Consider the following 129,432-nt stretch of genomic DNA (forward strand, 5'->3'; position numbering starts at 1 on the left):
AAATTGATGGATTTTGCTGAAATGGCTAGATTTGACTTCTACCATTAGAGAAAAGATGTTTATCCACATTTATTGGTGACGGAAAACTTTTTTTGCGTAAAAATGGGGGAGGGGGGAATGAACGTGATTTATGATTTTGGGGATAGATTATAAAAATAAAAGCAATATGATGTAACTTTAGAGAGGTTAAAAATCTGTGCATTCAAATGTATAACCGCTATGAATAATGTTGGATATTATATTGGAATAATAATATTGGAATACTACTTCTTTATAGCATCTTTCTTTCCCCTTTTTTCAATTTTTTTCCATTTCTTACACTTTTAGCGCTTTCTTTAATTTCTTTTTTTTCTTTCTCGCTTTATATTAGTTTGTGTTTATTTTTTCATTCTTGTTTAATAATTTTAGTAAACAAATACAGTAAAAACACCAAAATATTTTTTCTTTCTCAGTCATAGAGGAAATACGAGAGGCAACGTAACAGAGCAGACAGAGACCAGGTGTGGAAAATGGGACACTTCCTCTCCATAATCATCTTTTCTTCTGGAATGTTCTGCGTCTTATCTACTATTCCAGATGGGGAAAAATAACTTTCTGTCAACCTATTCCATAGTGCTTGGGTTATTTGTTATTTATTTCCTTAGATGGCTTATGCAGGTAGCCCTTGACTTACAACCATTCATTTAGTGACTTTTCAAAGTTACAATGGCACTGAAAAAAGTAACTGATGACCAGTTTGCACACTTACGACCATTGCAGTATCCCCACTGTCACATTATTCAAACTTTTGGCAACTGGCATGTATTCATGACAGTTGTAGCGTCTCAGGATCATAAGAGCTTCAGTTGTGACCTTCCCAGCCGACTTTCAACAAGTAAGTCAATAGGGGAAACTGGATTTGCTTAACAGTTGTGTGATTCACTTAACAACCATGGCAAATAAAGGTTGTAAAATTGTATAATCAGGCACAACTCACTTAACAACAGCCTTCCTTAGCAACAGAAAGTCTGGTCCTAATTGTGGTCATAAGTCGAGGACTACCTGTAAATCCACAATGATCAACCGCCCCTGAGTTGGGGTTGGGATTAAAAGCAATTTATTATACATTTTATGCCCATAGTGCAAAGAATGGCAGCACTTGATCTACCCAATGTTGTGGAACTTTATCAGCAATAGCTAGCATGAGGGAGAGATGGTACTTGTAGTTCAGCATCTGGAACAGTGTTTCTCAAATTTGGCAACTTCTGGTGAAACTGCATCCAGTTTTGATCACCACGTTACCAAAAAAAAAAAAGTTGAGACTTTGGGGAAAAGTGCAAAGAAGGGCAACTAAGATGATTAAAGGCCTGGAGAGTAAAACATATGAAGAACAGTTGCAGAAATTGGGAATGGCTACTGTAGAGAAAAGAAGAACAAGGGGAGGACATGATAGCAGTAGTCCAGGGGGTTTGAGGGGCGGCCACAAAGAAGAGCCGGTCAACGTATTTTCCAAAGCACCAGAAGGCAAGACAAGAAAAAATGGATGGAAACTAATCAAGGAAAGAAGCAATCTAGAATAAAGGAGAAACTTCCTAACAGTGAGATTTATTTATTTATTTATTTATTTGCTTTAATTTATATGCCGCCCTTCTCCGGAGACTCAGGGCGGCTTACAATGTGTTAAGCAATAGCCTTCATACTTTTGCATATTTATACAAAGTCAGTTTATTGCCCCCACAATCTGGGTTCTCATTTCACCTACCTTTGAAAGGATGGAAGGCTGAGTCAACCTTGAGCCTGGTGAGATTTGAACTTGCAGTAAATGCAAGCAGCAGATGTTAATCTGTTAATAACAGTGCTTTAGTCCACTGTACTACAGGCTCTTTCATTTATTTATTTATTTATATTTATATTTAAATTTATATACCGCCCTTCTCCCAAAGGACTCAGTAAACAGCCAAAGGTAAAAAACATAGAATACAGAAATTTAAAAGCAGTTTAAAATATATTAAACAATTTGGCCCAACAATTAAAATACCCCATTTAAAATTAAAATTAAAATTAAACAATTGGAGAAGTTAGGCCAGCCCGGCTTGTTGAAATAAAAAAGTCTTGAGGGCCCGGCGGAAGGTACATAAATCCAAAATCGTCCGTATCTCCGGGGGGAGCTCGTTCCAGAGGTCAGGTGCTCCCACAGAGAAAGCTCTCCTCCTGGGGGCTGCCAGTCGACATTGTTTGACTGATGGCACCCCGAGGAGCCCCCTGTGGGAGCGTACTGGCCAGTGGGAGGCTCTCGGTGGCAGAAGGCGGTCTCGTAGATATCCCGGTCCTAAGCCATGGAGCGCTCTAAAGGTGGTCACCAACACCTTGAATCGCACCCAGAGGACCACCGGGAGCCAGTGCAGCTTGCCATGACGCTCCCATAATCACCCGCGCGACTGCATTCTGGACCAGTTGGAGCCTCTGGGTGCTCTTCAAGGGGAGCCCCATGTAGAGAGCATTACAGTAGTCCAGGCGGGAAGTGACGAGGGCATGAGTGACCGTGCACAAGGAGTCCCGATCCAGAAAGGGACGCAACTGGCGAATCAGGCGAACCTGATAGAAAGCCCCCCTGGCCACGGCCGTCACATGTTCTTATAAGGACAGCTGTGCATCCAGGAGGACACCCAAGTTGCGAGCACTCTCCGTGGGGGCCAACGACTCACCCGCAATAGTCAGAGATGGCACCAACTGACTATATCAGGACGCCGGGAGCCACAGCCACTCGGTCTTGGATGGGTTGAGCCTGAGCCTGTTTCTCCCCATCCAGATCCGCACAGCCTCCAGACACCGGGACATCACGTCAAGGGCATCATTGGAACAGAAGTTGCCTTCAGAAGTTGTAGGTGCTTCATCACTGGAGGCTTTTAAGAAGAGACTGTATAGCCACTTGTCTGAAATGGTGTAGTGTCGACTGCTTAAGCAGGGGGGTTGGGCTAGAAGACCTCCAAGGTCCCTTCCAGCTTTATTGTGATTGACTGAACTTTAAAACACGTGGATTTCAACTCTTCAGAATTCCTCAGTCAGTCAGTTGAAACCTATGTCTTAAAGCTACCAAAATTGAGAAACATTGATCTGGATGATCACACATTGCTACTGTCAGAAAGGAAGCAAATTTGGCTGAGCTAGTCTGGACTTGGAAACAAAGCAAGTTCATACTTGGATGGGGAACTAATTGGAAATCACAGAACTGTACACTAAGCTTAGAAACTGGAGGGGGAAACTCTGAAAGAGGGACATGACATACTGTTGCCAAGAAAATGATGTAAATTTGTCCAGAGCTCCTATCTTTATTGTTTTTATAAATAACTCAAGGCAGCCAACGTATTTTCTCACAACAACCCTGTGAGGTGGGTTGGGCTGAGAGTGAGTAACTGGCCCTTAGTCACCCAGCCCATTTTTCATGCCTAAAGTGGAACTAGAATTCCCAGTCTCCTCCTTTCTAATCACTATACCAAACTCAAGGAGATTAAATGAATGTCTTGCCACAATTAAGTGAATCACCGAAGTTATAAAATTAGTAACACGCTCAATAAGTGAATCTGGTTTCCCCATTAAGTTTGCTTCTTAGACGATCACAAAAGGTGATCACATGATCTTGGACACTGCAACCATCAGAAATACATGGATACATGCCAGTTGCCAAGCATTCTGAATCTTGATCCACGTGAGCATGGGGAACTGCAGCAATGGTTGTTAAGTGTGCAAAGCGGTCATAGCTCACTTTTTTCAATGCCTTGTAACTTCAAACGGTCACTACATGAGTGGTCGTAAGTTGAAAACTACCTGTATGCAGTATCTCATCCGGCCCTATCAAGAGGTGTGAACTTCAGCTCCTAGAATTCTCAGGGAACCCTATCCTCTACATCAGAGGGTCTCCAATCTTGGCAACTTTAAGCCTGAAGGACTTCAACTCCCAGAATTCCCCAGCCAGCAAACGGGTCACTACATGAGTGGTCGTAAATTGAAAACTATCTGTATCGCAGTTTCTCATCTGGCCCTATCAAGAGGTGTGAACTTCAGCTCCCAGAATTCTCGGGGAACCCTATCCTCTACATCAGAGGGTCTCCAACCTTGGCAACTTTAAGCCTGCAGGACTTCAACTCCCAGAATTCCCCAGCCAGCAAACGGGTCACTACATGAGTGGTCATAAGTTGAAACTATCACAGTTTCTCATCCGGCCCTGTCAAGAAGTGTGAACTTGAGCTCCCAGAATTCTCAGGGAACCCTATCTGCTACATGAGGAGTCTCCAATCTTGGCAACTTTAAGCCTGCAGGACTTCAACTCCCAGAATTCCCCAGCCAGCAAACGGGTCACTACATGAGTGGTCGTAAATTGAAAACTATCTGTATCGCAGTTTCTCATCCGGCCCTATCAAGAGATGTGAACTTCAGCTCCCAAAATTCTCAGGGATGCCTATCCTCTACATCAGGGGGGTCTCCAACCTTGGCAACTTTAAGCCTGCAGGACTTCAACTCCCAGAATTCCCCAGCCAGCTTTGCTCTACATCAGCTCTCTGCCCCTTTAAGGTACTGAGAGGCTTTCCCACGCCTCAAAAACGCAATGAATTTTGCCCCCGGCCGGCCGCCGTCGGGCTCGATGGGCGAGGCTTCCGTGACAGGCGGGGGTGAGAGGGCGGGGCCAGCGGCCGAGGGCGGCGTGTCAGGGGTCGGAGCGGCCGCCGAGGTGAAGTGTCGGACCACGTGGGGCTGCGACGGGCTCGACTGTCCTTCCAGCGGCAGCGCAGCAGGGCCGGGCGGCGGTAGAAGAGCGCGAGAGGCGGCGGCGGCGGCGGCGGCGGTGGCCGGCCATGGTCATTAAAGCGGACGAGATGACTCCTGCGGGAGGAGCGGCGGCGGAACAGCCCAGCCAGAGCGCCGGCAAGGACCCGCCGAGGGAACCCGCAGGTGGGCGAGAAGGCGGGCGGTGGTCGTCGGAGGATCCGGGGTGTTGATCCGAGGAGAGAGCCCCCTGTCCCGTTTCACCTTCCCTGCCTTCGGTCGGAGCGATCCCTCGGTTTGCTCCTGCGCCCGATCCTCACCCCGTCCCCCCCCCCCCAACTTGGCGAGGTAGCTATCCTGGAATAAACTCCCTCGGTGTGTAGTGTATGTGGGAGGGGGGTGTCCTGCGGGGGTCTTTTCTCCCACCCACCCGACACGGGCGATGCATTCCTGGGGAGTTTCTTAACCAGGTGGGAAATCACTCGCTTGCCGTCTTTTAAAGAGGGGAAGCCGTTGGGTTAGGATTTGAAACGTGGAGGTGGGATTGGGTGGGGGGGGGGTGAAGCAGGCAAAGGGGCCTCTCTTTGCTGCCCCCCTTTTCTCGAGCTCCCTTGCATTTGGGAAGGAAAAGGATTTCCTGGGGGGCTCAGCTTCGGGATCATCTTCTCTTGCTCTTCTTGGCTGACCCGGGGCCTGCATTTTCTCCCTGCCTTTTAACCTTGCACGAAGCCAACCCAAGGTTGCACTTTTCACGGTTAGAGAGAGAGAGAGAGCCTTTGACTTTTGTTGGGTAGGTAAGTAAAAGATTGCAGGGTTGATTGAGGCTTGGGCGGGCTGCGGGCTGCGCACCTAGATGGGGTGGGGAAGGGTTGGGAAAGAGTGAGATCTACTCCTGAGTAAGATCTCCTAGGTCTGGCTTTGGGGAAATGAGAGCAAGGGAAAGAAGCCTCGTCTTTGCTTTCTCTTCCCAACGTGAGATAATCCTCTCTCTTGATTCCTCTCTTTCCACCGTGCAAGTCAAGTTTATGGAGCTGTTTCAATCCTGATATGTTTTGCAGGGTGCAGGTGAAGCAATCATAGCCGCAATAACTTTAACCTAAAAAGAAAAAAAATTCAAGAGATTGTGCAAAGGGAACAATAGTTTGCTCTTATTGCGGCCAGCCTGACACCCCCCCACCCCCCCAATCCTCAAAGCACATTAACCCAGACTTCTAATGCAGCAGATTTACTGAGTTTTCCATTTTAGGCCATTTTACTCAGGTGTAAGCCTCCAAGAATATGCTCTCAAGGTTTAAACCCCTGGTGTAAGTTGGCTAGAGTGCAAGTGAAGGCTTAAGGGTATTTACATATTTGCATGACCAGAGGCTTTTGGAATAAGGTGGCCATAGCAAATAATAATAATGATGCCTGTGATTTTTATTTTTTATTTTGCAGGTAGGATACTGTTGCTTTGTTGTGTGTGCTTTCTCTGCGTTTTAAAGCGATAAATGAGCCTGCATGCTTTAAGAATATAGAATGGATTAATCTTGGGGCCTGGAGCTCCCCGTGTGATCAGTACTCTTTATTCTTCTGTCCTTCATATATGGAGGAAAGTGTGTGAAAAAGTAGGGTTTACCTGAACTGTACTACTCCTCTTTTACCTACATTATGAGTAGTTTTTGCGTGTTGCCCTTCTTGCATACGGGGATTTATTCTTGCATGATTTTTTTTCTGGGGATAAACCCACTTTTACTGGTTACTGTCAGACAGTAGTGTGGTGTGTATAACATATATGTACACTCCTCTGTATCCAGAAAGATGGTCTTGAAGGGTAGTAGTGACCTTTGTCCGGCTTCCATTCGCTTCCCCCACTCCTCGCATGGCTTCCAGGAGGCCGGTTCTGCTCTGTAAATGTTGTGACCCCTATGTAACCTTCTGGGATAAAGAGCTTTCCTAGGACTCTCGGCTTGCAAAGGCCTAGCCCTGCGGAAACGGCTAACCTGTGTTTAATGTCCTCCAGATGCATGGGATCTCACAAACCCTTGACCATGCTGGCTGGCCCTGAGGGCTTATGGGAGTTGAAGTCCAAAACATAGAGGCCTCTTGGTTACGCGCTTCTAATCTAGGTTTGCGATTTTAGCGCTACTCTCGGTGAAAGAGTATACAATTTCTTCCACAAAGAAAAGCTATCCAGGATTTCAGCTCTCCTTTCCTCAGAAAATGCTGATTTGAATGAATTTTAGGAGTTTCTGTCCTTTGAACACCTCCAGATGCAATTTGAGTCTGCTTTTGCAAGGCACAGGTTCCTCACTACAGAACTAGGCCTCTGTTATGCATTGTTCTTCATCCAATGTACAGATTTTGCAGGGGAATTCACAGTCTCCTTTCCCCCAAAATGCTTTATATATGTGTAGGCAGTGTCTTTAATCCAGCATTAGCATGGTAACATTTGTGGGGGTGCTAGGTGTCTCTTGATATTCCTTGTACTAGCCTTTCCCTACCTTTCCAGGTGAGCTGTGCCTACAACTCACTGTAGAATTCCTCACCAGGTAGTCTTCAACTTACGATCACAATTGAGGACAAAATTTCAGTTGCTAAGCAAGACAGTTTAAGTGAGTTGCACCCCATTTTACGATCTTTTTTCCCCCCCAGTCATTGAATGAATCAGGCGATCTTTAAGCAAAATTGGCTTCCCCCATTGACTTTGTTTGTCGGAAATAGGCTTGGAAGGTGATCACGTGACCATGAGGAAGCCACTTTTTCCAGTGTTGTAACTTCAGTCACTAAGCAAATGGTTGTAAATCAAGGATTACCTGTATATAATCTAAATGCATCTGGAGTGTATCAGTAAACAAAGGTTTACAACATTGGAGGAAGGCGACGTTATTTTGAAGGTGCTGTTTAGAAACTGTACGTTTGGTCTGCTGCTATCTGACATAATAGTGCATTCTTGTAACTTATGAGAAACCATAACAAGGGCATACCCCTTCAAACAGTAAGACTTTCTTATCAAATCTGCTTCTCTCTGGTTCCCCGCTGACACCCCCTTTCTTGATCTGAATATCTTTTTCTTCTTAAAGAGATTAGAAGATTCCAATCTGGACCAACTTCCTTTTGGATATGTCTTCATGCACGATTATCTTCACATGCTGTTCTAAACCACAATTTGCATAAGCATGGTTCATTTAATAAACCGTGGTTGGCAGGGTTCACACATACTATGTCATAAAGCGTGGATCACAAGCCCCAAGGGATGGGTTGCAAATCATGCTACTGAATGTCCCCAGAATACATTATAATTTAACACACTCAGCCTCTGGAGGGGGGTTATGTAGAATTTTCTCTCACCCTTTCATATCCAAACATTCTGCTCTCTAATCTACTCCTTTAAATACTTTCATCTTGATGTAAATGATTACTTCAAGAAAAAACTGATAGTTAGTCTTTGGGTGTGGTTTGCTATCAAAACCAAAGATCTACTAAGCATCCAATTTCCTGTAATGGCTAACCAGAATGGAAAATCGCAGAGAAAAATGTGAAAATAGAAAGTTTGTAGTATCTTGAGATAGACTGTCTTGGTATTTGGAGGTTCTGCTTGAATTGGTATCATGTATACTGCATGCTACTATGCAGCATATAAAAGATAGAACTAGATGTAACTATTGAGTGCTGGAAGACGATAAAGTAAAGCTTGATGTATTTGAGGAATGGGGTTTTTTGCATAGTCAGCTTACAAGTAGTGTTCAGTTTTTGTATTTGAAGGAATTCCTTGGCTCAGAATTCATTAAGACAGCAAATACGTAAAGGTAGTCCTCGACTTATGACCACAATTGAGCCCAAAATTTCTGTTACTAAGCAAGACATTTGTTAAGTGAGTTTTGCCCCACTTACAGTCTTCCATGTCATAATTGTTAAGTGAATTACTGCAGTTGTTAAGTTACTACATGATTGTTAAGTGAATCTGGCTTCCCCATTGACATTTGTCAGAAAATTGCAAAAGATGGTCATATAACCCCAGGACACTGCAACCACCATAAATGTGAACCAATTGCCAAGCATTTGAATTTTGATGGTCATAAGTATGAAAACCGGTTACTTTTTTCTGTGCCATTGTAACTTTGAACTGTCACTAAATGAATGGTTGCAAGTCAAGGACTACCTGTGTTGTGGTAAAACATCATTAAATACCAGTCTTGCAGTCAAGCAAAGTGACTTTATCTTGTTTGCCCCTTCTTGGTTCTTTCACTTGCTTTTGTAGCTCCTTTCCCCTCTATACCTCTATTGATTGGAGCAATGTTTCTCAAACTTTGCAATGTTAAGATGTGGGAACTTCAACTCCCAGAATCTCCCAGCAAGCATGCTGGCTGAGGAATTCTGGGAGATGAAGTCCACATATCTTAAACATTTTCCAAGGTTGAGAAGCGCTGGAATAGAGATTTGACTGGCACATAAAAATAAATATATATTTATATTTTGCTGAGAAATATGCTGAGAAATCGCAACCTAACCGTAGATTTCTGTTGACACATCATACTTGGAAGAGTTGAAATCTGGACGCTAACGATATTGAGTCGTAAAACATGATTTATTTGGTGACCCCCATTTCTACATTCACTGTAAGCTAAAACAGCTACATTATTTGCTTGATTAATGTAGTTCATTTGGTTATAGCTTCTTGTATTGTATATGACTCAATTCATTTGGTGCTTCCGCTCCCCAGGAACCAGGGTTATAACAAACCTTGGTGCAGCATGTATCATACTTAAGTCTTAATACCCAGACTGAGATAATGAGGAAATATTCTCCGTATTTGCATGCTTGAAATAACACTGCCTTTATGGGAAGGGAATAAGGGGAATTATACTATTCACCCACAGAAACAGAAACCATATTGTGTCTCTTCACAACCCCCATCTCACACATTCCCAAGTTTTTATATTATTATTATTATTATTATTATTATTATTATTAGTATTATTATTATTATTATTAGTATTATTATTATTATTATTATTATTATTATTATTATTATTATTATTGACATTACAAGGCACTTTAAACTGTGTAACTTTTGAGGAAGACGGGTCTCCTTAATCACCTTTGGCGATTTCAATCTACACTAAAATGGCCGGATCAGATGCAATGGGACTGCTTTGTTCATAAAAATGTATAACACATCCTTCCGGCTCTCACAAATCTCTCCTTCACAACTTACAAATTCTACAGAATATCTCTTTGGCTCTCTTTCACATTATTTGTGAAAGGTTTGTGGAGTGGGTTGGGGGCAGGAAAGAAAGGCCTGAAATTGGCACATATGTGTGTGCGTTAGATTAACTCCACATGTTGGGCAGAGGTGAACAGTTTCTGGATTAGTTTTTTCTTCTTGGCGTGTTTGTTATGCGGCGCATTAGTGTCTTAGGTTGCATTGTATAAGAGTGCATTCTTTCATGCCTGTAACACTGGAAAAGCAAGCTACCTCTTTGGTTCTCTGCTAAAATGGATTACAGCCCCCTTTGTAGATCTCTACAAATTCCGCCTTCCACACTGCTTTTTGCAAGGAGTTAATGCCAACTGACTCCCCTTTCTCTCAGCCAATCATTTATGATCCTGGGAAGTTTTGAAAGCAGGAGAAAGTGTTAAGAAGGCGAAGGCGTTGGCCTCTTCCTGCTGCCAAGACTTAATCGGGCACCCTCTTCCCCTCCCTTTTTTCCACAACAGGGCTGGGAAGGTGGATAGAAGAGCCAAACACTTACCTATTGGATGTTGGTTGCACTAAATTAATCCAGAGAAGGAGCAGTCAGTGCTAACGTTCACACGTTGCTCCATACCAGGGATCTCCAACCTTGGCAACTTTAAGCCTGGAGGACTTCAACTCTCTGTATTCCCCAGCCAGCAAAGCTTCTGGGGAGTTGAAGTCCACCAGGCTTAAAGTTGCCAAGGTTGGAAACCCCTGCGCCATACAATCGTATCATAACCTTAGTTTTGGCTTAGTCTAGTTTAATGAACTGAGTGGTGAAGTTTGTAAGTCATGGCTTAGCAATGATAGTAAATTGCAGGAGCCAAGAGTTTGCAGTTTCAGGAATACAGGTAGTCCTTGACTTACAAGCATTCATTTAGTGACCGTTCAAAATTACAACAGCACTGTAAAAAGTGACTTTTGACCATTTTTCACACTTAAGGACCGTTGCAGCATCCCCGTGGTCACGTGATAAAAATTCAGCCGCTTGACCGCTGGAATGTATTTATGACGGTTGCAGTGTCCCGGTGTCATTCGATCAACTTTTGTAACTTTCCCAGCCAGCTTCCAACAAGCAAAGGCACTCTGGTAAGCTAGATTCACTCAACGACCGCATGATTCGCTTAACAACTGTGGCAAAAAAAGGTGGTCGAGTGGAGCAAAACTCCCTTAACAATTGTTTTGCTTAGCGATGGAAATTTTGGGCTCGGTTGTGGTCGTTAAGTCAAGGACCACCTATGTCAGTGATGGCTAACCTTTTTGCCATCGTGTGCCGGGGTGTGTGTATCACGCGTGTGCATGTCCACACCCATAATTCTATGCGCCCTGCCTCCACGCATGCACGCACGACCCTCCCCCCCCGCTCCCCACACTCCTGGCATGGTAGGCCCATTTTTTGCTCTCCCCAGCCTCCAGAGCCTTTCTAGGAGTCTGGGGAGGGCGAAAACGGGCCTTCCCCACCACTCCCTGAGGTCCTCCGGAGGCAGGAAACAGCCTGTTCCCCTACTTCTGGTGGGCCCAGAAGGCCCGAAAACCAGCTGGCCGGCATGCTGGATCTGAGCTTGCGTGCCCACCGGTATGGCTATGTGTGCCACCTGTGGCACACGTGCCATAGGTTCGCCATCACGGACCTATGTTGTAAATCGAAGAACAAAATATGTTTTACCACAATGTACAGGTAGTCCTCGACGTACAACAACAACTGAGCCCAACGTTTTGGTTGTTCAGTGAAACATTTGTTAAGTGAGTTTTGCCCCATTTTACGACTTTTCTTGCCGCAGTTGTTAAGTGCAGTTGATCAGATAGTACCTTGCTTCCCCATTGACTTTGCTTGTCAGAAGGTTGCAAAGTCTGACCACATGACCTTGGGACACAGGACTGGTCATAAGTATCAACCGGTTGCCAAGCATCTGAATTTGGATCACGTGATCATGGGGATGCTACAAAGGTCGTAAGTGTGAAAAAATGGTCGTAAGTCACTTCTTTCAGGCCACAAGCAATCATATGATTGCATTTTGGGCCCTTGGCATCAGGCGTGCATTTATGACCATATGCTGCATCCCATAATTTTTGATGTTTTTTTTTTCCCACCAGTTCCAGAAACTTTCTGGCCTTTTACTTCTAATTTCTGGTAAAAAATGCCTTTGGGGAAGATGGACTCACTTCATGACCATAGTATTGAGTTAATGTGCACTGCAAAAAAAAAAAAAGACTACAAAAATCAGGTTGAACATGTGATGATCCACCAAATGGCCACTCGATTTATGGCTGTAATTCTGGGCTCAATTCTAGTTGTGATTCAAAGATAACATGCAGTTATCACACGCCTGGCTCACAAAAGAGAAGACAAGCAAAGGAGGTGAACTGATTGCTTGCCTTCAACATTAGATGAACTGCAGATTATACATTTTGGTTAAGAGAAGGTACATTCAACACCATGAAGGCTTTCTATTAAAGTTCTGAGTAGATCGCAAAAAGCTCAGACTGTTCAAATGTAATCATTCGATTCAGATCCACCCCAAGTTCTCACCTCTGTCCATCTTCCATATCACAGCACGTTTTACACATAATACTGTGATCTCCGTTTATCTTGGCTGTTTGTCCAACATACACCTGACTTGATTTAATGGTGTACTGAAAGTACATCAAGGGAAAACTCAATTTATTAGAAGTGAGATAGAGGTACTGACCGTGGTATTAAATTTTAATGGCGCAAACAGAAACAAATTCTGTCTGTTTTCACAGCCTCAATGTGTGTATATATATATGGGCAGTCCTCGATTTACAACAGTTCATTTAGTGCCCATTCAGTGACGACACTGAAAAAAGTGGCCATTTTTCAGACTTGCAGCATCCCCATAGTCACATGATCGAAATTCGGATGCTTGGCAACTGGTTCATATATATGACGGTTGCAGCGTCCCAGGGTCCTGTGATCACTTTTTTGCAACCTCCTGACAAGCAAAGTCAATGGGGAAGCTAGGTTACTAACTTAACAACTGCAATGATTAACTTATCAGCTGTGGCAAGAAAAATGGTAAAATGGGGCAAAGCTCACTTAACAAATGTCTCACATAGCAACATAAATGTTGGGCCCAACAGTCGTAAATCAAGGACTACCTGTATTAAGATCAGGAGTGAAATCCAGCAGGTTCTGACAGGTTCTGGAGAACCGGTAGCGGAAATTTTGAGCAGTTCAGAGAATTGGCAAATACCAAATACCACTTCTGGCTGATCCCAGAATGGGATGGGAATGGAGATTTTGCAATATTATTCCCCCAGGAGTGGGGAGGGAATGGGGATTTTCAGTATCCTTCCCCTGGAGTGGGGTGGGAATGGAGATTTTGCAGTATCCTGCCACACCCACCAAGCCACGCCCACAGAACCGGTAGTAAAAAAAAAAATTGGATTTCACCACTGATTAAGATGTTAGCGGTTTGGTGTTTTAATGGCAAAAGAATTGATAGTGTGTTCTACATACCTTTCAATATCTATTGCTTGATTAGTAAATATCACAGTAGTTACTACACAGAGCACTAATGTCATGGAAGTCAAGAAATTGCGGTGGTTTGATCTTTCATATGTCATAAATGAGAACAGTCAAAGGTGAGGGGTTTTACAGTCCAATCTTGCAGGAATAGCATTTTTAAACTTTGACTATGGGTGGCCCTCGACTTTACCACAGTTGGGACCAAAACTTTGTTTCTAAGCAAGGTGGCTGTTAAGTGAGCCGTGCCCAATTTTACAACCTTTCCGGCCACGGTTGTTAAGTGAATCATGAAGTTGTTAAAGCAAAATTTGTGAATTTGACATTGCGAATGCTCCAACACTGAAGTTTCTAAGAAGAGATTGGACCTTTCATTTGTCTGAAATGGTACAGGGTTTCCTATTGAGCAGCGGGCTGGACTAGAAGACCTCCAAGGTCCCTTTCAACTCTGTCATTCCGTTCTATTCTAAATCCAGCTTCTCCCATTGGCTTTGCTTATTGGAAGCAGGCTGGGAAGATCACAAATTTATTTATTGTTTTATTTATTGGTTCGATTTATATGTCGCCCTTCTCCAGAGATTCAGGGTGGCTTACAATGCGTTAAGCAATAGCCTTCATACTTTTGTATATACCTGCTTAGTAGGGCTTTCGCCTCTCCCCCCCCCCAGCGGTGTTCTTTTTTTTAATACAAAATCAGCTTATTGCCCCCACAATCCGGGTGCTCATTTTACCTACCTCGAAAGGATGGAAGGCTGAGTCAGCCTTGAGCCTGGTGAGATTTGAACTTGCAGTAATTGCAGGCAGCTGGTGTTATTTAACAGCACTTTAGTCTGCTGCGCCACCAAGGCTCTTATGGCAATAAGGTGACTCTAGGAATCAATACAAGGACTGCTGCAAGTCAATTTTTCAGCGCTGCTATAACCTTGAACTGTTCCTAAATGAGTGATTGTAAGTCAAGGACTAATGTATCTTGGTTTAGTGTAATGACACGGAATGTAGAATGCTTTTTAATCCAGGATGTCCTTTAAACCCACATTCAATAAAACATTATTATCATAAATTTGCTTAGCACACTTTGGAAAACCAAGTCTTCATGTAAATTTGAGCGTATCTTCTACTCTATACAATGCAAGATACCAGTGTTATAAATAATACCAGATTATTAGGGTTAAAGTATAGGATGAAGGCAGTCTTTTAAGTTAATGACCTGGTTAAGACATATAAGTTTATCTTCCATTTCAACAATCTCTTTTCTATTGGATCAGGATATTAACGTGTGCAAGAGCATGCGAACTGAATGTATCTTAATTCAGAAGAAAACGAACAGAGAAAAATGGGGAGGGGATATGTATGTATGGGGGGGTGTCCTATTATCTGATTATTTGTAAACAGCTGGCTTTAACAAGGATTGCAAGTCCTAACAGCTACTTGGAAATAATCTTTTTATTTAAAACACTGACCTTTATATGACATTTCTTCTCCCCCCCCCCCAAAAAAAAAGCTAATCTGCCCACATTTTACCTCCTTCCACCTATGGAATATAATTCTCTGTCCATTTGACAATTCCTTTCCTTAAACAAATCTCTGTTCTCACTGACTTTTGAAACATAACTACAGACTACGACCACAGTTGGAACAAGCATTTCCATGGCTAAGCAAGGGGGTTAAAGAGAAAAGGCAATAATAATAATAATAATAATAATAATAATAATAATAATAATAATAATAATTATTATTATTATTATTATTATTATTATTATTATTATTATTATTATTATTTTATTTCTATACCGCCCTTCTCCTGAAGGACTCAGGGCGGTGTACAGCCAATTTAAAAACACAAGACACAACAATAATTAAAAATTAAAATAATTAAATAGATTTGGCCGATTTAAAACCCCAAAAATTAAAATACCCCAATTTAAAATTATTATATTGACAGCCCTGCCTGACGGAACAATAGGGTCTTCAGTGCGCAGCGGAACACCCGGAGGTTGGAGATCTTACGTATTTCCGGGGGCAGTTCATTCCACAGGGTTGGGGCTCCCACAGAGAAGGCCCTCCCCCTGGGTGTCACCAGCCGACATAACTTGGCTGATGGCACCCTGAGGAGACCCTCTCTGTGGGAACGGACTGGTCGGTGGGAGGCTATTGGTGGCAGAAGACGGTCTCGAAGGTATCCGGGTCCTGTGCCATGGAGCGCTTTAAAGGTGGTAACCAACACCTTGAATCGCACCCGGAAGACCACTGGGAGCCAGTGCAGCTCGCGCAGGAGGGGTGTCACGCGGGCACAACGAGGTGCTAACCCCTGTTCTTGTACAATCTGCCAGTGGGCATGGCTAAAACGAGTCGCGAATGATCGGAACAAAAACTCAGCGAAGGGACCCACGTAGTCTTTTTATCTCTGCAAAACCACCTGCTAGTGACTGCCAAGATAGGTTCAGATTACTGTTGCTGATGGGTTTTAGAGGGATTTGGGTCTTATCAGTCTGAGCAACATCAGTTCTTCACGCCAGCACAGCTTATCCATTAAAGAGCCCCCGGCTGGCCTCTCAGATCAGCCTAAAGCTGAGCCACACGAATCCTGGACGAGATCTAAAAAAAGTTAAGCAGGGTCAGACCTGGTTAATACTGGGATGGGAGACCACCAGGAAATTCCACTGCTGTAGCTTAGATTGGAAAGCCGTAAAAATATCATGTAAAGAAGGCCGTTGGCTAAGTACCGTATTTTTTTGCACTATAAGACGCTCTAGACTATAAGACGCTCCAGACTATAAGACACACCTAATTTTTGGGGAGGAAAACAAGACAAAAAAATCTGTCTCTGCCTCCCAGCAATTTGCCTCCTTGCAGCAAACAACAAACAGCTGGTCAGCTTCAGCACAGCCTGATTTAGCACAAGCAACTGATTGGCGGTTGGATTGGCCTCTCAAAATATCGCCGATCAGCTGTTCCAGGCTGCAGGGATCGCTTCCACGCGCCCCATTTTTGGCCCATTCCAGGTGGAGATCGCCATCCCCTGGAACAGGCCGAAAATGGGACGTGTGGAGGCCAAAAACAGGATGCGCAGAGGCCAAAAATGAGGGACATGGAGGTGATGATAGGCGGCAGCAGCGATGGGCAGCATCGATCCCTGCAGCTTGGAACAGACTGAAAACGGGGTGCACAGAGGCCGAAAACAGGGGGCGTGGTGGCAATGGGTGGTGATGATCCCCGCAGCCTGGAACAGCTGATTAGCGGTATTCCGGGAGGCCAACCCAACTGCCAATCACCTGCTCGTGCTAAATCAGGCTGTGCTGAAGCTGACCAGGCAGTTTGCTGCAAGGAGGCAAATTGCTGGGAGGCAGAAGTCAAAGGGTGGAGGCCAGCAGGTGGGCAGGGCTTTGGCAACATTCACTCTATAAGATGCACAGACATTTCCACCCACTTTTTTTGGGGGGGGGGAAGTGTGTCTTATAATGCAGAAAATATGGTACTTGAGTACCGTCAGCAAGAAAACAATGTGAATGTGACCATGAATCCAAACAGACATAAGTAGGCAGGCCTTTGTAAAACTGTATTTTATCAAATGAATTTAGTATTTTCCATTTGATCTGCCGGAGTAATTTGCCTGTGACAACTTGCAAATGCTGAATGTGATTCAGTATAAGGCAGTTTTTAAGCTAGGGGAGATCATGTCCTTTAGCAACTGTTCAAAATTTCAGTGGACCCTGAAAAAGGGACTTATGGCCTGAATTTGAAGTTCCATTCCCGTGCCCCAGTTATATAACTAAATTTTGGGTACTTGATTATCAGCCTGAATTTACGATAATTTGCAATGTACCCACAGTCATGGCAATTTACAACTTTTTTCCGGAAACCAGCATTTACTTCTGGTTTCAAAAAAAAAGCATACTATAGTGAATAATGGGTTCACTTAACAACCATGGCGTTTGCTTAAGGACCACTGTATTTGCTTTATGACCACTGTGTCCACTTGCCAACTGCTGCAAAAAAGATCATAAAATCAGGGGTGACGGCCCACCTTACAACCATCATGACTTTTGACCAAAATTACAGGTTTAATTATGGTCATAAGTCTACCTATAAATAACTACATATTGTAATTTATCCAGGACTATTGAAGAACTAACAGTTGTGTGAAATGTTAAAGCCTGTTTAGTTTAAACCTTGGATTGGGGGATTGTTTTCGTTTTATCCTGATGTACCAACCCAACCCATCTGGTCAGTTATATGCAGGGTGGATAAAAATCAATGATTTTTTTAAAAAAAAAATTTAAAAAATCAGATTTTTTTTTTATTTAAATCGGATTTTTTTGATTTTTATTGAATTTATTTTAATAAAAAAATTTGGGGTAAAAATCGTAAGATAGTTTTCTATTTAAGATACATAAATAATTTAGTTTATTCAGCATGAAATGGAGCTTAGTTATGCAGCATGAGGCTGTATATTCTGCAACACTGGGACTATCGGTGAGTCAACACTGGGTCAAAGGAGTAGCAGAGATGACAGCTGCTCTTTAAAAATTATGATTTAAATCGAGTTGATTTAAATCAAGTCTTTTTACTAGTGATTTAAATCAACTCGATTTAAATCAAATCCACCCTGGTTATATGAATCAGTGCTTTGTGATCATTGCAGAAAATCCCATCAGTTTGGCAAGCAAGGTGAGAATGCTGTGTGAACACAGCAGTTCTTGCCTGGGTTCCTAGCTTGGCCCATGAATGAATCCTATTTGTGAACTCACCAGTTGTGACTTCTTCAGGAAACCTGACTAAGCAAACCATGATTTAGCAAACAATGGAAGCCCAGTCATTGCCACATAGCAGTTTAAACTTAATCTTAAAAGAGCTTAGCATGTTGTATGAATCAGTGGTGAAATCTAAAATTTGTTACTACCGGTTCTGTGGGCGTGGCTTGGTGGGGGGGGTAATGTGACTGGGTGGGCGTGGCCAATTTTTAAAAAAACTTTTAAAACCATTTTTTCTACAACCCCTTCGGCGAAGGCTTTTTTTAAAAAAGCCTCTGCCGATCAGGCAACTCAGCTTGGATCATCAGAGGCATTTAAAAGAAAAAAAGCCTCTGCCAATCAGGCAACTCAGCTTGGATCATCAGAGGCATTTAAAAGAAAAAAAGCCTCTGCCAATCAGGCAACTCAGCTGGGATCCTCAAAGGCTTTTAAAAGCATTTTTTCTACCACCTCTTCAGAGGTGGTAGAAAAAATGCTTTTAAAAGCCTTTGAGGATCCCAGCTGAGCCGCACGATCATCAGAGGCTTATTTTTTTTACCTTTAAAAGCATTTTTTTGGCCAAAAAGGTTGTAGAAAAAAATGCTTTTAAAAGTAAAAAAAAAAAAAGCCTCTGATGATTGTGCGGCTCAGCTGGGTATGGCGGGGACAGGGATTTTTGCTACGGGTTCTCCGAACCACCCGCCTCCATCGCTACCGGATCAGGCGATCCGGTCCGAACTGGGAACATTTCACCCCTGGTATGAATGAATTTGCTAGGACCCAAAAGTGCTTTTTTTCAAGAGGCAACTGGACTTTCTGGTTTTTCTTTGAAGATGTTTTGCTTCTCATCCAAGAAGCTTCTTCAGCTCTGACTGGATAATGGGAAATGGAAGGATTTATATTCCTTGCAGACAGTTGGTCATTTGCATTCTTTTTGTGGGTAGTTGAAGCACTTGGACCCTCAACGGGACCGCCTTCTGCCACCAATAGCCTCCCACCGGCCGGTTCGCTCCCACAGAGAGGGCTCCTCAGGGTGCCGTCGGCCAGACAATGCCGGCTGGCAACCCCCAGGAGGAGAGCCTTCTCTGTGGTGGCACCTACCCTATGGAACAATCTACCCCCAGAGATACGAGTGATCTCCGACCTCCGGACTTTTCGTCGGGCCCTAAAAACTTATTTTTTTCAGTTAGCCGGTCTGTCTTGATTTTAGGGTTAGTTTTAAAATTTTAATATTGATTTTAAATTGACAAGTTTTAAATTACGGGCCAAATTTATAAATTATTTTAACTCTATTTTTAACTGTAATGTATAGATGTTTTTATTTTGGCTGTTCACCGCCCTGAGTCCGAAAGGAGAAGGGCGATATAGAAATTTGAATAATAAATAAATAAATAAATAAATAAACTATTCTCAAAAAGATGCAAATGACCAGGTGTCTGCAAGGAATATAAATCCTTCCATTCCCCATTATACAGTCAGAGCTGAAGAAGCTTCTTGGATGAGAAGCGAAACGTCTTCAAAAGAAAAAGACAAGAAAGTCCATTTGCCTCTTGAAAAAAGCACTTTTGGGACAATCCTGACCTGGATGACTGGGAATCTCTACAGAATTTGCTAGGACTTTACCTGGTCTGACACTCTCCAAGTACAGCTTACCTCATAGTAATCCTGGGTACCAGTAATCTTCGACTTACAGCCATTTGTTTAATGACCATTCAAAGTTCCAACGGCACTGAAAAAGTGACTTACGACTGTTTTTCACGCTTACAACCATTGCAGCATCGCCATAGTCACGTGATCAAAATTCAGATGCTTAGCAACTGATATATATATTTATGACGGTTGCAGTGTCCCGACCTTTTGCGAGGTGCTGACAAGCCAAGTCAATGGGGAAGCCAATTTCACTTTACAGCTGTGTTCCTGACTTAACAACTGCAGTGATTCACTTAACAATCCTTCAATCTTGGTTTCACATTATAACAGCTGCGGAACTAAAAGACTTGGTTCGCTCCATGGGAAGACGTTGTAAGGCCGTCATTCATGCTAAAGGTTACCCAACTAAGTATTAACGGACATGGTGATCATTTTTGCATCTCTCATTTTTTCTATAGTGATAATTTTTGTATATCTCATTTTTTCTACGTGTTTCACTTTTCTTCTTTATACTGTAACTGCTATTCTAATAGCAAATCCTTCATAAAAGTTATTGCATGACATTCTTGATTAAATTATATTTTCATTGATATATAATTTTATGGTACTACTCCCCAAAAAAGTGATGTTATTAGCTAGCTTTAGAAAATACACTTTTTCTAAAAGGTTTCCACAATTTTGGCCATTACTGTAGAGATCGACATGGGTATTCATTTGCAAAAAAGAAGTGCAATTTGCTTGGAACCGTGTTTTCCCGAAAATAAGACCCTGCCTTACATTTTTTTGAACCCTGAAATAAGCGCTTGGCCTTGCCATGCGCTCAAAAGCCCAATTGGGCTTATTATCAGGGGATGTCTTATTTTGGGGGAAACGGTATATTTTTCTTGAGAAGAGGCAGGAAACCCCCTTAAGACTTCAACAGATGTGGATGTAAATTAACCCAGAGACCAAGGGACAGTTGAGATGTTCAGCCTCCTTTCCTTATCTGATTGTGCACACAGTTGGGGAAGAAAATCTTTGTCTATTCCAGGAATGGTAATCCTAACACCAAGGAGTCTAGCAGATGTTTTGAAAAATAACCTCCAGTACTTCGAACAGATTGGGAAATTGTTGTAATAAATTGTCACAACATTGCTGGGATTAGGGAAGAGAGAAGCATTGTGGATTGCAAGTGGTGAACAGGAGAGAATAATACAGGTAGTCCTCAGCTTACAATGGTCCATTTAGTGACTGTTCAAAGTTACAACAGAAGTGAAAAAAAAGTGACATGACCGTTTTTCACACTTACAACCTTTGTAGCATCGTCGTGATCAAGTTGATCAAAATTCAGATGTTTGGCAACTGACTCATTCATACTTAGGACCGCAATGGTAATCCAGGCCTTGGCGAGCACAAATCAGTGCGTTAAGGCTGGGTTCAAACGCCAATCTGTTCTGCAAAGGCAGCCCTTGGGTCCAAGGGGGGCAGGCAATGCAGTTGATGGGGGAACTGCAATACATGTGTATTTGGCATTGGGTAAAGCGGGCAGGGAGGGGGAGAAGGTTTTCTGAAGTTTGGTGGGTATATGTTGTAGGAAGAAATATCCTTCTGGGTTCTGCTCCAAGTGGGGAAAAAGACACTGGAAACATGGAGACTGCTTGGAAAGATGGTTTAATGGTGGACAGGATCACATGGCTTGAGTTCCTGAACAGAAAAAAGAGGCGAGATACAGCGAGTCCCAAGGTTTTATGCTTTCTCTGGCTTTGAACTACCTGGGGCCCAGAAAGAGTATCCTGATTGGTTGTCAGACTCCCAGGGGGTGGGGGTCTTAGCTAGCCTTGCTGGCTGATGTAATCTTCCCAGGTGCCATGTGGTGAGTTTCTGTCCTAGATGGGTCCCATTGTGTTATTTTATTTATTTATTTATTTAATTTGATTTATATGCCGCCCTTCTCCGGAGACTCAGGGCAGCTTACAATGCGTTAAGCAATAGCCTTCATACTTTTGTATATTTTTACAAAGTCAGTTTATTGCCCCCACAAACTGGGTTAGTTTCTGTGGCTATTGTGTTGCAGATTATGGCCCATTAACAAAGGTATGTGGGGGGGAGGCAGGAAGCTGCTTGTCTTTTAAAACATGTTTCTCCATTTCTCATCCAGGGAAATATAGTATTCTGCCTTTTTAATATTTCCTAAAATATTTCATTCTTCCAGGAAAGGAGTGGGTGCTAACTTCCTACAATGTCTATGGAGATTCTCAATCATCCAGGTCATGGTTGTCCCAAAGGTGTTTTTTTCAAAAGGCAACTGGACTAGGCGGCTCCCTAGGTGGCTCAGGGGCCAAGATCAAGATGTTGATCAGAAAGGTCAGCAGTCAGAAAGGTCAGCAGTTCAAATCCCTAGTATAGGTCTCCTGTGTGAGCAGGGGGTTGGACTAGATGACCTCCAAGGTCCCTTCCGACTCTGTTGCTGTTACTTTCTGGATTTTCTTAGAAGACGTTTCGCTTCTCATCCAAGAAGCTTCTTCAGCTCTGACTGGAATATAAATATAAATGGAATATAAATCCTTCCGTTCCCCGCCATCCAGTCAAGAGCTGAGGAAGCTTCTTGGATGAGAAGCGAAACGTCTTCAAAAGAAAAAGACAAAAAACAAAGTCCAATTGCCTCTTATAAAAAAAGCACCTTTGGGTCCTAGCAAATTCATTCCTACAACATGCTAAGCTTGTTTAAGATTTAAGTTTAAACTGCTGCGTGGCAAAGACTGGGCTTCCATGGTTTGCTAAATCATGGTTTGCTTAGTCAGGTTTCCTGAATAAGCCAGAACTGGGTAGGTAATACCTTGCCTGCTTTCAGAGGGAAAAGGGTGGGTGGGGGGGGGGGGATCGCACGTTCAGACTGGCCCTGTGTGCAAATTGCAACGGCCCGACCTCTCTGGCTGGTTTCTCCTCCTCCTCCTCCTCTTTTCCCCCCTCCCCTCCCGTCTCCTTTCCACCACCTCCTCCCTTCAAGGTCACCTTCACCGGGGTGCAAGTCCTGTGCAGCCAATCAGGACGGAGTGGGCGGGCTCAATTAAGATCGCAGGGTTCCTTTTAGGAAGGTGTCCTTTTGTATATGTACCTTTTAGTGGGGGGGGGAGGAAGGAAGGATCCCCAACCCCGACCCGTCTCATCGTTCAAATAGATGTAATTCTCTTTCCCGCCCCCCCCCCGTCCCCGACGCATGTCGTAAAAACTGCCCCCCCCTCCCGGGATTGGGAAGTGGGAGCGCGTGCGGGGGAATCCCGATGCCCTTGGGCGCGCGCCCGGTCTGGAGCAGGGAGGGGGGGTGGGTGGGCGGAGCAGGAATGCCTCCTTTGCTCCTCCCTCCCTTCCCCGCGCACGTGGCCGCTTCTCTGTCAGGGAATATTCCACCCTTGGCAACAGTGGCTCCGCCCCCCCCTCGCGTTGCCCGGAGAGACATTTAAAGCGACAGGACCTATTTTATTTTATTTTATTTTATTTATTTCATTTCATTTCATTTCATTAGTTTATTTTATTTATTTTATTTTATTTTATTTTATTTCTTCTTCTTTTTCTTCCTGCATTATGTGGGGCGTCCAAGTCACAGCAACAGTCGGCAAAGGATGCACCTCTTGCGTTCTGGTTAGTTTACGGGCATGGGGTAACTGCCACGAAACCATGAGGCGTTATGGAGCTTACGAAGATGCCTCTCTCAACTTGCTTGTTGCACGCTGTCGGTCCTTGACTTGCAACGGTTCGTTTAGTGACCGTTCAAGAGCACTTGGGGGAAAAAGGGACTTCTTATGACCGTTTTTCACACTTGCCACTGTTGCGGCATCCCCGTGGTTCACTTCACGTGATCAGAATTCGGACGCTTGGCAACGGACTCGTATTTATGACGGTTGCGGTGTCCCTCGATCATGTGATCCCCTTTTGGTGACCTTCTGACAGGCAAAAGTCAAGGGGAAAACCAGATTCGCATTACTAACTTAACGACTGTGGCCGGACAGGGCATAAAATGGGGCAAAACTCACTTAACAAATCGTCTTACTAACTTAACTGTGGCCAGACAGGTCGTAAAATGGGGCAAAACTCACTTAACAAACCGTCTTACTAACTTAACTGTGGCCAGACAAGGTTGTAAAATGGGGCAAAACTCACTTAACAAATGTCTTGCTTAGCAATGGACATATTGGGGTCCATTGTGGTGACAAGTCGAGGACTTGCCTGCATTATGAAGCAATTGATTAATGATCACTTTGATAAAGAGTGTTGTGATAAAATGAAAGGGGATTTTAGATGTATTTATGTATGCCACCTTCAGTTAGGGAAGGCAATTCTTTTTAATTTAAACAAAAACCAAAAAAAAATGAGGTGTGAACTGTCATGCTGCAGAACCAGGCCACCACCTTATTTTATATTTCCAAGAATGTACAAATATAACAAAGTGAACAAGATGCTCTTCTCCTCTCCACACACTGCTGCTTGAAACATAAATCTGATTTATGACTCCAAGGACTCCAAGGGTTGTTTTTCTGCTACATGCATGAATGTTTTCAAATCTCACCTTTGTTTTCTGAATTTAGCCTGCTTTAATTGTTAAATTAGAAGGTTTGGGTGGAGACAGACCCTATTGCAGGACTGGAATCACTGCATGTTATTTAATAAACTAAGGAAAATGCATTGATTGAGATGAGGGAAGCCCCAATTAGAGGAAGAAATATAGGCGGTTCTCATTTAACTAGCAGTTGCTTCCCCAAAGGTGCTTTTTTTTTTCTTCAAGAGGCAACTGGACTTTCTGGTTTTTCTTTGTAGATGTTTCACTTCTCATCCAAGAAGCTTCTTCACCTCTCAGAAGAAGAAGAAGAAGCAGCTTCTTGCATGAGAAGCGAAATGTCTTCAAAGAAAAACCAGAAAATCCAGTTGCCTCTTGAAAAAACACCTTTGGGACAACTATGACCTGGATGACTGAGAATCTCCATAGACATTTACCAGTTGCTATGTTTCAAGTTATGACTGACCTCTCCAGAGCAACTTATGTTTGGGTTTTTGAGTTGTGCGTTGGCCTCTCCATCACATGATCGTATTTTGGGTGCTTGGCAACCAGCTTGCATGTATACCAATTGCAGTGTCCGATAGTTACACAATTGTGATTTCTTTTGTGGTTTTTTTTTTTTTTTGCCAATTTGCAACAACAACAAAAAAATGCCCATTGAGTAAAAGGGCTTTGCTTAAGGACCTTGCCATTCACATAATGATTGCTGCAGAAGAGTTCATAAAATTGGCCATGATCATTTGGTGACCTGCTTAATGACTCCTAATTGCACCCATAGTTTTGGGCTCAATTACAGTCCCGAGTTGAGGACTAGAATACCTGTATGGCAAATCTGTCAAGAGTTTTCACATCTGAGGTGCCTCCCCGTTTAAATCTGCGGAGTCTTAATCTGTTTAAGCCTGGGTTTTAAATTCAGAATACAACTTTACAGTTTTTTCTTTTGGGACCGTGCATTGTTCCAGTTCAAGATTTCCAGATTTCTGTGTGTGGCATCGGCAACAAGTCAGTTTTTTTCTGGGTTATATAGGGGGCATTGAAAACTTCAATAAGGCTCACCTATTTAAAATGTGATGACTTTTCAAAACTCTCCCTCTGTTGCCTCACTGTATCTCCTGAGTTTTATTTACTCTGCCTAGAAGTATTTTGAAAGGGAATGGTAGCTTGGTGGTTTTGCAGTTCCTCCCCTGGAACTGCTCAGATTGTTTTATATGTTTTATTTTACATATGACCTGACAAATGCAAACACATATGATCTGAAGCAAAAATTCAAACAATGACAGAAAGTGCAGGCAGTCTATTTTTTCATTTTCGGTGGAAATTACTTTGTTCTTCATTCTTAGTGTTACAGAAGTGGAGGAAAAGAAGACAATTGTGGATTGAGGAAATGGAAAAGGCTGCCCAGAAATATTCTGGTTGCCTTAAGCAAAGCTCACTCTCAATCTTCCTTTCTTCGGAAGAGATGGCAATAATTGTGGCTTGCTTTGCAGCAGGCTTCCCTGATCAGATGCAGTGTTGGGATTGCCAAAAGCTCCATTAGCTGGGAATCGGGGTTGGTACATATACAGAGGGGACTAGGCTAGAGAAGGTCTGTGTAGGATTACCGAAAGATAGAACGGTATGGTAAGTATGGCATGCTAGGAATAAAATGGAAAACTTCCCTTGGAATTGCCGAACCCCACTTTTGTCAGTTGCAACCATCGGCAATATTTTGGAATTTGCAGCCTGGATTTTTTTTTTTCCAGGGTGGTAACTAGAGATTGAATATGGGATCATCTGTGTACAAGGATGCTTTCCAGACAGGGGCATGTACAGATAGAGCTCAGTTTACAGCCATTCATTAAAAGTTACAATGGCACTGGAAAAAAGTAATTTATGGCAGCTTTTCACACTTAGCAATCATTGCAACACCCCCCCCCATGGTCATGTGATCAAAATTTGGAGGCTTGGCCACTGGTTCAGATTTATGATGATTGCAGTGTCCCCAGGATCATGTGATCCCCTTTTGCGACCTTCTGGCGAGCAAAGTCAATGGGGAAGCCAGATTCACTTAACAATTGTATCGCTAACTTAACAATTACAATGATTTACTGTACTTGATAATTGCAGCAAGAAGGGTCATAAAATGGGGCAAAACTCACTTAACAACTATTGCGCTTAGCAAAATAAATTTTGGATCCAATTGGATTTGGGTCATAATTCGAGGTCTACTTGTAATGCCTTATGGAACCTAACTCCGGATAGGATAGGATAGGATAGGATAGGATAGGATAGGATAGGATAGGATAGGATAGGATAGGATTGTAGTTGGAACGGACCTTGGAGGTCTTCTAGTCCAACTCCCTGCTCAAGCAGGAAACACTGTACCATATCAGTCTCCTCTTAAAAGCCTCCAGTGATAGAGCACCCAAAACTTCTGGAGGCAAGTTGTTCCACTGATCAATTGTTCTAACTGTTAGGAAATTTCTTCTTAGTTCTAGGTTGCTTCTCTCCTTGATTAGTTTCCATCCATTGCTTCTTGTCCTGGCCTCAGTGATTAGCCATAATGGTTTGTAAAATAGGTTCAGATGCCCTGATGTATCTTTACCTGCAAAGATCAGAACTGTGCAAACTATTTTCTGTGATATTCTATGGAAGTAAAAGTTGAAGAAGCAAAACGGAAAAAAATATTGAGACTTTTGAACTTTGGTGTTAGAGAAGACCCCTGAGAATACCATGGACAGCCAAAAAAACCCCCAAACAAATGGATCATTGAACAAAATTAACTCGAGTTCTCAGTTGAGGCCCAGCTAGACCCCCTGCAATTTGCATACTGAGCAAATAGATCAACAGATGATGCTGTTAATATGGCTGTGCACTACATCCTACAATATCTTGAATCTTCAAAGACCTAAGCAAGGGTCCTCTTTGTAGACTTTAGTTCAGCATTCAACACCATCGTTCCAGACATTCTTCTAACTAAGCTAAACCAGCTAGCGGTACATGAACACACTTGTAAGTGGATCATAAGCTTCCTAACAGACAGGAAGTAGCAGGTGAAGCTAAGCAGAATCACATCAGATACAATTAGCACAGGGCCCCCCCAAGGTTGTGTGCTCTCTCCACTTCTCTCTATATCCCAATGACTGCATCTCAAATCTGTTAAACTACTGAAGTTCGCAGATGACACAACAGTGATCGGTCTCATTCGAGACAATGATGAATCCGCATACAGACGGGAGGTTGAACAACTAATCTCCTGGTGCGACCAGAACAATCTGGAACTGAATGCACTCAAAACCGTAGAAATGGTGGTAGACTTTAGGAGAAACCCTCCCTTACTACCACCTCTCACAATACTAGACAGCACAGTATCAACAGTAGAGACCTTCAAATTTCTAGGTCCTACCATATCTCAAGACCTAAAATGGACAGCTAACATCAAAAACGTCATCAAAAAAGCACAACAAAGAATGTTATTCTGTATTCTATCTTAAAGTTGTCAAGGTTAAAAAACACTACATTATGCCCAAGAGACAGCTCTGATGCTGGGAAAGATGGAAGGAAAGAGAAGAAGATGTCTATGGAGATTCTCAGTCATTCAGGTCATGGTTGTCCCAAAGATGCTTTTTCAGAAAGCAACAGGACTTTTCTTTGAAGGCATTTGGCTTCTCATCCAAGACGCTTCTTCACCTCTGACTGGATGGTGGGGAATGGAATACAAATCCTTCCATTCCCCACTATCCAGGCAGAGCTGAAGAAGCGTCTTGGATGAGAAGCCAAACGTCTTCAAAGGAAAAGAACCAAGTCCAGTTGACTCCTGAAAAAAGCACCTTTGGGTAAAGAGAAGAAGAGGACAACCAAGAGCAAGATGGATGGACTCAATTACAGCAGTGACAAGTGCTTCATTAGAAGACCTGAAAGGACCAGGTTCTGGAGAAGGTCTAGGGAAGTCAGTCAGAGTCAACTTGATGACACATTATCAGTAGCAACCATGAGCTGAGTATTAATTCTGCACAGTGCATTCATTCTGATTCTTTAAATCACCTTAAGAAGGCTTAAGAATTGCTCCCACCCAGCCAGCAACAACATCTCCACTTCCCTAGATAAGCTTTTGGAAAGTAGCATAATGAAAGCCGAAATGTGACTCATGCTTCATCATTGCACACAGAAATCCAATTTAAAATGCATTTCCCAGTCGCTCCGTTTTCCCACTTTATTCTCCTAGAACAGGTCTGGAGGGAGGAAAAAATAAACAAGAGGCATCCTTCCTTGCAGATTTTTTTTTTAACGGCATTTTTCTTCCAACCCTCCACCATTTGCATAAAAAAAAAAACCAGCTGCAGAAGGAGCTCAAAGCATCTGTTTCTGTCTCAACCTGTTCAGAACGAGATCTGCCTGGAAGGGAAATAGCCCAAAAAATAACCTTTGCCAGGAGTTTTTGGCTACTGTAATGGAGACTGTTGAGACACGTTGGGGATATTCAACTTCTTATTTTAGAGTGGTAGGAAGCCCCGTTGTCGGTTTTGTTTTGTTTTTTTTCCAGCCGTTGGGATTAGAAGGGATTTTGAGGTGTGCAAGGAGGAAGGTGACGCAAAGCTGCAAGTTGTCAAACCCTGTTTGGAAATGGGGGAGAAAAAAAAAACACCCCACCAATCTCTCCACCATCTCTTTAAATCTGCATGGAATATATTATAAAGTGCTAACAAGCTGATGTCAGCATAATAGGATCCTGGAGAACTACATCTCTAGGGTGTTTTCTTTTGCCCTTGCATCACAGATGAGCAGATGTCTCCTTCATATTAAGGACTGGGTTTGGTGGGGTAAAAGTGCACACTTGTTTACAGCAGCCCGTACCAAGGCAGTGTAGTTTGCGGTGTGTGGCAACCTACGCATGGAAACCATTCCTGAGGTTCCCAAAGCGGAGCGCCATCCAAGGAGATGTCTCGGTTCGCCTCTCCCGATCCTTGCAGGATTTGAACCCTTGCAAATGAATAAAAAGGAAAATCTTTGGCCCATCTGCAAGAAGGTAGGGGGGTGGAAAATTGGGGCTTGGGGGTGGAGAGACGTGGGGTGGGGGTTTTCCCCCCAGGATATATGGGTCTTCAGATGTCCACCTGTAAAGCAGTTGGTAGTTTTTGCTGAGTAGAGCAAATTGTTGGATTGAATAGGGAATCATAGAATCGTAGAGGGGAAGGGACCTTTAGAGGTCTTCCAGTCCAATCTCATGCCCAAGGCAGGAATCCTTATACTATCCTGGCCAAATGGTTGTCCAATCTTTTCTTGAAAACCTCCAATGATGAAGCACCCACAAGTCCAGGAGGCAAGCTGTCCAATTGATCAATTGTTCTCACTGTCAGGAAATTTGTCCTTGACTGTGCTCTGTATCACGGCCACAACTGAATGGCTGTGAGAGATTGAGAAGTTTGAATATTGTAAAATTTAGCTTTCTGGGCCTTCACATTTGGTCAAAGGCCATGTGGTTGGCAGTTCCACTTAGACATCCCTAAAATACAGGTAGTCCTCGACTTATGACCACAATTGAGCTCAACAAGACAGTTGTTAAGAGGGTTTTGCTCCATTTTATTATTTTTCTTGCCATAGTTGCTAAGTGAATCACCACAGTTGTTAAGTTAGTAACATGGTTGTTAAGTGAATGTATCAATGTTATCCATTGACTGTGCTTGTCAGAAGATTGCAAAAAAAATAATCACATGATTCTGGAACACTGCTACCGTCATAAATATGAATCACTTGCCAAATGTCTGAATTTTGATTACTTGATCATGGGGATGCTGTAACGGTTGTAAAATGGAAATTTTACGTGAAAATTTTACGTAAACTTTTCACATAAAAAAGTGAAAAATGTCACTTTTTTCAGTGCCATTGTAACTTTGAGCAGTCACTAAATGAACTGTTGTAAGTTGAGGACTACCTGTCAGTTGAGGTTCCTCATATTAAACCTTGAAGGTGCTTTTTGTTGCTAAGTGAAACGTTCGTTAAGTGAATTTTCCTCCATTTTACAGCCTATCTTGCCATAATTGTTAAGTGAATCACAAATTGTTAAATTAGTAACGCGGTTGTTAAATGAATCTGGTTTTCCCATTGACTTGTCAGAAGGTTGCAAAAGGGGAATCACATGACCTGGGACACTACAATGGTTATAAATGTGAGTCAGTTTCCAAGCGTCTGAATTTTGATCACATGACCACAGGGGTGCTGCAACGGTCATAAGTGTGAAAAACGGTCATAAGTCACTTTTTACAGTGCCATTATAACTTTGAACGGTCACTAAGTGAATAGTTGTAAGTCGAGGACTACCTGTAGTACTGTTTATATCAGGGGTCCCCAAACTTGGCAGCTTTAAGGCTTGTGGACTTCAACTCCCAGAATTCTCCAGCCAGCTATGCTATGAATTCTGGGAGTTGAAGTCCTCAAGTCTTAAAGCTGCCAAGTTTGAAGACCTCTGGTTTATATACTGGCTTTCAACCTCCCCTCACCCCAAATAGTTCAGTAAACTTATAAATACTGTGAAGAATATCGGAAGCTATACATTTTATTTTTTCTTTCTTTTCCATGTTTCCTTAACTTTTCTTGCACTTTTTGCTTTTTCTTTGCTTTCTCTCTCTTTTTCCTCCCTTACTTTATATTAATTTATATTTCATGGACTAAGATAAGACTCCACCTCTTCCCCATGTGCATTTTGTTCCCTTCGTCCCCATCTTTGTCAATTTTAAACCAGTTTACTATTGATTGTTATATGAAAATATTGTTGTTGTTTTTTTTAAATTCATTGTAAGCTGCCTAGAGTCACTTCTAGCAAGACGGATAGCATATAAGTTTAATAAAAATATTAGTTTAGTAGTAATATTTGTTGCTCTCTTCTTTTTTTAATGTTTCAATACAAATGATAAACAAGATGGTAGACAGAATCTGGTTAAAGTACAGCCGTGTTTTGAAAATGTGCAGACTTCAACTCCCAGAATTCCCCAGCCAGCATCAACTAAAAACAGGAAATCACTGGAAAAAAGCTGGAAAATTTCACACTAGTTTTATTTGCAGCTCAGACAAACCAAGCTTGACATAAGTCTTGCATGACTGCAACTTCTAAACAAATTATAGTTGCCATGCCATTTGCTGTTTGGCATGATTTTAGTTCCATATTGGGAATTGAGTTCTATACATCGTAAAGTTGCCAAGTTTGAGGAATAGCGACTTCACGGCGATCTGGATTGGGCCCGGCACTTTTAAGTATTTGTAGAAACTGAACACAAAAAGGTCTGAATCTTCTCGCGAAAAAATTGCGCACTTGAGCTGCTGCCTGAAAAGGCCAGATTTGGAGTTTTCGCAAGTCATATTTTTCACTCCAGTGATATTCAGAGCGTAGCATATTTAGATTATCCTGACTTGCAAGCAGGGCTATGAAGCAACGTTTAACTGCAATTGTTCAAGGTGTTAATCTTCCTAAGGTGGCTCATAATTACCTCACAATCTTAAACCCTTAATACATAACATCAGAATTCATAATAGCATTAATACATTAGTTATCTGAAATCTTCCGAAAAGCTACTTCTGTGTTTTCCCGAAAATAAGGCCTACCCCAAAAATAAGACCTAGACTGGTTTTTAGCATGTTCCTAATATAAGCCCTACCACCCCCCCAAATAAGCCCTAGTTAAAGTTGTCATCAGTGGAGGCGTGGCCAGCACCAGAGGTGGCAAGGGTGGGGGGGATCCGGATGGGCCACAGGAAAATCGAGACGGTGGGCCGGAACAGGCGGGCGGCCATGGGTGGCTTGTCTTCACATGGTGGCACCAGCAGCAGATGGAGGCAGAGGTGCAGTGGGGGAAGGCAGGCGATCCAGACGTACCACGCAGGCTGCAGGCAAGCCAAGAAACACAAAGTCAAGCCTTCCACAGCCGGCCAGCCAGCCAGCTACTCTTGCCCACCGACTCTCACGACCCATGCAGCACGTCCAGATTGTGTGCCCCTCTGCCTCTGCTGCTTGGACAGGTAATCAACTCACCTGTGCTCTGTGGGCTGCGCAGCCCCAGGGGGCACCGAGCAAGGGACTGGCAGGCTGCAACTGTTGCTGGACAATGGCGGTTCCCACATGTTTGCAGCCTTTTGTGCGCGCACTGGGAGGGGCACCCAGCTGGGCTGCTCACCTTGATAAAGTGTTTCCCTGAAAATAAGCCCTAATGCTTATTTTGGAGGCCCAAAAAATATAAGACGGGGTCTTATTTTCGGGGAAACATTGTAATAGTACAGCTAATCCTTAATTTACAACCATTCGTTTAGCAACTGCTCAAAATATACTGAACAGTAACCAAAAATAGTGGTTTATGTCAAGTTCTCGCACTTATGACCATTACAGCATCCCCCATGGCCACATGATCAAAACTCAGGTGCTGGGCAACTGGCATGTGTTGGTGACAGTTACAGCATCCCTGGGGTCATTGGGATTATGCCTTTTGGGACCTTCCGACTAGCAAAGTCAATGGGGGATGCTGGATTCACTAACAGTCTCAAGAGCCTTGGTGGCGCAGCAGACTAAAGTGCTTTTAAGTAGCACCAGCTGCCTGCAATTACTGCAAGTTCGAATCTCACCAGGCTCAAGGCTGACTCAGCCTTCCATCCTTTTGAGGTAGGTAAAATGAGGACCTGGATTGTGGGGGCAATAAACTGACTTTGTATTAAAAAAAACACCGCTTGGGGGGGCCAAAAGCCCTACTAAGCAGGTATATACAAAAGTATGAAGGCTATTGCTTAACGCATTGTAAGCCGCCCTGAGTCTCCGGAGAAAGGACGGCATATAAACCGAACCAATAAAATAAATGATTCACAGAATAACTGCAGTCATTCACTTAACAACCACGGCAGAACCATCGTAAAATCAGGCACAATTCACTCCCCAACTGCCTTGCTTAGCAACTGAAATTCTGTTCCCAATTGTGGTCATAAGTCGAGGGCTACCTGTTAGATGGCTTTCACACATATATTGTGGAGAGAGCAAACACGGAACACCTTTTGATACAAATATGACGACTCCCCACACACACCCCAACATACGTTCGAATGACTTAATATTAACTGTGTAATGTGCTTTCCCTGAGGCAAAATTAATTTACCACGCTGCACGTACGATGGCAGTTCTGGAAAACAGCCAAGAAAAAGAGATCCATGCCTAGATGACTTTTTCGTTCAACCCATCCCATACCTCCCCGCGTTATGGCTGTCAATCAACTGGGGTAACCAGCGATACCGGTTTTTCTGCTTTGAATGGCTGAGGATTGAGCTGGGCTGAGAAGACAGGAAGTGTTAAATGCACAGCTTCTATTAAAATGCAGGGGATATACCCATTAATTATTTAAACAGCCTCAGGAGGCTGATTAAGTCGCATTGGTAGATTCTCAGGCAAAATCTATTCAGCAATTGACACTTCTTAAATATTCCAATCCATTTTTCCACCTTCGTTTGGGTTTGTTGGTTAAGACAAGATGCCAAAATCTCCTGGTGAAACTAGTTAAATGCTTAGGGTGGGGTGGGAACTGACTAGCAAACTCCAGTTTTAAAATTCCCTTGATCAACCCTTTCAGTGGAGGTTGATGGCAGCGGTATATGCCCCAAATAAAATTTATAATGAGGAAGAAATGCTTTGTGTTCTCACAAACCTATGATTCCTTATTGGAAGTTTTGGAAAAATTTGTCATTAAATGTACATCCTCCATATCCTAAAGAACATTAGAATCTAAACTGAACACCTTGAGACTTTTGATAAATTAAGTATAATATGTATTTTGTAGTAAATTAAGGTGACATACTGCATAAAAGATACATAAGGATTTTTTTGTTCCAAATTGAGATCTTTGATAAGAAAGATGGTTCAGGAAAATGTCCAATTAAAGCAAAGCTTTGCTCGAAGACAATTAAGGGTTTAAGCTATTAAAATAGTAATTGTACCACACCCAAAATCTTTATGTATAATGGATGCATAGTTTGAGGGAAGTATTTACTGAACACAAATGACAGTCTGGAATCTGTCTGGTTTGATTAATGTTATGTTCACATATTTTAATAAGTAATAAGTGTATTTTTAGAAAACGGGAATCTTCAGATAAATACAACAGCGGATTCTTTTTTTCCCTTCAAATGAAGCATCTTCCTTAGTATGTGATCAAATTGTAAGCCGCCCTGAGTCTCCGGAGAAGGGCGGCATATAAATCAAATTAAAAAAAAAATAAAAAAAAATCCATGACTGTATGTAGTCAGTGCTCAATAAACACAGAACAACATTTTCAGTAATGCATTTTAAGAGCCCCAAGAACCATTGCTTTTTTGACATCTTGCCATTGCATTGGGAAAAGAGAACAGTCAAACTGTTACTCTCAAAAAAAAAATCATGTAAATGCTTAATATTAATTTTCATCTGCTATTTTCAGTGCCTCTTAAAAGTTGTGAGACTGTGCTTAAGCTTAGACCGGTGTTTCAAAAATGGCAACTTTAATATGTGTGGACTTCAACTCCCAGAATTTCCCAGGCAGCATGAGGCCCTAAAGGAAAACTAGAGTTCGTGGTCTCTTGGTTTTTTAGTCCAGCATCTTCTTTGCTTCACCAAATTGGCCTTCAAAATATTAGCAGATGATTGTTATCCTAAGTGAAGAGGAACTAAAGAGCCTCTAGATCAGTGTTTCTCAACCTTGGTAGCTTGAAGATGGGTGGACTTCAACTCCCAGAATCCCCCCGCCAGCGCTGCTGGCGGGGGGATTTTGGGAGTTGAAGTCCACTCATCTTCAAGCTTCCAAGATTGAGAAACACTTTTCTAGATGCTGGTGAAGAAGGAGAGTGCTAAAGTTGGCTTGAAACTCAAAATTAAGAAAACTAAGATCATGGCATCTGGCCCTCTCAATTCCTGGCAAATAGATGGGGAAGAAATGGAGGCAGTGACAGATTTTATTTTCCTGGGCTCCAAGATCACCGCAGATGGGGACTGCAGCCAAGAAATTAAAAGACGCTTGCTCCTGGGGAGGAAAGCTATGGCAAATCTAGACAGCTTATTAAAAAGCAGAGACATCACCCTGCCAACAAAAGTGCGTATAGTCAAGGCAAAGGTTTTCTCAGTTGCAATGTATGGCTGTGAAAGTTGGACCATAAGGAAGACTGAGCGCCAAAGAATTGAGGCCTTTGAACTCTGGTGCTGGAGAAGACTCGATCAAAGTGGTCAGTCCTAGAGGAGATCAACCCTGACTTCTCTTTAGAAGGCCAGGTCCTGAAGATGAAACTCAAATACTTTGGCCACCTAATGAGAAAGAAGGACTCACTGGAGAAGAGCCTAATGCTGGGAAAGATTGAGGGCAAAAGAAGAATGGGATGACAGAGAACGAGGTGGCTGGATAGAGTCACTGAAGCAGTCGGTGTGAGATTAAATAGACTCCAGAGGATGGTAGAGGACAGGGAGGCCTGGAGGAACGTTGTCCATGGGGTCGCGATGGGTTGGACATGACTTAAAATTAATTTTAAAAGGGGGGGGGGGGAAAGAACAGGAAGATTCTAAAAAAAAAACCCAAGAGATTTGGCTTGACTCAACCTACTTATGTGATTACTGGATTTCTTTGCAAGGCTCTTCATTGTTCAGCTCCAAAAAAACACAAAAAATCTTACGAAGCTCTAACGTTGGGAAAGGTAGAAGCAAAGAGAAGAGGCCACCAGCAGAGAAGGTGGATGGACTCAGTTACAGAGGCGATGGGAGAACCATTTCTCGACCTGTGTCTTCAAATCCAAAGTACAGTATCTTGTCTTGCCACTTGGATACATAAACCTTGCACATTTTCCTCTGCAAACCATTAAAGATAAAAAGGGAGAGACACGGACTATATGTGTTCTCATCCATGGCCTCTACGGGTAGTTCTCCACTTATGACCACAGCTGAGCCCAAAATTTCCGTTGCTAAGCAAGACAGTTGGAGAATGAATTGCACCTGATTTTACGATGGTTCTGCCATGGTTGTTAAGTGAATCACTGCGGTTCTTGAGTTAGTAACACGGTTGTTGAAGTGAATCCAGCTTCCCCATTGACTTTGCTTGTCAGAAGGTTGCAAAAGATGATCACATGCCCCCAGGATATTGCAATAGTCATAAATATGAGCTAGTTGCCAAGCAGCCAAATTTTGATCATGTGACTATGGAGGTGCTGCAATGGTCACAAGTGTGAAAAATGATCATAAGTCACTTTTTCAGTTCAAATGGTCAATAAATGAACAGTTGTAACTCAAGGACTACCTATATTTCCAACCTATAGTTCAAAGCACAGAGTGTAGGATTATCCCCGATATCAACCACTAATATTTTCCACGAAGGTTACTGAAGATGTAATGGAAATTGATGAGACTCAACCTTCTTCAGTCGGTCCCTCTAAGTATGTTGGGACAACACCTATCCTCCAGCTTGGCTAGGAGGCATCTGGATGAAGAAGGCTGGTCAGATGACCCTTGGCCAGAGAGATGAAAGAAAGCCCTTCTCTTAAAGGCTGCTTCCTGCAAGACGATTCCTGGGCAAGTTACCGGTTTAGCTGGTTGAGATGAAAGCCTAACATAGCAGAGTGTGGCCCTGTCACCTTCCTGTATTCCTCCAATTGACCATGAATTTATGGAATTCATATAAGAGAAGGCTGGAGCCCACTTGTTAAAGTACCATACTTTTCGGAGTATAAGACTCACTTCCCCCCCCCCCCCCGGGGTCTGCAGAAGGTTTGGGAGGCCTGCAGAGTGCTCCTGGGGGCTGAGGAGGGCAAAAACGGGACACGTGTGGGGTTTGGGAGGCCAAAAACGGGCCCGTTTTTTGCAAAAATAGGGACTTTGTTACCCTCCCCAGCCCCCAGGAGCACTCTGCAGGCCCCCCAAACATTCTGCACACCTCACTTTCGCTAAAAACGGGCCCGTTTTCGGCTTCCCAACCCCCCATGCATCAGGTTTTTGCCTCCCCCAGCCTCCAGGAGCACTCTGCAGGCCCCCCAAACCCTCTGCAGGCCCTGGTTTTGCAAAAAATGGGACACACAGAGGGTTTGGGAGGCCTGCAGAATGCTCCTGGGGACCGGGGAGGGCAAAAACTTTTTTTTTTCATGTATACCTCTTCGAAATCTTGGTGTGTCTTATACTCCAGTGTGTCATATAGTCTGAAAAATATGGTAGGTTTCTGTGTGTGGAAAAGTACAGGCAGTCCTCAATGTATAGCTACAATTGAGCTCAAAATTCCTTTTGCTAAGCCACACAGTTGTTAAATGCCTCATTTTACGACCTTTTTTGGCAGAGTTTTGCTGCAGTTGTTAAGTTGGTAACACCGTTGTTAAATGAATCTGGCTTCCCCGCTGACTTGACTTGTCAGAAGGTCACCAGAGGTGATCACATGACCCCAGGAGACTGCAACCGTCATAAATATCAGTCAGTTACCGAGTGTCCGGATTTTGATCACATGGCCACGGGGATACTGCAATCGTAACTGTGAAAAAGGGTCGTGTCACTTTTTTCAGTGCCGTTGTAACTTTGAACCGTCACTAAAATGGTTATAAGTTGAGGACTATCTGTACATTATTTTGTGGTTGTAAAGGGAAACATTGTATCCTGGACCTGACGCCCTGCATTTGAGGCAAAAGGTTATTCAGAATTTTTAGATTGCTAAGCGAGGCAGTTGTTAAATCAGTCACACCCAGTTTTACAACTTTTATTACCACCGTTGTTAAGTGAATCACTACAGTTGTTAAGTGAATCCAGCTTCCCCCATTGATTTTGCCCATTGGAAGCCGGCTGGGAAGGTTCAGAAAAGGCTGGTCACATGACCCTGGGATACTACAACCTTCCTAAGTACATGCCAGTGCCCGAATTTTGATCACGTGACCCTAGAGATGCGGTATCTAACATAAGTGCAAGGACATAAGTCACTTTTTTTCCCCAGTGCTGCTGTTACTTTGAGTGGTTGCTTAATGAACGGTTATAAATCGAGGACTACCTATAATGCCTTTTCTGTTCATCCATTTGGTACAGATAAACATTAGGATACTTTAACATGAGGTCCTAATTGACTGGCTTTTCTCATTCTTCCCATTTCCTTGTTTAAAAAGCCAAGTTGGAGCCCTTCAGTCTATATAACCTTTGTTGTGTGAGTCCTGAGCCTGTGCCTTGGGTTTTTATTTATGGCTGGCTTGGAAGCTGCCACAACAGTTCTTCTTGCAAATATTTACGGTAGGTTGAACTGAAATGCAGTTTTTGGTTTCTTTGCTGTCCAGAATAATGGGAGAAAACGAGTCGATGTCTGCATGCATCAGGTCCTAGATTGGCTTTAGACAAAATACTTTGCAGGAACCTGTTTTTGTGCAGAGCAAAGAATGGAAAGCTAGCCAAAGGTTTCCAGTTTGTTGTTTGCTAAAAAGAAGAACCAGTCCAGCACTTGCTTGAATAGGGAGCACTTTGTGCTTTGCTTACTAAATAGTCCTAGTTCCCATATCATTGTTTCCTTTAGGATTGGAGAATTAGGATGCTTCCAGTTTGAAAATGTTTTAAGAATTCCTTGACTGAAAGTACAGGTAGTCCTCAAGTTATGACCGCAGTTGAGCCCAAAATTTAGGTTGTTAAGGGAAATATTTGTTAAGTGAGGGTTTTTTGCCCCATTTTATGATCTTTCTTGCCACAGTTGTTAAGTGAGGAACATGGTTGCTAAGTGAATCTGGCTTCCCCATTGACTTTGCTTATCAGCAGGTCGCAAAAGGGGATCACATGACCATGGCATATGGCAACCGTCATAAATCTGAACCAGCTGCCAAGCACTCAAATTTGATCACAGGACCACAGGGACGCTGCAGCAGTCATAAGTGTGAAAAATGTAAGTCAAGGACTACCTGTATTTTACACACAGATTAAACCACTAACACTAAGAGCGTCTGTCGTGGTTTATTCTACAGGTAGTAGGCCTTGATTTACAACTGTAAGGGGCCTGCCCATTATGCTCCTAAATCATGACATTTGTAAAGCAGGTAACCCACATGTCTGATCTTCATTTTACAATTTGTTTTGCAACGGTCATTAAATGAATGCTGCAGTTGTTAAAGGAAAGCTGCGGTTGTTAGTTGAACCCATGGTTCGCTCTGGGATATTTTTGCCAAAAACCAGAAGTAAATTTGGTTTATGGCAGGGTGGATTTGATTTAAATTGAGTTGATTTAAATCACAATTTAAATCATGATTTAAATCACTAGGAAAAAGGCTTGATTTAAATCAACTCGATTTAAATCATAATTTTTAAAGAGCAACTGTCATCTCTGCTACTCCTTTGACCCACTGTTGACTCACCGATAGTCCCAGTGTTGCAGAATATACAGCCTCATGCTACATAACTAAGCTCCATTTCATGCTGAATAAACTAAATTATTTATGTATCTTAAATAGAAAACTATCTTACAATAGATTTTTACCCCAAAAGTTTTTTATTAAAATAAATTCGATAAAAATAAAAAAAAATCCGATTTAAATCAAAAAAATCCGATTTAAATAAAAAAAATCTGATTTTTTTGATTTTTTTAAAAAAATCATTGATTTTTATCCACCCTGGTTTATGGCAAAAACATCATAAATTGCAGTCATTTGACCATGGGATGCTGCAAATAGCTGTAAATGAAAGCTGGGTGGCCGAGCACCTGAAATTCAGCCATGTGACCACAGTGGGGTGGCCCGGTCATCAGAACTTCAGAACCAGGTTGCAAGGCCTTTTCCCAGGGTCTGTCGTCATTTCAAACTGTCACCAAGCAACCAGTCATACGTCAAGGACTGCCTGTAGTTTCTCTTTTGTGTGGAATTGTCTGGAAATTCTCAATCATCCAGGTCATGGTTGCCTCAAAGGTGCTTTTTCAAAAGGCAACGGGACTTCCTTTATTTTGCTTTGAAGGCTAATTGGTTAGAACTAAGGCCTTCTTTCTTCCCTATCATCCTGCCAGAACCAATGAAGCTTCTTGGGTGAGAAGTGAAACAAAGGAAGTCCAGTTAGTTGCCTTTTGAAAAAGCACCTTTGAGACAATCATGGGGAAATTGCTTTTTGGCCGATTGCTACTTAGGGCTTCTCCAATCTGATATTTCAGCACCATGGGGGGATTTTATCAGACAAAAATTCTGCCCTCTTGTTAGTGTTTTCTGTGGTTCTAGGGCAGTGGGGGGAGCGCGGGGGGTCATCTGCGCGCGTGCCCACACCCATAATTCAATGGCCCCATGCTTGCACATGCGACCCCCCCCACTCCCCCCGCTTTTGGCACGTGACGGCAAAAAGGTTAACGGTGGGCTTGGTAGGCCTGTTTTTCACCCTCCCCAGGCTCTAGAAGCTTTCTTGGAGCCTGGGAAGGGCAAAAACAGCCTTCCCCCCACCCTCCAGAAGCCGGAAACAGCTCGTTTCCCGACAACTGGTGGGCCCGGAAGGCCCGAAAATCAGCTGGCTGGCGGGCATATGCATTCTGGAGCTCAGCTAGGGTAATGCTCATGTGCCCACAGATATGGCTCCACGTGCCACCTGTGACATGCGTGCCATAGGTTCACCATCACAGTTCTAGGGAATCTGTCAGAGATCCAGATCGGGAATGGTGCCTTTGAAATTCAGGTCACTAGAAAAGAGAGATGCCTGGAGATTGTTTTCAAAGGGATTGTAGTGAAAATCTCAGCGAGGCCTTTGATAATGGGTAGACGCTAGATGTACAGGTTAGTCCTTGACTTACGACCACAATTCAGACCAATATTTCTGTTGTTAAGTCAGACACTTGTTAAGTGAGCTTTGCCCCATTTTATGACTTTTCTTGCCACAGTTAAGTGAATCACTGCAGGTGTTAAGTTAGTAACACGGTTGTTAAGTGAATTCAGCTTCCCCATTGACTTTGTTTATCAGAAGGTTGCAAAAGGGGATTACATGACCCCTGGGAGAGTGCAAATGTCATAAATCTGAGTCAGTTGCCAAGCGGCTGAATTTTGATTATGTGACCGTTGGGATGCTGCGGTGGTCATAAGTGTGAAAATGGCCATAAGTCACTTTTTTCAATGCTGTTGTAACTTCAAACAGTCACTAAATGAGCTGTTGTAAGTCAAAAACTCTACTGGTCTGTTCCAACAAGCTTGGGGATTTTATGTTGTGTATGTTCCTTCTATTGTTAGGAGTGAGACTTGATGTAAAGCAGGTCAGACTAAGCAACAAAAGTAGATTCTTCTTTGTATAAATGTTTGGTCTTTTAAGCAGGGGGTGATGCACAGACCCAAACACTCTAAACTGTCCCAGTTCAGTTGCCTAAGAACAATTTCTGATTCAGCTCTCTTGGACTGGGTTCACAAGCACATCAAGTTTATCGGTCTCATCAAAGTTAGCTTGTTGTGCAAACACCACAAGAGTGTGTGGAAACTCACACACAGAGACCAATATGTGCTGTTTGATTGCTAGCATCCACTCCAAATTAAACTAGGAGCCATTAGGACACTACATCAAAGGGTAGAAAACATTCCCACCTCCAGGAATGCCCAAAAGAAGAAAAACAGGCACCGGAGGGCAGCTCTTAAAGCTTGCAGAGTATTCAAATTGGGCAGTGGTAAATTCAATTTTTTTTACTATCGGTTCTGTGGGCATGGCTTGGTGGGCGTGGCAGGGGAAGGATACTGCAAAATCTCCCTTCCCACCCCATTCCAGGGGAAGGATACTGCAAAATCTCCCTTCCCACCCCACTCCAGGGGAAGGATACTACAAAATCCCCATTCCCACCCCACTGTGGGGCCAGCCAGAGGTGGTATTTGCCAGTTCTCTGAACTACTCAAAATTTCCGCTACCGGTTCTCCAAAACCTGCTGGATTTCACCCCTGAAATTGGGCCTTTATAAGGAAGGGGAAGGGATGTGATGCTTCAGTGGTTAAGACGCTGAGCTTGTCGATCGAAAGGTTGGCAGTTCAGCGGTTCGAATCCCTAGTGCCGCATAACGGGGTGAGCTCCCGTTACTTGTCCCAGCTTCTGCCAACCTAGCAGTTCAAAAGCACGTAAAAAATGCAAGTAGAAAAAATAGAGACCACCTTTGGTGGGAAGGTAACAGGGTTCCGACTACATGACCACGGAGACATCTTCTGACAGTGCTGGCTCTTCGGCTTTGAAACGGAGATGAGCACTGCCCCCTAGATTTGGGAACAACTAGCACATATGTGTGAGGGGAACCTTTACCTTTAAGGAAAGAGAAGAAGAGGATAACTAGCAGCAAGGTGGACAGATTTAGTTACATGAAAGTTGAGTTCACCATAGATAGACTTGAAGGATGAGGTTAGGGACAGGTTATCATGGAGAAAATCTATCTAGATAGTCGCTAGAAATCAACACCAATTTTATGACACTGTCTAGATCAGAGATGGGGAACTATGTCACCTTTAGGACTTGTGGACTTCAACTCCCAGAATTCCTGAACCAGCATGGAAGCATTCATTGGAGGAATTCTGGGAGTTGAAGTCCACAAGTCATAAAACGGCCATAGTTCCCTAGGTAGATGCTAAAAGTCAACACCCACTATCATCATCATTACCATCAACATTAGTCCATCTTGGTAAAGAAGCAGAAGGGAATCTCTTCAAAGAGACAGGCCATTGACAGCACTCTGGGAATGCAAAATTAGGTTCATTCATCTTCCTCTCGTTCGTTCCAGCCTTCTGATTTTCTGGGTGAAAAACCCAGGAAGCCAGACATAAGATTAAAATGGATCAGACTAAGAAGGAATGCAATACAGGTAGTCCTCGACTTACAACTGTTCATTTAGTGACCTTTTTTAAAAAAAATTTTTTTTTTGATTTATATGCCGCCCTTCTCCGGAGACTCAGGGCAGCTTACAGTGCGTTAAGCAATAGCCTTCATACTTTTGTATATTTTATACAAAGTCAGCTTATTGCCCCCACAAACTGGGTCCTCATTTAACCTACCTTAGAAAGGATGGAAGGCTGAGTCAACCTTGAGCCTTGGAGAGATTCGAACCAGCAGTAAATTGCAGGCAGCTGTGTTAATAACAGGGTGCTTTAAACCACTGTAGTACCAAGGCTCTTTGAAGTTACAGTGGCACTGAAAAAAGTGACTTATGACCATTGTTCACGCTTACGACCTTTGCAACGTCCCCATGGTCACACAATCAGAATGCAAATGCCTGGCAATGGACTCATATTTATGACGGTTGTAGTGTCCCAGGGTCATGTGACAACCATTCGCGACCTTCTGACAAGCAAAGTCAATGGGGAAGCCAGATTCACTTAACAACCATGTTACTAACTTAACAACTGCCATGATTCACTTAATCGCTGTGGCAAGAAAGGTGGTAAAATGGGGCAAAACCCACTTAACAAATGTCTCACTTAGCAACAGAAAGTTTGGGCTCAATTGTGGTCGTAAGTTGAGGACTTACCTGTATGCTACAGCAAAAGAAGAGCAGAAAATGTTTAGCAGTCTGTGCGTAGTTCAAATTATAATTTAGACCACGTACCACACACAAACTGCTGCTCGCGGCACAGAATCTGAAAGAGGAATGTTCTGGAATGCACAATGTGCGGCTCCAGAGCAGCCTTGCCCCCTCCCTGTCTTCCTTGGTGAGGATTAACATGGCATTTGCCACCCTGCTGGCTTGATCTTTTATCCTTCCTTTTCTTGTAAGGAATTTGGTCTCCTTCCTAAAACGAGATTCCGTAGGGTAAGTAAGGCCGAGAGAGGCGGCCTGTAGTTCAAAGCCATCTGTCACGGGGCTTATACAGAGATTGAATTTGGAATTACTCTTAAAAAAAACCCAAAGATTACGACGTCATAGACTGGAAACGTTGAAAGGAACCGCGAAGATCATCTAGACCAGGGGTAGGGAAACGATGACTCTTTTATGAATGACTTGTGGACCTCAGTGGCTGCTTCAGTGCTTCCATGCTGGCTCAGGAGTTCTGGGAGTTGGAGTCCGCGAGTCATAAAGGGCCCATCGTTCCCCACCTCTGATCAGGGGTCTCCAACAGGGGTAAAATCCAGCAGGTTCTGACAGGTTCTAGAGAACCAGTAGCGGAAGTTTTGAGTAGTTCAGAGAACCGGCAAATATCACCTCTGGCTGGCCCCAGAGTGGGGTCAGAATGGAGATTTTGCAATATCCTTCCCCCAGGAGTGGGGAGGGAATGGGGATTTCGCAGTATCCTTTCCCTGGAGTAGGGGGGGAATGGGGATTTTGCAGTATCCTTCCCCCAGGAGTGGGGAGGGAATGGAGATTTTGCAATATCCTTCCCCTGCCACGCCCACCAAGCCACACCACGCCCACCAAGCCATGCCCACAGAACCGGTAGTAAAAAAAATTGGATTTCACCACTGGTCTCCAACATTAGCAACTTTAAGACTTGAGGAATTCTAGGAATTGAAGTCCACAAGTCTTAAAGTTGCTAAGGTTGGAGACCCCTGATCTAGACGAGGGGTCTGCAACCTTAAACACTCAAAGAGCCATTTGGACCTGTTTCCCACACAAAAGAAAACACCGGGAGCCACAAAACCCTTCCCGTGCCTGACTATTTCTTGAGCGGCCACAAAACTAGCATATGTAGTTGAATTAAACGTTCTGTTTTCTTCTGAAACTTTTCTTTTCTTGGATTTATCCATGGTTGGCCTACCGGGGGTTGAAAAGCTCAATAAATCATGTGCCGGCGGGTGTCGCACATGGCAGTTGTGACGCATATTTTGAGTGACGGAGCTGCAGCAGAGGGGTGAGAGAGCCACATGCGGCTCCAGAGCCGCAGGTTGCTGACCCCTGATCTAGACCAACCCTCCATCTGGGGCAAGAATCCACTACTACTGCACGGATGGCCATCTGGTCTCTGTTGAAATGCTAACCTGCGATGGATTGAGTTTGAAAAAAAGAAATTGTTTTCTTTACAATGGAAAGAATATGCCACATGACACCCAGAGGTTCCTTTGAGGAAGACAGGGTTGGGTTTTGGGGTTGCTTGCTGTTCGTGCGTCTTGGCAGGAAACAGGTTAAAAGCTACATCAGGGGTCTGTCTACACCCGTTTTCGGCTTTAATTAAAAGAGGATGATTCAAGCCGAACTGAATTAGGTGATTTGTTTTCTCCTGTGCCTCTTTTTTACTCTGCTTCTTCCTCCATTAACTGCCATGTTGCCTCCTTTCTCTGAAATACGTTTCCCCAGGCAAAAAAAATATTTTTTTTTAAAAAAGTATGAGTCATTTAGGCGAGGAAAAATGCTAAGAAGAAGAAAAAAAAGATTGGTGGAATAAATCAATTTCTTCTAAGCATTCACACGCAAGAGCAAAAAAAAAGCAAAAGATGTTAACTTTGGGCCTATTACAGATGGTCCTCGACTTACGACCACAATTGAGCCCAATATTTCTGTTGTTAAGCGAGACATTGGTTAATGTCTCCCTTGTTGAGTTTTGCCCCATTTTATGACCTTTCTTGCCCCAGTTCTTAAGTGAATCTTCAGTTGTTAAGTTAATAAGGGCCCAGCAGAGATTATACTACATGAAACTTCTCAGGAAAGAACAACTGAATGAAAAACTGCTGGTGAACTTCTACCGCTGCAGAATATAGAGAGTATTTTTTAACTTACTGCACCTGTGTATGGTTTGCCAATTGCACAGTGGCAGATAGGACAGCACTCCAGAGGGTCAACGTCATTGCCCAGAGGATCATTGGTTACCCTCTCCCCTCTTTGGAAGAGCTTTCTAGCTCCCGCTGCCTTAAGAAAGTTCAAAACATTCTTAAAGATCCATCTCATCCTGAGCACCCCTTTTTTTTTGAACTATTACCATCTGGCAGACGGTACAGGTCAATAAAAAACAAGGACAAATAGGCTGAAAAACAGCTTCTATCCCAGGGCAATAACCATACTGAATTCTACGGTATAGTAGAATTCGGGTTTTCAATTTCAATTATATAGAATGTAAAGGATGTGTGTTTGGGTTTTTATTTTTATAGTTCTAATGTACACCGAAGACGGCATTTATTTTTGTTAATTAAATTTGCAATGTAAATTTGCATTACTTTATTGCAATGACAATAAAGTAAACTATAAACTATAGTAACAAGGCTGTTAAGTGAATCTGGGTTTCTCATTGACTTTGCTTGTCAGAAGGTCGCAAAAGGGGGTCACATGATCCTGGGACACTGTGACCGTCATAAATACGAACCAATTGTCAAGCCTCTGAATTTTGGTCACATGACCATGGGGATGCTGCGATGGTCATAAGTCTGAAAAACGATCAAAACTCACATTTTTCAGTGCCGTTGTAACTTGGAACAGTCACTAAACGAACTGTTGTAAGTCAAGGACTACCTGTATTGTTTTGGAATTCCTTCTGTTTAAAGTAGAAATTTGAGTAGCTTAATGCTCCCTCTTGCTGAAAGCAAATTGATTTGCCACCTCTCCTTCTTCCTCCCATCTCCCATTTTTTTTCTTCTCTTCCTTCTCCTCCTCTTCTTCCTTCCTTTCTTCCTCCCTCTCTCCTCAAATTACACCCCAGTATGACCTCATTTTGACCTAGAGGCAAGAATCTCAAATCCTGAGCTGCTTTATGAAAGGGCACAATTAGTCATCCCGTGTTCCCAAATAATTTCTGAGCCCTAAATGCTGATCTGAGAGGCAGAATAGTAGAGTGAGTATTATTCAAGTTGGGTCAGGTCAGTTAAATCCTATAAATGATTGCGGTTATTTGCACCTGTGGTGAGCCATACTTGGTGGGGTGAGAAAAACGGGTAAGATGAGGATCCGGTAAGAAATTTGGCAGTGATCATTCATTGTGTATTATAAATTTAATGGATAGAGTTAAATGTGTTTCCCACAAACCCTAGAGGCTTTCTTGAAGAGGGCAGAAGGCAGATCGTAACCTTCTGATAAACGTCCAGGTAACTTAGATCACAAATTATTGTAATAATTCTCATGACTAGAACAATTCCAAAACAGCTGTTTTTATTACTAGACTATCAGAACCAAAGAAAATGTTCTCTGAAATTGAACCTGTTAATGTAACATATAAAATAGAGAAAGTTGTGGGGGGGTTTTTCCAATTGTTTTTAGGACAGCCGTTCTGAAAATGTGGTCTTAGAGGTCCCCAGAAGTTTTCAGGGGATCCAAGAAGTCAAATATTTTAAAATATCCCAAGTTTTAATTTCTAATACAGTAAATCTTGACAGATGTAGTCCACATAAACCAGAATTCTGTGGGGTGCTCAAGCATTTTTAGGAACCTAAAAGATGTGGGAGAAGGAGTGGCAGAATCTAGCGGTGGGCAGAGTCAAAAAAGGAATCAGTCTAGAATCCTTACATAGTCACAAGCAGACTAAATCTAAACTCCCTTAAATCCCATGGACCATTAGCTAACTCCAAGAGATGCTAATCATTATTTGAGAAGATTCCTGTGCGTAGGCTGTTTAGCAATAAATCAGTTTAATTCACAGGTGTCAAACTCGCAACGTCACGTGACGTACCACAATGTTTTTTCCCTTTGCGGAGCTGGGGTTGGTACGGCCTGTGTGTGACGCATCCGGCCTGCGGGCCGACAGTTTGACACCCCTGGTTGAATTGGACCTTCACCTGTGGAACTGATCTTTCTCACCTGACAAAGGGGTCCCGAGATCAAAATGTTTGAGGACCAGTGCTTTAAGGCATCCTTTCTGCAGGGCAGTCCTGGTCTAAAGCAGGGGTGTCAAACTCACATTGTCACGGCGGTGTCATGTGACATATTGGGACTTTCCCCCCCTTCACTAAACCGGGCGTGGACATGGCCAGTGTGTGACACATCTGGCCCATGGGCCGGGAGTTTGACAGCCCTGGTCTAAAGCAAGAATGGGCAACTATCTCATAACCTGTGACTTTAATTCCCAGAATTCCTGAGCCAGCATGGCTGAGTCAGGAATTCTGGGAGTTGAAATTCACAGGCTGTAAAGTTGACATAATGGCCCACCTCTGGTCTAAAGTTCATTGCTGTGGGCGATTAACACCCGGGCTATTCAAGGGCTCTAGATAGCTATAAACCATCTTTTTCTTCTTTCCCATGACCAGAAGTGCACCCTTCCACCATCGCTCTCATGAACGGGGACAGCTTGCACGAGAACGGCAAGGAGGAGACCAGGCAAAATGAACATGAAGATCCAAACCATACAGACGACCAAGAGGTCATTGTCATCCAGGACACTGGTTTCACAGTTAAAGTCCATGCGCCGGCGGTAGAACCCTTTCCCCTACAAGTGAGTATTTCTGCAAAGCCGTTTGGTCTAACTTTCTCTGCAAGTCCCCAAACCCTGATGCCAGTTTACTTAGCAATTGTTGCCTCAGATTCCTCTTCCCCATCCTGGTGCCCTCCAGATGCATAGGAACCACGGACGCCAAATTTTCTAGCCAGATGCATTGGCATTTCCTGATGAAATCTCATTTGAGATGGGATTCTGAATTGATCCAGAACTAGGCTTTGAATTTAGACTAGATTAGATTAACAGAGTTGAAAGGGACCTTGTAGGTCATCTAGTCCAACCCCCCGCCCAAGCAGGAGACCCTGCACCATTTCTGACAAATGGCAGTCCAATCTCTTCTTGAAAGCCTCCAGTGATGAAGCTCCCACGACGTCCGAAGGCAGCTTCTGTTCCATTGGTTGATTGTTCTCACTGTTAGGAAAGTTCTCCTTATTTCTAGGTTGAATCTCTCTCCTTGATCAGTTTCCATCCATTATTCCTGGTCTGGCCTTCAGGTACCTTAGAAAATTGCTTGACCCCTTCCTCTCTGTGGCAGCCCCTCAAATATTGGAACACTGCTATCATGTCTCCCCCTGGTTCTTCTCTTCATTAGACTAGCCATGCCCAGTTCCTGCAACCGTTCATTGTATATTTTAGCCTCTAGTCCCCTAATCATCTTTATTGTTCTTCTCTGCACTCTTTCTAGAATCTCAACATCTTTTTTATAGTGGTGACCAAGACTGGATGCAGTATTCTAGGTGTGGTCAATTTGTTGCATTGCTACTTGCTGTTCCATGTGGAGTAATTACAGAATAAATGAAGCTTTAGTTATCTATGGAGATTCTTAATCGTCCAGGTCCTGGTTGTCCCAAAGGTGCTTTTACCAAAAGGCAACTGGACTTTCTTCTTGGGTTTTTTTTTTTCTTTTGAAAACCTTTTGCTTCTCCTTCAAGAAGCTGCTTCAGTTCTATTTAGCTTTCTCCTAAAGAAGGCTTCTACTTAATTTTTTCAGGTGTTCTTCAAAGAAAATGTATGAAAATGTATCCCACCTACAGCATGGTGGACCATTAAATACACAAACCCTCTCTGGGTAACTCAGTAATCCTGCCAGATCCACACTTCGCTTTCATCTCTTTCTTTTTTTAAGGACTGGAAACAATCTGAAAAGCCCAGGCTTCTGCAGATGTTGGCTTCTTTGACAATTCTGTTTACACAATCTTCTGCAGCTTGGCCAAAGTTCAAATAAGTGAGCAAAGAAAGTAAATAATTCTCCCCCGGGGGTTAAATTCTTCTAGAGCAGTGTTGGAACTGATTGAATGCATTTTTATTAGAAAAACAAGAAAGGCTGCATTTGGATGGAGTGACATATTGAGGATTTTCTATAGGGTAGGCTTTAGAGGAGAGATTGAGGCACACATAAACATGCTGGCTGGGGAATTCTGGGAGTTGAAGTCCACACATTCTAAAAGTTGCCAAAGTTGAAAAACACTAGCATAGACTATTCTGAAAGAGAACCACTTTGGGACAGTGGTTAAGGCAGCAGGCTAGAAACTGGGAGACTGTGAGTGCTAGTCCTGCCTTAGGCACAAAGCCAACTGGGGAATCTTGAGCCAGTCATTCTCTCTCAGCCCTAGGAAGCAAGCAATGGAAAACAGCTTCTAAAACCTTGCCAAGAAAACTCCAGGGTCTAGTCTAGACATGAGTCAACACTGACTCAAAGACACACGCACAAACTAAACCCATTCTGTGAGAAAGCTTATTCACACTGTGTTAAACCATAGTTTGATTAACAAACCATTAAATGGCGAGGTCCACTAACAGATGAAGCCCATAAAACCGTAACAGCCAAGTACATATAACATTATAAGAGCCATGGTGGCGCAGTGGTCAGAGAGCAGTACTGCAGGCTACTTCTGCTGACTGCCGGCTGCCTGCAATTTGACAGTTCGAATTTCACCAGGCTCAAAGTTGACTCAGCCTTCCATCCTTCCAAGGTCGGTAAAATGAGGACCCAAAATTGTTGGGGGTAATAGGCTGACTCTGTAAACCGCTTAGAGGGGGCTGTAAAACACTGTGAATTGGTATATAAATCTTAAGTGCTGTTGCTACTATAAGCAAAGGGTAAACAAAATTCCTTACACCTTAGCAGGAGAGGCAGACATGTTTTAAAGCCGTTGTGTAACTTTGCAGAGTTTAACTATTTTGGGGGCCAAAGTATTGCAAGGTCTCTCATAAACACAGATCTTGCAAGCTTTGACAGTTTATTTTGGCCATTATGGCCAGTGGATAATATCTAGATCTATTGTGGCCTACTTGTAGCAAAATGTATGAACCAAGCCAGACTAGTAGTTTGACTTGAATGTCCAGAGGAGCCAAATCAAGCCATCTTATGTATCCTTCTCCACCTCATTCTATTTATTTGTTCAACTTGTATGCCGCCTTTCTCCGAAGACTCAAGGCGGCTTACAATGCATTTAAAAACCATATACAAAAACATTAAAAATTAAAACATTAAAAACAATTAAAACCCATTCACCATTCATGGCCGGATCTCGCCAGATCGTAACAGCGAGATCAACGGCCCCAGGCCTGCCGGAAAAGCCAGGTCTTCACCGCGTTTCGGAAGGCAATAGGGTGGGGATGGTCCAGATCTCAGGAGGTAACTGGTTCCAGAGAGCTGGGGCAGCCACAGAGAAGCCCTCCCCCGCGGGTCTGCCAGTCGGCACTGTTTAGCTGACGGGACCCGGAGGAGACCAACTCTGTGGGATCTTACCGGTCGCTGGGAGCTATGCGGTAGAAGGCAGTCTCGAAGATAACCTGCCCCTGAGCCATGTAGGGCTTTAAAGGTAAGAACCAACACCTTGAATTGTGACCATAGACCAATAGGGAGCTAGTGCAGCTCAAGGTTGGTGTAATGTGGGTGTACCTAGGTGCACCCACGACAGCTCGCGCGGCTGCGTTCTGGACCAACTGTAGTCTCCAAACACTTTTCAAGGGTAGCCCCATGTAGAGCGTGTTGCAGTAATCTAACCGTGAGGTGACAAGGGCATGAGTGACTGTGAGGAGAGCCTCCTGATCCAAGTAGGGTCGCAATTGGTGCACCAAGCGAACCTGTGCAAAGGTCCCCCTAGCCAACAGCTGACAGATGTTGTTCTAATCTTAGCTGTGAGTCTAGGAGGACACCCAAATTGCGAGCCCATTCTGAGGGGGACAATTTCTCTCCCTCCCCCTCCCCCCCAGAACCAAGTTGAACAAATAATATAAATCAAGCCATCTTATGTATCCTTCTCCACCTCATTTTCCAGAATCATGTTCCTCTTTGTGCATTTAGGATTCTGCCTCTTCCGTAGGATTTGGGATGAAGTCCATATCTCTTCCTGTTCCTGCTTTCTGAATTAACGTGATTATTCCTTAAGCTTTTTGACTGTTGCTTTCAAAGAAAGTGTTTTATTTTAATATTCCCCCTTTTCTCCAAGAAGTTTATTATTCAACCATGTGGCTGAGGAATTTTGGACTTGAAGTCCACCTATCTTAAAGTTGCTGTGCTTGAGAAACATTGGCCTAGTGAATGGCTTACCAAGTTTAAAAACTTGGGTTTTATCCCTCATTTTTGAAGAGTACATCTGACTTCAATATGCGTTTTACTTTAAGTGCATCAATTGTATGTTTTGAAAACTCTTTTCACATGCCCTGTAAAAATCCTAAAGGAGAACTGAGGACAGTTGTGACCCTTCTCTCTTCTCTCGTCTGTTCCCTGCTCTGCAAGGTGTCTCCCCAAGAGATGGTTCAAGAGATCCACCAAGTTTTGATGGACCGCGAGGATACCTGTCACCGAACGTGTTTCTCTCTGCAGTTAGATGGCAATGTTCTCGATAACTTTGCTGAATTGAAGACCATTGAAGGCTTACAAGAAGATTCAGTATTAAAGGTAGTTGAAGGTAAGAACTGATATACAAGGAGTAGCTGAAGGCAAGAGTTGCTATCTAGAGCTGTGGTGGCACACAGAGCCCTCTGTGTGGGCATGCACGCGGTCACCCCAGCACAGACAAAACGCTGCCGGACACGCACCAAAACAAGCAATGGGAAGAACCAGGGCTCTGATTGGTGGATGCGGTTTCATTTTGCGTCTCCCATTTAAGTTGATAGACGGAGGCCTGTTTGCGAATGGTCCTAGCTCCTTTCCTTCTGTTTCGAAAAACCCTCCCCGGCCTTTCGCTTTCTCTACCCCCGATTCCCTCCTGTAGTTGTCATTTGTTTGCCTTCTTTCAAAAATTACACAGATACACAAGCAAATAACCTGTGCGTTGATGAGACCTAATTGCAAAGAATGGTGTGTGTGTGTGTAAGACTAGACTAGAGGGATCTTGCACACCGCTCTCTATCTCTGCAGCAATAATGGATCCCTCGCTGCCCACCTCCTTGCCCCGTGCTTGGTCCCCTTGGTGTGTTCTTTTCCTGTGGCAGGATTGTCTCAGATCATGTGCAGAGTGCCTTCGTGTGCAGAGTGCCTTTCAAATCAACCCCTGCAAATTTCAGCCCTTACCAGAGTAATAGAAAAGTCCTTCCTAGAAAGAAAACTGGAACTATTTCTCCTGGGTATTCTGGAAGGGAAAATGGGAAAAAATATACAATATATCATATTACACATACGGTGAGTAGAATTGTGATAGCACAAAATTGGAAACAATCAGATATCCCTCTGGACCAAATTATAATTTAAAAAATATATGAATGTGCAGAAATGAACAGATTATCGATGGAGATGAAGGAGAGGGAGGACTCCGAGTTCTATTTAATATGGAATAAATGGTATTCCTGGCTGGAGAGTAAACATAAAACTTAAGGGATACTTTTGTTATGAGATCAAATTGTAAATAGAAGTTAAGATAATGTAAACAAGGATGTAAGTTTAAGATAGAGATTTTGTGTAAAGAGGTTAAATAGGTTAGAGATACCGATGCAGAAAAGTTGTTACTAGTATTGAAAATTGGATACCTTTGTCTTTGTTTATATTTTTTGTGTGTGTCTTGTTTTTTTGTGTATTATGTTTCTTTTTCTACTGTGTATTTTAATCTTTGGAAATTTAATAAACATTATTTTTTTAAAAAAGAAAAGAAAAGAAAAGTCCTTCCTAGGAATTCAGTTAGACATTTATCTCTAGATGGTGTCTTCCAGATATGGTTGATTCCAAGCATGTTAGCTTGGAATTTGGGGGGATTTTGATGTATCTGGATGGACTATTTTAAAGAAGGTTGCTGTAACATCTGGTTCCAGAGGGCTCAAGCATCCAGATGTTCCTCTTAATTTTCAAAAGATGGAATTGATCAAGAAAATCCTTAAAGATATGTAAGGCTCAGGAGAAGACAGTGTAAAAAGAACAAAAAATGGAGATGTTGCATTTCTTAGATTCCAGCAGCTTGTAGCTGCACCTGCACTATAGTCTTAAAGACATTCCGTGCAGAATATATTTTATTAAGTAACTTTGTATTTGTAACTTACAACATTAAGTGGAGTATTAACTTCAGTTGTTGCTCAATTGAATCTGGTGAAACCAACATTTTTAATTTTGTCCATTTTAATGCTTCTTTTGGATATTGCAGTTCAATTTTAAGTATCCTAAGGCATGATTTTTTTTTTAAGTGTAAGTAAAAAGATTAGGGTATAAGTCTAATGAAGAGAGCTGAATACAGCTTAAGTTTTCAATTTAAGACTGTAATGGAACCTGCCAATTATGGTCATAAGTCACGACAGATGTAAAACGGGCCATCGTATGACTGACCCAATTTTATGACTCTTTTTGTGGTGGTTGTTAAATGAATGCCAGGGTTGTTAAGCAAATCTATTGTTCATTATGGGACATTTTTGCCCAAAGCATCATTAATTGTCATGTGACAACGGGATGCTGCAAATGACTGTAAAAGTGGGCCACTTGCCAAGTGCCCAAAATGCAGTCACATGATCTTGCGTGGGCTGGCCATCAGAACTGCTGATCAGAACTGATCAGAACTGCCATCAGCTGATGTGGCCTAGAGATGGAGCTCTTGCCTCACAATCAGGAGGTTGTGAGTTCAATCCTAGGTAGAGGCAGATGTAGGGTCTCCTGCTCGGGCAGGGGGTTGGACTAGATGACCTGCAAGGTCCCTTCCAACTCTGTTAATCTGTTAAAATTTTGGAACTAGGTCGTAAATATCTTTTTTTTGGGGGGGGGGGGGAGTCCTTCGTAATTTCAAATGGTTGCTAAACTACCGGTCATAAGCTGATAGTTATCTGTAATGATTTTTGTTTTTTTGTTTTTTACTTTTGTCTACTCCTCTACATACTTGAAAACCTTCCCAGAGCCATATACAGTTCGAGAAGCTCGGATACACGTCCGTCACGTCCGGGATCTCCTCAAGAGCCTTGATCCGTCAGATGCCTTCAATGGTGTTGACTGCAACTCGCTGTCATTCCTCAGCGTCTTCACCGATGGGGACCTTGGAGGTAATGAGAAATATGGGGCGCTTGTGCAAGTGGGAGGGAAATGTCTTGCTTAGTCGCTGGAGCTTCTCAAACATTTAGGTCGTGGTTGTCCCAGTTCTAAGATAGAAGTGAAGAAGCTTCTTGGATGAGAATCAAAACATTTTCAAGGGGAAAAAGCCAAAAAAGTTCACCCAAAGAGGCAACTGGACTTTCTGGTTTTTCTTTGAAGACGTTTCGCTTCTCATCCAAGAAGCATCTTTGGCTTCAAGAGCTTTCTTTCTAAGGGCCAACTTTTCAGTCTCTTCTTGGAATAGCAATAGCACTTATATACCGCTTCATAGTGCTTTTACAGCCCTCTCTAAGCGGTTTAAGAGTCAGCATATTGCCCCCCCAACAATCTGGGTTCTCATTTTACCGACCTCAAAAGGATGGCAGACTGAGCCAATCTTGAGCTGGGTAAGATTTGAACTGTCGAACTGTAGCTAGCAGACAGCTGAAGTATCCTGCAGTGCTGCACTCTAACCACTGTGCCACCTTGGCTGAATTGGACCACAGATGATGAGATAAATTCATTTGTCCTCTCTTCTAAATTCACCTGCTGGGTCTTGATGATGTTAATTTTTTTTTTAAATCTCTCCCCCTCCCATGTTTTAATTCTAGAGAGCGGCAAGAGGAAGAAGAAGGGTACAGAAATGGAGCAGATTGACTGCACCCCTCCAGAGCACATCTTACCCGGGAGCAAAGAGAGGCCTCTGTGCCCTCTTCAGCCTCAGAATAGAGACTGGAAGGTAGCATCCGTAGATCTGCAAATGGGAAGCTGATCATCTCTTCCAGCACTTGTTCAAAATGCCTCTTTCCACTCACCTGTCTCCTCCCAGATAAACCCCACCTTTATTATCCCATGCCAAGGAAGCCCAACAAAAAGGCAGGCATTGCTTGGTCAACTGCATTGTGGGTATTTCCTATGTAAATTCCAAAGGAGGGGGAAAAACATTGAAACACTACCAATGGGACTGGTCCATACGGTAATGTTATTTATGTGTATTGCGTTTGTTGTTGGTTTTTTTTGCTGATGGAGCGGGAGAGAGGGAAGGAAGGACAGAGAGAAAGAAAAAGAGAAAGAGACTGAAATGGAAGTAGAAAGCCAAATAACCCCACCTCCAAATGCAAGGTTTATTTTCCTTCTAAAAATACAGGAAGCCACTAAGTAACTAAGCCACTAAGAAGCCAAGTAGTAGTAGCCCTTGTTTAGTGACCACTCGTCGTTTTGCCAAGGGTCTGGGCAGTGATTGGGTACCCAGGCCAATTTGTTCTTTTGGATCCAGAGACGACATATAAAGGGATTTTAAGGGATTTCATTGTTACCTCAAGCAAACAAATTTAAAAACATAACCTAAAAAGCATATATACCATGAAAGTTGATATCCAGATCTCTTATGAGCTTCTTTAAAAAAAAAAAAAGTTGGCCACACCCACCCAGTCACATTACCCCCCCACCAAGCCACGCCCACAGAACCAGTAGTAACAAATTTTACATTTCACCACTATAACAACCCCAAGGTTTTTATCAAAACCAGGCACCTTGTGTCCCTGTTGTGGTGAGGAGACTCCAAGATCTGATCTTGGCTGGCTGGCACATGATTCTGGAATGGGAATCGAAAGTCAGAGACTTCCACAATAAGAAAAGCTTTGCAGCTTCATGACGGTTCCTTTATTCAATAAACCAGAATTTTAAAAAGCAGTTTATCTCAGAATGAGCTCTAAACATCTAGACTTTTAATTTAAAGGAGAAACCAAAATATGTCACTAAGCTCCTCGAAATAACAATGGTTTTCCACATTGCCACTACACTCCTTTGGTGACTGTTCAGCAGAGGTGGTATTCAGCCGGCTTGGACCGGTTCACCTGAACCGGTAGCAGAGATCTCGGGTGGGCCCGCAAGCTTTCAATGAGAAGGAGCTGCAAGGAATGAAGAGCAGAGTTTTATATAGAATAGAATAACAGAGTTGGAAGGGACCTTGGAGGTCTTCTAGTCCAACCCCCTGCTTAGGCAGGAAACCCTACACCACTTCAGACAAATGGTTATCCAACATCTTCTTTAAAACTTCCAGTGTTGGAGCATTCACAACTTCTGCAGGCAAATTATTCCACTGATTAATTGTTCTGTCAGGAAATTTCTCCTTAGTTCTAGGTTGCTTCTCTCCTTGATTAGTTTCCACCCATTGCTTCTTGTCCTGCCCTCAGGTGCTTTGGAGAACAGCTTGACTCCCTCTTCTTTGTGGCAGCCCCTGAGATATTAGAACACTGCTATCATGTCTCCTCTAGATCTTCTTTTCATAAGACTAGACATACCTAGTTCCTGCAACTATTCTTCATATGTTTTAGCCTCCAGTCCCCTAATCATCTTTGTTGCCCTTCTCTGCACTCTTTCTAGAGTCTCAACATCTTTTTTACATCGTGGCAACTAAAACTGGATGCAGTATTCCAAGTGTGGCCTTACCAAGGCCTTATAAAGTGGTATTAACACTTCACGTGATCTTGATTCTATTCCACTGTTTATGCAGCCTAGAACTGTTTGACTTATTTGGCAGCTGCTGCACACTGCTGGCTCATATTTAAATGATTATCCACTTTGCTTGCATCAAAGTCATTGCGAGTTCAGATCTCTTTCTGCAACCCTAGAACCTTTCTCTTTCCAGTTGGAGATGCAGATCCATTTGAGGAGTGTCACTTTTTGGAGGTTTCGTGGTCGCTTTCTCCAAAATCATCATCTTTTTCTGGTTGCCTCTGTGATTCTATCCATCCTAGGAAAAATCTCTGGATTTTACTGCAGGACAAAAGATCCCAAGTCTGTTTCAGGAAAATAATACGGGTTAACAATTTTCTGGATCCAAGTACCTTCCCAGAAAAGAGGCTGTTAATTATTCCTCTGCAATCGGTCACTAGATGGAACAAAGTCCAGAGCTGCTTCTCTCTTACATTTAAACCATTTTTCTACTATGATGCCACCAAGACTATATGAAGCATAAACACATTCACAACAGTTAAGCAGGAAAGTGGTTTATTGCATTGCACTAAATATAATATGCAGATAATCCTTGATTTTTGACTATACTTGGGACCAGAATTACCAGTGCTAAGCAAGGCAGATGTTAAGTGAGTCACGTGCAATTCCATGATCTTTCTTCCCACAATTGTTAAGGAAGTCACTGCAGTTGTTAAGTGGATCTCTTGGTTGTTAAGCAAATCTGGCTTCCTTCATTGTCTTTGCTTGTCGGAAGCCAGCTGGGAAGGCCACAAAGGGTAATCACATAACACCAAGGGTGGGATTCAGCCGGTTTGGCGCACCAGTATTTGTGACCTGCTGGTGGGCCTGCCCACCCCAGCGCTATGCCGTTCTATTTAGCTGCACTTTTAAATCACGTCATGAGTGCAAGCGCACGTCCGAGCAAAGCACATGTGCAGAAGGCGCCCACTCACATTTTTGGTGCTGGGACGAACCAGTTGTTAAATTATGTGAAATCCACCTCTGCATAACACCCAGGACACTGCAGCTGTCATAAATGTATCTGGTTGCTAAGCAGCCAAATTTTGAGGACATGAAGGGGGATTCTACAAACATCATAGGTGTGAGGACCAGTCACAAAGTTACTTTTTTTTAGTACTGTTGTAACTTGGAACAGTCACTAAACAAAGTTGTAAGTCAAAGACTACCTTTAATTTGCAGTTTGTAAACTCTGGTTTGACATGATATATGATGAATCCCTTCATTCCGATCAAATCATGGTTTAGGGCAGGGGTCAGCAACCCGCGGCTCTGGAGCCGCATGTGGCTCTTTCATCCCTCTGTTGTGGCTCCCTGTCGCCAGTCGGTGCCACAATTTTGAGAGGACCTTCCGGTTGGGGAGGGGGGGAAGCACGGCGCACCAGGAGACTATGGCAAGGGGCGGGTTTTCCGGTCGGCTCCACAATTGATAGGGCTTTCAGTTAGGACAGGTAGAGGAAAAAGGATGCCACTCTATGAGGAGACTCTATGGTGGGGAAACCGGACTTCCGGTCGGCTCCAGAATTGAACGGGGAGCTTCCGGTTAGAACTTTTGTGGCTCCTGGTGTTTTCTTTTCTGTGGGAAACGGGTCCAAATGGCTCTTTGAGTGTTTAAAGTTGCCGATCCCTGGTTTAAGGAAATGAGTAAACCCACTCAGTAACCATCTCAAACTATTGTGCTCTGAGACAACGCATAATAATATCAAAGGCCACATTAGAGGTGTGGATGAATGAAGAATTCTGGGAGTTGGAGTCTGTGGTGTTGAGAAACAGTAGTCTAAAATTTGAGGCTTTGGAAAAATGATTGAGAATAGAAAGACAAGTAAAGACAAAGATAATTTGGGAATGTATAGGAATTCTTGCTGCTCTCCCTATGTAAGGAGTAATATACCAACTGGGAGCTTTGGAATTCACCATTTTAATTTAGAAGAATGTGGCTGGAATGCAGATCCTTGAGTTATTAACTACTAAAAGGAGACAGAAACCACGAAGCCATTGATTGATTGATTGATTGATTGATTGATTGATTGATTGATTATTTGAATTGTTTGCATGATGCTTTTTTAAAATAAAGACACTCCCAAGAGGGAATGTAAATCTGTGGCTCTTATTCGCCTTTAAATTTTCTCCCTTTGTCTCTTCCCATAACCCCCCTAAGCCTCTGCAGTGCCTAAAAGTCCTAACTATGAGTGGCTGGAATCCACCACCTGGCAATCGCAAGATGCACGGAGATCTCATGTACTTGTATGTCATCACAGTAGAAGATCGACATGTCAGCATTACCGCATCCACCCGAGGTTTCTACCTCAATCAGTAAGTAGCTAAATATCTGGCTTTGTTTCTCTGCGCCCCCCCCCCCCACCTTGTCAAATGCCAAATGTTTTGTTTTTAATGCCGGCCTCTCAGAGCCTCATTTTGGGGTCAATTCCATTTTGGGGACAGTCTGTCCTTCTTTTTTGGGTGCACATTGTGCTTTGAACAGATGGCTTCTCTTTGATTTTGGGAGACAGTCTGTATATTAAGTTCACACTGTGTGTGGAATTTGCCATTTCTGACGATTACCATTTTTCTATTTGAAATTGGAAAGTCCAATATCATTTATATTTTATATCATTTATATATTGCTCCTGCGTTTCATTCATAATGCTTATGCTTACATCACATGCTGCTCATTGACAGAGGTATGAGGGCTGCACCAAAAGGACAGTGCTCCCAAACAGGGCAGGGTTTGGGTGATCTTTTTGAAAGAAAGGGGGGGGAAAGTCATTTTAAGAAATAAAATGGGTTTCTTGTGCATCTGCAATACCAAAGATGCCTATTTTTTTTCCTTTAAACCAACCTCCACATTTGGGCCCAATTGGGTTTTGGGTGGGACTTGGGCCACGAAATGAATGCTAGCAGATTGCATAGGGATCCAATAGCAATAGCACTTAGACTTATATACCGCTTCATAGTGCTTCACAGCCTTCTCTAAGTGGTTCACAGAGTCAGCCTATTGCCCCCAACAATCTGGGTCCTCATTTGACCCACCTCGGAAGGATGGAAGGCTGAGTCAACCTTGAGCCTGGTGAGATTCGATCTGCCAAACTGCTGGCAGCCGGTGCTCAGCGGAAGTAGCCTGCAATACTGTACTCTAACCACTGCGCCACCGCTGTACCACCCATCTGTCAGGGTTCCAAGGAACACCCCCAACAAAATAAAGCTCTGAGGCCTGAGGTTCCTCAAAGTTCCAGTTTATTAGAGATGTCATGTTGGCACACCTGGGAAAACCCGAATCTGAAAGCTTCCAGGTTTTCCCCACTCAGCTAGCAGTTCACAGCCCTGCCCCACACCCACAAGTTCATCACGTTGCCCAATCAACTCTTCACACGCCACCGGATACAATCTTCAGGCAGTCTCCATCAGACACAGGCAAAAGTCCTTGAATGCGGAATGTTGTTATGATTAACTTTCTACCGCTCCAACAACAACCATCTCCCAACTTCCCCAGCTAAAATATGTGGCAATTAAGAAGCAAAAAAGAAAATTGTCTTTCAAACCGGACACCATCTTTGTCAGTGGTGGGTTCCTCCCGGTTCGCCCCGGTTCTCCCGAGCCGGTAGCGGTGACAATATGACGTCACCAAACCAGTTCTGCCCCCCCCCCACACACCCCCTCCACCCCCCGTATTATTCATACCTTTTATTTTCGCCCCACCCCCAATCTATTGCTGCCTCCTGAGTCCCAGCTGATGACTAGAGGGAAAAAAACTGTTTAAATTCTTGCCACGGGCTTCAAAGGGCCGCCCTACAGCTGATCAGTGTTAAAAGAAAACAAATGAGTAGACCAGTGCCTGCAAAAATACATGAGTAGATCAGTGCCTGCAAAATTAAATGGGTAGATCGGTACAGCTCTGCAAACAGTTAAAAGCCTGGTAGACCAGTACCTCTGCTAAATCCTAAATAATTGTCATATGACCATCAAGCCACGCCCACAAAATAAGCCACACCCACAGAACCGGTAGTAAAAAAATTTAGAACCCACCCCTGATCTTTGTACCCCCAAGTAGAGGAAGCAGGGGCAGGCAAAGAGAGCATCAGCTTTTGACATACAGATAGTCCTAGACTTACAACCTGTTGCTTTAGCGACTGTTCCAAATTACAATCGACCCGAAAATGGGGATTACAATCTGGATCCAAAGTTCTAACAGTCAGGCCCTCTCCATGGTCACACAACCAAACTTCAGGCGCTTGGCAACATGGACATATTTATTGCCATTTGCAGCGTCCCTTGGTCACATGACAATGTTTTACAATGGTTTGGCTCAAAACTGACACTTCCGGGGTTTTTGTGAAAACCGTTCCCCTAGTGCAGGGGTCCCCAACCACCAGGCCATGGCCTATTCAGAACCAGGCCATGTGAGCAGTTGACTGGCGCATGAGCGTGCATGCCACTTGACTTGTGCAAGTGACAGGTTGGTGTGCACACGCACCAGCCCGCTGTTTATGTGGGCCGGTTCCCCTCTCCCCATCCTCCCCATCAGACCTCCAAGCTGTACAGAACCATTGGTTTCTTCAACAACTGTAACATTCGCTTAATGACTGCTGCATTCACTTTATGACTGCTGCATTTGCTTAACGATCACTGCAAAAAAGGCCACAAAATCATGACTGATCCATTTGATGACCGTCGTGACATACAAGCATAATAGTGTCTGCCCATTTCTATGGCAAGGACTACTCATATACCCAAAGAGCCAGGGCACTGACTGGAGAAGCTCCAAGCCCAAAGAGTGTTGACCATGGATCTGTTTTTGGAGGACATGGGATGTTCCACTTGAATCCTGAACTTCCAAGCTGTGCAATGTACCATATTTTTCGGACTGTAAGACACACTTTTTTGACTCCCAAAAGGGGGTGAAAATGTCTGTGCATCTTATAGACCGACTATTGCCAAAGCCCCGCCCACCCACCAGCCATTTTTTGGCCTCCACACACCATGTTTTCAGGCCTCTCTCTCTCTTTTTTTTTTTTTGAAAAAACAGGCCCAAAAAAAGCCTCAAAAATGGGCCAAAAAAGCCTTGAAAATGGGCCAAAAAAAGCCCCAGAAACAGGCCAAAAAAAGATTGGAAAAGGGCCAAAAAAACCTTTTTGTTGTTGTTTTCCTCTTCTAAATTTAGGTGTGCCTTATAGTCCAAAAATTACGGTAATACTTCTTTACAGAGAGGTCAGTTTGGCAATCACAAACAGATTAGTGGGACCTGGTTCTCCATGTGAAACCTTGTGATTTGAAGAGTTAAATTGATGAGGCACCACATATCTAGCCTGTTACATCCAGAATCAAATCTGGGGTTGACTTCTGGTTTGCCGAATGACTTGGTGACTGTTTTTCTCGCTTTGCCTGGGTAAAAGTTAGGCTGTTGCTAGCTGTGGCGTTGCCACTAAACGTCTTTGTGTTCCTTCCTTGCAGGTCCACAGCTTATAACTTCAGCCCTAAACCTGCTAATCCCAGCTTCCTCAGCCATTCCCTGGTAGAGCTCCTGAACCAAATTAGCCCCACTTTCAAAAGAAATTTTGCAGCTCTGCAGAAGAAACGGTAATTTTTCTCTACAATCCATCTCTCCCTCTCTCTCTCTCTCCCTCTCCCTCTCCCCCTCCCTCCCTCCCTCCCGTCATTTTTTCATTTTTTGTTTGTTTTTTTTCATTCTTTGTGTTACAAGCATTTTAAGGACGCACAATTTATTATTTATCAGATGTTTATCCCTGCCTTCATTAGTAACTCAAGGCACTGCACATACTTGTTACTCCTTCCTTCTCCTATTTTCCCCACAACAACAACAATCCTGTGAGGTAGGCTGGGTTGAGAGAGAATGACTAGCTCTCCCAGCCAGTTTTCATGGCTAAGATAGGATTAGAATTTATAGACTAATACCTTACATGAAACTGGCTTTGTTTATTTTTTTCACATATTTCTTTGTAATCCTTGCTTTTTGCTAGTAGAGCACCCAAAACAGTGTAAATACTTAACATCTCATTTCAAAAGCCACATTGAAAAAGCCTACCTGGAGAATAATAATAATAATAATAATAATAATAATAATAATAATAATAATAATAATAATAATAATAATTATTATTATTATTATTATTATTATTATTATTATTATTATTATTATTATTATTATTATTATTACATGTATGTGGCAGAATCATTTGATGGCATACAGCTCTTGATGGCATACAACAATCAAGTACAGTAAATACTTCCACAATCAGCTCTGCTGGCTGGGGAATTCTGGGAATTGAAGTCTACACATCATCCAGTGGCCAAGGTTGAGAAACACTGAGTACAATGATCTAGAACAGGGGTGTCAAACTCAAGGCTGCTTAGATCTGGCCTGCGGAACTGCCCTGGAAACAGCAAGGGACCAGCCTGCAGTGCCTCTGCCAGCGAAAAATGAGCTCGTGAGGGCCCCGGGCAGCCCTCCCGGGCTCTGTTTTCAGCTGCGACGGTCTCCTGCAGCCCTCTGCCAGCGAAAATGGAGCTTGGGAGGGCCGCCTGTGGCGCTCCCAAGCTCCATTTTCACTGGCAGAGCACTAGCAAAACAAACTACCAGCAAAAGCGATCACACTTGATCACACGAGTGATGTTGAACTGGCCAAGCCCACCCCTGCCCCCTAAGGCCCAACACAACCCTGATGCAGCCCTCAATGAAATCGAGTCTGACACCCCTGAAATAGATAACAAAACATCCACAGTAAACGAAAAGAAAAGCAGGATTTCTAAAAGAGGGACCTCACAGCAGAGTTACCACAACTTTTAATTCCATTTTTTAAAAAATATGTTAATCTTAGTTTGAATGTGTAGACTTGGGGGGGGGGTGTTTTAGAAGAATGGTAATATTGTGTTTCATTTTATTCCAAACCAGGGTCCAGAGGCACCCACTAGAGAGAATATCCACCCCCTTCCAAGTATACGCGTGGACAGCTCCTCTAGCTGATCACGTCATGGATTGTGTGAGAGCAGAAGATGCTTACACCTCTAGACTGGGCTACGAAGAACATATCCCGGGACAGGTAAAAACACACTGGGCTTTGTGGATTTCTTCATTGGCTTTTACAGTTGGTCTCTACGTTCCATTAATTCTTACCATCCGTGAGGCACCTTTTGTTCTGACCCAGCTCCCCAAACACGACAAACCCTCTGAAGTGAACTCAAAAGATTCCTTTATTAGGAGTGCCGGCAGCCCCGTCTCTCACAGGCTGACAAGTCCGTCAGGCAGGGAGATGAATAGTTGTCTACCACATCTATTCATTTCTGTCCCCTGCCTTTTATCCCCAGAGCTAGGGTGGGGCCTCTCTAGCAGCAATGGCTCTTCCTTCCCCAGGATCGTCCCACAGCTTTCCACTGTTCTCCCCTTCTCAATTCAAATCTTTATTGTCAGTGCACAATGTATGTACAATGCGATTGGTTGAGCTCCCTCAGTGCACACACCTCCAACACAATACAACTCACAGTGAAGACAGAAAATCCCTAACCCAATAAATCATATTAACAAAACACCCAGTTCTATTGCACCAGTGTGAACATGTTACACGTTGCACCGGCCCTGCAGTCCATCATACTACGTAGTTATGATGTTATTTCTCATTCAGGAATCTGGCAGCCCACGGATAAAAAACTGTTCTTCAGCCTGTTTGTGCGGCTGGCTATGCTTCTATATCTCCTTCCCGATGGTAGGAGGGTAGAGATGTGATGACCAGGGTGAGAGTCGTCCCTGAGAATTTTCCTCACTCTTCTAAGGCAGTGAGCCCCAGCGATCTCATCTAGTGGTATTAGGGGACAGCCCATGATGTTTTGTACTGTGCTCGCCACCCTCTGTAATGTTTTTCTATCTGTGGCTGTCAGACCAGCATGCCATACCGTGATGCAATAAGTGGGGATGCTTTCTATTGTGGACCAGTAAAAGGTGGTCATCAGTTGTTCTTCCATCCTTCTGCACAGCCGCGCGTCAGGCACTGGACCCAGCTGTTCCTCCTCTTCCTCATCAGCCACCTCCAGACCTGGGGGCTGTCCATCTGGGATGGCCCAGGCTCCGCCTCTGTCTCTCTCTCTGCCAGCTCCATTCCATCTTCCCCCTCAGAGCTCTCAGGTTGCCTTGATGCTGGCCCTGACTCCCACGCTGCTGCCTCCTCCTCATCTGATTCGGCTGCTGGAGGGGCCGGCAACCGATAGGCCACAACACTTTTTAAGTCTCATGGGGGTTGAGGGGTGGGAATTACTTTGAGAACCAAATGTCTTGAGGCCTGATGAGACCAAAGGAAAGCTGATAACCTCTGGTCAGTTTCTTGTTTCTAATATAATTAAAGATCAGAAGGAGAAAAGGGGGAAGAAATGACAAACTGAAGACAGGCCTGTGAAAAGTAGAGCAGTCAATCATGGCAAAAAACAAAGAGCTGATGAATAGATGGGCTCTTCACATCTCTCTGAACAAAGAGTGGATGGGAGATTGTCCACAAGTGATAGTTGTTCCTCTCTAGGACACTACAAAACAAAAATAAGTTTTGAGAACTGGGAGACAAAGTAATAGCCCTCTTGTTCAAACCATGGTTGGCATCTTAAAAGGACACTAGATTTACTTTCCCAGTCCCATTCAGAAATTACTTACTAGCTACTTCTCAGCTATTAGAAACCTTTGGAGAGACAGATCTGAAAATACTGGTAATTCAATCCTTAATGAAAGGAATTCTAACTACAAGATTTAGACCTTAAAAAAGAAATTGAAATGAACAACAAAAAGCTATTTTTAATTTTAGAAAGTTATAAATGAATTAAGGGTCCAAATAAATTTGAAATAAGATTTTTTTAAATTAATTATAATGAATACTTCCTGTGGGAAAGTAAAATTGTTTTGATTTAAAATAATAATAATAAGATTTTAAAAATTGGACACTAGAGGGAACTAAAAATTTCAATTAAAGAAGAGCACCCAAATATGATTAACAGTTACAGACTGATGCAAAATATTCTTAACACTGGAAATATTGAAGGATACTTTTAAAAAATTGAGTCAAAAATTAATATTAACAATGTCAACAGCGATATTTGCCTCTAGGAATAGACGAAATTATGTTAGAAAAGAGGCACAGTAAAGTCTGAGTGACAGGCTACAAGAATTACATGAACAAAGATTCTACAAAGACATACAAAAGAAACTACATGATTATTTTAATAACTCAAAGGGACACGCAATAAACCAAGAGAGTGACCTGGATAATTTTTCTATATTCCACTTACAAAAGAGAGTTGTTAAAACTTTGAAGATTCTCATGAGAAGGGATAAAGAAGAAATGAAAATAAATCTAGCCCTATGACATTGTTTGGGTGGACTAAAGATTAGGATTGTTCGAAGTAAAAGGAAACAATATAAAGTTGGTTTTTTGGATCAAGCTTAAAATAGCTATGCAGTTATTTCTGATAACTCTTAATGGACTTTTGCTGATACCAGAATTGAAATTCTGATAATGTATGGATTTGTTTATAGATATAGAGTTTCTCCATAATAGACAAAAAAGAGAATGGACGTTGTCTTACCTGAACGTCCCTTTTCTGGGCGCTGCGTACACTATCCATGCATGGGTTAATCCTTCAGTGCTTGGCAAACAACTGAGTGAAAACAAAAGGCTTTTGTTCCCCTTTCCGGCTCCCAAGCCACGCCTCTGGTCCCATGATCCCCCAGTCTGAACGAAGGCGCAGCAGACAAGAAACCACACCAAGAGTAACTTATAGAACTCAACTTTATTAACTCAAATAACTTAAGGAAACTAAACTGGTCTCAGCCATAAACAGTGGCAGGCAGCCCTAATGGGCGGGTTATGGATAGTGTACGCAGCGCCCAGAAAAGGGACGTTCAGGTAAGACAACGTCCATTTTCCTGTGCGCTGCTCCCACTATCCATGCATGGGATATACCCAAGCTTAAACTCCCTGGGTGGGGAGCTGACTGCCTCCAGAGTCCTCCTCTGTCAGTACTTTCTGCAGTATTCTGCGGCCAAAGGATGCCTCGGCCGAGTTGTACGCATCAATCTTGTAGTGGCGGATGAACGGTGTGAGGGATGACCACGTCGCTGCTCTGCAGATGTCCACAACCGAGGCTTGGGTGGCCCAGGCCGCCGTGGTGGCCGCGCTACGAGTCGAGTGCGGTAGGATCTTGCTGGGGGCCGGTTTGGCGCTCAGGTCATATGCCAGGGCGATGCAGGCCTTAATCCATCTGCTGACTGTGGCTGCTGATATTTTCTGACCCATGGACTTCGGGTTGAAGGAGACCAGGAGTCCCTCCGTACGGCGGAAAGGAGTAGTCCGTCGGATGTAAGTGCGGATGGCGCGTCGCACGTCTAGGGTGTGCCACCTCTTTTCTCTGGGATCACGAGGTGAGGGGCAGAAATCCGGCAGGATGAGCTCCTGGGCTCGGTGGAACCACGAGTTGACCTTCGGGATGAAGGCAGGATCCAGGCGTAGGGTCACCGTGGAGTCGTGGAAGATGCACAAGTCTTTGCGGACTGACAGAGCCGCTAGTTCTGAGACCCTCCTTGCTGAGGTGATCGCCAGCAGGAAGGTCACCTTAAACGATAGGTACTTAAGAGATGTTGAGTCTAGGGGCTCAAAGGGGGCCCCGGTCAATGCCCGCAAAACAAGAGGTAGATCCCATGAGGGATAACGGTGAACTGTGGGGGGCCGCAGGTTGGTGGCCCCATGAAGAAACCCCTTGATGCGCGGATGGTGCGCGAGAGATTGGTACGGAGGGCAAGTAATGACTGTTGACAATGCTGCCGTCTGTCTCCGTAGGGTTGCAGGGGCCAAGCCCTTGTCTAGGCCAGCTTGTAGGAACCGCAGAATGTCCCGAATAGCGGCTGACGTGGGGTCGATGTGCTGGTGGGCGCTCCAGCGACAGAACGCCTGCCATGATGACTCGTAGATGCGGGTCGTCGCTGGACGTCTGGCCGCCTGGATAGTGGCAACCACCTCGTCTGGTAGGCTGTCCTTCTTCAGGATGACCCGTTCAAATGCCAGACGGCTAATTGCAGCCACTGGGGCTCTGGGTGCGTGACTGCTCCTTGGCACAGGACGAGCTGCTGTGGTGGGATCACCCATGGCTGTTCTACGGACAGTGCTACTAGGTCGGCGAACCATGGTCTCCGGGGCCAGTTCGGGGCTACCAGGAGCAGGTCGGCTTTTTCTGCCAGCAGCTTCCGAATGAGGCGCGGGAGCAGTGGGACCGGTGGGAATGCGTACAGGAGACCCTCGGGCCAAGTGCAGCGCAGCGCATCGTGGTCCTCCGCTTGTGGTGTCGGATAGCGTGATATGAAGCGGGGGAGCTGAGCATTGGTCGGGGTTGCGAAGAGATCTACGACCGGGTTTCCGAAGCGAGAAGCGAGTTCTTGAAACAGCTGAGGGTGGAGCTGCCATTCCGCTTGATCTATTGTTTCGCGGCTGAGCCAGTCCGCCCTCACATTGGTTGCTCCGGAGATGTGATCTGCTCTGATCGAGAGCAGGTGTCTCTCTGCCCAGCTGAACAGCTCCTCGGCCTCCTTCATCAGTGTACGGGACCTCGTGCCCCCCTCCCTGTTGACGTGCGCCTTGGCCGAGATGTTGTCGGTCAGGATTCAGATGTGATGCCCCTGCACCGTCGGCTGGAAGTTGCGCAGTGCCAGTCTGATCGCTCGAAGCTCTAGGAGGTTGATGCTGCATTGCTGTTCTTCCTGCGACCACTGTCCTTGCGTGACTAGGTTGTGGAGATGGGCTCCCCACCCCCGGAGGCTGGCGTCGGTGGTGAGTATCAGACGGTCTGGCTCTAGGAAGCTGGAGCCCTTTAGGAGCGACTGTGATGTCCACCACCTGAGGGACCTGCGGGCCTGCAGGGTGAGGCGTACTTCCTTCTTGGAGTTGGCCCTTCCCGTTCGCTGGAAGGGGAGGAGGAACCACTGCAGGGGTCTCGAATGTCTGCGTGCCCACGGTATGATGCCGAAGCAGGATACCATCTTCCCGAGGAGGGTTGAGAGGTGGATCAGGGCAACTCTCCTCCTCGTCAGGGTCTGCAGAGTTAAAGTTCGGATGCTTTGGACTCTGTCCGGTGATAAAAATACCTGGCCGCTGGCCGAATCTATCAGTGCCCCCAGGTGAAGAAGCCTGGTGGTGGGCAGGAGGTGACTCTTTGCAAAGTTTATGGTGAAGCCGTGATCCTGGAAGACCTTGATCACCATCTTCATGTCTCTGTAAGCTTGGCCGGGCGTGGACGACAGGACCAGAATGTCGTCCAGATAACAGAGCACCCGGATCGGGACGGCTCGGAGCTTGGCCGCCACCACCGCTACCAGCTTGGTAAAGGTGCGGGGAGCTGAGGAAAGTCCGAATGGCATCGCGCGATATTGGTAGTGACGGCCCGCGTATTCGAACCTCAGGTACTGACGGTGATGCGGGTGAATTGGCACGTGCAGATAAGCCTCCCGGAGGTCGACTGATTGAAGGAAGTCGCCCTGTCTCACTCCCGCTAAGATGGACTTGAGGGAGTGCATCTTGAACCTGCGGTATTGTACCGACAGGTTCAGGCGCTTTAGATTCAGTATGCCCCTCCAGCCCCCGGAATTCTTGGGAACCAAGAAGAGGGTCGAGTAGAATCCTGAGCCCCGCTGGCTGTGCGGGACCGGCTCTATGGCCTCGACCTCCAGGAGGTGGGCAATCTCCTGCGACATCAGGTCCTGAAGTTCCGAGGATCGAGGGGTTGGACAACGGACGAACCGGTGGGGCGGCTGGCCGGAGAATTCGATGGACAGTCCGGAAGAGGTCGTACGCCTTACCCAGGAGTCCGAAGTCGAACTGGCCCATTGTTGATGGAAGAGGATGAGCCGTCCCCCTATGGGCCCCGTGGGCCTGGAGTCATTTCCCCCTTCTGGCGGGCTTAGGGCCGGCTCCACGAAAGTTGCGTTTAGGCTGCTGGTGTCTTCCCCGGTCTCGGAACTGTTGTCTGTCGTTGAATCTGTCTCCTCCCTGGTAATGGGAGCGGTGTAAGGAGGACCCCCTGGGTCCGGCGCCTGCACGAAAGGGCTGTTGGAGCGGGTAAGGCGTGTACCTGCGCTCCTGGCGCCTGTAGGTTGATGGGAGGATCTTCCTCTTGTCCTTCCCTTCAATCAGTAGGGGTTCCAGTGAGGCACCAAACAGCTCTGGTGCTTTATATGGGGAAGCCGCCAACTTCCACTTGGCCTTGAAGTCGGCTTTCCAAGGCCGAAGCCAGAATAGCCTCCTAGCAGTAAGAGTAGAGGCCAGCGCCCTTGAGGCGAACTTGGCTGAGTTCAGGGAGCTGTCAGCAGTGTATTCGGTGGCAGCTATTATCTTATTTAGATCTTGATGCAGTCTAGTGTCCTCAGGCGGGAGTTTGTCCTGCATGTGACGAAGCCAAATGAGCGAGGCTCTGTTGAAGAATGACGAAGCTGTCGCGGATCTGATTGCCCAGCCAACGGCCTGGTGCGCTTTGCGGAAGGCCCATTCCATCCTCTTCTCTTCCGCCTTGAGCGTGTCTAGAGGGTCGGTAGAGATCAGGGAGCTGGAAGATAAGGCTGCCACCGGCTGATCTACTGAAGGGAGCACCAGGAGGTCCTCTAACTCTGGGGCTGAACAGTAGAGTTTCTTATCGAGGTTGCTGGGTGTCGCCAGGGAGGCCGGCTGCACCCAGGGATTCTGAATCACGTCCGTGAAGAGCTGCGGGCAAGGGATGTAGTCCTTCTGCGGCTTTGAGGATTTGAAAAGGGCGTCGTGAGGCCCCGCCGTTGACGTGGAGGGTGTTGTGACGTCTCCTGGCACTCCAAGGTTGGTTGTAAGTCGTGCCTTGTGGAGGAGCGACTTGAATAGAGCCGGGCGGAAGAGGCCTGTAAAGGCCGGGGTGTCCGGTGCTAGACCCTCATCCTCCGATAGCTCCATCTCCTCTGGGCCCTCCTCCGCTTGGTCTGATTCGTCTGATGAAGAGTCTCGACCTTGTTCTGGGAGGGGTTGCTTCTGGGGTTGAAGCGGTCGTGCCTGGCCCGGTGCGTTTTGTACGGGAACCTGGGATGCCTGCTGCATTGTTGCAGTGAAGAAAGATGACAGGGCCGCTGAAAACATGGCCTGGAAGTCCACTGGGGGTGCCAACCCCAGTCCGCCTTGACCCTGTGGGTCTGCCCTTGACGGTGTGGCGGTTGCCTCCCTAGCCCAGCGGTGCTGGTTTGGTGCGGGGGAATTTGAGGCCTCCAGCCCGGGCCCTGACGCTGTCTCGCTGCGGGGTGTTGGGCGAGTCGGCCCAGCCCCTTCAGGGGTTCTGGGAGTGACTGTGATGTCGCCCACCGACATAAGCCCCCGTTCCTCCTCTCTTGGGGAGATGGGTGAAGGCTCCCCAGGTGCAGGATTCCTGGACAGAACTCCTGAAGCCGCCTTGTGCGCCCTCTCCCACTGTCGTTCCAGGGCGTTGTGTCTCCTTAGGGCATCCCTATCCTGGAAGGGGAGGGAACCTTCAGAGGCCGCCCTGCTGGCCGAGCTCACGTGCCTCTTTTTTGATTTCTTTTTCCCCCTTTTTTCACTAATGCGTGGGGGGCTTAGTTCCAGTTCCATGTCTGACGATGGGGGGGAGCGAGACATGGCTGAGGCGGCTTGAAACTTGCAGCGGAGACTTGCCCTGCAGCTCGCGGGTACTCGATGCCTGAGCGCCCAGGGGCTCCCCAAACCTCTTTGAACGTTGGTGGTGGAGGAGGTTTGATGCCCCTCCCAGCGGTGGGGGGGGGGGAGGATATGCCGGTTTGCAGCTGGTTCCCTGATGGGGGGGGAAGCACAAGCTGACAATGTTGCCCAAAATGGCGGCCCGAAGGTCCGCCAATATGGCGCTGCCCCGTGGTGCGCTCCTCCACGTGGGGCAGGCTTGGCAGCGGGCTTACAATGGCGGCCCGAGGGTCCGACCAGACGCCGCGCAATCCCCTAACGAGGGGTTATTCTGTAGTGCAGGGAGGGCTGTCTCCTCTTCGGCGCTTGTCCTGCCTCGCGCCCCCGTTCCGCTGCAGTATTGCGAGGCTCAGCCTTGGATCGGGCTCGAGATCCTCGCCGCGTGGGTGGCCGGCGCTTCCGGCTCCGCCGGCCAGCTAATGAGCGCGCCGCCGCTATTTGAAGGCTCCGGCGCGGGGGCGATGCTCTGAGCCGCTTGCCAGCTGGGAAGGGCTCAGATCGTGCCGGTAATGCGGAGAGCTGGCTGGTATGAGGCTGAGGGGCTAGCGAGCGAGCGTGTGAGCGCCCTGCTCCACTCCCCCTCCTCCGCTGAAATTCGCCCCGAAGCAAATAGAAAACGCGAAGGGGAGCTACTCAAAAATAACACAAAATCCTATGCGTTTAAAGGAAAGGAGAAAAGCCAATAACTAAAGAAATTTAAAGAAAAAAGAGAGAAGAGAAAACCCCCACAGACACACAATACCTTAGAATCTGTGGAGCTCCAAAAATCACTACAGTGTTTGCCAGCAACTGAGTGAAGACTGGGGGATCATGGGACCAGAGGCGTGGCTTGGGAGCCGGAAAGGGGAACAAAAGCCTTTTGTTTTCACTCAGTTGTTTGCCAAGCACTGAAGGATTAACCCATGCATGGATAGTGGGAGCAGCGCACAGGAAAATAGAATAGAATAGAATAGAATAGAATAGAATAGAATAGAATAGAATAGAATAGAATAGAATAGAATAGAATAGAATAGAATAGAATAGAATAGAATAGAATAGAATAGAATAACAGAGTTGGAAGGGACCTTGGAGGACTTCTAGTCCAACCCCCTGCTCAGGCAGGAGACCCTATACCATTTCAGACAAATGGTTATCCAATCTCTTTTTAAAAACTTCCAGTTTTGGAGCATTCACAACTTCTGGAGGCAAGTTGTTCCACTGGTTAATTGTTCTAACTCTCAGGAAATTTCTCCTTAGTTCTAAGTTGCTTCTCTCCTTGATTAGTTTCCACCCATTGCTTCTTGTCCTGCCCTCAGGTGCTTTGGAGAATAGTTTGACTCCCTCTTCTTTGTGGCAGCCCCTGAGATATTGGAACACTGCTATCATGTCTTTTCATCAGACTAGAAATCAGCTAGTTCCCGCAAACAAAGAGAACCACAAGCAAAGCAATGTTGTCATTCCATAAATTGCAGGAATATCTGAAAAGTTCAGGAGGATTTTCAACCAACACGTCATCCCTGCACACTTTAAACCCAAGAATACATTAAAGCAGAAGCTTGTCCACCCCAAGAATAAAACACCCAGATACAAACTGAGCAATGTGATAGATTCAATACAATGCAATGAGACACATGCAGAATATATATTGGGGAAACAAAACAATCACTTCAGAAACCTATGTTACAACACAGGAGAAAAAAAACCCATCGTGATAAGATTCAGGAGTCCATCTGCATCTAAAATACAGAGATTGTTCTTTTGAAGACAGCAAAGTCCACATTCTGGACAGAGATGGCCACTGGTTTGAAATAGCAGTAGCACTTAGACTTCTATATCGCTTCACAGTGCTTTACAGCCCTTTCTAAGTGGTTTACAGAGTCAACAAATTGCCCCCAACAATCTAGGTCCTCATTTTACTGACCTTGGAAAGATGGAAGGCTGAGTCAACCTTAAACTGGTCAGAATCGAAATGCTGGCAGTCAGCCTGCAATATTGCATTCTAACCACTGCACCACCAGGGCTCAGAAAGAGGGATTAAAGAAGATATCTATGTGAAAATTGAACAGCACTCTCAACGGGGGGAGGGGGTGGGGAGGGGGGGATTCGACACCACTTACCTCTTGTTTAGACACAGTCCTTTCAGCAGTCCCAAGAAGATTCCACACACATTTGCATTCTGATTCAGGTGACCCTGAGGGTACATACAGATAATTCCCAGAGGTCTCAACGACTCCCGGAGAGCTAACAACTGACCTTCTGAGTGCTAACGACCAGATGACTGCAAAGGATATAAATTCCTCCATTCCCCACCATTCAGTCAGAACTGAAGAAGCTTCTTGGAAGAGAAGCAAAATGTTTTCAAGGGAAAAAAAACCCCAAGAAACTCCATTTGCCTTTTCCCAAAAGCACCTTGGAGACAACTATGACTCGGGTGATTGAGAATCTCCATAGACAAAAAAAAAAAGTGCACAGTTTTACTAAAATAAATATTTTAGTTTTGAACTGTTTCATCTGTTTATTTTGACACACATTAACAGCTCTTTGCAGTCTTGAAAGGTGCTTTTAATGTATGATTTAAGGTTGTAATTCAGCTCCGTTTCACTTTAAGGTCTTTGTTTAAGTGCTCGTTATGTCTCCTTCCATTTAGTCAAGAGCTTTGAGAAGCCCTTTTAGGGACTAAAACCTCATTTTTTTAAAGAAAAAAGAAAAGTGTACTGATCCTTTAAAGTCACTTAGCGAATAAGAGTACATTATGTGGTTCACACCCCATAAATAATTGTTTTAACATACCTCAGTTAGCAAACATTTTCACGTTTGGATACTACTAACATTTAATACCATTTGTTGTTTCTGATATATTCTTGATTTTTTTTTTCATCTTCGTTCATCTGTGTCATTTGTGTCAGTTTACAGCAACGCAAATTACATAAATCAATGCAAATTGAATTTAAATGGCATATATTACCCGCTCTCTTCAAATCACATTAAACTATTTACTGTAGTATTTTTAGGAGCTGCTAAATTATGTTTACACACAAGGTTAATAAGGTAGATGCAAAAAAAAAAAATCAGTTCCCGCCTTCTTAAAATAAAAGTTGCTCTGTGAAAGAGATGGGATTTCCCCACCCCCCGCCTAAATTTGATATATAAATAAAAAAACGAATAAAAAGCTCATGAGCTGTTCTCTTGCAAATGAGCCACGTGCCCAGTTTTACTGCTTAGAAGCCACCATTTCTTGATCCATTTGAACTGGCAAGGCACAGATAATCTTGGTTAATACGGTAGAATGAAATGCAGTAGCTCAGCTGAAAAAGGAAACGTGGTTTCAAAAAGCCAGAAACTTTCAGTGAGCCGAAGAGAATAGCAGATGGCCGTGTTCTGTATTTCTGCCCAATGTTGGAAAGTTGCAGAGGTGGGCTTCGCATACTGTTAACAACCGGTTCGCCCAGCACCAGAAATGTGAGCATGCATGCATGCGGTGTCACAAAACACGGCAATTCACGTGCGCTGTTAGCACATGTGTATGATGTCAAACAACACAGCAATTCCCTCGTGTACTCTGTCCGCATATTCGTGCGGCATCACAAAACACTGCGATATAGGACGGGATTGCGCCCAGGCGGGTAGGTAGGCCCACTTGCAGGCCCACTACCGGTTCACCCGAGCTGGTCCGAACCGGCTGAATCCCACCTCTGGAAAGTTGGTGTCTTTGTGTGCTTGCATTTAATACAGTTAGTCTCTTCCCTGATCTCCTTTCAGACCAGAGATTGGAATGAAGAATTGCAGACAACCCGAGAACTACCACGCAAAAATCTGCCGGAAAGATTGTTGAGGGAGCGAGCGATCTTTAAGGTAAATTTCAAACCCTGCAGGGAAATAGACAAAATCCAGAAAGACACGGCAACAACAAACACAAGCACAGGTTTTTAGTCCTTATGGTTCTAAAGGATGAAACCCAAGTTAAATTTTACTTTTGTGCTCAATGCTAAATGAGAACTTGCTAATTGTCTCGTGAGGCTGCTTTTCAGCAGGAGCATGGAGTCTGGTTTAAGGCAAGACGCAGTAGTAGAATTGCCAGCTATACAAGATAAATTTGCTTCCTTTGGTCAATAATTAATGTTTACAGGACTAATCCTTTCCCTAAAATCGGTTGAAATAAGCCACTGGATTGCTGAAAGCAAAGGTAAATTGCAAAAGGTTGGGTATTCCTTGCATAAGAGGTGACCGCGGCTGTTTTAGTCCCAAACCTCTCAGATTCTCATTAAGAAAGAGATCACAGGTTAGCGGTCAAAGGTTTGCGGTTTGTAATTTGGCATACCAAAAGTTCTAAGGTTAATCCTTAGCTTCCCTAGTTAAATTCCAGATAATGGGAGTTGCAAATTGTCCGTCTGACTGAAGGTGATAGAGAAGAATCTCTACTTTTGCATCAGAACTGCTACTTTGTCCAAAGTTCAGTCAATAATATCTCCAGGAAGACTTGGGGGGGTGGGGGAGGAGGATACTAATGGCCACTGCCAGTCAAGGTAGGTCAAGAATTGGCAGCCTAAAACTACTAGAATTAGAAGAATTGGCAGCCTAAATCTATGGGATTACAACTTTTACACAACCTTGTTCAGACTATGCTGGTTGGAATAGGTGGAAGGTGAAGTTATATACATCTGGAGGCTAACAGATGTAGTATTACCGTGTTTCCCTGAAAATAAGACCTCCCCGGATAATAAGCCCTCTCCCGAAAACAAGACCTCCCCGAAAATATTTAAACGCATGCACAGCCGGTCCCCGCCATTTCCTCTGGTTAGGGAGACAGAGCTGGAAATCAGGTAAGATGGCAAGAGGAGCCCCGTCTTGCTCCACGTGCCCCAAAATAATGACCTCCCCAAAAATAAGGCCAAGCGCTTGTTTCAGGGTTCAAAAAAATATAAGACAGGGTCTTATTTTCAGGGAAACACAGTAAATTGGTTCAGTCTTTGTCAATCCTGGCAACTTTAAGATGTGTGGACTTCAATTCCCAGAATTCCCCAGCCAGCATAGTAGAAGTTCATCCCCAGCCAGAATTCTGAGATTAGAAGTCCATGTATCTTACAGTTGCCAGGGTTGGGAAGCACTGAGGTGAATCACACCAACTTCTAAATTCCGATTGTTGATGCAGTGAATGATTTAGTGTCCTTCAGTTAGCACCAGAGCCTTAGTTCCTGATTCTATATATCGGAGGCCTAAAATGTAAACGATAAGAAAAAGCGAAATTAGGTTGGTCCCTTTATTTTAAAAAAAAAAGTTATTTCACGATAGTATGTTTTCTGTTATATTCTGCAGCTTGACAGGATGGAATCTAAGAAAAAAGCTTTCCCCTTTTTGTTGTGATCTTGGTATATCTTGGAGGATTCCTTTTTTATGTTGTATTTTTTTTTTAAATGTACAATGACCAAAATGAAAAAAAAAACCAAATTTACGAATGCAAATAAATAAAAGCAGGTATAAAAAAAATGCAGTATAAGCAAAGAATTGTTGTGGGGAAAATAGATATCGCCATGATCAAAAATACAGCTGTGATTAAAAAGGGAGGGGAGGAGGAAAGGAAAGAGGGGAGGGGAAAGGAAAGGAGAGGAGAGGAGAGGAAAGGAAAGGAGAGGAGAGGAAAAGGAGAGGAAAGGAAAGGAGAGGAGAGGAGAGGAGAGGAGAGGAGAGGAGAGGAGAGGAGAGGAGAGGAGGCAGGGTAGGCCATGGAAATGATTAGGTTTTTGCATGCAATAGTTCTACTCCAGTTGGGCAACTGTGAAAACATTTCATTCATTTTTGCAACCAAAAACAAATCTGACCAAGCACTACTAGTCAATCTAAAAAAGGGGGGGGGGATTGAGAACCCACCATCAGACGTGATCTTCTGTGTCATCTGGAATGTGTTCACCGTTTGAGCCCTCGCTTCGTGAGTAGGGGAGAGTTTAACAAGGCTGGGAAAGGCAGGGAAACGATCGCAGGCGAGAGTCAGGTGAATGAGCTGGCAGCTTCTCTCACGAAGGGCAATTTAGCCCAGGTGGCCAGGAGCCTGGGAAGAAACTTTTCCTTCAAAGAGCTTCAGCCTTAATTATAAGGGAAGCTGGGAAAGTGATCCCAGCGTTTGCAAGAAGCTATATTCTCCCTAGCCTAGCATTAAAGGAGCTTTGCTAAAATCATGTGCAGTTCTGGCTTGCTTAATCTTGTCCAGGTGCATGGGATTTGACAGTGTGCTGCGCAGATGTGGGCTCTGGGACCAGTGTGCAAATCCAGCATTTTTGATTGATAGCAGTCACCCAGGTTCTGTAACAGAGCATTTTCCAGTGAAGTCCTTTTTAAGCAAAAGCAGAAGGGTTGGGTTATACAGATAGTCCTCAACTTACGACCACAATCGAGCCCAAAATTTCTGCTGCTAAGCAAGACAGCTCTTAAGTGAATTTTGCAACCTTTTTACGACTTTTCTTGCCACATTTGTTAAGCGAATCACTGCAGTTGTTAAGTTAATAACCTGTTTGTTAAGTGAATCTGGCTTCCCCATTGACTTTGCTTGTCAGAAGGTCACAAAAAGGGATCACATGACCCTGGGACACTGCAACCGTCGTAAGTACAAGTCAGTTGCCAAGCAACCAAATTTTGATCACGTGACCATGGGGATACTGCAACCGTCATGTGAAAAACAGTCCTAAGTCACTTTTTTCCAGTGCCGTTGCAACTTCCATTGGTCATTAAATGAAGGAGGAGCACCTGTGCTTGGAAACAGACATGCAGAGTATTTGACTAAAGTAAGGAATGTGACCACTCTTGCAATCTAGTCATCCTTTGACTGTTTCGCCCTTCTCAGGTTCATAGTGACTTCACCGCAGCGGCTACCAGAGGTGCGATGGCCGTCATCGATGGCAACGTGATGGCTATCAATCCGAGCGAGGAAACCAAGATGCAGATGTTTATCTGGAACAACATCTTCTTCAGCTTAGGTTTTGACGTCCGGGACCACTATAAGGACTTTGGAGGAGATGTGGCCGCTTACGTGGCCCCAACCAATGACCTCAATGGGGTCCGGACATACAATGCTGTGGACATTGAAGGACTATACACCCTGGGCACAGTGGTGGTGGACTACCGAGGATACCGGGTGACAGCTCAGTCCATCATTCCAGGCATTCTGGAACGGGAGCAAGAACAGAGTGTCATCTACGGCTCCATAGACTTTGGCAAGACAGTTGTCTCCCACCCCAAGTATCTGGAGCTGCTGGAGAAAACCAGCCGGCCGTTGAAGATCCAGAAACACCTGGTACTCAACGACAAGAGCGAGGAGGTGGAGTTGTGTTCTTCTGTGGAATGCAAGGGGATCATTGGCAACGACGGGCGTCATTACATCCTTGACTTGCTCCGCACTTTTCCCCCCGACCTGAATTTTCTGCCGGTGGAGGGGGAAGAAATGCCAGAAGAATGTCAGAAGATGGGCTTCCCCAAGGAACACCGGCACAAGCTTTGTTGTCTCCGGCAAGAGCTGGTTGATGCCTTTGTGGAACATAGGTATTTCTTTCTCCTTCGCTCCCTGAGTTTGCTCCCCTCTTGCTACAGGTAGTCCTCGGCTTACGACCACAGTTGAGACCAAAATTTCCATTTCTAAGCACAACGGTTCTTGAGTGAATTTTGCTCCATTTTACAACCTTCCTTGCCACAGTTGTTACATGAATCACTACAGTTAAGTTAGTACAGGTAGCCCTCGACTTACAACAGTTCATTTAGGGACCATTCAAAATTGAAACGTCATTGAAAAAAGCGACATGACCATTATCCACATTTACAGCCGTTGCAGTGTTCCTCATGGTCATGTGATCAAAATTCAGCTGCTTGACAAACTGATTCATACTTATGACGGTCACAATGTCCCGGGATCATGCAATCACCTTTTGCGACCTTCTGACTAGCAAAGTCAATGGGGAAGCCAGATTCATTTAACAACTGTATTACTAACTTAACAACTGCAGTGATTCACTTAGCAACTGTGGCAGGAAAGATCGTAAAATGGGGCAAAGCTCACAAAATGTCTCACTTGGCAACAGAAATTTTGGGCTCAGTGGAGTTGATGACTACCTCGTGCGAGATCACGGCCCCCCAGAAGCTTCCAGTCTCTGCGCGAAAAGCGTTTGCAAGCCAATGGGAGAGTTGAAGCAATGCGATTTCACTGCCCCAAAATCTTGTCGGCTTGTAAATGCTTTTCGCACCCAGACTGTAAGCAAAGAACCCGCGGCAAAGAGGCTGAACAGGAGACAGCTCGCTAGATCTTCACAATGTAAGTGACCCTACGCGGTAGGTTGGGGAGGGGAACAATTGTGGGGACCCCAGGGGAGGAGCATGAGGTATCTCAGTGGGTCAGGGGAGGCTTTGGGTGATCTGAAGTAGGTAGCCTGTTCCATCGCTGGGTCCCCATGGTCTTCCCCACCCTGACATACCTCATGTGCACGTAATAACTTGTGAATGACTCAATTAGCGAATGCGTGGGCGAAAACAGAGAGTGATCATGTTCGTTTGATGTGATTCACTGCAACGAATCCTCGGGTTACGAATGTAATGGGCAGGCTCCATGACATTCATAACTTGAGGATTAACCATATAATACTTTATTTATTTATTATTAATTAAATGTGTTTTAATATTAGTAGCTTGGGTTGGTAGTTGGGCTATTGGTTTGAGCTCCAAGCTTGGCAGTTTGGCAGCAAACATTTCGTCACCATTCGAGGAGACATCATCAATGCGCTTTGAGTTGTGCTCGTCTATCAGAACACTGCATCTCATAAAAAGGTATTTAAAGACCAGTATTCTGACAGACGAGCACAATTCAAAGCACACTGACGATGTTTCCTCAAATGGTGATGAAACGTTTGCAACCAAATTGCCAAGCTCGGAGCTCAAACCAACAGCCTAATTATTAATTAAACCTGTATGCTGCCCGTCTCGTCAGAGGGCGGCTCCAGGCGGCTTACAGAAATTCAGTTCATACACACTTTGAAACATTAAAATAAGGATCGTAAGTTTAAAATTTCAATTAAAATAAAACTAAGCAGGAAGGAGAGGGTGGGGTGTTTTCTATCAGCCACCTCCCGAGTGCCACAACCCTGTTGGGGCCTGCAGGCTAGTTGGCACAAGGTTTTTTTCACCGTCTTTCAGAAGCTTTCAATTTTATTTGAAGGAAAGTTCAGTTTAATATATTGGTAAGCTTACTTTCCACCCCTCAGGATTTCCCACAAAACGTCAAGACATCTATCAATTCCAGTACCAGTGTAATTTTGTTGAGGTATTGAACATGGACCAAAGAATTCCAGTACCAGATCCCCATTCAGCAAGGAGACTAGCTTAATGAATAATCAGATCAAGTGAAGTCCTAACAGTTGTGTGGCTTATGTTAACCACAGTTCTTTGGTGACTTAGCAGATTGTGTGAATTCAGTCATTTTTGTTAGCCGAGGGCTGCATCTGTTGCACAAATCTTGACAATGGATTATTTCAAATATTAAATGCATTGTCAGAAAATAGCCGGCTTCTCAGTCTGGCCTACCCTCCCAAAAGAAGTGTGGCAAACAAATTAAGAAAGACCTCCCTTGAACTCTCGGAGGAAAGAGGTAATAAAAATGTAACCGCTGAATAATAAATAATAATTTACTACATACTTGGCATGTTGGACCTCCAAGGCAACATGAAGGGAAGATGTCTGAAGATTCTCAGTCATCCAGGTCCTGGTTGTCCCAAAGGTGCTTCTTTTTCAAGAGGCAACTGGACTTTCTGTTTTTTCTTTGAAGACATTTCACTTCTCATCCAAGAAGCTTCTTCAACTCTGTACGGGAGTAGAAGAAGATCTAGGAATCCAGATTCCTCCTTTGAGTTTTCTGTTGTCCTTGTTGCTCTTTGATGGAGTTCACCCAATGTCCCAAACCCTGAATCTAGGCTAGCGAACATGCTGTGCCCAAAATAAACCGAATCATAGCTTAAAGCCATGCATAGCTGATGCAGCATGTTCAATCTCCCAATCTCATTTTAACCTGGTGTAGTTTATTATTATGAACCTAGTTACAGGTAGTGATCGACTTACAACACAAATGGAACCAGAATTTCCATTGCTAAGCAAGGAAGTTATTAGGAGAGTCACAACCGATTTTATGAACCTTTTTTGCCACAGTTGTTAAGCTAATCATTACAGTTGTTAAATGAATCAGGTGGTCATTAAGCGAACCCGACTCATCCCATTGTCTTCATTTGTAGGAAACTGACTAGGAAGGTTGCAAATGGCAATCAAATGACCCCCCCGAATGCTGCAGCCATTGTAAATACATGCCAGTTGCCAAATGCCCGAATTTTGATCACGTGACCATGAGGATGCTGCAGGGGTCATAAGTGCGAAATCATAAGTAACTTTCTTCAGTGAGATTGCAATCTTGAAGAGTCACTAAATGAATGGTTGTAACTTGAGGACAACCTGTATTCTCCTTCATTAGGAGTTGCAGGTGATGGTTGAGGTTCTGTTTGGGTACATCTTGTGATTGTGCAACATGCTAACTGTTCAGAGATCTTAAGGGGCCATTTCTATTCCGAAAAGATTTCTTGCCAAATATCAGTTGAAGCTTCCTGGAACCTCACAAAACAATTAAATTTTAAAGTCATTAACCCAAAAGATAATTAAAAAGCAACCTAAGAAGGAAAAAAAAACCCACCAGAAATACTTTATTTTATAGGTTTCGCCTCTGTATATTTACATTAATAACTTCGTAGAAAAGGGAGGAAATATGAAACTGCTAATTAAAATGTTTGTTTTATTAGATTTATATAAAATGTATTTATATAATGTATATGCTTTACTGATACGTCATTCCAAAGGCAGCGTACAAAACATCTATTACCAACAACATTTGAGATCATAGATTAAAATCAACCAGTGTTTCTTAAACACAAAACATTTTCATATATAACACTTTCCAAAATTAAAGGCTCCAGATTTGTTAGCAAAATTTCCTCTGCAAAGCTCTAAACTTAACCATCTCAAATTGATCCCGGTTGTCTATTCTAGCAAGGTTTCTTTTTATGACGTTTCCCATAAATTAAAGGCATTCTGGCCTGCAACTGAATATAAATTGGTTGTTGGTCAAAATAAGATAAACCAATATACAGAGCTGTACTTCTATATTTTTGAAACAACATTTTTAAAACTATCCTGTGAAAGGAGGGGGAACTAAAATAATTCTAAGCTTTGAAATGTTAACTCTGAACATTTGTGCACAGTATTTCTGGAAAATTCAGGAAGAAGAAGAGGCAGGTTCATTGCTCCTGAAAGTATCAAGAAAGCTGGAATCTCAGAGGTCCATTTGCACATCTGGCTTGGGTATTAGCAGACAGTTTCATTTTCTAAATTCAACTGGCACAAATGGATCTTTTTTTAAAAAAAAAAACCACTAGTAAGCAAGCAAAAGCAATCCTCTAGATTGGATGTGATTTCTATGCTGCATCATACTGTGCTGTGCCTTTTCAGGGGCATCTGTGACTCTTGGTCAGAAAAGTCCAGCTATAAATGATACGATCAAAGCCACGCCTCCTTTGGACACACTTAAAAGGGGACGTGGCTTCATTCGTGCAGGTGCAGCAGCCATTTTGAGGTGGTTCTTTTTTCTTTCTATTTTTTTAACACCTGCTGTTAAATCCATTTGTAAAATTGGCAGTTAAAAGCCTCCGGTTCCAGAAATGTTTCTCCATTCATTCCTGTCTTCACAAACAGCTTTTTTTTTCTTTTCCAGTTGCATCAGTTAAACATCAAAATCTTACTCTTGCAGCTGGGAAGTGGCCCAAGGGGGTAAGAAATTCATGCTCCAGTGAGCGTAGGAAAAAGCCACACCAAACAATGGAGCATGGGTGTGACAAACAGGTTGGAGACAAAGAATACCTTGTTTTAAGCAGTCAGTTGCCTGCAAGAGCAGAGAATCTGGGTCTAAAAGGTGGGAGAGTCAGCGAAGATACGTTGCTTCTACACTTCTGAAATATGTATTACATGGAAGCAAAATCCGTCCATAATTTGAATATAGGAAAAAGCAGATTTTATTTCAAACTTATTTTCAGAAAAATGAGGGGCCGTAGAGTTCCTTACTAATTAGTCCTCAACTTACAATCATTGGTTTAATGACCGTTCGAAGTTACAACGGCACTGGAAAAAGTGACTTATGATCCTTTGTCACACTTAACGACCGTTGCAGCATCCCCATGGTCAGTCAAAATTCAGACGCTTGGCAACTGACTCATACTTACGACCGTTGCTGTGTCCCAAGGTCATATGGTCGCTTTCTGAGACTCTATGACAAGCAAAGTCAACGGGGAAGCCAGATTCACTTAACCAACTTAATTGTGTTACTAATTAAAGCACTGCGATGATTCACCTTTGTTTTATATATTTTTTTTAAATAAGAGATATTCTGGTGTGTCGTGTTCAGAAGTACCCTAAAAACAGTGAGGGTCTGTTTGCTGTGGATTTTTAGGAAAACTAAGAAATTGCACCTCCAAGATTTAATTGCTTTGATCCTGAAAATCTGCAGCTTGATTTTGGGCCGGCTTCTCCATTTCCCCACCCCAAAAAAGGTGCATCTGCGTGTATTTTTCAGGGAAATGGAAGGATCTTATGTTGCTTATTCCCATCCTTACAATTTTTGCAGAGTTACAAAATCATTAGTTCAGCCGCTTTCTGTGATGCCTTTGTAGGCTCCTAAGACTGTTGAGCTTGTTGATCGAAAGGTCGGCAGTTCAGCGGTTCAAATCCCTAGTGCCACATAACGGAATGAGCTCCCGTGACTTGTCCCAACTTCTGCCAACCTAGCAGTTCGAAAGCACGTAAAAAATGCAAGTAGAAAAATAGGGACCAACTTTGGTGGGAAGGTAACAGTGTTTCATGCGCCAGTTCCTCTTTTATTTATTTATTCATTTAATTGGACTTATATGCCGCCCTATCTCTCACAAGACTCAGGACGGCTCACAACAATAAACAAAACAGACTGTTAAAAACAAAGTCTATGATAAAATTGACAAAAAATCCAGTAAAACCCCATTAAGTTCTATTAACTTTTCTTCTTCTTCTTCCCCCATCTACAATAGGTATCTTATGTTCATGAAGTTGGCTGCTCTGCAGTTAATGCAGCAAAAGGCGAACAAGCCAAGTAGCCCCTCGGTGGGAAACGGCAGCAGCCCTACAACTTTTCCAGAGAACGGGGTGGAAGACAAGGAGACCTCTCTACTAGAAGACGGCAAGATGGAAGATAGTACTCCTGGTCTAGAGCAGGTGAAAGAGCTCACAGAGACCATCGCATCAGATGACGGAGCAGGTATCAACTCTCGTGGTGGGAATCCATTCCAACGTTCTCTATTTTCACACGCTAAGTGGTTTTATTTATGGTTAGATTTACATCCTGTTTTTCATACAGGAGCTCAAGGTGGCATATATACCATGTTTCACCGAAAATAAGACCCTGTCTTATATTTTTTTGAACCCCGAAATAAGCGCTTGGCCTTATTTTCGGGGAGGTCTTATTATTTTGGGGCATGTGGAGCAAGATGGTGCTCCTCTTGCTATCTTACCTGATTTCCAGCTCTGCATTTGAATATTTTCTGGGGGAGGCTTATTTTAGTGCACGCGCTCAAAAGCCTAATTGGGCTTATTATCAGGGTATGTCTTATTTTCGGGGAAACAGGGTAGTAGTCCCTCCTTCCATTTTCCACCTAAGAGAACCTTATAAGTAGGGGTGGGCTTCAAAAATTTTAGCAAGGGGTACTCTGCACAGTTGCTGGATGGGCGTGGCCATGGTGGGCGTGGCCTAGTCAGCCTCCCGCACTACAGCAGGGTGGTGGTGTTTGCCCACCCAGGGCTCCGGAGGCCCTTCCCGAACTTCTGGTAGGCCCATTTTTCGCCATCCGTGAGCCTCCGCGCGTGCACTACACTTATCTGCATCCAAAACGGGCCGCGTGGGGACTCCTGGGAGGGAAGGGCAGGGTGGGCAGGATCAGCCAGGAGTGGGATTTGGGGGTTCTTCGAACTGCATAGAATCTTAGCTAGAGGTTCTCCCAAACCCCTGCGAATCCCCAGCAGCCCACCCCTGCTTATAAGGTAGGTTGAATTGAGAGAGAACAACTGACCCACAGTTGCTTTATGAGAGTCCATTTATTTTATTTATTTCATTTTATTTCGAATTTATATACCGCACCTTCTCCCGAGGGACTCAGGGCGGTGTACAGCCAGATAAGAACATACAATACAAACATTAAAAACAATTAAAAGGATATATATTAATTTGGCTCCAATTTAAGATAACAAACCAATTAAAAATATGTTAAAAATATGTTAAAAAATATGTTAAGCCAGCCTGGCTTGCTGAAAAAAGAAAGTTTTAAGGGCACGGGGGAATGCACCAAGGTCTTGATTCTCCTTATCTCTGGGGGCAGCTGATTCCAGAGGGTAGGTGCCCCCACAGAGAAGGCCCTCCCCCTGGGGGTCGCCATTGTTTGGCTGATGGCACCCCGAGGAGGCCCTCTCTGTGGGAGCCCACAGGTCGGTGGGAGGCCATTGGTAGCAGCAGGCGGTCTCGAAGATAACTAGGTCCTATGCCATGGAGCGCTTTAAAGGTGGTAACCAACACCTTGAAGCGCACCCGGAAGACCACTGGGAGCCAGTGCAGCTCACGCAGGAGCGGTGTTATGTGGGAGCGCCAGGCGGCTCCCGTGATTACCCACACGGCCGCATTCTGGACCAGTTGGAGCCTCCGGGTGCTCCTCAAGGGGAGCCCCATGTAGACAGCATTGCAGTAGTCCAGGCGCAAGGTGACGAGGGCGTGGGTGACTGTGCACAGGGAATCCCGATCAAGAAAGGGCCGCAACTGGCCCTTTCATGGCTGAGGGAGGGACTAGAACTGGGTTCTTCTCAGTCCCAGTGAGATACCTTCAGGACATAAATGTGGGTCTCCAGTCCTAGTCTAGGTCGTTCACCATAGCCTCACCCTGACTCCCTGACTCTTGGAATGAGAGAGAGAGAGAGAGGCACAAATTCACCAGGTGCTTTGATGCTGTGGGGGAAACTACACCCTGGAGCACTCCATTCCTAGTTCAGTTGGACCACCTGGGCTCTGGGACTGAGAGAAATTGAGTACTTGTGTTTCCCATGTCTGCAGTATTTATTTTGGGGTGGGGGGGCAGCAGGTCCACAAAAAGCAACAATTTTCCTCAAATTGGATCACGCCATAAACTTTGAGAACGATTTGCTTACGGATGCACCTTAATTTTCAATTTAATGTCTGTAAACGTTTCTCGGACCCTGATTCACATCATGTTCTCTTTTTCTCACACAGTGGACCCCAAAAGCAGAGAGGTGATTCAGAACGCTTGCAAAGCTGTTGGCTCCATCAGTAACACGTCCTTTGATATACGGTTTAATCCAGATATCTTCTCTCCAGGTGAGGATCGTGTTTGAGGTGGATTGGGATTTTCCAACAGGTTCTAGTCTTTGCTACCTTTGCTGTCAATCTCAACAGCCCAGCCTTGAACTGAGGGTGGGATTTGGTGCAGTTTGCAGATGGGGGGAAGGAGTGGTTTGCTTTGGTCTAATCTGAAAGAGGGAGGGAAAAAAACTCCACAATCTGCTTATCTCCCAGGTGTCCGCTTTCCAGAGTCCAGCAAAGAGCAAATTCAGGATCAAAAGAGATTACTGAAGGATGCAGCTGCTTTTCTAGTATCGTATCAAATTCCAGGCTTGGTGAGTGAACATTCAAAAGGTTAAGGAACAGACATGGGAAAGCAACATGGTTAAGAGGGTGGGGAGAAAACAAATACAAGGCCCACCTGGAGCTTGCAAATGAGGTCTGATATGCATAACGATACACGTGTCTACCAAGATTTGATATTCCCAATTTCTTCAAGAGGAAATGAAATCAATTCCACCACATACTTCTGCTAAAACCTGATCTGTCCCCGTCCACACACACACACAAACACAGCCAGCCGAGGGTTAAGGAAGCACTTGGCACACACCCAGGTCTTTATCTCCAACTTGGCAGCGATATACACACCGTCTGCCAAGTGCTTTTATTTCCACAGAGACAGAAAGATAATATACTCAGCGTGCAAGAGTCCAACAGAAATAATATTCCTCTCAGCAGTTTCGGACGAGGCTTTAGTGACTATCCAAGGTTTATTTTTGTTCGTCACAGGGATCACTGGCCACCACCCTCTATTATATAGTCTCTGGGGTGTGGTCCAGTGACTCAGTTCTAATCCCTAGCACGCCTCCTGAGCTGCTGCAATCGTTTATCACGCCTTCGGAGGCGTGCATCCAGGAATGACGTCTCTCCCTCACTCTCATCCGAGACACCTGTCTCCCGGCTAATCTCCTCTCCCTCGGCCGGCTCCTGAGACAGTGCCAGAGGGGAGGGACCTGGAGAGGGAGGCCTGGCTGACTCCTCTTCCTCATGCTCGGAGCTTTCTTCCTCCGATGGGACAGGCTCAGAGGGCGGGGCCACAACAAAACCTACGGTTACAAATAGATACTTCACTGCAATATATGTTCCAATCTCATCACAAAAGCAATATAGCACTAGCACTTAGACTTATATACCGCTTTACAGTGCTTTACAGCCCTCTCTAAGCGGTTTACAGAATCAGCCTATTGCCTCCCACCTCAGAAGGATGGAAGGCTGAATCAAATCTTGAGCTAGTCAGGATCGAACGGCTGGCAGTTTGTTTGTTTGTTTGTTTGTTTGTTTATTGGTTCGATTTATATGCCGCCCTTCTCTGGAGACTCAGGGCAGCTTACAATGCGTTAAGCAATAGCCTTCATACTCTTGTATATACCTGCTTAGTAGGGCTTTCGCTCCCCCCCAAGCGGTGTTCTTTTTTTTAATACAAAGTCAGCTTATTGCCCCCACAATCCAGGTCCTCGTTTTACCTACCTCGGAAGGATGGAAAGCTGAGTCAACCTTGAGCCTGGTGAAATTTGAACTTGCAGTAATTGCAGGCAGCTGGTGTTACTTAACAGCACTTTAGTCTGCTGCGCCACCAAGGCTTTTACAAGAGCCTTGTACAAGAGCCTTGTTAGCAGAGTTAGCCTGTAATACTGCATTCTAACCACTACGCCACCATGGCTCTTATATTTAATGTATTTAATCACTGTATATAAAGAACAGGAATGAGTAGTATTGATATGGGTAATAATTACTTTGCATCTTGTTAAATATCCTGAAAGAATAATATGATAGACTAAACCAGACTCCCTCGTCCTGTGCATTTTCCAGATGTATAAACTCCAACTCCCAGAATTCTCAGCAATGGCCACCATGTTGGCAGGAGAATTCTGGGAGCTGAAGGTGACATGGCTGGAAAGCATCCAAGTTGGGTAAAGGAGGGACAAACCAAACCATGGCTATGTAATAAGAAGCCAACAGCAATGATTCTGCATCAGAGCTGAAAGTTTTACACCAAGGAGGAAGAAAAACTGTCTTCCTCTTCTCTTCATCTTCTTTCCTTCCACTTCAAAGTTACAATCCTACTTTATTATTCCCCGGTGATTGACTGGGTTGAAGGATGTGTGTTCAGAAGCTTAATTTGAATATTCTGTGGTTGCTAAGCTGCTTATTTGGGGGAGGTTTTAAATCCCCTCCTCTTTTGTGGATGATCTGATATAAAAAGCTGACTTTGGTCTGTCCTCTGAGTCAGGGATTGGCAACCTGTGACACTCATCCTCATTTCAGAAGGCCATTGCAGTGGATTAGAACCTTCATCAGTAGCCTCATGGTTGAGGAACAGGAAAAGAAAAGAGTTATTGTTGAACTGTGGAGTTGGAGAAGACCACTAGGATCCTCTAGTCCAGGGGTCTCCAACCTTGGAGAGTTCTGGACTTCAACTCTCATGCTGGCTGAGGAATTCTGGGAGTTGAAGTCCACAAGTCCAAAGTGGCCAAGGTTGGAGACCCTGCTCTTGTCCATCCCAACAATGGAGAGGGAAAATAGAATAGAATATAATTCTTTATTGGCCAAGTGTGATTGGATACACAAGGAATTTGTCTCTGGTGTACGAGAGTGTACAAGACAAGCAACAAGTGATAAATCATTATCATAATCCTAAAATACAACCATCATCAATCCTAAAATACAGGTAGTTGTCAACTTACGACTACAATTGAGCCCAAAATTTATCTTGTTAAGAAATTTGTTGAGTGAGTTTTGCCCCATTTTACGACTTTCCTTGCCACAGTTGTTAAGTGAATCGCCTAGATAGGTGGATGTTCAATTTATTCTTAAATAGCAATAGAACTTAAATAGCAATAGAACTTAGACTTATATACGACTTCACAGTGCTTCACAGCCCTCTCTAAGCAGTTTACAGAGTCAGCATATTGCCCCCCAACAATCTGGGTCCTAATTTTACTGACCTCGGAAGGAGAGAAGGCCGAGTCAACCCTGAGCCTGGTGAGATTTGAACTGCTAAATTGTAGGCAGCCGGCAGGCAGCAGAAGTAGCCTGCAGTACTGCACTCTAACCACTGCGCCACCATGGCTTAAGAACCTCCAGAGATGGAAAGAGGAGACAGGAAGCGGTTGGCCCCACCCAGTACTGCCTTGCTGTTCTCCAACAGAGACTTTTCCACTCTTCAATTTTATTTTCTCTTGAAGGTCAAGGACTGCCTCGACCACACCATGTTGCCAATGGATGGCACCACCTTAGCAGAAGCCATGCATCAGCGGGGTATCAACATGCGCTATCTGGGGAAAGTGGTCACCTTCATCCTGGAGACTCCCGCCCAGAATCAACTTGATCACATTTATGTAAGCCTTCTGGTTTTTCCCACTTGTCATCTAATTGATTAAACCAAATGTATATGGCCATCCAACTCATATACGGATGCATCCAGGCAGCTTAAAACGTTAAAAATTCACAATGTGAGAACCCATAAAACCTCATCCCTTCCCTACGGCAGCAGCAACACAACCATATCGACCTTGGCTCCATCACCATTTGTGGTCCCCAAGTAAATCCTATGTCTTTGAGGTCATTCCGAAAGGCAGAAGAGGGTGGGAATCAATCATACCTCAGGGGGGTGGGGGGAATAATTTTCCACAGAGATGGGGCCACCACTAAGAGAGCTGTTTTTCGTGGTCTCACTAGATGTACATTCCTAATTGATGGGGCCCACAAGATACCCTGCCTTCCTGTCCTGGTGAGACAGGTGGATGAAACGGGAGAAGTAGCCTTTCAAATAGACTGGACCAGGGGTGGGATTGAAAAATTTTAGCAACCGGTTCTCTGCCTGGTTGCTGGGGGGGGGCGTGGCCTACTCGGCCTCCTGCACCATGCCGGGGGGTGGGGGCGTTTTCACCCTCCCCAGGCTCCAGAGACTTTCCTAGAGCCTCCGGGAGGGTGAAAACGGTCTCCCCCAGGCCCGTTTCCAGGCTTCCAGGAGGCCCATTTTTCGCCCTCCCAGAGCCTCTACGCGGCCCCTGCACTTACCTCACATTCAAAATGGGCCGCCTGGAGACTCCTGGGAGGGGTGGGGTGGGGTGGGGCCAGCCAATCCTTGCAACTACCGATTCGCCCGAACTGGTGCGAACCGGCTGAATCCCACCCCTGGACTGGACCCAAGCCATGTAGGGCTTTAAAAGTGATAACCAATACCTTGGATTGTACCTGGAAGCTGATTGATAGTCAGTTCAGCTCCCGCAAAAGAGATGACACATGCACAAATCTAGGCTTGTGCAAAACTGTTCAGGCTACTGCATTCTGAACCATCTGAAGCTTCCAGATACTCTTCAAAGGCAGCCCCATGTAGAATGCCTTACAATAACCCAGACAGGAAGTTACTAGGGCATGGGTGACAGTGAGAAGGGCACGTTGGTCCAGGAATGGGCATAACTGGTGCACAACTTGTAGTTATGCGAAAGCCCTCCTAGCTACAACAGCCATCTTTTTAACTATTGCTGTCGTCGGGATAATTTACCCCAATTGTGTTTCTTCTCCACCTGATGGCTTGTTGTCTATGGAGATTCTCAGCCATCTCAGCCATCTGACCTGTCATGATTATCCCAAAGATGATTTTTCAAGAGGCAACTGGACTTTCTTGGTTTTTCTTTGAAGACATTTCCCATCTCATCCAAGAAGCTTCTTCATCTCTGACTGGATGGTGGGGAATGGAATATAAATATAAATGGAATATAAATCCTTCCATTCTCCATCATCCAGTCAGAGCTGAAGAAGCTTCTTGAATGAGAAGCGAAACATCTTCAAAGAAAAACTAAGAAAGTCCAGTTGCCTCTTGAAAAAAAGCACCTTTGGGACACCTGATGGCTTCCACATAAAAATAAAGGTTTTCCTGGTTAGAGATTGGTGGGTTGATAGCAGTGGCTCAGGAACCATAGAGAACATCTCTCTCTTGTTATGGCTTCTTTACTATTTGAAACTGCAGAGCTTAAGGCTGGCATTTTGATCTGCAAAGCAAGAAGAAGGTTGAAAAGCTCTTGAAGGAATCTGCAGATCCTCTGAGATCCAGAGAAACTCGGAGACCACAGATGGATTTTGCTACCTCCACCGTAGCCAAATAGATTAATGTGTTGCACAGGGTTGTCAGATGGAGCCTTCATATTCAGCAGCAGTTTACCTCTGAATACATTAAGAAACAAGAACAGTCATATTGCCTGACTAACTTGCATGCTAAGGTTAATGGGGAGGGACCCGGTGGCTCAGTGGCTAAGACGCTGAGCTTGTCGATCGAAAGGTTGGCAGTTCAGTTCGAATCCCTAGTGCCGCGTAATGGAGTGAGCTCCCGTTACTTGTCCCAGCTTCTGCCAACCTAGCAGTTCAAAAGCATGTAAAAAATGCAAGTAGAAAAATAGGGACCACCTTTGGTGAGAAGGTAACAGCGTTCCGTGCACCTTTGGTGTTTAGTCATGCCGACCACATGACCACGGAGACGTCTTCGGACAGCGCTGGCTCTTCAGCTTTGAAACGGAGATGAGCACCGCCCCCTAGAGTCAGGAAAGACTAGCACGTCTGTGTGAGGGGAACCTTTACCTTTACCTTAAGGTTGATGGGAATTGTAATCAAACCCCATCTAGATTGGGAAAGGCTAAATTCTCATCGAGTGCAACCTAGGAGGTTTTCAACAAGACTCTGTTTAGAAGTTCACACCAAGCAGTTTGTCTCAACACACAGATTGTAACCACACGCTGGTTACCAAATGAATCTATTTTTTTTTTTAGATTTCCCCAAAACTTGAATCATCAATTTAACCCAAAGCCTGGGTTTGCACAGTATGCTAACCTAGAAAAACAAATCAAGGTTAAAACTAATTATGCAGATACCTCCACTGTATTTTTAATTGCTCTGGGAAAATGTGCGGCGTGAACACAGCCCGTAGGGTAACTTGAGTCTCCATTCAGTGATGCTATGAAAATAGCAAAGGCAAGCAGGATTTGGGCTGAAAAGCTCCATTAAGAAAGCCAGTTTGGTGTGGCGGTGAAAGCACCAGACTAGAAACCAGGAAAGTGTGAGTTCTACTCCATGACTTTATCATGAAAGCCATCTGGGTGTCTATGGGCCAGTCACTCTCTCTCTCTCTCTCTCTCTCAGCCCAATTCACCTCACAAGGTTTATCGTTGTGAGGCAAAATAGGAGAAGGAAGGAGCATTTTTTTGCCACCTTGAATTATTTATAAAAACAATAAAGGTGGGAGGAAAAAAATCTAAAAGGAATAAAATAAAAATTGGGTCTTTTGAAACTGTCAATTGCAGAACACCTAATTTAGAAAAGCCACCAGTCTCAAACGGGGAGTAGTTTTTGTGACTCCTGCAGCCTGGGACTTCTACCATTCTTTCTTTAGGGAAAGCCATACGTTTCCCGAATTTCGAACCAACCTGAGCGGTGCCTAAGGAATTCTGGGAGATGTAGTTCTAACATACCAGTTGAGCCCCAAATCAAGAATCCAGAATTATTTCTGTCTTTTGAGAGAAAGAATGCCAGGCAAGATCATATGTAGAACTGGAGAAGTTTTGTTTTAATAGGCCAGCCCTATCCTTTTATAATAACTGCTTTTGTTCTTTGGAATACAGAAAATAGGAATCACGGAACTGATCACTCGGTCAGCCAAGCACATCTTCAAGATATACCTGCAGGTATGAATTGGGTTATCTGGCTCTGAATGTCATCACTTGCTGCCCTTTCCTTAGCATGATTATCTCCCCCCACCCACCCATCCTCCCCAGTCTCCTTCCTTGAACTAAGAGAAGCCATTTCCTCATTAGGCCCTTGGGACTGTTGCCTAGCAACTGGAAATGCAATCTCATTAGGACCTAAAATAGGTACAGGCCTCTGTGCGGGGGTGGGGGGAGGGAGTCCCTCTTGATGGCTGCAGCAACATTTGCATGCATGTGTGTGCGCATCTGTTGCAAAGATTTCTCACCCAGGTCCCCATCTTCCCTGGTGCTTCCTCTTTGAAAAGCAAAGGAAAGGGGGGAAAAAACAGATGAAGGTTGTGGATTCTGCAGCGATGTTTTTGGCACAGCTGAAAAAAAAAGTCGCTCCTTGAGTAAAGGGGACATTTAGCCAGCATTCTTGGTTAGCCAGATCTCGGGACACTGTGCAACCTTGTTTTGGATTTCTTTCTGGAATAAAGACACTTTGCTAAAAATGTTTTTTTTTTTTTTTGCATGCTAACTCTTGACTCCCAAATACCCCCGCACATTTATGTGTGGATGGAACACTTTCTAAGCCAGTGTCTCATCTACAAACCTGGTTCCCCAATTGTTGAGCGTGGTTTACAACAGGGCTGTCAAATTCGCAGCCTGCAGGCCACACGCTGGCCACACTCATGTCTGGTTTAGCAAAGGGGGGGGGGAGTCGCGATATGTCACATGATGACACCATGATGATGCAAGTTTGACACACACACAGAGACAGACACACAGACACACCCTGGTTTACAGTATAACACCTCTCTTAGGATTTTGGGGTTTTTTTTGCACTAGCTCTTTTAATAGTGCAAAAGAAAAGCAGTCCGTTTGGTTTAGTGGTTAAGGCACCAGACTAGAAAGCAAGAGACTATGAATTCAAGTCCCACTTTAGCCATGAAAGTCAGCTGGGTGACTTTGGCCCACCCCTCTCTCTCAGCGCAACCCACCCCAGAGGGTTGCTGTTGTGGGGAAAATAAGAGGAAGGTGTGTGTTGGGATCTGTTTGCCACCTTGAGTTATTTGTAAAATATAAGGAAGACGGGGTGCAAAGGGATTCAGCCGGTTCGGACGAACCGTTAGCTCCGACGATTAGCTGAGAGCGAACTGGTTCACTCCGACAATCAGCTGGGCCCACTCGTCCGCCCCTGCACTATACCGACCTATATTTCCTTTGTTTGAAGCCCAGCTGATAGGTACAGCGGAGTGGATTGCTGTGAAGCACACGTTCAATGAACCGGTTGTTACACCGGTTGAATCCCACCACTGAATACACCCCCCAATAATAATAGTTATATAGCATAGTCCTCAACTTCTGACTGTAATTAGGAATGGAATTTGGGTTGCTAAGCAATGTGGTCATTAAATGAATCCTAAACCAGCCCCGGTTCTTCTCTTTTCCCCTGCAGGGAGTGGAGCTCTCAGGGTTATCGGCTGCCATCAGTCACTTCCTCAACTGCTTCCTAAGCTCCTTCCCTAACCCCGTGGGTCACCTTCCTGCCGACGAGCTGGTCTCCCGGAAGAAGAACAAGAGGAGGAAAAACCGGAACTTGGGCACCGCCGACAACACCGCCTGGGCTGCAATGAGTCCCCAGGAGCTGTGGAAGAATATTTGCTCCGAAGCCAAGAGTTACTTTGACTTTGGTCTGGAAATGTGAGTGGAGAATTAAAGGTCGCAATCCAATTTGATTTAGAGACCAAGCCAGCAGTGCCCGATTTGAGATCTCAATGCCTTTGGGCATTTTATAGGTGTTTTAATTAGAGGTAATCCTGGAAGTGACGGCCACAATTGAGCCCAAAATTTCTGTTGCTTAAACGAGACAGTTGTTAAGTGAAATTTGTCTCATTTTTATGAGCTGTCTTCTCACAGTTGTTAAGTGAATTTGGCTTCCCCATTGGCTTTGCTTGTTGCAGAAGGGGATCACATGACCCCAGGACATTGCAACGATCATAAATACATGCCAGTTGCCAAGCAGTTGAATTTTGATCACATGACCCTGGGGTTGCTGCAAAGGTCCTAAATGTGAAAAATGGTCATCATATCAGTGCCGTTGTAACTTTGAATGGTCACTAAGTGAACTGTAGTAAGTTAAGAACAACCAGTACCATATTTTCTCTTCTAGAATTTGAGTTCCTATAAGCAGTGGCTGTCACATCCAAGCTGTGAGCAAATCCAGAATCCAGCAGGATGCTTCGGTCATATCCCTTGGAACGACAAAACCTTCCTTGATTCTAGAGCAGTTTTTCTCAACCTTGAAGATGAATGGACTTCAACTCCCAGAATTCATTACTGGCTGGGGAGTTCTGAGAGTTGAAGTCCACCTATCCTCAAGTAGCCAAGTTTGAGAAACACTGTTCTAGGAGGCTGGATCTGATCTAGTACGTTATAAATTGAAAAATCCCTAGCTATTATGGAAGCCATCAAAGATGTAGGATCTGTAGAGTGACGTTTGTCAATCAAGGGCAGGGGTGGATATGATTGGATCCTGTCCTTGGGGCCATCCTGGAAAATGTAAGAGGCCGGCCCACATGGCTTTGGCCCAGTCTACCCAATGCAAAGGGGAAACATCGGGCCAGTGTGGCTTCGGCCCAGTCTACTCAATGCAAAGGGGAAACATGCCAGTAGTTTGGGGAGTGGTGACAAGTTGACCACGCCCACCCAGTCGGCCATGTCTAGTGAGTGGCGTCAAGCTGGCCATGCCCACCCAGTCAGCTACACCTACCTAGTCAGCCACACCTGCCTGGTCCCCCAAAGTCAACCACAGCCCTGATGCAGCCCTCAATGAAATTGAGTTTGACACCCCTGATCAAGAGCCATTAGGAAATGACAGAATTATCCCTCTTTTTTTCTCTCTCTTGCCACCGATACAAGATCATTGAGCATATGATGGGTTTAATAAGCTTTTAAATGGAAATTTGCATCCCTGTTGTATCATTTGCCACCCATTTTTGGCCGTATCATCTCAAAGGGAGAACAGTTGAAAGAGGACTGGGCAGCCTCCACGTAAGAACATCCCCTTAATTTAGGATTAACATCTTTCTGAAGACTTTGGGAGAAGTTAGGAAGCTTTCTAAAAATAAGGCAAGCAGCGATCCTTGAGAAGGTTTTTTTGGCAGGGACAACTGACTCCGAAAACCCCACCACCATCATTAGGAAATGGGAAGAGCCTCTTAGCAAGGTCATCTCATTTAAATGTAAGCCGCCCAGAGTTGCTTTGCAAAGTGAGAGGAGCAGCAGATAAATTTAATAAAATCAAAATTCCTGTTGATGCAGCTTTCTGTCCCACCAACATTTGTTGAAATTACTGTGCCGAAAAATGCAAATTTTTCAACTTGGCCAAAGTTCTTTGCCAGCACTGTCACTTTTATGTGCTGATCTTCCATTCTGCAAGGACTGGGATCTGAGCTAGATGTAAGTCTGGATCGCTTTTTTTCAGCATTGTCATTGTCATACTTTTGAATAGTCTAAATGAATGGTCATAAGTCGAGGACTACTAATACCGAGAAGTTGGGAAAAAACATCCTACCCTGTTTTCCCGAAAATAAGACCCACCCAGAAAATAAGTCCTAGCATGATTTTTCCAGATGCTCTAATATAAGTCCTACCCCCCAAAATAAGCCCCAGTTAAGATTGTCAGCCAGATGGGTGCATTTAGTACCGTATTTCCCCCCAAATAAGACCTAACCAGAAAATAAGCCCTCATGCTTCTTTTGGAGCCAAAATTAATATACGACCCGGTCTTATTTTCAGGGGGGAAATGGTAGAAATAGCCAAACTGCTTCTATACTGTTGCTACTGAATTAGATCTCAAAGTAGCATCTTTACCTTAATTGAGGAGATCGTCGATTCATTTGATCTGCTTAGTTGTCTGCTTCCTCCTCCTGACTTCTGTTTCCTTTTGCAGTGAAAGTATTGATCAAGCAGTAGAAATGTACAACCTACAGAAGATTACCCTGTTGCGGGAGATTTCTCTCAAAACTGGAATTCAGGTGAGATTGGCATGCATAAATCATTGCTCTGCTCTCCACAACTCACTTCTTCAACTTAATTCAAAGGAACCCAGTAAAGTGCTAATATTTCATGCCCAGGGTCACCTTTTCAACCGGCTCAGTGTGCAATTCTCCAGCCAGCATAGTTAACTGTGGCGGAGTTTTGATGTCAGGGTTCCAAGTAATAGACCCATAGCAAGCAAAACTCCGAGGCAGGTAGATTCCTCAAAGAATAACTTTATTGGATATATCATATAGGCGCAGATCTGGTGAAAACCGACTCTGAAGATTCCCATGGCTTTTCACCTAATTAAAAGTAAAAGTTTTTCATTTTCTCGAAACAATCAGTCACATAGTCCAATCATGACTCTGTCTGGTTGCCTGGTGACATTGCTCCTCCTTCCTCTGATCAGGTTTGAGAATGTCCTTGGTTCCCAAGAGAAAGTATTTTATTTTGGCTACAAAGTCCCAACTATCTCAGATCCCCCCCTCCCTTATCCCTCAGCTCCAGTGTGGCAACACTGAAGCTCCAAGATGACTTCAGTCAGGTCAGCTTCAGGGCTGACATTTGAAGTCCACGGGATGATGGAAAGCTTCCTTAGATTGTCTCCTTAGGATCCATCTGCCTGATTTGGGTGGAGACAATAATGAGATTATTTAGAATTCTTTTATACCAAGCCCAACGTTAGTGGACTCTTGAGTGGTGCAGAGCATAAATCAGAAACATCACAAAATATAACAAGTGTAAAAGAATTGCCCTATTTTGGGCAAATCCTGTTCAAAGACCATCTTTTGGGCCTTCTAGAATAAAGGCAGGTTCAAGCCCAGCCACATCTCCAAGGGAAGACTATTCCCAGGTGTGAAAGCTTTCACTGAAAAACCCTCATGTGCAAATGGGGATTCTCAAAAGATCTTTTAGACCAGCGTTTCTCAAACTGAACAGCTTTAAGATGGGTGGGATTCGACTCCCAGAATTCCCCAGCCAACGTGGAATTAATTAAAGGGAATGAAAGTGCTTTTAGTTCAGAGGGCTGCTATTGTTTGTGTCCATCAGTCCCAAGAAACCAAGTACGACATGAGGAATTACTACAGAGTAGTTTCTTTATTGTTGCTTAGGAATCTTGCCAGACTAAAACACTTCTCTGCAGAACTATTACATTACCAATTTTGCATCCAATTTTGGTCACTAAAATATAAAAAAGATGTTGAGATGCTAGAAAGAATGCAGAGAAGAGCAACAATAATGATTAGGGAGCTGGAGGCTAAAACATATGAAGAACAGTTGCAAGAATTGGCTATGTCTAGTGAAAAGAAGAACTGGGGTGACATGATAGCAATGTTCCAATATTTGAGGGGCTGCCATAAAATAGAGGGGACTTAACCTATTTTCCAAAGCACCTGAAGGCAGGACTAATGGAGGGAAAGTAATCAAGCAGAGAAGAAACCTAGAACAAGCAGTAGAACAACTTGTGAGTGCTCCATCACTAGAGGCTTTTTAGAAGAGATTGGACAACTCTTTGTCTAAAATGGTATAGAGCCATGATGGCGAACCTATGGCACGCGTGCCACAGGTGGCACGTGTAGCCATATCAGTGGGCACGCCACCTCAGCTCTGAGAGAGAGAGAGGCTCTGGAGGCTGGGGACAGCAAAAACGTCACTTCCTGTCCCACCAGGAGTTGGGAAATGAGCCATTTCAGGCCTCCGGAAGACCTCTGAGGAATGGGGAAGGCTGTTTTCGTCCTCCCCAGATGCATAGAGAGGATCTGGAGCCAGGTGAGAAAGAAAAATGGGCCTACCGGGCCATCACGTGCCAGGAGCAGGGGCTAGGGGGGGTTGTGCGTATATGCGCAGGGCAGGGCACATAGAATTATGGGTGTGGGCACGTGCACATGGGAACCTCCCCCGCCCCCCCCTCCTGGCACGCGATGGCAAAAAGGTTAGCCATCACTGGTATAGAGTCTCCTGCTTGAGCAGAGGGTTGGACTAGAAGACCTCTAAGATCCCTTCCAATTCTGTTACCTGTGAACTGCTAGAGCAGAGGTCTCGAACCTTGGCAACTTTAAGACGTGTGGACTTCAACTCCCAGAATTCCTCAGTCAGCAAAGCTTTGCTGACTGAGGAATTCTGGGAGTTGAAGTCCACACGTCTTAAAGTTGCCAAGGTTCGAGACCCCTGTGCTAGAGGGTATCTGCTTCCACCCTCTTTCTGCATTCCAAAAAGTCCAAGCTATATTGTCTCTTTACTCCCTGGGAAAGTGCCCTTCCCTCTTGAAAATCTGGACTACCTTCCAGCACAGCGTCCAGAACAGCCCTAAGTAACTAAAGGTGATCTCCTAGAGGTCCTTTTCCATATTGTCTTCCTTTGGACATCAGGAAAGGATAGAAAATTTGGGCTTTTGTGCGTTTCAGATCCTGCTGAAAGAATATAACTTTGATAATCGTCACAAGCCAACGTTCACCGAGGAGGACATCCTCAACATTTTCCCTGTTGTGAAACACGTCAACCCCAAAGCTTCGGATGCGTTCCACTTCTTCCAGAGTGGGCAGGCAAAAGTTCAACAAGGTGTGAACTCCTGATGGAATCCTCTTCCAAGCTTCACATGGGAAAGGAACAGTCAGTGGTGGGAGAAGGTTGCTGATTAAATCTGATGTTGGTTCCTTTTGAAATGAGTAAGGTACCATTTTTCCCTAAGTTCAGTTCCAGGGATATATAGGCAGGGGTGAAATCCAGCAGGTTCTGACAGGTTCTGGAGAACTGGTAGCGGAAATTATGAGTAGTTCGGAGAACTGGCAAATATCACCTCTGGCTGGCCCCAGAGTGGGATAGGAATGGAGATTTTGCAATATCCTTCCCCCAGGAATGGGGAGAGGATGGGGATTTTGCAATATCCTTCCCCTGGAATGGGGTGGGAATGGAGATTTTGCAATATCCTTCCCCCAGGAGTGGGGAGGGGATGGGGATTTTGCAATATCCTTCCCCTGGAATGGGGTGGGAATGGAGATTTTGCAGTATCCTTCCCCCAGGAGTGGGGAGGGGATGGGGATTTTGCAATATCCTTCCCCCTGGAGTGGGGTGGGAATGGAGATTTTGCAATATCCTTCCCCTGGAATGGGGTGGGAATGGAGATTTTGCAATATCCTTCCCCCAGGAGTGGGGAGGGGATGGGGATTTTGCAATATCCTTCCCCTGGAATGGGGTGGGAATGGAGATTTTGCAATATCCTTCCCCTGGAGTGGGTGGGAATGGAGATTTTGCAATATCCTTCCCCCAGGAGTGGGGAGGGGATGGGGATTTTGCAATATCCTTCCCCCTGGAGTGGGGTGGGAATGGAGATTTTGCAATATCCTTCCCCTGGAGTGGGATGGGAATGGAGATTTTGCAATATCCTTCCCCCGGAGTGGGGTGGGAATGGGGATTTTGCAGTATCCTTCTGGAGTGGGGTGGGAATGGAGATTTTGCAGTATCCTTCCCCTACCACACCCACCAAGCCACATCCACAGAACCGGTAGTAAAAAAAATTTGGATTTCACCGCTGTATATAGGCCTCAAGGATTCAATTCTTTTGTCCCAAAGGTGCTTTTTCAAGAGGCAACTGGACTTTCTTGTTTTTCTTTTGAAGACATTTCGCTTCTCATCCAAGAAGCTTCTTCAGCTCTGACTGGATGGAGGGGAATTGAAGGTTTTATACTCCTCGCAGGAAGCTGGTTATTTGCATTCTTTTAGTGAGTCATTGAGGCCACCTGGAGGTTTATCTATTTCATCAGGGTCGCCTGAATGGCGCAAATGGGTGTGGAGCCTTCTTGGAACTGTTGAAAGGATTGTATTGTAGACTAGAGATAGATGATGTCGTATCCGTCCGCTTCTGTCAACAGAGACCTCTCAACAGAGGGGGAGGGATATGACATCTTTCTCCAGTCTACAACACAATCCTTTCAACAGTTACAAGGAGGCTCCACATCCACTCAGGTGACCCTGAGAACACAAATAAACCTCCAAGTGGCCTCAACGACTCTCTAAAACAGTGTTTCTCAATCTTGGTAGCTTGAAGATGGGTGGACTTCAACTCCCAGAATCCTCCAGCCAGCAGCGTTGAAGTCCACCCATCTTCAAGCTACTAAGGTTGAGAAACACTGCTCTAAAATAATCCAAATGACCAGCTGTCTGCAAGGAGTATTAAATCCTTCCATTCCCCACCAATCCAGTCAGAGCTGAAGAAGCTTCTTGAATGAGAAGCAAAACATCTTCAAAGAAAAACAAGAAAGTTCAATTGCCTCCTGAAAAAGCACCTTTGGGACAACCATGACCAGGATGACTGAGAGTCTCCGTAGAAAGAATCAATCATTTATTTTATAATTTAAGGCACCAGGTTAGAAAACAGCAGACTGCGAATTAGGCCTGAAAGTCAGCTGAGTGACTTTTAAGTCAGTCAGTCTCTCTCACTCAACCCAAGCCATCTCATGAGGTTGTTGTTGTAGGGAAAATAGGAGGAGAAAGGAGTATTAGGTATGTTAGCTGCCCTGAGTTATTTATAAAAATAATAAAGGTAGGAAAATAAATAAACGAATGTGCTAAAGTGGGCATGGGGAAACTCTGATCTTCCAGATGCTGCTGAAATTCAGCATTTCTCACAACTGCATCTATGGGGAATTTTGTTCCCCACAGAATTAGTCGGAAGTTTTGAGTTATTGAGCCTTATAACCTGGGTATAAACTAAGGGTTAAAAAAAAATGTTGAGGAAGCTCTTAAACCAGGTTTGCAAACAACAAATCTCCTCTTTTAAATGCCCAGCCGTCATCAGCTGGCTGAACCAGGTTATCTATCCACTGCCATAAAGATTGGGAACGTGGATTTAAAATGAGCAATAAGAAGAAATTGATTTGGGTGGAGTCAGTAATGAGGTTAAATTATTTAGAATTCTTTTATACCAAGCCCAACATTAGTGGACTCTTGAGTGGTGAACAGCATAAATCAGAAACATCACAAAATATAACAAGTGTAAAAGATTTGCCCTATGTTCAAAGACCATCTTTTGGGCCTTCTAGAATAAAAGCAGGTTCAAGCCCAGCCACATCTCCAAGGGAAGACTATTCCCAGGTATGAAAGCTTTCACTGAAAAACCCTCATGTGCAAATGGGGATTCTCAAAAGATCTTTTAGACCAGCGTTTCTCAAACTGAACAGCTTTAAGATGGGTGGGCTTCGACTCCCAGAATCCCCCAGCCAAGGTCAAAGTGTTACTTCTTAGAAAAAATGGATCTGCAAACGGGCAGAGAGCTTTCTGCAACTCTGCACATGAGGTTTAGGGTCTTAAGGGAAGGGGATCTTATTTTTCCATCTCTCCCCTAAGGTTTCTTGAAAGAGGGTTGTGAATTAATCAGTGAAGCCTTAAACCTGTTTAACAACGTGTACGGCGCGATGCACGTGGAGATCTGTGCCTGCCTTCGGCTGCTGGCGCGCCTGAACTACATCATGGGGGATTATTCAGAGGTACGGAGAAACGGGAATCTGAGTCTGCTCAAAGCATCTGTTTATATCCTACGTAATCGTTAAGAGCCTTGGCAAATCAAGACAAACATGTACACCTGGTTTTGCATACCTGGCAGAGGGTTCTAATGATAGATGGGCTTTCCCGCTTAGCATTAGTCGGAAGACATTGCCGCAACTTGCAGCATCCATAATTCATGCGCTTTTAACAAATGTTTCCTTCTGTTCTGCCTAATGTACTTCTTAAACCAGGGGTGTCAAACTCAAGGCCCGCGGGGCTGCCCTGGAAATAGCAAAGGACCGGCCCACGGTGCCTCTGCCAGTGAAAATGGAGCTGGGGAGGGCCGCAAGCCAAGCTCCATTTTCGCTGGCAGAAGGTTGCAGGAGATTGTCGCAGCCGAAAACGGAACCTAGTTTGGTGATGAAACGTCTGTGGAAAACAACCAAATTCTCAGAACACCAAGGACTCCACATGGCAAGCTATGTACAAGTCCTGGTCACCGCAACCTTAAAAGGATATTGCGAAGTTGGAAAAGTTGCAGAATAAAGCAGATAAAATGTCCAAGAAACCAAAGCAGTGTTTTACCTACAAGAAAATACTACAATGTTGGGGAATGAATGTGGGGAGGAGTAGCTTTGAATTTCTGGAAGTAAAGTGTCCTGCGGAGGTGTCCATTTTCGGCCAAGCTCCGTTTTCACTGGCAGAAGGTTGCAGGAGGCCATCATGGCCAAAAACAGAGCTTGGGAGCCCATTTTCACTGGCAGAGCACTTGGGCCACCACAGAAGTGCTGGGTTGCCCCCCGGTTCGGACCGGTTCGCAAGAACCGGTAATAAAACCGGTGGAAGGCCATTGCGAACCGGTAGTAAAGGTAAGTAGAACCCACCCCTGCACCACAGGCACCCCCAACACTAGTGACGTCAAGCTGGCCACTCTCACCCCGGCCCCCGAGGTCAAACACAACCCTGATGCGGCCCTCAATGAAATCGCGTTTGACACCTCTGATCTAGAGGTTTACAGCAGCTGAAACCACACTCTGAGCTTCAGCTTCCCCTGCACAAAATGGGAGCGTTCCGATAAATGCCAGCCACAAGAGCTAATTTAGTTTTTCCCCAACTGCATTTTCTTCTTTTTTTAGGCCTTAAGCAATCAACAGAAAGCGGTGCTAATGAGTGAAAGGGTCCTGGGCATTGAGCATCCCAACACAATCCAAGAATATGTAAGTAGCATAACAAAGGAGGGGAGGGCCGGTGGGAAGAAGTTGGTTGCTTTCTGTCCCTTTCGTAGCGGAGATCTAAAAAGATTCGATCCACCACAAGCACAAAGTCCAGAAGTGGTTTCCAAGTAGAAACAAAAGTTTTGCATTTTTTTTTCCTTTGATCAAAGCTGTCACTGAACTCCATCAATGAAACTTTGCTTTTGGGTTTTACCAATTAGATAGGTTCGTTGTTATTAAAATGGCAAGTTTATATTATTATGTAACAGTAAAAAGTTGAGGATGCTATTATCTTATCCTATTGCACCAAAGGGAGTCGGAAATCAATGCCTTTTCCTTTGTCCTACACTTTTTCCTCCCTTATTTTCCTACTATTTTCCTTGGTATTTTTGTATTTTATATTATAAACCAATAAAAAAAAAAAGATTCGATCAAGAGGATACCCTGGTGGATCAGCCGTTGTGCATCTGAGCATCTCTCCCCTTCCTTTACAGATGCATCTTGCTTTGTACTGCTTTGCAAACAGCCAGTTGTCCACCGCACTCAATCTACTGTACCGCGCACGCTACCTCATGCTGTTGGCATTTGGGGAGGACCACCCAGAGATGGCCCTTTTGGATGTAAGTCGCCTCTTCAGCTTTGCTGATGCTCTGAAAAACATGGATTTTTTTCCCCACCTTTTGATGCTGATGGGGTTTGTGGTCTTAAGAGGGAAAGTTCCCCTAGAGCAGGGATGGACCGGATGCACCATGGGGTGCTGAAGGCCTGTGCCAGATGCTTAAATCTGGCCCACAGGGCCGGCCTAGAAATAGCAAAGGATCGGGACACAGTGCCTCTGGCAGCCAAAATGGGGCATGGGGGGAGGGGCGCGTGCAGCCCCCCCTACCCACCTCGTTTTCGGCCTGAACAGCAGTGCTGAGTTTCTACCAGTTCACCCCGGTTCGGGCAAACTGGTAGTGGAGACAGCAGGAGCTTCCACCCACCCACCCAGATGTCATCAAAAACGCTTTGCGCATGCGCAGAAGTGCTGCATGTTTGCGAAGTGAGCGCGCGCTAGCACTACCAATAGCAAACCGGTAGAGCCGGATTTTGAAACCAGCCTCCTCCAGCAGTCTGCCAGCCACAAGGGGGCCACCTGCGGCACCCCCCGCACCCCGTTTTGGCCGGCAAAGTGCTGCAGGAGGCATCCATCCTGTCTCCTCCATCATCACTCCTCCGGTCGGCCCGTAGAGGAGAACTACAGTGTTGATCTGGCCCTCGAAGAAATCCAGTTTGACACCCCTGCCCTAGAGACTAGGCTACATTTGCAGCCTCAGGCTTCAGTTTTGTTGTAACGGTGGATTTTTTGAACAGAGGCTTTATTGCCTGACTCACATCTTACCGAGCCATTAAGTGTGATTTGCAAATCACAGTGGCTAAGGGTACTCACGGCATTAATTCAAGTAGGGCTAGTCCTCAATTTACGACCACGATTGCGTCCAGGATTTATGTCGCTAAGCGAGAAATTCGTTAGGTGGGTTTTGCCCCATTTTACGACCTTTTCTTGCCACCTTTGTTAAGTGAATCACTGCAGTTGCTAAATTAGTAACACGGTTATTCAGGGAATCTGGCTTCCCCATGGACTTTGCTTGTCAGAAGGTCGCCAAAGGGAATCACATGATCCCAGGGACACTGCAACCGTCATAAAGGTGAGCCTATTGCCAAACATGTTAGAGTTTGTTGCAGCAATCACATCCAGAAAAGCACACACAGGTAATTAATTCAGCAAGATTCATTAACTTCTCTTTATATATAATATAACACATGAAATAAATATACAATACCAATGGTAGGCTCTTCCAACGTGGTAGAGAGTACAAGCAAACAAAGGCAGAGGAGAGAACAGATTTCAGTTTCAGTTCAGCAGACCAGTTTAGTTTACTTCCTTTTGCACAGACTCAGAGTTACAGAGCTAAACCACGCCCAGGCTCCAAACTGTTTCAGTTTCCAAACAGCCCTCATTGGCTGACTTAGTTGCTATGCCTATTCATTGGCTGACCTTGTTACCATGCCTTCCCAGTCATGAGCTCTCATACACAATGACAAAATGTCTGAATTTTGATCATGTAACCAAAATGGTACAACCAGGGCTGAAATCCAGCAGGTTCTGACAGGTTCTGTAGAACCAGTAGCAGAAATTTTGAGTAGTTCGGAGAACCGGCAAATACCACCTCTGGCTGGCCCCAGAGTGGGATGGGAATGGGGATTTTGCAATGTCCTTCCCCCAGGAGTGGGGAAGGAATGGGGATTTTGCAGTATCCTTCCCCTGCCATGCCTACCAAGCCACGCCCACAGAACCAGTAGTAAAAAAAAAATTAAATTTCACCACTGGCTACAACGGTCATAAGCGTGACAAACGGTCATAAATCACTTTTTTCAGTGCTGTTGTAACTTCGAATGGCCACTAAGCAAACTGTTGTAAATCGAAGACTACCTGTATATCCATAACCACAGCCGACAGAAACTCTTTGCCTTTTAATCAAATTTTGTGAGTTGGAAAAGATGTGACCGGGTTCCGGATTTTCTCTTTCTCATCCTTAGTTTTTCCTTTTCTCACTGAAAACAAATCTGTTTTGAAAAACTAGACTTTTAAAATAAAGGGAACTGAAAAGGGAAACAACAGGAGAGAGGGGAAGGAGTAGCGAGAGACGAAGGGAGAGGAGAGGATAAAGAAGAAAGGGAAAGGGAGGGGAAAGAGGAGCAGAGGAGAAGGTTAGAAGGAGAGAAGAAGAGAGGAGTGGGGAAAGAGAAAGGGAAGTAGGAAAGAGAAGGAGAGAAAGAACGAAGGAAGTAGGAGAAGGAGGAAGGAAGAGAAGGGGAGGAGAAGAAGAAAGGTTGGAGTAAAGGTAAAGGGTAAAAGAGCAGTCCCGAAAAAGTAAAAATGAAAGTTAAAAGAAAAGATGAATGAAAAATGATGGAAATGACTGTACATGTAAACGTGTTTATGAGAAATAAAAATAAAAAACTTTTTAAAAAGAAATAAATAAAATAGAGGGATTAAAAACCCTGAGCTTTTACTACGACAGGCTCTTCTGCAGATTCTCAGATGCGAAGGATGTGTTGTGCCCATAGGAAATTATGCGCCCCTTGGCTCACTGGGGACCGCTGGAAGGTTTTGTGGGGTAAATAAAATCCCCCCAGTTTAGCCATCTCTTCGGACCGGGCTTCGCTCACAGCTTTCTGCTTTGCCTGACCTGTTTTGAAAAATAAAAATTGTAACTCCCTCGTAGCTGCTTATGTTCCCCCTGGGGCGAGTGTTGCCATCCCGATTCAGTTCAGTGATTCATGTCACTCTTTGTCTTAATCAGATTTAACAATCCAGGACTGCTTGCAGTCCCCAAGCCCCTTTTTTTAACAGGCACCAAAACTCTAAATGTTGTTAGTATATTGTAGTTTTGATGCAGTGGAAGGAGGGAGACCATTAACTAAATAACTGGAAAGAAGTCAGAATAACAGAGTTAGAAGGGACCTTAGAGCAGGGGTCTCCGACCTTGGCAACTTTAAGAGTTGTGGACTTCAACTCTGTTGAAGTCCACAACTCTTAAAGTTGCCAAGGTCGGAGGCCCCTGCCTTAGAGGTCCAACCCCCTGCTCAGGCAGGAAACTCTACACCACTTCAGACAAATGGTGGTCCAATCTCTTCTTAAAAACTTCCAGAGTTGGAGCATTCACAACTTCTGGAGGCAAGTTGTTCCACGGATCAATTGTTTTAACTGTCAGGAAATTTCTTCTTAGTTCTAGGTTGCTTCTCTCCTTGATTAATTTCCCTCCATTGCTTCTTGTCCTGCCTTCAGGTGCTTTGGAAAATAGATTGAGTCTCTCTTCTTTGTGGCAGCCCCTTAGGTGAAAGGTAAAGGTCCCCCTCGCACATATGTGCTAGTCGTTCCTGACTCTAGTGGATGGTGCTCATCTCAGTTCCAAAGCCGAAGAGCCAGCGCTGTCTGAAGACGTCTCCATGGTCATGTACACGGCATGACTAAACACCAAAGGCGCACAGAACACTGTTCCCTTCCCACCAAAGGTGGTCCCTATTTTTCCACTTGCATTTTTTTATGTGCTTTCGAACTGCTAGGTTGGCAGAAGCTGGGACAAGGAACGGGAGCTCACTCCGTTACGCGGCGCTAGGGATTCGAACCGCTGAACTGCCGACCTTTCGATCGACAAGCTCAGCATCTTAGCCACTGAGCCACCGCATCCCCTCGATAGCCCCTTAGACACTGCTATTATGTCTCCCCTAATCCTTCGTTAGACTAGATATGCCCAATTCCAGCAACCGTTCTTCGTGTGTTTTATGCTCCAGTCCAGTCCCCTAATGATCTTCGTTGCTCTTCTTTGCACTCTTGATTTTAATTTAAGCGTTGAAATGTACATGAAATTAAACAAAAGGTGTTTTTTTTTTCTTTACTTCTATACCCATTATTTTCAGAGCGCAGCCTGTAGCCTTCTCAAAGTTTGTGCAACCTCCTTGGGGGTAAACAAATGGAATAAAGTCACATGGTCTGCCAAAGCTTCAATCTAGGTCAATCAATACAATGGATGTGTGTGCAGATTTCAAACTATGCCTAAATACATAAACCATTTATGGCTTAGCTGCTAAGACAGTAGCTGGATTCCCATATCACTCAGGGCTCTCACAGTACAGTTAGTCCTCAACTTACAACAATTAGTGACCGTTCAAAGTTACAACGTCACTGAAAAAAGTTACTTATAACCAGAGGTGATGTTTAGCAGGTTCTGACCAGTTCTGGAGAACCGGTAGCAGAAATTTTGAGTAGTTTGGAGAACCGGTAAATATCACCTCTGACTGGCCCCGCCCCCGTCTATTCTTTGTCTCCCGAGTCCCAGCTGATCGGGAGGAAATGGGGATTTTGCAGTAACTTTCCCCTCGATTGGGGAGGAAATGGGGATTTTGCAGTAACCGTCCCCTGGAGTGGGGTGGGAATGGAGATTTTACAGTATCCTTCCCCTGCCATGCCCACCAAGCCACACCCACAGAACCGGTAGTAAAAAAATTTGAATCCCACCACTGCTTATAACTGCTTTCCACAGTTACAACCAGTGATCAAAATTCAGATGCCTGGTAACTTCATACTTATGACCGTTGCAGCATCCCAGGGTCATGTGATCACTTTTTGCAACCTTCTCACAAGCAAAGTTGCTAACTTATCAACTGTAGTGATTCACTTATTCCCTAACAACAGCAAGGAATGTCTTAAAATACAACAAAACTCACTTAACAAATTCTTTAACAACATCGATTTTGGGCTCAATTGTGGTCATAAATTGAGGACTACCTGTACACTGAACCAAATGCACTGGTGTTAACACACTGAATTGCAATAGGGCAAAGTTAAGGTTAAACCTAGGCCAGGCATGCATACAGGTAGCCCTTTACTTACAGCCCCAATGGCACCCAAAATTTCTGTTGGTAAGTGAGACAGCTCTTAAGTGAACTTTGCAACCTTTTTACGACTTTTCTTGCCACATTTGTTAAATGAATCACTGCAGTTGTTAAGTTAATAACCTATTTGTTAAGTGAATCTGGCTTCCCCGTTCAACTTCGCTTATCAGAAGGTCGCAAAAAGTGATCATATGACCCTGGGACACTGCAACCGCCAGTTGCCAAGCGTCTGAATTTTGATCATATGATATGGGGATGCTGCAACAGTCCCAAGTCACTGAAAAACCGTCATAAGTCACTTTTTTCAGTGCCGTTGTAACTTCAAACGGTCACTAAACAAACTGTTGTAAATCAAGGTCTGCCTGTATTTTGTGAATGAAGCAGCTAAATATTGAAACCAGCTTGGTTAATCCTGATGTATAAGCAGAACTTAAAAATTGGAAAATGTTGGGCCGGAAATAATAGGGTCGGATTGCAAATGCTTTGTTCAATCTTTGATCTTGAATCCAAAGCTAGTGTTTTATATAAGTAGTCCTCGACTTACAACCATTTGTTTACCGTCCGTTTGAAGTCACAGGAGCACTGAAAAATAATTTGTGACCAATCCTCACACTTAACAATTGTTGCAGCATCCCCACAGTCATGTGATCAAACTTCGGGTGCTTGGCAACTGGCATGTACTTATGACAGTTGCACTGTCTTGGGATCATGTGATCACCTTTTGCAACCTTCCCCGCAGCCTTCCAACAAGCAAAGTCAATGGGGGAAGCCAGATTCGCTTAACGACCATGATTCATTTAACTGCAGCGATTCACTTAATAACCACGACCAAAAAAAAAGGTCCTAAAATTGGGCGCCACTCACTTGAGATCTACCTTATTCAGCGACAGAATTTATGATCCCAAATACAGTCGGTTTCAAGTTGCCATGAGCAGGAGGGAGGGAGAATTGATAGAGCTGATTGATTTCCCTAACTGAAGCGACATTCCATAGATGCTTTCTTACCGCAATCAGTAGGAGGGTGTTGGATTTCACAGCCAGCCAAAGTGGTTAATTGGAGAGTGTGATTTATGACATGGCCAGGGAGGAGGGGAGAGACAGGGTCATAGGGGAACGTAAATCTACGTGGGATTAGTTCTAACTGCATCCGAATATTGCTGCTCCTAATAAATGACTGTATTTCTTTTGAAGTTTGGCTCATGGCTCATGAATTAATTAGGGCATCTTTCGGAAACTTCACAGTCAGAAGTCAAGGACTACCTGTATGTTGAGATGGGTGTCTTTGATGGTCCTTTTACCCTTCTGTGATCTGTATATAGAAGAATTTGCCCCGTTCGGTCTAACTGGCACATGATCTTCATCCCTAGAACAATATTGGCCTGGTCCTTCATGGAGTTATGGAATATGACCTCTCACTGCGATTCCTGGAGAACGCGCTTGTGATCAACTCCAAGTTCCACGGGGCCAAGTCCCTAAAAGTTGCACTGAGGTGAGATTCTCCCTCTTCCCAATAGCGTCAACAGGTGGCAACGGAACATCCATCCTCTGTAGAAACTTGCATGAATCTATTCAGGGTATGCCAGCAACATGTAGAGGTAACTGTGAAACTGAAAGTATTCAAGAATTACTGTTCAAACACACACACACACGAGAGAGAGAGAGAGAGACAAATGGACACTTGGACAAAATGTTGCCGTGTGGGATGTCGCTGTTATAGATTTCCAATAATCTCATTCCATTTGGTATTTTCCCTTCTTTCTAAATCATCTAATGCAGTGTTTCTCAACCTTGGCCGCCGGACGATGTGTGGACTTCAACTCCCAGAATTCCCCAGCCAGCAGAGCTGGCTGGGGAATTCTGGGAGTTGAAGTCCACACATCGTCCGGCGGCCAAGGTTGAGAAACACTGATCTAATGTATTTTCCTAAACACTAAAGGGGAACCAAAGTCTTCTCTTTATAGATACCTATAGAAAATGCTGCAGAAGGCAAGGGTTATGTACTTTTATATTTTTTATATTTTTACAAATAAAACAGTGAACAGATCCCAACATACCTTCCTCCTCCTGTTTTACAACAATCCTGTAAGGTGGGCTGGGCTGAGAGAGAGGGACTGGCCCAAAGTCACCCAGCTGGCTTTCCTGCATAAGATGGGACTAGAACGCCCATCTCCTGGTGATTGGCCCAAAGTTACCTTTCAAGGCCTCATAGGCTCCTGGTGATTGGCCCAAAGCCACCTTTCATGCCTTAGGAGGGACTAGAACTCACAGTCTCTTAATGATTGGCTCAAAGTCACCCAGCCAACTTTCATGATTAAGGCAGGACTTGAACTCACAGTCTGTTAGTGAATGGCTCAAAGTCACCCAGTTAGCTTGCAAGGTCTCTTGCTTTCTAGTCTGGTGCCTTAACCACTAGACCAGGGGTCGGCAACCTTAAACACTCAAAGAGCCACAAAAGCCCTAACTGGAAGCCCCCCGTTCAATTTTGGAGCCAACCGGAAGTCCGGTTCCCCCCACCATATTGTCTCCTCCTGCATTCTTTTTCCACTACCTATCCTAACTGAAAACCCTATCGATTGTGGAGCTGGCTGGCGACAGGGAGCCGCAGCAGAGGGATGAAAGAGCCACATGCGGCTCCAGAGCTGCAGGTTGCCGACCCCTGCACTAGACCAAATTGGCTCTTAAGTATGCTAAGTAGGCTACCTCTAAGAGATGCTAAATATCCACTCTTCCACCCCAGGCAATTTTGCACTTCTCATCGTCTCACACACGCTTTTCTTCCAGCGATGCGTAGAAACTTTTTCCCATCTTCCGTTCTTTTCTCTGTCTTTCAGCCATCACTTGGTAGCCCGTGTCTATGAGAGTAAAGCTGAATTTCGGTCAGCTCTGCAGCACGAGAAAGAAGGCTACACAATTTATAAAAACCAGGTTGGATTTTGTTTTTTGTTTTTCCTTACTTGGCTTAATAGAGCGAGTGTCTTCCATCCTTTCAAAACTAATCTGCAGGTTACTAAGGAATGTAATTTGAAAGTGGTTGTTCTACCAGGCTTATTCGCAAAGAGGCGAGTTCCAGTCATTGTTCTGACCTAGGCCTCCTGAGTCAGTAAAACACACGAGTAGTCCCAAAAACTTCTTTAATTTCAACAGCTGTGAATTCTGTTGAAATAGTTGTAAAGAGTCCTTCGGGATAAAGCTGATAATCACCCACCTTTATCTCCCTTGACACGCTGCCAGAGACCTAATTGGCAAAACCACATGGAGTCCAGAATCAAACAGAGCTTCAGACTCTAAACTGAACAGAATTAACAACGTTGCTTCCTGCAAAGGGCCCGCGTGCCTTTGCTCCTCTTTTAAGTCTTATGGGAGAGGCCAATCATCTCCAAGCCCTACTCCCAAGTCGTTCCTTTTGTTTTAACTGTTCTTGCCTTCTGGCAGCTCTGCGCATGCGCACACTGGGAACAGGCTCCCCCTGTTCCTCTGCCTCACTGAGGTCCGGCTCCGGAGGCAGCACGTACCTCCCAGATGGCCCTTTCTCTGCCTCCGATGTAGAGCCCTCGCCAGAGCCTTCCCCAGACTCCAGGACTGGCCCATGTTCTTCCCCAACCTCCTCACTGTCTGCTGTGCTGCCAGCTCCGCAGGCCGCTGGTGGACCACAACAGTCACAGAACAGTCACAATGGGGAGGGTTGGGAATGGTGGAGAAACAGGGAAATGATGTAGGAGTACATTGGGCATCCGGTAGCAAAGACCCCATACAAATTGTGTAGTTAACACTTGTTAAGGAAGGTGGGGGCTCAAGCGGGCGTTTGAGCAAGCTTGAGCAAGCTAAGCAGGAGTTTAGCAAGCCCCTGTTCGAGACCCGTGTGCTGCTGTGGGGCGAGGTTGAGCTCTCATCCTTCGCTCCAGTTCCTTCCGGGGGATGTGAAAGGAGTCTCCCAACTGGGCGTCCCCAGGGCAAGAGTGATGTCACCAGCTAATCCTTTCAACCCAGAAGCGCCTCGGTGCTTCTGACACAAATGTGCAAAAAAAAAAAAAGCACTTGTTTAAATGTTAGGATCTGTGGAAAGCCTATTTTCTAGCCGAGTGGGATTTCTTACTCTTTTAAGCCTGTTCTGTGAAAACTTTGAAAAGAAAACAGGCAGGCCCTTTCCCAACATGTACTTTCTTCATGCTGTACTGAAACATTGATAGTTGGACAACTTGGAGATCTCTTAGATCAACAGTTCCATAGGAGGGTGGAGCCACAGCCGAGAAGGTTCTCTTATTTATTATTATTTATTAATTTAATTTGTATACCGCCCTACTCCCAAAGGGACTCAGGGCGGTGAACAGCCAAAATTAAAATACATACAATACAAAAGTTAAGATAATTAAAAGAGATTAAATCAATCGGCCTCCTAATTTAAAACCCGAAGTCTATAAAATTTAAAAATCCCGTTAAAAACCATTTAGGCTAGACCGGCTTGCTGGAATAAATAAGTCTTCAGGGCCTTTTTTTTTTTTTTTAATTTGATTTATATGCCGCCCTTCTCTGGAGACTCAGGGCGGCTTACAATGCGTTAAGCAATAGCCTTCATAGTTTTGTATATTTTTATACAAAGTCAGCTTATTGCCCCCACAAACTGGGTCCTCAATTTACCTACCTTAGAAAGGATGGAAGGCTGAGTCAGCCTTGAGCCTGGCAAGATTCGAACTTACTAATTGCAGACAGCTGGAATTAAATTACAATGCATTAGTCTGCTGAGCTATCCAGGCACCTTACAGAAGGTCCGGAGGTCCGGGATCAGTCCTGGTCCGGTCCGTCTTCCTAGACTCCACCAGTCAAACTTCTTTAACCGGCAGCATCCTCAATATACCCTCCCTCCCTGCCCAGGTGGGATGTGTCGATTAATTGAGACAAGATGGTTCCTCAGATAACTTGGTCTCATGCCGTGAAGGGCTTTAAAGGTAATAACCAACATCTTAATTTGGACCCAGAAGCAAACTGGCACTCAGTGCAGCTTTCTTGGCAGAGGTGTTACATACACAATCAAAACTGAGCCCTTGTGGCGCCGTGGTTAGAATGCAGTATTGCAAGTTAACTCTGCCCACCGCCAGGAGTTCGATGCTGACCGATTCAAGGTTGACTCCATCCTTCCGAAGTCGATAAAATGAGGACCCAGATTGTTGGGGGCCATGTGCTGACTCTGTAAACCTCTTAGAGAGGGCTGTAAAGGACGGTGAAGCGGTATATAAGTCTAAGGGCTATTGTTATTGCCCGTGCTGCTGCATTCTGCACCAGCTGCAGCTTCTGGATACTTTTCGACGGTAGCCCCATGTAGAGCTCATTGCAGTTGGTTTCCTCTTAATTCCTCTTTGATGCACATGTGTCTTTTCTGTCTAGCTTGGTGAGCATCATGAGAAGACCAAAGAAAGCTCGGAGTACTTGAAATATTTGACTCAACAAGCTGTGGCCCTCCAACGCACAATGAATGAGATCTACAAAAATGGATCCAACGCCAACATTATGCCCTTGAAAGTGAGTTGCTGAAAGTTGTCCCCTATCATAGGGGTCCCCACCTCCCCGATCCGTGGACCGGGTCCAGCACCAGGTCCGTGGCATGCCAAAAACCGGTCCGTGCAAACAAGTGAAATCCCATCGAAGGGATACAGGCAGTACATAAAACCACGCCTCCTCCGGTCCACGGAGAAATCTCTCTCCGTGGAACCGGTCCCTGGTGCTCAAAAGGTTGGGGGAGGCACTGCCCTATCAGGGATGTCGGAGATGGACCTCCCCAATCTCTCCCCTTCCTCTCCCATTTTCAGAGTGGAGTGGCCAGCCTAGTTTTGGAAAGTAACCTGTGCAATGTACTTCAATAAGTTTGTCCAGTTAATTTTTTTAAGCTGGAAGAGTCCATGTTGGTTGCAGCCCCTTCTTGACTAGTCTCGCCAACATTTCGTGTGCTTCAAGATGTTGCCCAATCACATCTGGTCTCTAGAGTCCCACAATATTGCAAAATCAAATTTGAGGACAGAGTGTTCTTTTTCAGTAAGGAGTGGTGCGGTGGCCCAGAGGTGGAGCTCTCGTCTCACAATCAGGAGGCTGTGAGTTTGATCCTAGGTAGGGGCAGCTATTTCTCTCTCTGGGCACACTGAGAATATATCTGCTGAACAAAACTCCTCATTGGCGACAGGAAAGGCATCCAGCCATTAAAACACTCTGCTAGTTGCATTCAGTTGCCCAGACTCCACCCCACAAGGGATTATGGGGTCAATAAATGATGATGATGATGAATGTTATTTTTCAGTAGCATCACTTTCCTTAAATAAAAATTAAGAGGTTCACGAAGCATTTCTTAGATATATTATTTCACATTTATTTTGCCTTAACTATTGTAATTTTTTTTTAAAAAATGGGCTTCAGATTTTTGCAAGAACATCCCTACCATGCACCCTTGCATCTTTTTGGGGGAAGAAGAAATCAGTTGAAAGACTTTGAAGATAGATTAGTTAGTTTGTTGGCTCAGCGGGGATTTGAACACAGCTCCCTTCCCCAAAACAAAATTTAATCCATGCTTTTGTCCCAAAGGTGCTTTCCAAAAGGCCAGTGGATTTTTGTGTGTGTGTGTTTTTCTTCTAAAACATTTCGCTTCTCATCCAGGAAGCTTCTTCAGTTCTGAGTTAGAACTGAGGAAGCTTCTTGGATGAGGAGTCAAACGTGAATTTGGGTTGTCATCTTTTCTTAATGTGGCACTAAACCCAGTTTGTTCACATCCTAGTTCACAGCTCCCAGCATGGCCAGCGTCTTAGAGCAGCTGAATATTATCAATGGAATCCTCTTCATTCCACTAAGGTAAGGAATCCTGACACTCGCTGCCTAATGTTGCTTCACTTCAGGCCAAATAGCAGACACAGTTCTCTTGAGGAGGCTTCTGTAATGTTTGCAAGTTGTATGTATGGGCATGGGTGGGATTCAGCCGGTTCGGACTGGTTTGGGCGAACTGGATGTTAATTTTACATCTGGTTTGCCGAACTGGTAATTGCAAGGACAGATTGACCCCGCCCGCCCCGCCCCTCCCAGGAGTCCCCATGCGGCCCATTTTGGATGCCAGGTAAGTGCAGGGCCTGGGTGGAGGCTCTGGGAGGGCAAAAAACAGACCTACAAGAATTCCGGAAACAGTCCCATTTCCAGCCTCTGGAAGGCCTCCAGAGCCCAGGGGAGGCCATTTTCACCCTCCCAGAGGCTCAACAAAAGCCTCTGGAGCCTGGGGAGGGCAAAAAACAAGCCTACCGGAAGTACTGGTGGAAGCCGTTTTTGCTCTCCCGGAGGCTCAAGGAAAGCCGCCAGAGCCTGGGGAGGGCGAAAACACCACCACCACTACCACCTGCTTTCGTGCAGGAAGCTGACTAGGCCATGCCCCCAAGGCCATGCCCACCCAGCAACCGGGCAGAGAATCGGTTGCTAAAATTTTTCAATCCCACCCCTGTGTAAAGGGGTGGAAGTCGGGCAGAGAGAAATAATTCTCTCTGCCCGACTATCATGTTTTTACTCGCTTGAATTTTGCCTTAAAATTTTCCCCCTGCTTCTCTTCCAAACACCCCTTGTCCTCTTATCTGCTTTCAGCCTCTGTTCCTAACTTGTAAACCGTGGTAGACTTTCCCAGGATGCCGTTGAGTTTATCAGTTAAAATAAAAGCATATCTTGAGGCTTTTTTTTTTTTTACTACACGCACAGCTCATTTGTACAAAATTCTGCTGCTAGATATTGATTGGCCACCATAAATAACATTTTTATGAGTTTCAACGTAGGTGATCAGTAGAGTGAGAAGATCTCACCTCCACTCCATTTATATATTGGTTCCTATTTTGCCCAGGTTTTATTAACTTTAAATGCTCATTTTTTTCCTGTTTTGACATTTTAACATTTTTATATTGCTATTTTTATGATGTGAACTGCCCAGAGTAGCTCGACTTTGGCATATAAATTGAATAAGTAAATCTGTCTATTTATCTCTGTCATCTCTATCCGTGATGGTGAACCTATGGCAGAGCCCTCTCTGCGGGCACGCCAGCCATCGCCCCAGCCCAGCTCCACTGCCCATTTGGCCTTCGGGTCTCTGCCGCGCATGCGCAGGGGACGGGGCCTTCCCCAATCTCCGCAGTTTCTCCCCCCAGCATGACCTTTCTCCTCCATTTCTGCCGCCCATGCCTTCCCCAATCTCCGCAGGTTCCACCCTCCGCAGGTGCCTCTTCATGGCAGAAATGCAGGAGAAAGCTAGGATGCGCTGGGGGGGAGAAACTGAGGAGATCGGGGAAGGCACGGGCAGCAAAAATGCAGAACCAACCTGGAAGCCAAAACGGGGGCCGGGGGGCACATGTGCGGGGATCTCGCATGCATGTGGGGGCAGGGCATATATACGGGGGCGCTCACATTGCATTTTGGGGATTGGGGCACGTGTGCGCACTTTGGGCACTCAGCACCAAAAAGGTTAACCATCACTGATCTATATCATCTATTATCTATCTACCATCTATCTGTCTATCATCTATCTATTTTTCTCTATCATATCTATCTATCTATCTATCTACAGTATCTATCTATTAGCTATCATCTATCTCAGGGGTGCCAAAACTCTCAACCCACGGGCCAGATGCGTCACGCGCTGGCCACGCCCAGCTTAGCGAAGGGGAACAAAATCCGCAATATGTCATGTGACGACGCAAGTTTGACACCCCTGATCTATCTAAAAGAAATAGAACAGAATAGAATTAGGAATAGAATAGGAATAGGAATGAATAGAGTAGAGTAGAGTAGAGTAGAACAGAACAGAACAGAACAGAACAGAACAGAACAGAATAGAATAACAGAGTTGGAAGGGACCCTGGACGTCTTCTAGTCCAACCCCCTGCTTAGGCAGGAAACTCTACACCACTGTTTCCTTCATCTTTAGGTACGGCAGCTTAGGCCTAGTCTTACAATGCCCAAGTTGACCCTGGTGGCTTCTGCATTTCAGGCTGATAGTCTTCCTGGCCAAAAAACATCCCCTCAGAGTCTTGCTTTTAAGGAAGGGAAGACGGCCTAGCTTCCTTGGGTGCACCGAGTCCAAAATCATCCCTCTTCCTTCTGATAATTGCCTCCGAATGGGAGCTTCCCACAGAAGGAATAAATTCCCTTTTTTTTGCTGCTTTTCTCTTTCCACAGCCAAAAAGATTTAGAGAGCCTTAAGGCCGAGGTACAGAGACGGCAGCAGCTGCAAGAATCCTTCCGGAGCAGCGATCAGCCGGAGACCGAAGAGAAAACCCCCGAAGAGGAAGACCGAAGCCAGCCCATCTGTCCCAACACCCCTTAGAGCGTTAAAAGAGCTTTTTAGTTCACTGGTCCTCACCACAGAATTTGCCCCAGGTGGTTCAAACCTCACCCTGGGACAATTTTGGCAATGTTGTTTGTTTCTGGGGAGGGATTTTTTTTTTTTTCATTTTTTGTTTTGTTTTGTGTTTGATTTGCACTGGTACAATGAATTATACAATGCAAAAGAACAAAATTCTGAGAAGTGAAGTCTACCTGTCTCTAACCTACCACCCGCAGGCATCTCAGGTGGTGGAACAGCAAAAGCTCTGTGCCCAAAACGGCCCAACTAGAGTAGACCGAGGATGCCGCATCGAGGTGGCAAGAGAGGAAGAAGAGGGGCAGGAGATGTATGTTGCGTGTATGCGTGTGCGTGTGAGTGTATCATCCATCCATTTCTACTGTGTACATAAGAGATTTAATTCCAAGTGAGGGATAATATAGTATTTCTCAGGTCATTTTTATGTTGACTTTAAAAAAAACAAAAAGACATTTAACTTTGCAAAAAAATTTTGGCCATCACCCCACCGCTATTGATTTTAGAGTGTATTTTTTTTTCCTTTCTTCCCCTTCTTTCTTCCTGCCTTTAAGCCTCAGCCCCTTAAACACTGTTTAGGTGTCTGCAACATTATAAATATTATATATTAAATATGAATTCAGCCATATTTTTATCTGAATATCAATTTTTTTAAAAAAGCCCAAATGGATTTGGTACGGAAGAGACAAACTTTCGTGGCAGGTAAAATCCCCCCCTCCCCTCCCCTCCCCGCTCACATTTAGGAAGGAAAAAGCCACAGTGTTCCATTCGGGTGCCACGTTTAGCTTTATTTTAGGGGAGGGCCAAAAAAACAAAAACAAAAAACAAAACAGGGAGCATTTTATTATTTTGGTTTGCAACTTTTGTCCCGTCCCAGGAAAAAAGAAGAGAGTGCCTAAATCAATTCCTTCGGGTATACACAAGATGGAATAAGATTAAAAACGTCCCAAAGAAAGTAACAGGAAACCGGAATGTTAAAACTCACTTTCAATATTGGTTGAACCAAGGTGTCCCCTTCCCCCTCCCAAGCATTTGCCAGTGAATGGTTAAACCGGGAGCCCAGAGTGATGGGAACGAGAGTGCCACTGACTTCCACTGACCCGCCACTGAGTTCCAGGGCTTGGGAAGGGCTGATCATCTCGTGCCACCCTTGAAATCTGTCAACTTCCCCATCACCGCACTTGTCCCACCCCACCTCCTCAGTGCCTGTGTGCTCTCCCTGCCCCCCTCCCATTCCAGAGGAGGGAGGACAATTGGCACAAAAGGAAACCCACTTGCCCAGAGCATCCTTGGAACAGAGGGTGGGATTGGGAAGTGGGTGGGAGAATTGAACAGTGGACACATGCAACCAAGAATACCATCCATGGAGGGGGAAAAAAAAATAACAATTGCCCCAGCAGTAGAATCGAATCAATCAATGTCTCTTTTATTTCTAAGGTTTATCTGTGAATGTATTAAAAACCAAGAATCATGAATCTAATGCTGCATCTGCTTTCATTTTTCTTCTCTCTGTGTGAAGCCACATATTTCCACCAGGTAGAGAAGTACGTGTGTTTTGAGATGGGGGCCAGGCTATCACTCTTCTTGTAGCTTCGCCTTGGGGCCAGTCCTGCTTTCCAAAAAAGCGACCACCAGTGATGAAGACGGAGACCTCTCCCCACTGTGGATCCTTTTGGATTTTTTAGGGCAGGGGTGTCAAACTTGTGTCACGTATTGTGACCTCCCACCCTTCACTAAAATGGGTGGGCGTGGCCAGCATGTGACACATCCGGCCCACGGGCCACAAGTTTGACACCCCTGTTGTAGGGCAGGGGTCAGCAACCCGTGGCTCTGGAGCCGCATGTGGCTCTTTCATCCTTCTGCTGCGGCTCCCTGTTGCTGGTCGGCTCCATAATTGATAGGGCTTTCGGTTAGGACAGGTAGAGGAAAAAGGACGCCGTGCTAGGAGGAGACTATGGTGGGGGAACCGGACTTCTGATCAGCAGAGGAAAAAGGATGCCATGCTAGGAGGAGACTATGGTGGGGGAATTGGACTTTTGGTCGGCTCCAGAATTGAACGGGGGCTTCCAGTTAGGACCTTTGTGGCTCTTTGAGTATTTAAAGTTGCGGACCCCTGTTCTAGGGGAACAAAAGAAATGGGACACTTCTGCCAAGGAGCAGCATCCATCTTTGCCCACACTACAAATGCTTTGTTGTGGACAGGTAAAATTATGCTGTTCAGAGTTGTCAAACTCCACGGGTACCTTGTTGACATATTAGGCCAGAAAAGGTCTCCCCCCTGCCCCAAAGTCCAATAAGAAGAGTGTTTAGACGATGCCATAATCCAGCACTTCTCAACCGTGGCCACTTGAGGATGTGTGGACTTCAACTCCCAGAATTCTGTTGGCATGAAGCCCACACATCAAGTGACCACGGTTGAGGATACTGCTAAGGTTAAATTTCTAGTGACCTTCGCAATAAAGCTAATCCTCAACTTATGAACATACTGGAGCCCAAGTTTGTTGCTAAACGAGACTGTTAAGTGAATTTTGCCCCATTTTGCAACCATGCCAGTTTAGTGAAACGCTGCAGTTAAGTAACACGGTTAAGTGAATCTGGCTTCTCTATTGACTTAGCTTGTCAGAAGATTGCCTAGACACTGCAGCCGTCATAAATGTTAGTTGCCAAGCATCTCAATTTTGATCAGATGACTAATGGTTGTGTGAAAAAAATGGTAATAAATCACTTGTTTCAGTGCCATTGTGATTTTTGAAGAGTCACTAAAAGAACTGTTGTAAATCAAGGACTTCCTGTAATCCTCAATTGTCCATTCTGCTTAAAGCAGAATCTACTCTATGTGGCAGTGAATTAAGATTTTTGGCGGGCTTTCTGAAACGAACTGAAAAGTAGTAGAGAGAGGGTCAAACTTCTGTTTTGCACTCTCCTAATTTGCACTACATTTTCCAATGTTATTTACTGGGGGGAGGGAATTTGGCTTTCCAGTTTACAGTAGTGGCCAAAATTGTGGAAACCTTTTGGGAAAAGTATATTTTCTAAAACTAGCTAATAACACCACTTTTTTTTTTGGAGGAGTAGCATAAAATTATATATCAATGGAAAGGTAATTTAATCAAGAAAGTAATGCAATAACTTTTATGAAGGATTTGCTATTAGAATAGCAGTTACAGTATAAAGAAGAAAAGTGAAACACGTAGAAAAAATGAGATATACAAAAATTATCCCCATGTCAGTTAATACTTAGTTGGGTAACCTTTAGCATGAACGACGGCCTTACAACGCCTTCCCATGGAGTGAACCAAGTCTTTTAGTTCTGCAGCTGTTCTGATGTGAAACCAAGATTGAATGATTACTTCTATTAACTGGATTTTATTGCTGGGTCGCTTCTGACTAAGAAGTTTCTTTAGTTGGCTTCATAGATTTTCAATTGGGTTAAGGTCTGGGCTATTCCAAGGCCATTCCAGCAGTGGAATAAGATTATCTTGAAACTCAAAAAAAAAAAAAAAGTGGTGTTATTAGCCATCAAACCTCAAAAATACACTTTTCCCAAAAGGTTTCCACAATTTTGGCCACTCTTGCATGTACCATCCTATATTCTGTGGAAGATCTGGAAATAGTCTGCTCAAGAGTCACTCCCAATTACAAGATTGGTGGCAAATACTTTTGATGATCATAAAATAGTCTGAGATGGCCAATTTGCCAGTTTCACATTTGTGGGTTTGTGATGGCCTTGTGAAAGAGCAACAGATGATGTTGGATGCTATAGAAAGATAGCAGGACACAAATTCTGGGAAGAATTTTCAGGAGGATTTGATTGAAGGGGGAAAGTGCACACTTCTCTTTGGGAACATTTGGATCCATCTTTAATATTGGGGTGCTGGTGGAGGCCTTCCTAGCAATATTTTCCATATTGGCTGATTTTACTTTCCACATGATTGCAATCTGGCTAACAACATGGCATTTGTTGGCGGTGCAGTAGTTAGAATGCAGTAGTATTGCAGGCTGACTCTGCCAACTGCCAGCAGTTCGATCCTGACAGGCTCAAGGTGGACTCAGCCTTCCATCTTTCTGAGATCGGGTAAAAGGAGGACCCAGATTGTTGGGGGTAAAATGCCAACTAAACCACTTAAAGAGGGCTGTAAATCACTATGAAGCGGTATATAAGTCTAAGTGTTATTGCTGCTACTATTTGTTTTTTCTTCCAGAACAGAGGAATAAAGCATTATATTCCATTTGCAAGTTCCATTAAGTGCCAAACATGAGTTTGGAGTTTACATTCTCTCTCCCCACCTTAGGATTTCAAATGATGGTGGAGTCAAATCTATCCAATTTGCCTTCACTAGGACTGCAGCCGTCATGCTATTTTATTTCTTTGATTAGAGTCAACCTTTTCCAACACGCAGTTACAGCTAGAAGTATCTACCTCAGGTCACTGGATCTGGGACCTATGTAATATGCAATGTCAGAACATTTGTCTAGAGGACATTTTATAACACGAAAAAGCTGCTCCTTTGAAGAATGTAGGTGTTTAAATGATTTTGTTGCACTAGTGTAGGTAGTCCTTGACATATGACCATAATGGAGGTCTGCCCATTGCGGACATTATGTCATAAAGTTGTAAAACAGGTCAGTGACATGACTGATCTAATTTTATCTTTTTTGTTAAGAAAACCAATGCTTTGCTACGGGCACACAAAAAGCCAGAAATAACCATCATAAAATGCAGAGGTGTGGCCCAGGGGTGCTATTCAGCAGGTTCTGGAGAACCAGTAGCGGAAATTTTGAGTAGTTTGGAGAACCGGCAAATACCACCTCTGTCTGGCCCCAGAGTGGGGTGGGAATGGAGATTTTGTAATATCCTTCCCCCAGAAATGGAGAAGGAATGGAGATTTTGTAGTATCCTTCCCCTGCCACGCCCACAGAACTGGTAGTAAAAAAAATTGAATCCCACCACTGGTGTGACCTTAGGATACTGCAAATGGCTGAATTGTGGCCGAGTGCCCAAATTTCAGCCATCTGACCGTAAAGTGGGTCCAATCGTCGGAACTTTGAATCCCAGTTGTAAGCCCTATTTTTCTGGTTGGTTGTACTTTCGAATAGCGGCTGAACAACTGGTTGTAAATTGAGGACAACCTGTAAGAGCCAGTCACTCCCAAATGTTCTTTGCTTATTATTGGGAAGTGGGGTGGGAGGGAAGGGAAGTCAACAGCTTGAAGAGAGATACATACACCATGCTGTCTACGCTACACAGCCTAATGGTTTATTCAGAAATGATTATTCCAAAATGAATGTTACCTTATTTATAAAATTGATGGTAATCAAAAGTTACCATTTCCTGATGTAGAAAATTAAGGCAAAGATAGTGTGTCTAGGAAAAACCAATTTATTGGAGGAGACTATATGGGAGAATCGATACTAATTAGGTTAATTAAATGGTGTCTGCTCCAATTAACACCATAATTCATTTGGGTTAGTTTAATTTAGGTCAAATCGCTGCTCTGAGGCTTTCCACTAGGATTTAAAATGAATTCCATTTATTCCTGCTAACCGTTAACCTTGCAGACATGGAGATCTGTTTCACATCCAGATAATAGATGCCTGTGCAATTCCTCCAACATGCCCAGTCTTTCTTAGCAGATTCATCAAGCCACAAGTGTGTTCTCTCTGTGATCTAAGCCCTGGAACAAACCCTTGTAGCCATGCGTGCTAGTGGTTAACACATGGATTTGCACAACTTAAATCTGATGTTCAGACTTGTCTTGACTGTCGCATGCCTTCTGGTATTGAGTGGCTTTAACTCCATGTGTTGGGATCATATATTGGAAAACCATGGAGTTCATAACCTCCATATTAGAATAACAAGAGTTGAAAGGGATCTTGGGAGATCTTCTAGTCCAACCCCCTGCTCGAGCAGAGGACCCCATACCGTTCTGGACAAATGGCTGTCCAATCTCTTCTTACAAAAACCTCCAGTGATGGAGCCCCCACTTCTGAAGGTAAACCATTCACTGTGTAGCAATCATAAATGCTCAGGTAAATGCTCATTCTCCATTATCGTATCGTTATCTGTGTTGCATCTGGCTTGTTGCTCTGGTCCACCTAAGGTTTACTGGCCTGGGATATCTGCAGGGCAGGATCCATTGATTGAGTAGGCACTGCCCCTAAGGGGAGCAACATTGAGCTCTCTGAGCCTCTTGCTACACCTGGATGGACAGTGTAAAATCATGGCCAAAAGCATTTTTTGCCCAGCTTCAGCAGGTACACCAATTGCAGCCCTTCCTGGAGCAGGCAGATTATACCTTGATCATCCCACAGAATTCTGGCATATGATTTCCATGGGGTTGTTTTTGAAATTCACTTGGATCTTACGACTGATCTGAAATGCAGCCATCTTCGCCGACCTACTTCAGCTATTGCCTCCATCCTGCGGGATATACCGATTCTCATTAAACTCTGGGTGCAATCCAAGGTGTTAAATTTTTCTCTTAAAACCCCATCAATGGCCTGGGGCCCACGGGATTGCTTCCTCCAGCTTTGTCCAAGGAATTCCTCCCAGAAGCTGTGTGCGATTCTCTTTAATTTTACAAGATGACCAGCACTGAATCTAGAATCATTTTTTCTGATTCTGGTTTCCATGCTTGCTCTAAAATAGCTTCCTTCTGGCCACCAGGCTGGTCCCCTTGTGGGATATCCTTCCAAAACAAAGACTTCTCCTGGAGGACCTTGGGAGAAGGTGTGTCACCTGTAAACCACATTTTATTTTGTTGTTGTTTATCTGGTATTATGGAGTATATAGCCGCTTCCAATCTCTGAATACAGGTTGTCATTTTAGCATAGATGTCTTCTTGTGGTTTGTGTTGCTGTAGGTTATTGTTAAGTTTGACAGACGTGACCATAGATAAATAATCTATTTATCACTAGGGCCTGGAGGCAACCGCTTGTCAATCTCTCTCATATACAACATCCATACATCTCTCTCGGAGAGAATCTTTCTCTCATCATTCTCTCAAATGGATCCTATTACATCTCAGCGCTGGCCAGATGGCCGATTCCAGTTTTACTTTGAAAGGATCTGTCGGTTGCTCCCTGCAATGAAAAACCTAGTAAAACCAAAATCTACTGCTCAGCCTCCAAGGAGACTGATTTCTAAGCCCCTTTCCCATCCATCTTGTTTTTCCTCAGCTCTAGCGTGGAACTTGGTCTTGCTATAGGCATTCAATCATTTAACACAGAAATGCAGGCCTCTCTTTGCAGGTTCGACACAAACCTGGTGGTAGTGGGAACCCCTGGAGGGGGCAACTATTACTAGGGAAAGGCCATTTATTTATAATTGATTAGATCGCTAATGTTGCCTTTTTTGTCCCGAGCAAAAGGCAGCGTAGATAGCACTGGCTTCCCAATTCCCCCCCCCCTCTACAACCTTGTTACCTCTTGTGCTGGGACAGTGACTAAGACAAAATCACCCAGGTAATTCCCCACAGCTGAGGGTAAACTTGAATATAAAAATACTGTGTTAACTAGCACAGAAAGCTCGTACCTTACCCTATATTTCACTAAAAAGTGTTGAAATGTTCCTGGCCCCAGCAATTTAATCATTATGTCTTCAATTCCTGCTACAGGGATTATATCCAGTGACATCACAGCTATGATTACAGGTAGTCCTCAATTTACGACTGCAATTGAGCCTGGAATTATGGTTGTATGTCACTGTGGTCATAATTTGTGATGCCTGTGACTGTAAGTAATTTTCTGGCCTGTTTTGTTAAGCGAATCCATTCATTTGAATTGGCATCTTTTTTGCCAGAAACCAGCAAAAATCATTGCAAATTGCAGTCACACCGATCCCAAAAAGTCATGATCGAGTACAGAATGCCCCAACCGGTTATAAAACTGACCTGAGTCTGACATGCAGATATATGACCTTGAGTGGTCTCATTTACAACAGCTGCAGTGGGCTTTACAGCACCTGTTCTGTGGCGGTGTAACTGTGGTTGTGAAACAACCAATCATTAAGCAAGGACTACCTGTAAAGTTCTTAGCATTTCTGGAGGCTTAAGGGGCAATTTGTGCATATTTCAAAGGCAGTTTAGCATAGTAGTGAAGGTGCTGGACTATAAACTGGGAGAGTGTGACCTGTAGTTCTCCCTCAGGAATGAAAGTTGCTTGTGTCCTTCTCTCAGCCCAACCCATCTAATGGGGGCTGTTGTAAGGAAAATAGGAGGCAGAAACATATTTTTTTATGACCCTATAATCCCTTGCTTAGGTGGTGGCGTCGAGCGACTAAATGGAGCTGAGCATTTACTGGCTGGATGCCCTTCCTGGCGCCTACGTGGAGTTCACAGCAGATATTTTCTCTTTGCACCCTGCTAGAGAAAACATCCGTTGCTGCCTAGGATTGAACTCTCAACCTTCCAAGTTGGAAGGGCAGCATCTTCACCACTAGGCCACCACACTGCTCAGGCAGGATCATTATATAATGGTGGGATAATGATGACGATGATCACCACTATCACCTTCTCCAAAGGCCTCCTATGTGCTACTTCAATCCTCTTTGTACAGAAGAATCAAATTTTAGCAGCCCAGATAGGGAAGGCGCACATGGGCTCAATTTTCCACCTTAAAGATGAAGCCAATATTGATGCCTGATGCCAAAGGTGGCATTCCTGATCCCCTCAACTCTGGCCTCTCTCGGAGGGCGGTGTGTAAATAAAAATGACAGAGTGAAGAGCAGTTCCTTTTCTGATGGCAAGGAAGTGTGTGCAGCCCAAACTCATCAGCCGCCTGCCTGTCCCAAGCCTTGTCATTCTCTCCCCTCCATTAACCAACCACACAACTTTACAGCTCAGATCAATATTGTCCTCTACATTGACGCTCGAGACCATTTACATCTGCTTTTTTCCCCTTACGGCAAGCACGGATGGCAAGCCGTAAACTCATCCAATCTTTTCTGCACCTAAACAAAAGAGAAACACGTTTAGTTTTATATTCATTTAATAGTTTACCAATTGGTACAATAAGATTTTTGTTTTAATATGCAGAAAACATGAATAAATTTTGTTTTACACAGTCTGAGAGCAACAAATCTTACTGTAAAACACAGAGCAGTATTATATACATTCCTTTACTGATTTTTTGTTTTTTGTTTTTTTATTTTAATCGTGTCAATATCTTCAGTTAACTCCTACATTCTGGGGGGTGAGGAAAAACGTTCTCCAATAGCAATTTCTACATCGCTCTTACTGGATTAAAAAAAAAAAAGAGAGAGAGAGAGAGAGAGAGAGAGAGAGACTTGTGTCTTCTTGTCAGTGTCAAACTTCTAAAACATGGACAATTTTTGCTAATTACTTCCAGAAAGAACTTTGGAAAAATTCAAAGGATGTGCTTAGGACAAGAAAGCAGTTACAAGGACAGAGGGGGGAAAAAAAGGAAGGGGAACCAACTTAATATCCAGTTGTGACTTGCTAAATCCAGTTCCAC

The 129,432-nt window shown here is 44.4% G+C and overlaps 1 protein-coding gene across 2 annotated transcripts; it reads left to right on the top strand.

The window, feature by feature from the left end:
* The first annotated feature begins 4,619 nt into the window (after positions 1-4,619).
* CLUH (CLUH binding protein of NUMT mRNA) lies at positions 4,620-121,438 on the top strand. Of its 2 annotated transcripts, none has more exons than XM_060693195.2 (26): positions 4,620-4,926; positions 48,390-48,574; positions 52,323-52,494; positions 54,893-55,036; positions 55,676-55,803; positions 59,718-59,872; positions 63,008-63,133; positions 64,467-64,614; positions 76,015-76,107; positions 79,088-79,782; positions 85,374-85,600; positions 87,614-87,718; positions 87,917-88,017; positions 90,928-91,080; positions 94,357-94,419; positions 95,882-96,126; positions 98,378-98,462; positions 100,872-101,025; positions 103,810-103,949; positions 105,084-105,164; positions 105,656-105,781; positions 111,968-112,089; positions 113,432-113,525; positions 115,980-116,114; positions 117,355-117,428; positions 119,778-121,438. In XM_060693195.2, the coding sequence occupies exons 1-26, from the start codon at positions 4,830-4,832 to the stop codon at positions 119,923-119,925; spliced, it is 3,996 nt and encodes a 1,331-aa protein (XP_060549178.1). In that variant the 5' UTR covers positions 4,620-4,829; the 3' UTR covers positions 119,926-121,438. The 2 variants fall into 2 exon arrangements, with proteins under 2 accessions (XP_060549178.1, XP_087745719.1); XM_087889593.1 differs by lacking the exon at positions 4,620-4,926 and adding an exon at positions 28,852-29,358.
* Positions 121,439-129,432: the final 7,994 nt, after the last annotated feature.

Source organism: Pantherophis guttatus, chromosome 1 (genome assembly GCF_059756535.1).
Source record: "Pantherophis guttatus breed Tessera chromosome 1, ASM5975653v1, whole genome shotgun sequence".
Lineage (NCBI taxonomy): Eukaryota > Metazoa > Chordata > Lepidosauria > Squamata > Colubridae > Pantherophis > Pantherophis guttatus.

Excerpts from the sequence above, each read along its gene's own strand:
- CLUH (XM_060693195.2), top strand. The coding sequence starts at position 4,830 with ATGGTCATTAAAGCGGACGAGATGACTCCTGCGGGAGGAGCGGCGGCG. Across the intron at positions 105,782-111,967 it reads CAGAGATGGCCCTTTTGGAT|AACAATATTGGCCTGGTCCT; the intron begins GTAAGTCGCCTC and ends CTTCATCCCTAG. Across the intron at positions 116,115-117,354 it reads CCAACATTATGCCCTTGAAA|TTCACAGCTCCCAGCATGGC; the intron begins GTGAGTTGCTGA and ends TTCACATCCTAG.